The sequence below is a fragment of the Heloderma suspectum genome, chromosome 2 (assembly GCF_057233095.1).
Source record: "Heloderma suspectum isolate Gila_16-S chromosome 2, 16-S_ref, whole genome shotgun sequence".
Classification (NCBI taxonomy): Eukaryota; Metazoa; Chordata; class Lepidosauria; order Squamata; family Helodermatidae; genus Heloderma; species Heloderma suspectum.
In genome coordinates this window covers 264,485,158-264,629,336 of record NC_139459.1, presented here as the reverse complement: position 1 = coordinate 264,629,336, position 144,179 = coordinate 264,485,158, and the positions used below count along the sequence as shown (strand labels likewise).

The 144,179-nt window shown below is 43.1% G+C and overlaps 2 protein-coding genes across 28 annotated transcripts; both read left to right on the top strand.

The window, feature by feature from the left end:
* The first annotated feature begins 32,822 nt into the window (after positions 1–32,822).
* Positions 32,823–67,937, top strand: GFPT2 (glutamine--fructose-6-phosphate transaminase 2). Its single transcript, XM_084839085.1, has 19 exons — positions 32,823–32,916; positions 40,177–40,284; positions 41,036–41,134; positions 42,205–42,330; positions 42,801–42,859; positions 43,319–43,453; positions 44,263–44,324; positions 44,610–44,689; positions 45,272–45,389; positions 46,061–46,224; positions 47,703–47,798; positions 47,906–48,003; positions 48,826–48,946; positions 54,515–54,672; positions 58,047–58,161; positions 59,847–59,974; positions 62,832–62,999; positions 66,108–66,269; positions 66,681–67,937. The coding sequence occupies exons 1-19, from the start codon at positions 32,910–32,912 to the stop codon at positions 66,723–66,725; spliced, it is 2,049 nt and encodes a 682-aa protein (XP_084695211.1). The 5' UTR covers positions 32,823–32,909; the 3' UTR covers positions 66,726–67,937.
* Positions 67,938–76,473: 8,536 nt separating this feature from the next.
* On the top strand, positions 76,474–139,488 carry MAPK9 (mitogen-activated protein kinase 9). 27 transcript variants are annotated; one of them, XR_014788419.1, is made up of 16 exons: positions 76,474–77,335; positions 91,639–91,774; positions 94,770–94,886; positions 98,836–99,008; positions 99,893–100,022; positions 105,188–105,246; positions 106,841–106,979; positions 109,127–109,292; positions 109,603–109,641; positions 111,011–111,082; positions 118,441–118,623; positions 119,367–119,491; positions 121,922–121,985; positions 124,166–124,237; positions 126,403–126,605; positions 134,069–139,488. XR_014788419.1 is itself a non-coding variant. In XM_084839066.1 (16 exons), the coding sequence occupies exons 5-16, from the start codon at positions 98,887–98,889 to the stop codon at positions 126,543–126,545; spliced, it is 1,314 nt and encodes a 437-aa protein (XP_084695192.1). In that variant the 5' UTR covers positions 76,474–76,568; positions 91,639–91,774; positions 94,770–94,886; positions 97,210–97,329; positions 98,836–98,886; the 3' UTR covers positions 126,546–132,147. The 27 variants fall into 27 exon arrangements, 25 of the variants coding, with proteins under 25 accessions (XP_084695192.1, XP_084695186.1, XP_084695181.1 ...); XM_084839066.1 differs by lacking the exon at positions 134,069–139,488 and adding an exon at positions 97,210–97,329 and having other exon boundaries at positions 76,474–76,568; positions 126,403–132,147; XM_084839060.1 differs by lacking the exon at positions 134,069–139,488 and having other exon boundaries at positions 76,474–76,568; positions 77,240–77,335; positions 126,403–132,147.
* Positions 139,489–144,179: the final 4,691 nt, after the last annotated feature.

Sequence of the window (144,179 nt, the reverse complement as noted above, 5' to 3'; positions counted from 1 at the left end):
AGAATTTCTTGCTGAAACTTCGGGAGGCCGAGTGCCAACGTATTTGGCCCCCTGAAGTAGTTTTGGGGAGAAATTCTCCCCCTCGCCCCCCGCCCCCACCCCCCAGGATGGGACTTACCTTTCCCGAATGTTGCTCCCGGTGGCGGGTCGCAGCGGCGGTTCGGCAGGGCTTCGGCTGGGGCGGCCATTCCAAGAAAAGTAAAAAAAAAAAACACAACGCCCCCATGATAGGCTACGTGACGATTAACGTAGCCTATCACGGCTAGATTTGCAAAGTCAGCCGTGATAGGCTATGTAAAACTGCGGGACAAGGTAAGTCCCTTTCGTACATCCCTAGTGGAGAAGGATTCCGGAGGGTGGTGGAGGTGAGTTGTGCCGTTCTTCCATGGACTCCGCAGACTGGATTCTTTGGAATCCAGCCTCACTGGGGTTCATGGCGGAATTCTCCGCCATCCGTACTTGTGATTGAACTTCTGTGGTACTGACCTCTGAATGGCTGCTTGACTCTGCATTTCTGCAGAGTCATTTTTGAACTGCATTTCTGCTTAGCTACTGTTTTGATCTTGGCCGCACCTCAGACCTCTCTTCTGGAAACAGCCTACTTTCCTGGTAGCACTGCATTTTGACCACTGCCTGTATCTTGCTCACTCCTGCCTTAGCCTGATCCCATACTGGACTGAAACCTTTGTGCTTGACCATTTGCCTGCTTAACTGACTTGCCTGTTGGAATCTGTCCCTGCATTTGCCTAGCATAGAGACTTAGCCAAAGCAGGACTTCTGCCCCTAGGTCCTGCTCAGGTGGCACCATGGCCTATGTACATGTACTATGTCTTTCCAGCCTGGGGGTTTGCAGTTCCTATACCTAATAAAAGGTAACCATCAAATGTTCATTAGTTTTTCTTCTTTGACTCTGATGTAATTTGTTTGCTTTGCTATAACAGCATATGGAAGCCAATGCTCTTTGCTTCCACTCTTTAATACTTGGGACCTTTAGTGTGTCCTGCTATTTTATGTAGAGCCTTCTTGTCACAATGAACATATACAGAACTCCTTAGTTTTTGTGTTTATATTCTTAGGCTGTCATCCAATGAGAACTTTGTGAACAATGTGAACTTCAGACCTGATCCCAAGTCATGGTCTGAAGGCATATGAGGCAGCTGCCTTCCTGAAGCTAAGAAGGTCTGGGTCTGCTTAGTGAATGGAGGGGAGACCACCTGGGAACTGCTTGTACCCACCTTGAGTCCCATGATGGCAGAAAGGTGAGATAAAAATGTAACACAAAAACTTTCTTGGAGGTATGTCCCATTGAACTCAGTGGGTCATATTCATAAATGTATGTAGGCTTGTACTGTTAGAGAGCATTCCTATTTCTGAGGGATCATAGGATATTGGGGATTTCCCCCTTCAAGGCTGTAGATGGAGTGACGACCTTGGGGGGGGGGATTTCTCACCCCACTCCTCAGAATGCCCGTCTAGCAGAAATTGAAGGAAAAGAGGACAGAGTGACGCAAAAGCCTCCATCTCTCCTGCCACTCCTCCATGCTGTATAGGATAGTATAGGATCTCTATGAGATCAGACCCCTCCATCTATCAAGCACGAATTTGGTAGGATTGCACTCCTTATATATGTAAGAAGAAATAATCAAAGCATTTAGTTCTCATCATTGTCCTGTAACTGCATTAGTACATCCCCTAATATTTTTCCAGTAAGTGATCCTCTTGGGTTTTCCTACATGAGGCATTTATTGTGCATTCATCATTCCCTATTCACAGTTGTTTATGGGTTCTTTAGACGATGTTATGACCCTCCAATTTTGCTTTAGTGTGTAAAAGCACTTTGGGTGAGTGTTTTTTAGAGCAGGGAAATGTGTTTATTTTTTAAAGTGAAAGCAAAAGTTTTCCCCTTATCAATTTGTGCTATGCCACTATACCAAAGTGCTACCTAGAGGTTATATAGCAGGAAAGGGAATACTCCTCATCTAGTGCTCAGTCTCAATTCTGCCACAAAACAAAGTAGATGCAGCAGATGATCAGCCTTGTGTAGAAAAGCCCTATAGCACACTGCCACCATGGATTTATGTATTTAGTTAAGATATTTCTGTTCCAGTTGCCAATTAGGGAGGGATTATTTAATTTCCCAGATCTTGGTTTATATCATAGAGCTTCTCCATTATCTCATACCAATGATTAGAAGATACCTTTTTCATTTAACACTCCTCCATGGGTTGTTTTGGAGTCAAACTATTTGACACCTCTTTCTGGCTGGATGGTACTAGGATTGAGTCACATTAAAAAGAAAGGAATGGCTCCACCCACAATTTTGGCGGCTAGAGAAACATGGCATATAATGTCTCACCAGCTGCAGTTTGACCCTTATTCTCAAGCTAAATTAACTTTATGGGGGAATCCTGCTTTGAAAATAGAGAAGCAGCCTTTTCTGTAGAGGAATTGGGTTGACAATAGAATTTACACTTTACATCAGGTAATGGGATCAGATGATGAGTTTTTACAATTTTCAATACTGCGGAGTGTACACATCGCTTATCAGTTACTGCTGGGTGGCAATATATTCAACTGCAGCACCTTTCGGTGCCTACATATGGACCATCAGCAATGAGTGCTTCCGTATCTCCTATACTGTTGGAGGAATTAATTGGCTCTCTACAGAAAGCTAGGCCTACAATAGTTGTTTATAAATGTATTCCGGAATGTGATAAAGCGGATGTTCAGTATGTTAGAGAGGAATGGAATAGGGAACTGGAATACTCTGTACAGCCTAATCAAGGGCAAGTTGCCTTAGCTTCCATATGTACTAATCTGTAGATTAAAACGAAGGCTGATTCAACTAAAAATGATGTTTCGTGTATATTGGACGCCACAAAGGCTGATTAAGAAAAAGCTGGTTAGCTCAGCTAGATGTTGGCATGTAATAAAGATAATGTATCGCTGAGTACTTGTAAGTTTCTGAACTCGAAGGCTTATGAGCATCCAACGCAGACAGGGAGACGTGTCACACTTCCTGTTCTGCATTTTAGCTAGATGGGCATTTTTGCCTGTCTAGCAGAGGCATCGAGGAGGGGGAGGAATGGAGGCTGGGGATACAGTGTAAGCCATCCTCTACCCACCCACCACCTTTCCCTCCTTCTGAGCTTATAGGGGCAGCCATCCCAGTTGTCTTTGTGCCAGCTGCAAGTGGGAGGCTCAGGTTCCCAGCTCTGATATCATTAGTGCTGTCTACCACCTTCATGCTGGGAATCTGGAAATTACTATGCCCCCCAGTCGTTGTCTAGGGCTATAGCATTGCTCCTTCCAACAAGAATAGATAAAGTATCAAAGCAAAGATGGGGAAAGGTGCCTACTTTAAAAACAAAAACCAATTTCAGTGTTGAATTAAAACTATTAATTTTTATTTATTTTATTAATTAAATTTCTTAATTGCCCATCTGGCCAGTCACCCGGCCACTCTGGGCGATGTACAATGGTACAATTTAAAACAGTAAAATTATACATTAAAACATTATTTAAAAATACCCTAACCCACCCCAAATGCCTGCCTGAATAACCAAGTTTTCAGTGCGTGGTGGAAGCTCATTAAAGACGGGGCATGGTGGAGTTCCCTAGGGAGGGAGTTCCACAGAGAAGGAAGGAGTTCCACAGAGGGCCACCACAGAGAAGGCCCTCTCCCTCATCCTCACCAACCTAGCTGCCCTGGCTGATGGGAAAGAGAGAAGGCCATCCGAGGCTGATCTTGTTAAGCGGCCTGTCTGGTGTTGCTGGAGGTGCTCCTTGAGATAGGCTGGGCCGGAACTGCATAGAGTTTTAAAGATCAAAACTAATACCTTGAATTTGGCCCAGAAAACAACTGGCTATGAGTGATTAATCATATCACTCACCTTATTGAAGGTGGTATTATCATTTATTTATAGCAATACACATTTTTTCTTGGCAATTCCTATGATAATGTTTTAAAATTCTCTTAATTATTGTAAATTCCATAATTTATTCACAAAGATATATGTAGAAATAAAAAAAGCCCAGGGTGGTTCATGTACATCTATCTTGAATTTATAACCACATTACAGACGTTTTACCAAAACAACAACATAGGCCTACGTGAGATTTCATATTTACGAAAACACTTCCAGGGTTCCACATCTATCATAGCTAGTGAAAATATCTGGGAACCGCAACCCATAAAATCTGAAGATTTCACACTTCCTTTCATTTAATATGTTTCCAGTTATAAAAAAAAATGTTATTTTTCCTTGCCAAGAAACGTCTGCTTTGCATGCAAAGACACACTTGCAAAAGCAAAATATACACACATTGCCCTATTTGTAGCATGAGGATATTTAGATAAATGGCTGCCTGCCTGATGGAGTGACTGGCATGACTGCCAATTATTTGAGGATAAGGGTGGGATTGGCCACTATTCATGCATGTGCTAATTAATGTTAATATGTGCATGCTGTAGTTTTTTTTTAAAACAGATATACTGAGGGGGGTTGGGAAAAATGGACACATCTGTTTAAAATTGGCCAAGTAATAGTTGTAACTGGAAAGCTTCTGTGCTATATAGCTTCCCCAACCTGGCACCCTGCAGCTGTGTTGAACTACAACTCCCATCATCCATGGCCAACATGCCTAGTGGCCATGCTGGCTTGGGATTATGGGAACTATAGTCTAATACATCTGGAGGGTGCCAAGTTGGGGAAGGATTTAGATCCAGATTTAGTCATGCTTAGTGCAGACCTACTGAAATCAATGAGACTGAAGTTAGCCATTACTAATTTGTCTATTGATTTCAGTGGACATAGTCTAAGCATGACTAAGTCTGGATCCAAGCTATGTTGTTGATTTTAGAATTTGGCTATATTTTTGCTTTTATGTTACATTCATTAGATATTTATTTTCTCTTTTGCCTTGCTATTTTCTCCTACTATATCAAGAAACATTAATTTTTATTAGTGGTAATACATAAACTGTTTAATTAGTAGTGATATATGCTAATTTTTAAATTGGTAATGTCGAATGTCTCTAATTGGTTTAACTGGTGCACATTCTAGGGAACAAGTTCAGCTCCACAGTTCGACCAGTTCTATATAGAAGAAAAATGATCTCTTACACATTCTGGTTAATTTAGTTCACTCAAGATGCTGCATTTGTTGCTTTACTTTAGTCTCTGCATTATAAACTGTGTAAATACAATCACAATTGCATTCGTATTTTTTTGCCCATGCAGCTGGGTCCAGTTTGCAACATAACCTTCAGAGAATGCAGCTGGATGTACAGTTCAGAAGTCTGGAATTCATTAGTGGAAATTTTCAGAGTCACCCCCCTCCCCTTTACCCCTAGGCTTAGTTACAAGAAGTCAAAGCAAACAGAGCTGGAATCTTCCAAGTGGGGAGGAGGTTCCTAGCTTCCATTGACTGAGAATGAGTAGGCAGAAAAATAAATGTTTGCCTTTTTATCTGATAAGAAAATCTTATGAATATTTATCCTAGCTTGTCCAAATGCTGGAGAGAGACTTAGAAAAGCTCCTGATATTGCTTTCATTGGTAAGGCAAGGGCTAGGCATGATAACATCAGCATTAAAGGCGAGTAGAGGATTTCAACAAGAGGAAGAGTCATTCAGATGTCAGCACAACATAATTGCGTTCCAGAGGGATTGCTAAACACCGCTTTCCTGACCAACTTTTTAGGTGTGTTGTTTGACATTTGGTTTTCAAGACAGAGATGCCTGATAAATGCCAAGCCGATTAATAGTTTTGAATTAAATTACGTTACTTGGATAGCATTCATTTCTGGATCCTAACTTGGAGAATAAACAGAAAAACTCCTAAAGAGAAATAGTGTTGTTTTTTTAAGTCCACTATTAATAATTATCCAGAGTTAAAATTTTGGTAGGACCTGGGACACAGATTTCACCTTTTCCATGTCTACAGGGGTTAAAGACAAATGAGTTGCAGGTTGGTGTTCCTGGATAAAAGTCCCTCTACCTTCCTTCATTGGTTAATTCACTGATTCAGAAAGGCCATGAGGTCTAATTGACATGGACTTCTACCACCTTACGATGAATGTGAGAGATCTCTTGTTTGTCTCGTGTCAAAATTGCCCCCACATGGAGAGTTTACACCTCAAGGGCAATACGTATATATATTTATAATACTGTTATAATAATATAGATGTGTTATTGTGTTTTATAGTATGATTTTATGATATTATGGTCTGTAATATGATGTTATAGATTATTTTACTATGTTGTGAGCCGCCTCGAGAGGAGTAATCTTGAAAGGCAGCCAATAAATACAGAAATAAATAATATATAATATAGAGAGATTGTTAAACAATCAATCCACCACACAAATTCTCAGGTAATACAGACCATAAGAGAGTAGTGCCATATCAGAAAAGGTTCAAAACTGCTCTTGGATGGAGGAAGGAACCCACTCTGGTTGCAGTCTCTGCTCCATGTTATAATTAACATATTTTAATTTAATTTAATTTAACTGAAATGGAATGATGCATCCATCTGCCTCAAGTGCCTTTTATTTTATTTGTTCCATTCGTACAACGAATTTGTTGTCTACAATTTGTTGCCTTTTCCTCCTAGAACTCCAAGTTGGTGTCCTCCTCTCCATTCGCTCCTCATAACAACCCTGCGAAGTGGGTTAGGCTGAGAGTCAGTGACTGGCCCAAAGTCAGCCCATGGGCTTCATGGCCAAACTAGAACCTGGCTCTCCCCAGTCCCAGTCCAATGCCCTAATGGCAGAGTCTCACCACTGCAGCACACTGGCCTTTGTATTAATTTGCTCTACTCATGCCTGATCATAGATGTTCATTGAAACTTGTACCCTAAATTGTGGGCTTTCATTTAAGCAATTGACCACTCAACCTTATGAAGATTATCTTTCCTTACTATTTTACGAACACAAGCCCATGAGACAGGATGGAATATAAAATTAAGTGAATAAAATAAATGCATATGGATGGTATAGACCACACCAGTGGTACCATATTAAGTGCGGCTGCCTGCAGTGCTGGTTGTTAGCCACTAGCTAAAATGTTACAGAGTCAAATTCTAGAATGTTTATCTAAGGCTGGGATTAGGCAACAGTTTTTCAGAGACTACATGATGGATTTATTGTGCATGAGTCTACATGTTCTTATTTTTTTTTAATGACCCACTAAGGATTTTGGTTTGATAAGTTTTGCAGGTGTTTGAAGCGCTACTACAACCCACAAACTTTGTTTGACAAAATACCATAGTGGGGTAGAAAAACAAATGTATGTCCCTGTCAGCAGTGTTGGCTCTCAGCTTAGTTAGAGACCAGTGCTGTAGTGGAGGCAGAGCTCGCAGGGATGCAGCCCCAGCACTTTTTCATTAGCAAGGAATCTGATGTCATCTGCCACCCCCCTCAGAATTCCCTGTTCCCTCTGAGCTTAGCTGTGATCCTCACTGTAGCTGTGGGGGGAATGAATTTTCCAAGCAACAATATATTGTTCCATGTTGGAATGCAAAGTATTTGGGATGGCTTGGTCTGGAATGGGCAGTTAAGACCTATGCGCTTTACCAAAGACATGCTCCTGGTGGAGATGAAAACTCCTAGAACTGGTGTGTTGATATGGCTCCACATAGCTGCCTGAAATTTTTGGACTGCCCTTGGAGACTGTCACAATTAGCTCCTGCATTTCCAAATTTACCACTACATCACTCCCCCCTCCCTCTCTGTGTAGTTCAATCCAGCTGGGTATGTAGATGTTTCTGATGGAGGGGGAGGGAGGAGATATAATGAAGGAGCTTGGGGAAGGCTAATGGGTAATGTTGGGGTGCTAAGGTAGTGTGCAATGGCCTGTTTAAATGAGAAGGGATCTGTCCATGAGGGCTGAGTTGAGAGGGTGAAGCTTCCACAGAGTATCATATTTTGAAAACCTAAAATGTTTGTGTTTGAGTGAGTGAGTGGGTGGGTGGGTGGGTGGGTGAAAAAGATTTTAACACCCTTGCATGTTTTCTCAGAGGTCTAATTGAAATACCCCTGCCTTACTCTCAGCTGCACTGTTTTTGGATCCCAGTGGAAGGCTGTAATATCTTACAAGGTTGTATAATTGTAGAAGGGGGCATGGCTGTGACTGTCATGAAGGGACCTTGCACTTCTGAATTTGCCACTACACTACTTTTGGAGACATAATTATTGCTTACAGCCTTCAGGGCTAGATCTACTGTTTGATAGTGGTATTGAAGGGCACTGATAATTGTTGGGGCAAATTACACATTCAATATACTGCTTTTGTAGTGTTATTTCCTGCTTTTATTGCACATTATCCAATATACCGCAACAAATGTCATCAAGTGTCCTGCGAGCTATAAATGCGCAAGAGGGATATAGTGTTACCATGATGGGATTGTAATGATATGACACAAGGTGTAGATCTGTCTCTCAAAAATTAAAATTTCTTCTGTGTGGATATGCCTCTCACACTCCCCACACTAGAATCTCTATTTATTTGTTAAATTTGTATCCTGCCCTCCAAGGAGCAACAATCATCATTTTAGGGTGCAGTCCTATGGGGACAGTAGTCCGCCTCCTAACTCAGAAGTGACTGACTGTCCAATGCGGAGTGGGCAGAGTGTGGAGAGGATCTTCTCTGCACTCTGGCCATCCTGCATTTGTGGCTAGACGGCCAATTTCGGCTGTCTAGCCAGGGTGCCTCAAAGCAGGGGCAGGAGGCCGGATGGTGCGTAAGAAGCATCATAATGGTGTTTCTGCCCTCCCCTCCCTTCCCTGTCCCCAGGAACACCCCCTTTTTGGCTGTTCCATGCTGCTCTTACAAGCACAGAGCCAGGAACGAACCACCCCACCTACGAGGTGAGGTGGTGGGGGAGGGGGAAAGGAATAGGTTTTCTGGGAACCATCCTCAGAGCACTGGCTCTGAGCTCAGTTCCCAGAAAATGAAAAATTCTATGGCCATCTAGATGATGCCTAGCAGCCATGGGACTGCACCCTTAAGCTCACAATAACCCTGTGAGATAGGTTAGGAGGAAATAGAGTGATTTTCCCAAGGCTGTAGGGTTATGGCCCTACAATTTGGCAGAGTGAGGCAGTCACTTTAGGCAGCTGATTTGGGGTGTCATGAAAGGGTAGCAAATTATTAGTTATTTAATTATTATACTGTTTTACAGCCAGGGAATGGGAGAGGCACTTGTGGGATTTTCTGGCTCAGGTGCCAAAGTAACTTGGCTGGCTTGGATACTATGTACCTTGACTGGTGGAATGGGGTGGGGAATGCTGTTTGCTGCTCTGTCTCAGCAAAATGTTTGGGCCCAGCCCTGAGCTTCACAGATAAGCAGGGATTTGAACCTGGATTTTCTGAACCCAACCCAAACACACTCTGCACCACATTAGCTTACCATGGTAGCCCTAAACCTAGTTTCATCATGTGAGCAAGGAACTGTGGACAAGTTCTCAGCTGTGTAAAATGTTACTAGCTTGTCTAGTAGAAGAATGAACATGCTTTGGCATATTCTGGGATTAGCAGGATAAAGAAAGTTTTCTCTCTCTTGAAAAATGCAGGCAGTTTGGCAAAAGAAACCATGATGTGAGTGACCCATAGCAATTATTTTTCTATTTGTAAGGAAACACTCTAGCCCAGTGGTCCCCAACCTTTTTGGCACCAGGGACCAGTCCAATTTTTCCACGGACTGGGGGAGGTTTTCCGCTGGTGGACTTCCAGCTGCTGGGACGGTAATCGGCTACGTAAAGATTTACATAGCCTATTACTTGTAGAACAGGGACACAAATGGCGTCTGCTATGCGGACGCCATTTGCATCCCAGCGGCCGGAAGTCCGCCAGCGGCCGGAAGTCCGCCAGCGGCCGGAGCCAGCCAGCAGCTCCGCGGACTCACTGCGAAGCGGAGCCAGCTGGGGCCAGCGAGGATTCCGGGGGGGGGGCGGGGAGGGATGGATCGCCTCCCACCCCTGCAGACGCCCTGCAGACCCAAGGTGAGGGGGTTTCGCACACCCCTGCGGCCCGGTTGCTGACAGGCAACGGACCAGTACCGGTCCGCAGCCCAGGGGTTGGGGACCCCTGCTCTAGCCTACCCAGTCCTCCATGGTGAAAAGAAGAACCGGTCTAGCTCTGTTCAATGTTAATGGATTTTCTAGTATGAAATACATGCAAATCATCAGTGAATAATGTGAATGAAATGATAGGCTAAGCAAGTAATATTTTCTCTGGCTTGTGTGATTCTGTTCAACTAGGAAGCTGATGATGGTAGTGATGATTTTGCTAGTTATATAGCGTCATCAGTGTACTTGATGATTTACTGAATGCAACAGGTAAGTCCCTGCTCCAAGGAGCTTACAAACTAAAATTTGACACAGGGGAAACAGAGGGTGGGGAGGGAATTAGAAGCGGTGGGAAACAGGGGAAGAATGTGCCATTGTTTCATTTAGGCTTAGGTTTAATTATAGTAGGGCATGGGAACTATGAGGTTGTGCCAAAGGCTTCATAGAAAAGTTAGGTTTTGAGGAGGGATCTGAAGGGGGTTCCGGGGAGAAGGGTGGGGTGGAGAGAAGTCGCATGCATCATGCAGGTGTTCTGGGAGGCCATTCCAAGCATACAGGGCAGCAAGAGAGAAAGAACAAGAGTCTTTGGAGGGAACAAGAGGCTTTCAGACTGCTGAAGGTTTTCACTTACTGTGGCAAATTGCTCTTGGGTGTTCCAAATACCTTTTTAAAATATGCTAGGGCATGGGAACAGGGATGCAAGACTGATTTGTGTAGAATACAAATGATTGCTTGGTGTTACGGTTGAGTGCTGCCTCTTGGAAAAAATACATTTGTCACAGCTTATATCTTAAAGAGCGAACATATCATATTGGCAGCAAAGTCTTACATTATCTCTAATGAAATTGGCCCGGGATGGCTGTTTTGTTTTGTTTTGTTTTCCTTTAGCAATGTGGTGTTCCTTCATTGTACATACACTGTGATGTGTCAAAATTTATAAATTTAAGGAAACCAATTAAAGTTAAGTGTCTGGGAAGCAATCCTGGCATGTAAATCTACTGCTCTCTCTGGTTCTGATATTGATTCTGTTGCAGAAAATCTGGATTGATAAGTGGTTTAGTGGCGCATCCTGAGAGCTGCACAAGACAAAATCTGCCACTAAGGTGGATGGGTGGGGTAGGAGAGCAAATGCAAAATTGCACCACGATCAGAGTGGCCACACAACTGATGCCAAATAAGCTCCTTAATAGTTCACATCTTCATTCAATGCTGAGATAAAGCAGTGATTTTGTGAGTCAGCATGATCCATCTGGTTTGTTGCCATCTTATTCACATCCATCTTGGAAGTTCCTTTCAGAGGAGTTACACATAAAAAAAAAAAAAGATTAATCAAAAGATTTTGTAACATTAGTTTCAGCTCTCATTTTCGTAAGTAAATGCACTGAATGAAGTTCTCAGAAGGATACAAATATTGGAGAGATAAGACCTAGAAGAAAATGTACAGCATGTTACAGGCAATGACATCAGTTCTTATTTATTTATTTTATTGTTGGAGATAGTGCATACGCTTATTAACTGTTTAGACATGTGCTTCAAAATTCTGTGAACAAAGATAAAAAATAACCTGGTAATGCTCAACTAGCATTTATTAGGGGTGCAATTGTTTCTCTAAATATATTGTCTGTAAAACAATTTAAATATATTGTCTGTAAAATTATTGGTTAGAGGGATGTAAATAGTTGGGCCCCCAAGGATCTGTTTTGGGACTCATGCTTTTTAACTTATTCATAAATGATCTGGAGTTAGGAGTGACTAGTGAGGTGGCTAAGCTTGCTGATAGCACCAATCAAAAAGGGACAGTGAAAAGCTCCACAGCGATCTCTCCAAGCTGGGGAAATGGGCTTCAAAATGGCAAATGCAATTCAGCATAAAGAAGGGTGAAGTGATAGACACTGAGACAAAGAATCCCAACATATATGCTGGTGGGACCTGAGTTGGTGGTGATGGAACTTGGGGTTATGGTGGGTAACTCTAGTGGCTGTGAAAAAGGTGAATTCCATGCTGGGGATCATTATGCAAGGAATCAAAAATAAAATTGCCAATATCATAGTGCCTTTATAGAAATCTATGGTATGATTTATTCATTTATTTCATTTCTATACCGCCCAATAGCTGAAGCTCTCTGGGCGGTTCACAAAAGTTAAAACCAAAAAGCGCATGATAAAACAATACAAAATATAAAAGCATTAAAACCACAATATAACAATTTGTTGTTGTTGTTCAGTCGTACAGCCAGATAAAACCTAGCAGAGTTTTAAAATACAGATTTAAAACACAAAACAAAAAGACTAGAAAGCTAAAATGCCTGGGAGAATAAAAAGGTCTTCACCTGGCGCCAGAAGGAAAAAAATTGTAGGTGCCAGGCAAATCTCACTCAGGAGCTCATTCCACAGCTGGGCTGCCACAGCAGAAAAGGCCCTCTTCCTAGTAGTCACCCACCTCACTCCCTTTGGCAGGGGGTCACGGAGAAGGACTGCTGAGCAGCCTGCTTAAGGTCTGGGCAGGCACATATGGGAGGAGGCGATCCTTCAGATAACCTGGCCCCAATGATGTGACTACACTTGGTATAACTGTATACACTTCGTGTTGCCACACCTCAAAAAGGATATTGTAAAGCTGCAAAAGTTTCAGAAAAGTGCAACCAAATTGATCAAGGGGCTGGGACAACTCCTCTATGAGGGAAAGTTACAATATTTGGGGCTCTTTAGCTTAGAAAACCCCTTCATGGATCACTGCCTTGCGGCGAAGGGGCTTGCGTAACTCAGTGAAGCCATAAGCTATGCCATGCAGGGCCACCCAAGACGGACAGGTCATGGCGGAGAGTTCCGACAAAATGTGGTCCGCTGGAGAAGGAAATGGCAACCCACTCCAGTATTTTTGCCAAGAAAACCCCATGGAACGTATCACAAGGCTAAAAGATATGATGCCGGAAGATGAGCCCCTCAGGTCGGAAGGTGTCCAATATACTCCTGGGGAAGAGCAGAGGGTATTTCCAAGTAGCGCCAGAAAGAGTGAAGCGGCTGGGCCAAAGCCAAAAGGACACTCAGCTGTGGATGTGTCTGGTGGTGAAAAGAAAATCCGATGCTGTAAAGAACAATATTGTTTAGGAACCTGGAATGTAAGATCAATGAATCAAGGTAAGCTGGAGGTGGTCAAACATGAGATGGCAAGATTGAACATCGACATCTTGGGAATCAGCAAACTAAAATGGACAGGCATGGGCGAATTTAATTCAGGTGACCATCATATCTACTACTGTGGGCAAGAATCCCTTAGAAGAAATGGAGTAGCACTCATAGTCAACAAAAGGGTGGGAAAAGCAGTACTGGGGTACAATCTTAAAAACGATAGAATGATCTCAGTACGAATCCAAGGCAAACCATTCAACGTCACAGTCATTCAAGTCTCTTCGTAGCACGCCAGGCCTTCCTGTCCAGCGCTCTCTCCCGGAGTGTGCTCAAGTTCATATTCATTGCATCGGTGATGCTATCTAGCCATCTCATCCTCTGCTGTCCCCTTCTCCTTTTGCCTTCAGTCTTTCCCAGCATCAGGGTCTTTTCCAGAGAGTTTTCTCTTCGCATTAGGTGGCCAAAATATTTGAGCTTCAGCTTCAGTATCTGTCCTTCCAATGAGCAGTCAGGGTTGATTTCCTTAAGGATGGACTGATTTGACCTCCTTGCAGTCCAGGGGACTCATAAGAGTCTTCTCCAGCACCACAGTTCGAAAGCATCAATTCTTCGGCGCTCAGCCTTCCTTATAGTCCAGCTCTCACAGCCATACATTACTACTGGGAAAACCATAGCTTTGATTAGATGGACCTTTGTTGGCAAGGTGATGTCTGTGCTTCTTACTATGCTGTCTAGGTTGGCCATAGCTTTCCTCCCAAGGAGCAAGCGTCTTTTAATTTCATGGCTACAGTCACCGTCTGCGGTGATCTTGGAGCCCAAGAAAGTAAATTCTGTCACTGCTTCCATTTCTTCCCCTTCTATATGCCAGGAAGTGATGGAGCCAGATGCCATGATCTTCGTTTTTTTAATGTTGAGTTTCAAACCAGCTTTTGCACTCTCCTCTTTCACCCTCAACAAGAAGCTCTTTAGATCCTCTTCGCTTTCTGCCATTAGGGTGGTATCGTCTGCATATCGGAGGTTGTTGATAATTCTCCCAGCAATCTTAATTCTGACCTGTGATTCATCCAGTCCGGTGTTTCTCATGATGTACTCTGCATATAAGTTAAATAAGCAGGGTGACAGTATGCAGCCTTGTCGTACTCCTTTCCCAATTTTGAACCACTCAGTTGTTCCATGTCTGGTTCTTACTGTTGCTTCTTAACCCTCGTACAGGTTTCTCAGGAGACAGGTAAGGTGGTCTGGTACACCAATCACTTTAAGAATTTGCCACAGTTTGTTGTGATCCACACAATCAAAGGCTTTAGCGTAGTCAATGAAGCAGAAATAGACGTTTTTCTGGAATTTTCTTGCTTTCTCCATGATCCAGCGAATGTTGGCAATTTGATCTCTAGTTCCTCTGCCTCTTTGAAACCCAGCTTGTACTTCTGGTAGTTCTCGGTTCGCATACTGCTGAAGCCTAGCTTGTAGGATTTTGAGCATCACCTTGCTGGCATGTGAAATGAGCGCAATTGTGCGGTAGTTTGAACATTCCTTGGCGTTGCCCTTCTTTGGAATTGGAATGTAAACTGACCTTTTCCAGTCTTGCGGCCACTGTTGAGTGTTCCAAATTTGTTGGCATATTGAATGCAGCACTTGAACAGCATCATCTTTTAGGATTTTAAATAGCTCAGCTGGAAGACTGTCATCTCCGCTAGCTTTATTGTTACTAATGCTTCCTAAGGCCCACTTGACTTCACTCTCGAGGATGTCCGGCTCAAGTTCAGTGACCGCACTATCATGGCTATCAGGGACATTCAGATCTTTCCTGTATAGTTCTTCTGTGTATTCTTGCCACCTCTTCTTAATCTCATCTGCTTCTGTTAGGTCCCTGCCTTCTTTGTCCTTTATCATGCCCATCTTTGCACAAAATGTTCCCTTGAGATCTCCAATTTTCTTGAAGAGATCTCTAGTCTTTCCCATTCTGTTGTTTTCCTCGATTTCTTTGCATTGTTCATTTAAGAAGGCCTTCTTGTCTCTCCTTGCTATTCTCTGGAACTCTGCATTCAGTTGGCTATATCTTCCCCTTTCTGCCTTGCTTTTCGCTTCCCTTCTTTCCTCAGCTACTTGTAAAGCCTCATCAGACAGCCACTTTGCTTTCTTGCATTTCTTTTTCTTTGGGATGGATTTCGTTGCTGCCTCCTGAACAATGTTACGGACCTCCGTCCATAGTTCCTCAGGCACTCTGTCTATCAGGTCTAATCCCTGAAATCTATTCCTCACCTCCACTGTATATTCATCAGGGATATGATTTAGGTCATACCTGAATGGTTTAGTGGTTTTCCCTACGTTCTTCAATTTAAGCTGAAATTTTGCAACAAGAAGGTCATGATCTGAACCACAGTCAGCTCCAGGTCTTGTTTTTACTGACTGTATAGAGCTTCTCCATCTTTGGCTGCAAAGGACAGAATCAATCTGATTTTGATATTGACCATCTGGTGATGTCCATGTGTAGAATCGCCTCTTGTGCTGTTGGAAAAGAGTGTTTGCTATGATCAGCGTGTTCTCTTGGCAAAACTCTATTAGCCTTTGTTTGTCCTGCTTCATTTTGTACACCAAGGCCATGCTTGCCTGTTATCCCGGTGATTTCTTGACTTCCTACTTTAGCATTCCAATCCCCTATGATGAAAAGGACATCTTTTTTTGGTGTTAGTTCTAGAAAGTGTTGTATGTCTTCATAGAACCGATCAACCTCAGCTTCTTCGGCCTCAGTGGTTGGGGCATAGACCTGAATTACTGTGATGTTGAATGGTTTGCCTTGGATTCGTACTGAGATCATTCTATCATTTTTGAGATTGTACACCAGTACTGCTTTTCCCACCCTTTTGTTGACTATGAGTGCTACTCCATTTCTTCTAAAGGGATTCTTGCCCACAGTAGTAGATATGATGGTCACCTGAATTAAATTCGCCCATGCCTGTCCATGTTAGTTCGCTGATTCCCAAGATGTCGATGTTCAGTCTTGCCATCTCATGTTTGACCACCTCCAGCTTACCTTGATTCATTGATCTTACATTCCACGTTCCTAAACAATATTGTTCTTTACAGCATCAGATTTTCTTTTCACCGCCAGACACATACACAGCTGAGTGTCTTTTCGGCTTTGGCCCAGCCGCTTCACTCTTTCTGGCGCTACTTGGAAATTCCCTCTGCTCTTCCCCAGGAGTATATTGGACCCCTTCCGACCTGAGGGGCTCATCTTCCGGCATCATATCTTTTAGCCTTGTGATACGTTCCATGGGGTTTTCTTGGCAAGAATACTGGAGTGGGTTGCCATTTCCTTCTCCAGTGACAGATTATATAGGAATCCAAATTACATCCCAGTTGCTCCATCTGCTAAATCTTGGCTGAGGAAGGACACTCCTTCTGATTCCCTTATTTCTGCCCCTGTACTTGAAAACCAGTCTCTTTATCTCCTCAGATTAAAGGAAGGTCAACCAACAGCTGGCAAATCAAGTTTCTTTAAAGCAGCCAGGTTGCAGTCTACTGCTACGTGGCAATCTCTATTGTCCTGTCACCTACCGGCCCCAGTTATTGTTCACTACTCTCATGGAATGTTACAGAATGGAATGTACACAGGAAGGAAAATGACACCTTAGATGTATTGTTCAGTGATTCCCTGTTTGGTTTTTATAGGCCTAGTTCAGACATAATATATTTAGGGCACAATCCTATGGCTGCTAGTCAGCAGCTAGATGGCCATAGGATAGGTCGGTTCCCAGGAGCCGACCTTCACTCCCTCCCATGCTGCCTCGTAGGCAGAGCAGAATGGCCCCACGCTTCACGCTTGGAAGAGGAGCATAGAGCAACAAAAATGGGGCATTCCTGGGTGCATGCTGGGGCGGGGAGGGCGGAAGTGCCATTCTGATGCTTCCTATGCATCGTCCAGTGTCCACACACGCCCTGCCCAGTCTGCTTTCCTATGGCCAGACAGCCAAAATTGGCTGTCTAGCTGCGAATGCAGGGCAGCTGAAGCACAGAGGGGACAATCCACTTCACGCTGTTCCTGCCCTGCATCAGATAGGTGGTCGCCTCCAAGTTCGGAGGCAGCCACCTACCCTGACAGGACTGTACCCTTAGCTTATTAAGTCGAGATATACATGACCCTTGTACCTGCATGCACCACCCCTTCAAATTTTAATCCTCTCCTCTTTGCATTCTGTCACTGAAGACTTTCTGGGTTAATTTATATCCAAACAGGGAAACTTGGTACCAAGTTCAGAACAAACTGGGATCTGAAACTAACTTCAAACCATCGCTTCAGATCCTGGTTTGTCCTGAGATAGGTTATGTCCAAACTGGGCCATAAACTCTGGTTGCTTGCTATCTTACTTTGAAAGTGATGTAATTTCATTAAGTGATTTGTTGGTTTGTATCTTTATTTTTGTTAACTATTGTCTGCTTTGAGGGCCACTGAATGGCAGAAAGTGGCATACAGATTTGTTGTTGTTGTTAACAACATTTTGATCTATGAGATAGTTATTGATGTTATACTTAGATGGAGGTTTCTAGGTCTGGTTTTTCAAAAGAGCTGTGTACCTCTCAAATCCAAATGCTTCAACCAGACTCTTGACCAGGGCTGGCTATAGGGATCATGTGACTACTTTGTTACAACAGCTTCACTGGTTTGTTTCCAGGGCTGTGTTTCCACAACAATGGAAGGAGAAGCTAATGGAGGAGTACCATTTTTTTTTTTTAAGGAATCGGCTTTGCTGTGAACAGGGTTCCACGAGCAGATTCTCCACAGCAGTAAAAATCACTTCACAGAACATGCTTCCTGGTGGGGGTGGGGGTTGGAGTGAATGTCATCTGACTGGCAGGGCCTGCTCAACCAATAAGAGAGGCTTCCCCCTCCCCCTTTCTCCTTTCCCCTGAAAGTCCAGATGCACCTGCATTTCAGGAGCAAGCCTCATTGAGCACAATGGGACTTACTTCTGAGTAGACACACATATGCTTGTGCTGGGAAAGAAGGTGGGGAGAGAACACAAAGATGGAATCCAGCCCCCATTTTCACCTGCAAGACTTCATTGACCACAATGGGAGTTACTTGTGAGGAGACAGTAATGGGTTTGTTGTGGGAAAGAGCTGTAAACACAAAGACAGAAACCAGCCCCCATTGTAAGCCCCAGGATATCTATAACAAAGGTGTGAAGTAGTTACTTCGAGCCTTGAGATCGTGCTTGATTGCTTAATCGCACTTAAGGAATTGGGTTTTAAAGTGTGCCATTTCAGCTGAGGGGCTTCTGTGTTATTTCTGTGGTCATTGAGAGGGCAAGCCTCATTCAGCACAATGGGAGGAAACACCCCTTGACTGGGGTCATGGTAAAAGGCACACCCCTGGCCAGGGCTAGCATACCCAATGTCAATGTGGGGGTTGGGGCGTACAACAACTATACCAGGGAGAATCTGACTTAAGAAAAAGAATTGGACTTTAAGCTGTCTCAGGAAATTTTTTTTTCCCTGATAAGCTCCCGGGGTGGCTGCTGGATGGCCACCACATCATGTATCCCTAACGACCTCAACATACAGCCAGCTTGGAGTAAATCGCTGGTGGAACCCTCCCCCCCCACCCCGGAGAAATTCAAAGTGCTGGTTATGACCTATAAAGCCCTATATGGCTTGGGACCAAGCTACCTGAAAGATAGGGATTCAATGCTGTTGAGACATGTTAAAGTGTAATGCATAATTATAATTAAAACATTTAACTACACAAAGATAATTTCAAATAATTTTAGTACAAAATGTATGGTTAGAAGCAGCTCCAAAATATAATACAATCCAGTCACAGTAAAGCTTTTAAGTCCCATGATTTCCATGGAAGAAGCAAGCATGTATTAAATCTACCCCATTGAAATCACTGGCACTTAAAATGGGCTCAAGTTTGGCTGAATTATGCCCAATGTATTTTTGGAGCTGCTTCTGACTTGAGTTCTGTTACCATAGCACAAAACCCACGTGTCTTTTGTGCCGGTTGTTGAAGTGTACGCGACAGCACGTATGTATAATAGCTTTTCCATTCGGAATATGTGTGAGTGGTAGCTGGGGATTTGGTTCCTGGCTTCTGTGATTTGGAAAGTAAAAGCTGTGATTTATTCATATGTGCACTGCATCCTTTAAAAACAATGTGAGATGGTATATATCTTGCAGAGAAATCAACCCAAGCAGAACTCTACATAAGAGGTAGTCTATAGGGTTGAGGTGATCAGAAAGTTTCTTCAAAAGCCAGCAGTCGTTGAAAAAAATGCACTTCTTAAAAACTGCAAATGTTTCTGGAAAGAGGAGTGCAGGACAGATAACAGAGAGGTTTAAAAAGCTCAAAACAAAGCAAGTACTTGATAAACAAGCACATGCTTGACATTTTGGAAGGGCAAAACCTAGAGCAAATACTTGCTCATTTGCCCACTATCTTCTCCACCCTCTTCTCTCATCTGTCCTTCCCATTCCCTTGTGTATATTGGCCTAAATCAGTGGCAGGAGTCCCACACAAAACACAAAGGAATAGCTGTACAACATCTGTAGCCTTTAAAGCAGACTCTGATGTTTTCAGCCACATTGTTGGAGGAAAAGGGAAATGTTCAATTATCTATCTGGTTGAATACTTGGGAAATCAGTTGATACACGGATGTGCAGAAAAGACAAGCTAGCCATGCAGAATGACAGTCTTTAGGAATATGAGGTAGATAGTTATTCCGTCAGTATTTTAATCAATTGGTGTGACTTTGTAAGCTGGCTAAGTTAACAAAATGGTTTGAATTGGAAAGGACCTATTCTTCATCCACCCCATAGAGTAAACAGTTACAGGTTGTGGTGACCTGCGAGGTGTGTGCAATGTTTGTTTTCTTGCCTGAAACTAACATGGTCTACATGTGCAACAAGTGCAAGTTGATCATGCTGCTGGAAGAAAAAGTAAGTGGACTGGAGCAGCGACTGTCGACCCTACGGGGAATAGGAGAACATGAAGAGTTCTTGGACAGAATGGGGGAACTACAGCAGCAAAGTGAAGACCAGAAGCTTGAAGAGCAACAGCAAGCTGAGGCAGAAGTGGGAAATGCTGAGGTGAGGAAAAATGGAGTAGCGGAGACTCCTTGGAAAAGGGTGACAGTTAGGAGAAGAAGAACTAGATGCCACTCTGCACCAGTGGAAGCAGTGGAGCTGTGGAACCAATTCCAGGTACTGAGGATGAGACTGGAGGACAGCCTGCAGAGGAAGAATCACAGGGGAACCTGCATGAGAGTGAGCAAGAGGCTGAAGGTCAGTCAAGCAGAGGCGATGAAACCCTGGCTTACAACAACAAGAAGAGTAGTAGTAGTGGGAGACTCCTTGTTGCATGGGATCAAAATGCTGTAGACATAATATACCCCGACTTCAGCAAAGCTTTCGACAAAGTGCCCCATGATATCCTGATGAGCAAACTAGCTCAAAGTGGGCTTGATGAAACAACGATCAGGTGGATCCACAGTTGGCTACAGAATCGGACTCAAAGAGTGCTTATCAATGGGACCTTCTCAAACTGGGGAGAGGTAATGAGTGGGGTACTGCAGGGCTCAGTCCTGGGCCCAGTGCTCTTCAACATTTGTATTAATGACTTGGAGGAGGAGTGTCAAGGGCTCCTTGGAGGGCTCTCTCAGTCTAATCCAGTAGCTAAGTCCAGACACAGACAAAGGGATTCCTTTCAAAGCTTTATTCTTCTTTTACAACTTAACAACTATACCGTTTGCAACTAGATCTGAGCAGCACAGTACCTATGCCCTAAGTTGGAACAGTTGGTCCCCGTTTGAAAGGGAATTACTGGCAGACCCCTGAACTTAAGGACTAGGGAGAGTCCCTCCCCTTTTCCCTTGGAGCCTCTGGGCGCAGCCGTTGTTTGCGTGCCAACCTGGCACTTCGTCTCCTTTCCGCGCCCTCCATCTGGCGCCGCTCTCTGCGTCTGCGTTGCGCATCCACCAAGTCTGCTATCTGTGCTTGGTCACTCCCTGGACTGCTAACTAAACTAGGAATGTTGGTGGCAGGAATCTCCGTCAGCTGTTGGTCCTGGGAAAGAGGAGCGCGCTCCTCTCCCAGGAGCGACTTCTCTTCCTCAGAATCAGAACTACTCTGGGATTCTATGGGCTCAGTGTCCACCCTGACAAGGAGGTGCAGGGAATGCTGATCAAATTTGCAGATGACACAAAATTGGGCGGGATAGCTAATAACCTGAAAAACAGAAAAAAAATTCAAAGTGATCTGGATAGACTGGAGTGCTGGGCATTAAACAACAGAATGACATTTAATAGGGATAAATGCCAAGTTCTGCACCTAGGAAAAAGAAACCAAATGCACAGTTCCAAGATGGGGGATACGTGGCTCAACAACACTACAAGTGAGAAGGATCTTGGAATTGTTGTCGATCACAAGCTGAATATGAGCCAACAATGTGATGTGGCTGCAAAAAAGGCAAATGCTCTTTTGGGCTGCATTAATAGAAGCATAGCTTCCAAATCCTGGGAAGTACTAGTTCCCCTCTACTCAGTACTGGTTAGGCCTCATCTGGAGTACTGTGTCCAGTTCTGGGCATCACGCTTTAAGAAGGATGCAGACAAACTGGAGAGGGTTCAGAGGAGGGCAACAAAGATGATCAGGGGACTGGAAACAAAGCCCTATGAGGAGAGACAGAAAGAACTGGGCATGTTTAGCCTTGAGAAGAGAAGACTGAGGGGAGATACGATAGCGCTCTTCAAGTACTTGAAAGGTTGTCACAGAGAAGAAGGCCAGGATCTCTTCTTGATCATCCCAGAGTGCAGGACATGGAATCATGGGCTCAAGTTACAGGAAGCCAGATTCCGGCTGAACATCAGGAAAAACTTCCTGACTGTTAGAGCAATACGACAATGGAACCAATTCCCTAGGGAGGTGGTGGGCTCTCCCACATTGGAGGCATTCAAGACGAGGCTGGACAGCCATCTGTCAGGGATGCTCTGACTTGGATTCCTGCATTGAGCAGGGGGTTAGACTCGATGGCCTTGTAGGCCCCTTCCAACCCTACTATTCGATGATTATATAATTATATAATCCATGATAGAAGGGTGTCAAACATTGTCTTTAGTAGTGATAAAAAGTCACTGTTGTCAGTCTGTGCCATTACCTAACCTTTCCAATTAATTTTCCTGATGTTCAGCATAAATTGTGCCTAAATTAGTACCATGCCTGGCACTAATGTGTAAATCTACATGCATTCTTTTGGGGATAGGGGTAAAGGCTATGGAGACATGATTTTATTTTATTATATTTATATCCTGCTTTTTTCCCCTCTTGCAAGGAACCCATGGTGGCTTATATGATCCTCCTCTGAAATCCTTATCTGATTATCTGAAACTTTTTAGCTGTCCATAGTCTGCTTTCATCACCAACATCTTCTCTGTCCTGCACTGAATACAAGTTTTGTTCATGGCATTTTAGCTCTCATTGCAGCTTTAAAAATCAGCTTAATGGGAAACTAGCTTAGGCAGATGGTTCTTAAATTCGCTTTTCACTTACTTTGTTTTCAATATTTGGTCATCAGCCAGGCCAATGATATATGCCTACCAGTGCCCATTCACTACCATATTATCACATCACACTGTGTCCTTGCTGATATATGCTATTAATATGAATAGCAGGTGCAGCTTTGGCAGTGACCTCATAACTGCTGTATAAAGATGCTGGCTACACCTGTATGTGTTTTTAATAGCTTTAATTTATACTGCATAGGTTGCAGAGGAGTCTTTAGAAGTTGATCCTGAAGCCGCTCATGCAGTTAATTTGGAAATCCGTTTCTCAGTTTAAACTGGACAGTCAAGCAAGAAATTTTGAAGATATCTTCACAGCTTTGTAGGAAGGAGTATATAGTTTTGTATATAGTTCCAAGAATTAGTTACATAGTGAAGCTCTGCCATCTGAACAGAAATCTTGTTCCAGGGCTAGAACCAGCACCTGCCATTCTTGGGCAGGTTTCAGGGCCCACTGCTGATAACCATCCTGGGGCCACCTTAAAAAAAAAAATCTGGGCCAGCATCTGAGCAGTGCCAGGTAGCTGAATTTAGCCACCTTTTTAATCTTCTGCTACGTCCCCAATGGGAGATGCAACAGAGATCACCGTCTATCAACTGGATTTAAAAGGATTGAAGCAGTAGGACTAATTAATTTATTTACTAACAAAAGGGCTGGGCTTGGCACAGGTTGGAATAGTCCTTAGCTTGATACAGCAAGGTATTTAGGCAACGTTCTGAAGCTATCAGATTTGGAATTGTGCCTGCCCCTTTTGAATGAAGCCAGGCTTGCTGGCACCCATAGGTATGGCCCCTGCCATGGTACACCCCTATAGCCCCTGAGGGGTCTGTCCACTCCATTCTCCCGAGGGAGGGCTGCCCCACAACAGGGAGGAGTTGGCAAAGGTATCACTCAGTCTCTCAGACTCCTCCCCTCTGGCCTCCAACTCTTCTCAACTGCAAAGCTATGCATTGGTTAGGGAGTCTGCCCCTAGTGACTGATGATGGTACTGCAGGTTTCAAACACAGGGCATAGTCCTATGGGTTGTGCCCTCGCCAGCTGGAAGCCACAGAACTTGGAGGCTTCTGTGTATCCAGTGCCCTGCCGGGCTGAAGCCAACAGGGCAGGAGGAGCAGTGGAAGTGATCTTCACCCCTCCATCCTCTGATCATTCTGTTTTTCTCTTGATGGGCTTTTTGCCCATCTAGCAACTGTGCTTCAGATAGGGATGTCAGAGAATTCTGCCACGGATCCCAGGGATCCCCCGGAATCCGTGGCGGAACGGAGCAACCTGCCCCACCACCCCGCTGAAGCCCCCTGGAACGGAACCTACCTGGCTGTGGCTCCGGTGGCGGGGGTTCCGGCGGGGGCTCCGGCGGTGGCTCCAGCCACTTCCGGGCTGCCGCCGCAAATGGCAGCTGCTACACCGGCCGCCATTTGCATCCCCGCTCTTATTTACGTAGCCTATCATGGCTCAGCAAAGGGACGCAAATGGCAGCCGCTATGCCAGCCGCCATTTGCATCTGCAGACCTGCCGCAGCCAGACATCTGGCTGCGGATGCACCCGGCCGGCAGCTTCGCGGAGTCACTGCGGAGTGGAACCGGCCGGGGAGGATTCCAGGGGGAGGGACGGAGCGCCTCCCCCCCCACACCGCGGATGCCACTTACGAAACAGGTAAGTGGTTTCGTACATCCCTAGCTTCAGAGCGGCAGAGAAGGAGACTGGAAGGGGCTCAGGATAGCTTGCACCCTGGCATCTCCATCTCCGCCCCTCCCTGCCCACTGGAACACCCCCTTTTCCCCCTCTCCAGGGTTGCTTTTCCAACCTCGGAGTGCAGCCGGTACGGTTCTTTCCACATTGGTTGTGTCGGAGAAGTAAGATACCAGTATGCAAGGGCTAAGAGTCATGTGGAGATGAGATCACCGTACTCACGTGAGAAAAGTATACTGCACCTGTGCAAAGCTACTGCTGTGTTGTCATAAGCTGATTGGTTATGAGCTGCTGCAGAATGCTGTGATTGGCTGTGTGAGCCCTGAAGAAGGGTGGAGTTATAAGTAACCATGACTGTATAAAAGCCAAATTCATGCTGCACCATAGCTTTGTCAGATTCATCTTGTGACTCTGTCCATGTATGCATTTTTTTTTTTTACCTGAATAAAATCTTCTCAAAGAGTTGCCTTTTGCAGTGTGCTGTGACCTCCAGTCTACGGACCCCTATGGGCACACTTCCCTGACAGTTGCAAGGGGGCAGGAGAAGGGTGGGGCAGATCTATATATTATTTATAATTGCTAACCTGTCCCATCCCTGGATTTTGAGGCAGGTCACAATGTCAAACACATGCACTTTTAAAGCAGCAGAAGAGGTGATATTATACAGATATTAGGCCATTCAAATTTGGTCCATAGAGGCATTTGAACTTTCTGTCAACACTGACTGGTAAACAATCCTTCACTCCCACCTTTCTGCTTAGAAGGCTTTGAAAGATAAGGGATCAAAGTTTCTTTAAAAAAGCAGATTGCATTGGGTTCTATCAGTGACAAATCACAGCTCCCTTACTTAATTATCTTAAGTTGTGTTAATTATCTAAGCGCATCCACTATTTATATAATCTGTCAGAATAAATATATAGTCACTGTGATTTAAAAAAACAAAACAGAACAGGTGGCTCTTGAATCTATGAATCAATGAATGACTCATTTCAAATGCTAAATAATTTCATAAAATGAGAGTTTGTGTTTCTTTTTTATTATTTATTTTTAAATGTTTATATTCTGCCCTTAATTCCAAAGAGTTCTAGACAAAGTAAAGGGGAATGGAACAGGTTTACTATGTTTGCTTTTAAAACATTATCTACATAATACATCCTAGCAACTGTAGTACATGTGTATTCATGGTGATACAACACTGGTGATTCTCCAGCACTCCAGTATTATTTGGTGTGATCTTCAGGAGGAGAGAGATCAGATAAAAATATCAGATATAGGACTGAGGTTAATGGAGGGGACATTCAGAAGACATTTTCTGACTGCAAGACAGATAAGTTAGGACGCAATCCTATGCATGTTTAGACAGAAGAAAGTCCTACAACTCCCAGCATTCCCCAGCCAACCATGCTGGCTGGGGAATCCTGAGAGTTATATTGAGAGAGTTATATTGGATCCAGACCTAGTCATACTTAGAGTAGCCCAAATGAAACAAGCAGGACTTAAATTAATACTGAGTAATTGTGCTGTCTCCAGTGTTGAGGCACAGCTGTCTCTCCACTTTGCCTTCTCCTTGCCTTTGGGAAGCCCTGGTTAGCAGCCGAACCTTCCTTTTGTTTTCCCATTCTTCTCATTTGATTTGATTTGACGTGGTTGAAATCCCACCTTCACATAACTAAAGGAAATTCTGCATAATGCTTGTGTGACACCCAGAGGGATTTCTTTTCCATTTGATGAAGTTTCTCTTAAGACATATGTATTCTTTATATATTTGTGAAATTATTAAATGCTTGCATGACTTTATGCTAAAGAAATGTTGCACTGCAGTTTATCTGACCCATCAAATAGTAAAGAAAAGCACATAGTGAACACATGTCAGAATGAATCTTCATACAAAGAGTGTCAGAATGAAAGCTATGGTAAATCAGGATGGAAAGCCGCCTTTTTAAAATTGCGCTCCTGTTTCTTCACACACCTGCTTCACTGAACTAATTTGGCCTGAAATTGTCCACAAACAGAAGTATAAAGAAACTTACAGCACAATCCTATGCATGTTGTTTACTCAGAAGTAAAATCAACTCTATCCAGTGTGCCTTACTGCCAAATAAGTGTGCATAGGATTGAACTCTTTAGGGTACCACCTGCATCCCACTGAAGTAAATGATAAAATTCCCATTGATTGAAAATCTTTCAGTTGCTCCAGCATTTCTGGTTTCACACACACAACTTTCTCCATGCTGTCTAAAGCTTTATCTTGAGATCTGATCAGTTAAAGGCATGGAGAACTTTAGTGGCAGGTACTGTTAGGGCACAGCCTTCAGACAACTCAGATATGCTTGAAAAGCAAGGAAGCTGAGCGATTCCAGCACCATAAGCGGCCAGCACTGGAATCTTCTGCACTGAGATAGTGAGAAGGGTTTCTACAAAAGTGAAGAATATGTGCCTAACAACCAAGAATAACATGAAAATGAAGCACATTTATATAACTGAGTTAAAAACAATTTGTGATGCAATGATATGTTTTATTAGACCAAATACAGGTGTGTATTTTTAATTGGAAATACACATTTTCAAGTACAGAAAGCTCACATTTACAGCATCGGTTTAATAAGAACTATAAGAGAAGGGTGGACATTTTTAAAAGAAATTCCATAGTTTACATTTTAAGCCATTACGATTCTGTTAAACTGGGAGGCAGGCATGGTGGTTGCTGGAGGTGGACATATACCTTAAGAAACAAAAGATGGGTAATCCAAGATTTGGGTGATTAATCAGTGTGTGCCACACTGATAGGTGTACAAACCTGGGGTGAAGGAAGTCTCACAGTCTGACCCGAAAGATTCTATGATGCTCCTCCATTCCCAAATGCATTAACTCTTTTATGATGTGAGCACAGAGTTGTTAAGCAGGTGGGAACAGCCTCTAAACAATGTTTAGATTGACCACCTAGACTCCTGACATCAGACATGGGGCTTATTTCATCAATGGACAACGTAACAGTCCATCTCTGCTAAGAGGCAGGCTTTTTCTTGGTCTCAAAATTCCTATAAATAGGTAACACCTCACCTCAGTACTTTGTCTTCCTGGTAACATCGAATCAGGAGTCCAAAGATCCTCTCTTAGACTATCCTCTCTGTATGGAATGCTTCATATGCTTTCCACGTTGCTTCATATGCTCTGAAACCCCAAGATTCTACATTTCAAAGTCTTGAGTGACTGATTGCTGCCTTCCTTTGTTGTTGTTCCCTATTCTTCCCACCCGCAATTAAGTTCTTTTTATATATGAACATCTGGCTGCATTGCTAAGCTGCCCCTTGTGTTCTTGCGTATTTCACAAGGTTTTGTTACATTCTGTATCTTTTTGGCTTAGGGCAAGTAAATCCAAAGCACCTTACTTTTAACTACTTGTTTTTTTCTAGACCTAGGCTGAAAGGGGTCCTTGGAAATCTGCCCAAGCATCTGGACAACCTAGAGCAGACTTCCCCCAACCTGGTGCCCTCCAGATGTTTTGGATTTCAGCTTCCATCAGCCCCAGGCAGCACAGCAAAATTCAGGAATGCTGAAAGTTGTAATCCAAACATCTGGAGGGCACCAAGTTGGGGAGGGTTGACCTAGAGCATCCAGGCAAGGGTCATCCTGTGGTGGCAGCTTATCAGTAATTCTGGGGGGGGGGCCTTACAAAAAGGGGGTCTACAAGTAGGAGAGGGGGAGTGTGACCCTGTTAATTCTTTTGGACCTGTTTACAGCTTTTGATACCACCAACAATAGTAACCTTCTGGATAAGCTACTAGGTAGGGTGTTGAAGGCACTATGTTGGTTCTGCTCCTACTTATGACTGATTCTGGTGCTGGGGGATTGTTGCTCTGTCCCTTGGCAGTTATGTAATGGGGTTTCACAGGGCTCTCTTTTATCCCCCATGCTATTCAACATCTACATGAAACTGCTGGGAGAGTTTATCCAGAGATATGGCCTGAAGTGTCACCAATATGCAGATGACACCCAGCTCTGTCTCCCCTTTTCATCAGATCTGGATGAGGCAGTGGATGTTCTGAATCAGTGCTTGCATGTGGTAATGGACTGGATGAGGGCCAATAAACTGAGACTCAATCCAGACAAGATGCAGAAACTGTTAGTAGGTGGTCTACCTGCCTGGTTGAGTGGTGTTTGACCTCTTCTGGAAGAGGTCCCCCCCCCCCATATCATGTTCATAGTTTGAGGTCTTCTTGGATTAGGCATTGTCACTGGAGGCCTAGGTGACCTTGGTTGCACAGAGTGTCTCTTATCAGCTTAGGCTGATATACCAACTACGGCCCTGTCGGGACAGAGATAGCCTAGCTACAATTATTCACGCTCTGGTAACCTCTCATTTGAATTACTGCAATGTGTTATATGTGGTGCTGCCTTGAAAGTGATCGGGAAACTCCAGGTGGTTCAAAATAGGGCCGTGAGATTTTTAACAAGGACTGGATGATACAATTATGTTATGCCAGTGCTTTGGGATTTGTGCTAAGTTCCTATCCATTTCTGGACCCAATTCAAAGTGCTGATATTAATTTTTACAGGCCTAATTGACTTGGGGCCAGGTTACCTAAGGAATAATGTCCTCAATATATACCTGCTCAAAACATAAGGTCATCTTCAGAAGCTCTCCTCTGGGTGCCCCCACTGAATGAAGTGAGGCAAGTGGCTATTAAGGAGAGGCCCTTCTACTGGTGGCACCCTGGTATTGGAACACCCTCTCCAGAGAGACTTGCCTGGCACCTACGCTGTCATCCTCTCAGCACCAGGCAGAGACTTTTTACTTTCCCAGGATTTTCAATCTTAAAATCTTTTACTGCTTTTTATATCTTGTACAAATGTTATTTGCTTGCTGTTGTTGTTTTTACTCTGGTTTTATGCTGTTGTTTGCTTTATCTTGTTTTAAGGTTTTATGCTGGTGTTTTGCTTCTCTTTATAGTCTACATTTTTATTGTAAACAGCCCAGAGAAGTGTGGTGATTATTGCACGATATATAAATACTGTAAAATTAAAAATGAATAAAATAATATAATTACAGAATCATAGAATAGTAAGAGTTGGAAGGCGCCTATAAGACCATCGAGTCCAACCCTGCTCAGTGCAGAAATCCAAGTCAAAGCATCCCTGACAGATGGCTGTCCAGCCCCATCTTGAATGCCTCCAGCATGGGATTGCCTACCAACTCCCTAGGTCATTGGTTCCATTGTCATATTGCTCTAACAGTCAGGAAGTTTTTCATGACGTTCAGCCGGAATCTGGCTTCCTGTAACTTGAGTCCATTATTCCATGTCCTGCACTCTGGGATGATCGAGAAGAGATCCTGGCCTTCCTCTCTGTGACAACCTTTCAAGTACTTGAAGAGCGCTATCATATCTCCCGTCAGTCTTCTTTTCTCAAGGCTAAGCATGCCCAGTTATTTCAGTCTCTCCTCATAGGGCTTTGTTTCCAGTCCCCTGGTCATCTTTGTTGCCCTCCTCTGAACCTTTTCCAGTTTGTCTGCATCCTTCTTAAAGTGTGGTGCCCAGAACTGGACACAGTACTCCAGATGAGGCCTAACCAGTGCTGAGTAGAGGGGAACTAGTACTTCCCGGGATTTGGAGGCTATGCTTCTATTAATGCAGCCCAAAGAGCATTGGCCTTTTTTGCAGCTACATCACATTGTTGGCTCATCTTCAGCTTGTGATCGACAACAGTTCCAAGATCCTTCTCGCTTGTAATATTGGTGAGTGAAGTATCCCGCATCTTGTAACTGTGCATTTGGTTTCTTTTTCCTGGGTGCAGAACTTGGCATTTATCCCTATTAAATGTCATTCTGTGGTTTTCTTCCCAGCTCTCCAGTCCATCAAGATAACTTTGAATTCTGTTTCTGTCTTCAAAGATATTAGCTATCCCGCCCAATTTTGTGTCATCTGCAAATTTGATAAGCATTCCCTGCACCCCTTCATCCAGGTCATTAATAAAAATGTTGAAGAGAGCCAGGTCCACTGGTACATTCATTGGCTCTTATGATGAAGCTCACATAACGGGTTTGGGTAAATCAGCATAAAAACCAACATTCTAGCTGTGGGGTGGGAGTGGTTTGAATGCACATCTTTTGCCCTGAAAACAAATGCTTCGGAATGCAATGAATATACAACTTTCTCCACACTTCAGAAAGTCTGTAGCCTTTTTTCAGAGGTGCAGTCTATGCAGACTGAGCATGTGCGCGCGTGTGCGTGGTGAGGGAGGGCAGGTGGGTGAGTGGATCAGCAGTCCCAGCACGAGGCCCGGCTCCAGGTTTTGAGGGCCCTTGGGCAAGACACCCTTAATGGATCCCTTCACTCCATGAGTCTACCTCTTCACTGCCATTGTCACCAGCTGCTGTTACTCCTCCTCCTCTTTCTCATCATTGCTACCACTTGCTTGCTTGAGAGGCAGAGAGCACGTAGGCAGTGGCAGCAACTGCTCCCTCCTTCTCACCACCTCCGTTGTCTGGGCCAGAGCAAGAGGGAGGTGAGCAAGCCAGTTCCAAGGGTGAAGAGCAGGAGCAACTCCATGGGCTTCATGTCAGTGGGCCCCTGCTGCGGTGTAGGCCCTGCGCAGCCCCCAACCTAGGTATATTGTCTGCTATCTGAACAGACCCTATACACTTACATGCATGAGGTTTGTTGAGAAAGCAGGCTGAACACAGGTATGTCAGAGGATGCCACTGTCACTGTGACGATGATGCTCACCCAAGCCAGCCATATTCAGCATACACAGAGTGAATGTTTGAAAAGGGCTCATCTGTCTTCACTGTTACTCTTATGAGGAAGAGCTGTAGCTCAATGGTAGAGCACATGCAGGGACTCACAGGTTCAATACCTGGCATCTCCAGGTATGGCTGGGAAAGACTCGTATCTGAAACCCTGGAGACCCTGCCAGTCAGTGTAGACCAGGGGTGGGCAGAAAATAGATCTCCAGAAGTCTTGGGCTTCAGCTCACAGCATTCCTGACCATTAGCCTTGCTGGCAGGGGCTTCTGGGAGTTGAAGTCCCAAAGACCTGGCGCTCTAGTTCTGCCTACCCCTGGCATAGGGTAATACTGAGCTAGAGGGACTAATGGGCGGCCTGACTTAATATAAAGGCAGCCTCTGTTCCTCTCTCAGCCTAACCTTTCCCACAGAGTTGTTTTTGTGAACCTAAAGCATCATAAAGCCTGCAGTAGGGGCAGCGAGTGTGAGGCAGACGCATTCTCATCAATTGGCAACACCAGCCATGTCAGTTCTGTGCTGTCCTGAGGCAGCCTCCAGCTGCTAGTTCTTAAGAAAACATGGGCGTGAGTGCTGAGCTACTCTTCGCTGGGAGCCTCCCAGGCACTGAGGTAGTAAAAACAACAGAGTCTTGTGGCAGCTTGAAGGCTAACGAATTTATTCTGGCTTAAGCTTTCATGGCCACTGTCCACGTCATCAGATGACTCTGTGAATGACCTTAAGGTAGCCCTTCTTGAACAAAGGAATTCGAAAGGCAGATAACAACTGGAACGTGCTGAAATAAAACTCATCAAGACATTTGACTTTATTTCCTGTAGTGTGAATAAGGACAAAGGTTTTTGTTTTGTTTTTAAATCACACTACATATGTTAATTGCAAGGATGGTGACTTTAAAAGGGGGTTAGACAAATCCATGGAGGATCAGGCTATCAGTTGCTATATGCCACCTCGAGTATGCTGACCGTAGAATCATGGACTGTGCACCAGTTGCTGAGGAACCCAAGCAGGAGGGTGCTGTTGCACTCATGCCCTGCTTGTGGGCTTCCCACAGGCAGCTGCTTGGCCACTGTGTGAACAGAACGCTGGGCTAGATGCAGGCCTTTGGTCTGACCCAGCAGGGCTCTGCTTACGATCTCATGACGTCTATGTTATCGCCCATTAATGTTCTGTGACTGGCAACCGTTAAGGAAACCTTTACTGTCTGTTCTTTTTTGCATTTCAGTTCTCTCCGACAATACAGGTGTACATAAATCTGCCAATCTGAGGCGGACACTTCCTGCGTCCTATGAAGCGGACAGCGTCCGTGACAGCTCCTGCCAGCATAAGAATGGGCTCGCCTTCTAAGGTGCCACGAGACGCTTGGTTGTTGGTGCTGCGGCAGGCCAGCGCGGCCGCCCCTCTGGAAATGGCTGCAGCGCGGCAGTCAAGGGGCGCGCGCTTCCTTTCCCCGCCGCTTGCCCCAGCGGCAGCTTGGGTGAAGGGGGAGGCGGCTCGAGCCAGCGAGAAGCCGGGGCCGGCGCGCTCCCCGCGCTCCACCGCCCCTGCTCCCTCTGCTTGCCTTCCCAGCCAATGAACAAGCCAAGGGGGCCGGCCCCAGGCACGGTATAAAGCGGGAGGCGGAGGAGCGAAGGCGCCGTGCCTGGTCGCTGTTGCTCGTCGCGGCCGTGCGCTTCGTCCTAACGGGAGAGGAAGGTCTGCACGCGCGGGCGAGGGGCATCAGCCATGTGCGGTGAGCGAGCGAGCGAGAGCGGCGGGCCTGCTGGGAGGGTGGTCGGCTCTGCGCCGCCCCGCCTGCGCTTCGAGGCAGGAGGGGCGCAAGAGCCGCCGCACATCATGGCAAAGGGCTCTGGGCATCTCCTCTCGGAGGGGGCGGGGAGGGCAGAGGAGTGGCTTCCTCGCTGAGGAAGAGCCCCGCTCTTCTAACAAAAAGGGGGGAGCCTCCCCTACCATTTGTAGGCAGATTTTTGGGAAGCGGGACCGACTTATTTCCAAGGAAGTCAGAACGGGAAATGAAAGGTAAGCCCTGCCCTCCGCCGCCCTCCTTCTGTCCCCGAGTAGAGACATGTTCATGTCATGCTTCCTTCCCCATTCGAGTTTTTCCTCCGTTCCCATCCCGACCCCTTTACTGCTGCTGTGCCCCTCCTTCCTCTGGGTAGCCATTAAGGCACGAGACGACCGTAGCAATGCTCTCACCTGGCCTCTTTCTCTCCTCCAAGGTTCTGGTTTGTTGGTTTGCTTGTGGAGGAGTTTTATGATCCGTGCTCTTTATGAGCCTCGTCGCTCGCTGTGATTAATGCATCTTCTCAAGGGCTGCACATTGCAAGGGGCAAGAGGAACTTTGTCTTTCAGTGCCTCTTCGGGGGAACTGAAATTCCAGAAAACCAAGTATCTGTATTTCATTTCATTTCTGTGCAGCCTAATAGCTGAAGCTCCGTACTTACGTAGTTCCAAGATCAATTCTGAATTGAACCTAATGCATCAATAGCTGTAAAAATCTCCTTTGTACTCGAAGGAAACCAGAAGAAGAAATAAAATCAGGTTTCCCCTTCAGTTTTCCTTTTTGCTCTTGCACCAAGCTCCTTTTTGATGATTACCCCTCCTACATTTCAAAACATGCATTTCGATAGTTTTCTTCCAGTGGGGATGTTGGTAAAGTGCAATGTTAAAATCTTCATTTCAAGCCCTTTGAGTGCCTTTCCTGGAATAAGCAAGTCTTGGCTCCATGAAGTAAAGGAAAACCAAGAATTTAGGTGACCACAGCATCTCACTGGGTCAGTCCACAGGTTGCACAGGGCCAGCTACTTTCCTTTTCCGGATTGCACTGTGCTGATGGCAAATGGGCCGACTGAGTCACATAACATCTATCTGTCTGAAACTATTTCTAGGCCATCTTTTAAGGATGGAACTTAAGCATGAACGTAAGTGCATTTTGCATTCCACCTTACACTAGGAAGGTTTGCAAAAGCAGGCGGAATTGCATCTCTTGTTAATTTTAGGCAATTGGCCCTTTCAAACATTAAAAAAAGAGTGTTCAGTGTATGAGCATGTGGGGATGGTGGCTCCTGATTGTGTAGACAGAGCCTTCTACATAGGTGAACTCTGTTCATGTATTAAGTAGATCCGGTGGTGGAGCCTGCTGCCACGATCCCTCCACCCACTCATGCGCATTCATTGAACGCACTTTTGAACCTCTGAAAAGGGCTAAATTAGCTTTCCTCAACCTGGACTTCAGTTCTCGTCAGCCCCAGCCAGCATGGCCAATGGTCAGGAATGCTGGGAACTGTAGTCCAAAATATCTAGAGGGCACCGGTATGGGAAAAGCTGGGCTAAACTGTTGCTATGATAGTGGTATGGTTCAGGGAAAGCGGGGATAGGGGGAGAAGTATTCAGCCACACATGCAGGGGCTGTATGAACAGATCTGTAGAACGGTGACTGCAGTTTCTTATGTTGCAATGGCTTTTATGTTAGCCAGTAAGAATTATTTTGGAATAATGACCCTATGATAAAAATAGATCCTAGAACAGGGATCCCCAACACGATGCATCATGGCTCCCGCAGGGACCTCCAACAGTGTCCAAAAAGCTCTCCATACCCTGCCCCTTTCAAAAAACATTTTTTTCAATAAAAACCTTGGGAAAAGTGGGTCATCTTTCCCTTTCTAGCCTTGCTCTTTCTCTCCCCTCTACCCCTTTGCCTTGCTATTTTCCCCTCCTTCCCAGCCTCTAGTCTCACTATTTCTGCCTCCCCCCCTTTGGCTCACTTTTGACTAGCCAGGACCCCATGGCAGCCATCATGTGACTAGCCACATTCTCTGTGGGAGCCATTTTGTGGTGGTGCCCACAGGAGTTTCCCAAATATGCTCACAGGTCCAAAAAGGTTGGGGACCCCTGCCCTAGAATATTAAAGATACTTCTAAAGCACAATCCTATACATGTCTACTCAGAAGTAAGTCTCATTTGCTTACTCCGAAGCCTGTATCGAGTTCGAGGGTTAGTAAAGTAAAAGTGAGTAGGTATGGGCTATATGCCTGAACATATGAGAATCTGGGTTGGACATTAATTCCAGAATTGAATGTAGAAGGCCTCGTTCATGTTTGTACATTTAAAACAGGAAATCACCTACCCTTCCAGTCAGATAAACAAATGTGTTATTTTTAAAAGGTGAACAAGAAGTGCCTTTTTTATCTGTAAAAGACGATTCTGTTCCAGAATAACTGACCCATCTAAATTGCTGAAAGAAAATCTCATCAGGAGTGTCCTGTGTTACCATTGGTTACCAATTCAAGACTGTAAATAAGCATACTGGGAATCATATTATCTAAAGTAACACATCTCTGTTGTGACTAGGAAGTAGGGATGTTGCACTGTTCAACAAAGTGCTAACTAAGGAGTGGTATGGCTGACTCAGTATGAAGTAGCAAAGAGTATGGTGTGATTTCAGAACACTCAGCCTTTCTCACACCCATCACTGCTGCCGTAGCAACCAGTCAATTTTGGTGATGTAAAAAGAATATGTAAATAAAGAACTCTGTTCCAAAAATGTCACTGGAAGTGGAGAAGGAAAGCTTCATGCTCTTGGCTGAAAATCCTTTAAAATACCTCTGGCTAAACAGACATTTATAAGACATTTAAAATATATGATCTCTCAGCATGTAACGTGATTTGTTAATTTTTTAGAAACTTTACTGGAACTTCATATATATTTAATTCTTTTTACCAGAGGTTGGCAACTTTGTTCAGTTCTGAGAACACAGATGTAGCCTGCTGGTTTTGAGATAAAGTTATTGCTTTATTAGCATATGATTAAGATTAAATACCAAGCCAGATTAGACACGGTGGATTTAAGAATTTCTGACAATCTTTTAGTCCATGTGTGGAAGAATTATTAGGGAACTTAATAAAATGAGCTTTACAGGAATGCGAAAAACCTGAAGTTTCTAAACTAGTATTATTATAAATATTAATATTATTTTCATGCTGGGACTGTTAGAACTTCAGAGCTGCCCCGACTGATCAGACCAAAGGTATATCTAGTCTAGTGGTTCCCAACCCTTGGTCCCCAGATGCTGTTGGACTACAACTTCCATCACCATCAGGCAGTATGGTGTGGTCAGGGATGATGAGAGTTATAGTCCAACAACATCTGGGGGGCACAGTTGGGAACCACTAACTAGTCTAACATTCTGTTTCCAACAGCGATAGACAGATGCTTATGTACCTGAAGTTGACACATAAGTGAAAGCTGCTGACACATAAATGAAAGCTGCTGTATTTTAAGGTTTTTACATCTGGAGATTGCTGAATTTGTTAAATTAACTGCAAAAGAATACAGGATTGCTATTCTCAGAATATGGTATGGGAGACGCCAGAATGCTTGAAGATGGAATATTTGATAAGAACAGCCGAAAAGCAAAGTAGCTACAATAAGAGCAGTGGCACCACAAGGGAAAGACCAGATCCAGGGCCTTGCTATCCAGGAAGGCCCCCAAATAACCCCCAGCAGGCAACGTGGCACAGCACGTGAGGGCACTAGAGCAGTGAGAAGACCACCTCTTTGCCACTACAGGTACCTCATGGGCCGCACTCCCACAAAGGCAGTGTCTGATTGGTTCGGCTTGCTGCTAATCAAACTTAGTAAACAAAAATGTTTTAATTTAAAATGGTGCACTGCAGGGCTGCAGCCTTGACCAGCCGGCTGCCACTGTGCTTTCTTTTGGCAACAGCGTGGTAGGATGAGGAGTTGCCACCGCTGCCCCACACACACACTTGGTCACCCCTCCCCCCCCAGGCTGGTCAGGATGGCAGGGGAGCCTGGCTCCTCTTCAAACTGGTGATGTCTATGGATGGGAGCATCATCAAGTATGAGGCAGCTACAGAAGACTGTTCTCATTGCAGAAGGCAGAGGGGCGGTGGAGAGAGGAGGACTAAGCAACACACATTTTAAAAGGGGAGCATTGTCACTACTTGTTACACTCAAAAGTATGAGACAACAACTCTATCTTGATCCCAGTAAACTAACTGCAAGCCCTGGCATTTTTGTGGAAATTCCCCACTGAAAACTCCATGATCCTTTCTTTACCAACCAGTTGCATTCCTGAAAGAAGAAGCAAGAACTTCAAAGCCTCGATGAGAGATAAAAGGAGTCTTAAACAAAGATTAGCTTGTAGACTATTTAGCTGACTTTCTGCTTGAACTTTAGTTTTTTGAGTGCCAGCATGGAGGCTCTTTCCCTCACCCCTCTTTGTAGATTGAGAGACTTTTCCTGTACTTCCGTGTGTAATCATTTAAAAGCAACTTGATCCTTTTTGTTTTTATCAAACCAAACAATTAAGTCAGCTGTAAGTAGGAGTACTTAATGTCATCTGTTATCTCTTGTATGAGAAAGACAATAACGTGATGAAGACTGTAACATGAAGCTCTGCCTTGGGAGCTTTGGCTGGGAAATGGGGTATAAATGTAAGATATAAATAAATGAAGATAATGAGGTCAGAGGGGGAAAGGACTTGGTTAACAATAGAAATTTGATTGTACCGTTAAAGATTGCACTGCACATTGCACATTTTTGCTGGAGTTTATGCCACAATAAATCTGTCTTCAAGTTGCCACAAGACTCTTCATTGTTTTTGCTCTAGCCTAAACATAGACTTGGGAAAAAAAGTTAGTTTTAAGCTCTCTCTCTTTTGGCTAATGCCAGAGGTAATAGCATTAGCAAGATAATAAACTTTGAAATGTATCTGTGATTCACCCTAAAAACTCAAACCAAAAACAGTTATGATAAAACAACAACCAAAGCTCTGATTCTGGGAAAGGCTCTCTCATACTTCTGAACACTTATGATGGACATTGCATCAAGACAAAAAAGAGAAGCAAATACTTTTTTTCCTGTCCCACTAAAAACTTCATTCGCTTCACAGCCTTTTGTCCGCTGTTCAGATCCTGGGCAAATTGATGGTTTGTTTTTACCACTGGCAACTTATACTAAAATGTAGGCTACTTCTAAACAGTTTCTATTGTCCTCACAGCTCCTAACTGAGCAGTACATAAACCTAAGGAGATCTCAATCTCTTTGTGGAAGGAAGTACATGAGGAGGGGAATGGTTTTAATAGGAGGCACTATAGGATTTGTCCAGGGTAGTGCAGAGTTAACAACATATAAGCCCACTGAAATCAATTATCTTAAGTTTAACTCTGTGTTGGCTTGTGGCCTTTGTGTGTTGAAAGTGAGCAGTTAATAAACTTCATAGAAAGCACAATAGAATGTGTGTGTTGAAAGTAAGATTTCTTTCCCATGGCCCAAAGAATCTGTAATATATTCCTTGGCAGCCCAGGCGGCTGCTATCGTTTTCAGTGAAAAGTCTCTAGTGGCTTCCGAGTCTCCTGGTATGCATAAATAGGAGCAGTGCTAGAGTTCGGTATAAACAAGGAGCCTTTACCAATCACAGTACACTGGCTGCATTGTGGACAGATGCCTCAAAGAGGCTTTTCCTGAAGTGACATAGGCATAAAAACACTCCTCCTGAACACAGAAGCCTGACAGGTATTGAAATATATCCGTTGTAAAAATCTGATTCAGAAAGTAGCAAAAGGGTCTGCTTTTTTACATCAAGGATGTGCGAAAATATTTATAAAGTACTGCTCTGGAAAGGTAGCACAGAACCTGAACTGAGTGCATGGAAAAATTGTTAACAGCCATGACCTTAGAGGATTTTCTTGCTGTGTTGGGGCAGCTTTTTCTGTTAGTGTTTGCTGGCATGAATTATATCTGGTACATTTTTACCAGAAAAGAAAAGAAGTCTTTAATATGGAACTCCTATTCGGTAGAGATTTGGCTGTCCCCCACACTGCTGTCATTTAGGCTCCAGTTCATTACATATTTATTTGTGCAGGCTTTTGAGGTATAGGCAAGAGCTCTATTTTTTTTTATTAATTGTGTTGATGGTTTTGTTGCATTTTATTTGTGATTTTAGAATCATGATTTTAGATTCATGATTTTAATGTTGTTTCTGTGGTGTACTCATTAGCCCTGAGCTCTTTGGGAGAAAGGGCAGATTATGAATAAAATAAACAAAAAATCAAATAAATGTAGCTCTGATTCCCTAACAGACCTGTGAAATACCAGCTGTATTCCAGAGTTTTCCAGTCCAGGTCTATTTTTGAAAACTTGACTAAGGTTTGTCTATCTACTTTTGGGAAGGTGGGGAATTTCAGCCTAAGTGTGGTTCCAAAAATGCACAAAAACGGTACAAGATTGTCACCTCATATGTAGCTTGAGGTTTAAATACTAAATGATAAATCGTTTCTCATTTTTAAAAGAGGGGTTTGAACAAATCAGGATTGGGTATTTTGACCAATCAAAATTATTCAATCAGCTGACCGGTCAACTATTATCAAATAATCATCAACTTGTAAAGCAGTAACTTTACTAGACAACAAAAAAGGTAATCATCACTAGGTTTGATATTTATGCTAATTACAAATACAAATTAGTTAACTGTTGAGAACGAAACAAATTAACTCCTGGCCTTGGTAACAAATCACATCATAATAAAATAAGAGGTTAGTTTTCACTTCAGTTGGCATTCTTGACTTCATGGAATATTTAACCACAATCAAATAATAGGTAGTCAAGTGACAGTATTTAGTAGGTCAATTGATGAGTGTGCTAACCCTAGAACAAATTTGGTATTAATTTGTATCCAGAGCTGAGGATGTCAGTAAGGCAAACTAAATCCTTGGTATTGGCAAGAATTGGCATGACACTTTCACAAATTATTGAATTTAGTGGTGCCATGGCTACTTATGCAAGAAATTTACTCTGAGTATAAAAACTACACACACTCTGTGGTAACAAGACCAAACTTCATAGGATTTGTTAGAAAATGTTTTATAATCACACTTTGACTATACTATATTAATTTCTGAATAAATTGTGGAAATATATTAAAGAACTCGCATTTCATTCTTCTTTTCACTACCCTCTGCCCAACAGGAATCTTTGCTTATCTGAACTACAGAGTGCCTCGAACCAGGAAGGAGATATTTGAAACTCTAATAAAAGGTCTACAAAGACTAGAATACAGGGGATATGACTCTGCCGGTAAGTTGTGGGGATGTTAATGCTGTTGCCAGTTATTATCTTACCTTGTTACTGCTTCTGTTCCAACCAGTCATTTTAGTAGTAGTGGGAAGGTGGAACTGGACTTTATTTCAAATACTATACCTCTTTTCATTTTTTTAAAATTATGATCGACATAGAACTCTTGGTCTCCATCCTTCTCTTCTGTGAAGTACTCAATTAACACAATGTCTTACATGACATCAATGCTTTGCTTTGCCACCACTTCGCATCATTGTCTTTGAACATATAAAGCTGTCTTATACTGAGTCAGACCATAGGTTCGTCTATCCCAGTACAGTCCACTCAGTCAAGCATCACCTCTCCTGCATCTCATTGTCTTTGTCATTTCTACCACCTGGGATTCTTTGGTGATGTCCACGATTGAACCTGGGACCTCCTGCATGCAAAGCATGTGTTTTACTATGGACTGTTATCAGGGATGGGACAACACATAGCACAACATCATGTCACAGATCATGTCAAGCTAGACTTTGCGAAGAAGGTGGGGGAAAGGACATATTGGTGGTAGCTATCCCTTGTGATATCAAGTTCTGCTGTCATCTAGTTCAGTGATACTCCGCTAGTAAAATAAAGTGATTCTGCTCAGTGATACTCCGCTAGTAAAATAAAGGCTTGCATAGTCATCCATACGTATTTCCTGCTTTAAGGATGCATGCTTTCTCTTCTCCCTCTGAAGAGGCTGTACAGTAAGTTGGGTTCTATGTTTCAGGTGTTGCAATTGATGGAAATGATAATGAAGATAAGGAAAGATACATTAAATTAGTAAAGAAAAGAGGAAAAGTTAAGGCTCTTGATGAGGAGCTGCAAAGTAAGTATAAAAAATTATGTACATTTTGGTGTGATTATGGCCAATCTGATATTCAGAGTGACTATAAGCATGTTTACTCAGAAGTCGTTTGGTGGTTTTCTGGCTTTTGTGCAGTTTTTCCCCATTTTAAAAGATTGAGATGCCTCTCCTAAGGTATAATTACTGGCCTGCCCACCACTGGAATATGGTCCCATTGAGCTGCTCTGGAATAGAATTTGGCTTCCAGGCTGAAAGAAGTTCGACACCCTGAGCTAGTGGAAGGAGTTCTGTCTGCGGAGCCAGGAGAGGGGTCCTCCCTCCACACAGGGAGCTGCCTAATGCTAAGTCAGATCCTTGGTCCATCTAGCCCAGTATTGTCAACACTGACTGGGGCAGTGGCTCTCTGGAGTTTTGTGCAGGATTCTTTCCTAGCCCTGCCTGGAGATGAAGGGGATTGAACTTGGGACCTTCTGCATGCAAAGCAGGTGCTCTACAACGGAGCTGTGGCTCTTCCCCCTCAGCTCTTTGCATGCCCTTAAATTCTGCTCCAGAGGGCTGGGAAACTCTGGAGCTGATTTCTTGACAGTGTGGATGGCTGCAAGGGGGTGTGCGAGGTGTGAGGGAGGAAGTCTTATTGCACTAGCAGACTTCCACTAGTGCAATGTTGGATTTAACCCCAGAAATGTGAATATTCCATTAGGTAGGGTATCCATTGCTATGGTGATTTCTGGCTTGTATCCAGTGTTAGCTTAACTTAAGTCCCATTCATTTCAGTAAGTCTACTTTGACTAGGACTAACATTGGATACGCTCCTATGTGGAATATAGTGGTGGGAGTGTCTCTGCTGATCTCCCTTGTTGCTGAACTAATTCAGAAAAGATAACATGGTCAGTCCAATTTCAACTAGTTTATTAGAAGTATAGAAGCAAAAACATGGTGAACAGTTTGGACTGTACCAGTTGTCTATCTTTTATGATCCAAATAGTTAACAAGTTAAGACCTTGCTAGTCAAGTGCTTTTGTTAGTATAGTTTGACTTTAAAGGAGCTATATGCAAATATATTTATTTGTATATGTTTTTCTTCTATACAGAACAAGATGGTTTGGATTTGAAGGCAGATTTTGAGACGCATTTTGGCATTGCTCACACTCGCTGGGCAACCCATGGAGCGCCAAATGCTGTGAACAGTCACCCTCAACGATCAGATAAAAGTAATGGTAGGTAATTTCTGTAAAAGAAAAAGAAAGGAAATGTGCACTTGCATTTGAATAGAAATGTCTTTAGAAACAACTCTTGCAGAGTGGCGAAAAGAGGGCTTCCTGGGGTCAGGGAGGAGACCACGGAAACGCTGTTATGATGCTTCCTATGCGCTGTCTGACCCCCCCCCCCCCGACGCACCCTGGCTAGACAGTCGAAGTTGGCCATCTAGCTGCAAATGCAGGGCAGCTGGAGCGTGGCAGAGGGGATCCCCTCTGGGCTCCACCCACCCTGCGTTGGATAGTTGGTCGCCTCTGAGTTCGGAGGCAGCCGACTGCCCTCATAGGATTGCACCCTAAAAGGACCTTGAAATGCTTTGTACATTAAAAGTCTATTTTTAAAAACATACAGCTTTAAACCACTTTGTAAATTATGAGCTTTAAGTTTTCTCTTGCCTCTTCTCTCCCCACACCCTTTTTTTTCCTTTCAGAATTTGTTGTTATCCATAATGGGATCATTACAAATTACAAAGACTTAAGGAAATTTCTGGTAAGCTGATAACAGCTGAATGATTCAACAATACTAGTGTGTCATTCCAACTCTGTGGCATGGTGAGCTTTCACATGTAGAAGTGGCACTCCAGTTCTTTGGAAAGATCTATTCCTGCCTGCCATTTGAAAATACATTCCAGACCCAGCTCCTCCTCAGATAGGTAGTACCCTTCCCTCACTTCTAGAAGAGAAAGGTGTAGAGAACGGGGCAGTGCAAATATCTAAGTAGGGAATATAAAGATACAGTTCTTGGCAGAAATTAGCCTAATTATCCCCAGATCATTATGATAATTTATTTCCATGCTGTTGAAACTTAAATGAAATGTGTCTAGCTTGAGAATGTGATTTTGGCAGGTTGCAGGAATGGTGATCAGGACAGTAGATGCCATCTGATCATGTTGTATACAAAGCCTAAGGTAAGAAATTCAGGTTTAACATTTCCTTTAAAACATTCCAGGAGTCCAAAGGTTACGAGTTTGAATCTGAAACAGATACTGAAACCATTCCAAAGTTGATCAAATATGTGTATGATAACAGAGAGACGGAAGACATGAGTTTTTCTGCCTTGGTTGAGAGAGTCATTCATCAGCTGGTGAGTGGGAGGTTCTATCTCTTTATTTCACGGAGGGGGGGCAACTTCAGGGTGGGCCCATTTCACCCCCCCCCCCAAATCTACCTGGGACTGCACCCTGCCACCATATTCCTTAATCACAAAACAGTTGGCAGTTTGCCACCAAATGCTGGTAGCAAACTGCAACTGTGGCCTAAAAAGGCCGTATTTAGCTTTAAGACAAGGCCTAAAGTTAAATTTCGCCTTTTTAGGCCACCAAAATGTGTTGGCAAACTGCTGTTTGTTTTGCCGCTGCTGCCACAGCAGCAAGTTTATTGGTGGGGGGTGGCAGGGGGCACACTTAACGTCAGAGGAGACCGCATGTGGCATGTGTTGCCCACTTCTGCTTTATTTTGTAGAATGAATGTTTTACAAAATACTGAACTTCTTTTCATGTATGAAGTTAAAAGTACAAGTTTGCAAAATATATCTTCTTGCACTCAATTAAAAAAGGCTACAGAAGTATCTAAACTTCCCTAATTGTTTAGTAGCTCTACATCTATAGATCCGACAGATGGATATAGAGTAAAACTACACTTGCATTGGTATTCGGTCTGACTGAGGTCAGTGGGGATGAGTCCCACACGTGTGCATAACGTTGCTGACTCAATGGACGGTGTGAATTTTTGACTTTTTTGTTTTGTTGTGTTCCTTTGTTGCTGACAGGTTCTTCATACAGAATAACAAATGGGAGCGGGAGGGGTTGGAAGGGCGAACCTCTGTTTAAGACATTCGTTAGATGTTGTTGATACCATCTTTTTACTTATTGATATATAATTTTTCTTTCCCAGGAAGGGGCTTTTGCATTGGTTTTCAAAAGTATCCACTACCCAGGAGAAGCTATTGCTACCAGGTTAGTAAATGTGGTTCATGCACAATATGTGTATGGCGTAATACAAGCTGGGGATATACGCAAAGCCCTTAAGGGCGCCGTCCTGTGCATTCTCAACATGCATAGAATTGTGCCCAAACAGCTTATTTTCATATTAATACAGAATTTGGTTTTGTACTGACACTTGAGACGTACACAGGAAAGGCCCCTTGGTGGATCTCCTTTGAAGCAGGAATGTCTGTAGGTCCAGTCCATCCTTCGTAAGAGCTTTATAAGAAATGTGCCTGTTGTTCCATTATTTGACAGGAGGGGGAGTCCTCTACTTATTGGAGTTCGCAGTGAATCTGAGCTTTCAACTGAACAAATCCCCATCTTATATAGAACCTGTAAGTTGCTAAAGCATTATAACCATCAATGTGTTATACTTCTTAGGTAAATGATTACAAGATAGGTCAGTTTGTGTGAGGGTTTCTTAAATACAAAAACAGCCTGTGTCACTAGAAGTCCCACAGGTGGACGTCTAGCTACTTCTGTACTATAGCGCAATCTGTGGATGCTCAAAATGGATCCTTGTTGGTAGAAATGACACACTGAAATTACATACAATTGTGGTACATCTTTTAAATATAGTTGACTGAGTATATTCAGTAAATCCAGGGCACTGGAAGTCAAAATATTATCATGCATTACAAAGAGGACTTAACTTGAAATTCTGATGAATAGATGGGTGTGTTCAGGCTAAAATTAAGCCTGTGCTTAGCTTTCTCCTATTGAAATCAGTAGAAGCACATAACTTTAGCTGGATCATTCCCCTTGTTTCCTTAGTGATGTTAAAAACCATAATTCCTTTGTGATATATAACATTCAACACAGTGTTTTCAAGTTAGTGGCATTCTGTGTTTCAGCTTGATGTAGATAATTAGTAAATCTCATGGTTGTGTGAATGTGTGATGTTTTTTAATTGACAGGCAACATTGAAAATGTAAAGAATATATGCAAAACACGAATGAAAAGACTGGATAGTTCTACTTGCCTTCATGCTGTTGGAGATAAAGCTGTTGAATTCTTCTTTGCTTCAGATGCCAGGTATGTAAAAACTTGAGTGTTGTGCTAACACTACTGATTTGATTCTTAACCTTGCCTTTGTAATTCAGTGGAGAAATTAATTCATTGGAGATTGATAGGAACACAGGAAGCTGCTTGATACGGAGTGAAACCCTTGGTCCATCTAGCCCAACATTGTCAACAGAGAAAGGAACAGTGACTGGCAACAGCTTTCAAGGGTTTCAGGCAGGAGGTTTTCCAGCCCTGCCTGGAAATGCTGGGAATTGAACCTGGGATCTTCTGCGTGCAAAGCAGGTGCTCTACCATTGAGCTATGGCCCCTCCCCCTAATGACTGATGGGCTGCTGCTGGCCAGAGGCTCTGAGCAGTCCAAGCAGGAATAATCTGAATGTGAGGATCATCATAGGCTTTTTGTGCTAAATGTTTAGCCAGGACACATAGGAACCTATCCAGTATGGTCATGTGTAGGAGAGGGGGATATGCTGCTCCCAGTGGCTGGATGTGTACACAGCCTTCTGGTCCTTTGGTATGCACTGAAATTCTGCAAGCTGCCATCCAGATGCTGTGGCTGGGAACTGGGTAGTGCATTATCCAAGCTCCTGGTTATTCTTGGAAACCTAAGTAGAACAAACCTATGTTGCACTGGAAACTCTGTAACCCGTCTGCATTTGCTTTTATTTTTAATTTTTGAAGTGCCATAATTGAGCACACCAACAGAGTCATTTTTCTAGAAGATGATGACATTGCCGCAGTTGCTGAAGGGAAGCTTTCTATTCATCGGCTAGAACGCTGTGCCAGCGATGACCCATCCCGAGCTATACAGACTTTGCAAATGGAACTGCAGCAAATCATGAAAGGTAAGAGCGGCTGAAACATCTAGCTCAGCCTTCCCCAACTTGGTGCCCTCTAGATATCTTGGGCTGCAACTGCCATCATGGCCATGCTGGCTGGGAATTATGGGAGCTTCAGGCCAACGCGTCTGTAGGGCACCATGTTGGGGAAGGCTGACCTAGCTAGTACAAGGGCATCTGAAAAAAGCTCTTCTCCATGGGAACCCAGACACACGTTTGTTCAAACCTTTCATGCCAGAAACACAGTGCTGGAGTTGGCAATAGGGAGCAAAACTATTGATTGTTCCATCATACTAGGTGGCTAAGTACAGTGCTTCAGTATTATTTCTGGAAGCTGGTGTTGCCAGATCTGATAACTGGCTCTGTGCCTATTAGAGCCATCCAATGTATTGGTGTTGGACTATCTACAGCAGGTAATGAATTCTGGCTCATTTTAACTATTAAAAATATGAGTATGCTATTTATTTAAAATGTTTATTCCCTGTCTTTCTTCCATTTCAGGTCTTCAAGTTCACTTACAATCTTTTAAAAACAATTGGTCATAAATATAAAACATCCGAACAATAAAACTGAAAACACACAGAGCAAGCACAAACAATTAAAGGTGCAGTCCTATGGGTTGCACCCCCATTAGAAGAAAGTCTCGAAATCTGGAGGCTTCCAAGTATCCAGTGCCCTCCCGGGTTGCTGCCAGCAGGGCAGGAGGAGCAATGGGGGTGATTTTTGCCTCTCTATCCTCCTTTTATTTTGTTTTCCTCTAGACAGGCCTATAAGCCTGTCTAGAGGAGGCGTACTGCTGCGAGTGGGGCTGGAGAGGCCATAGGACTTTTTATATCCTGGCCTCTCCCCTCCCCACCCCACCCACCAGAACACCCCCTTTCTGACCTTTGCAAGGTTTACTGAGGCTGCTTTGTGACCACTGAAAGACGCCGTGGTTCTTTCCACAGTGGTCATGAGGGGGCAGGGGAGGGATTGGATTTTGCAGTCCCCCTCCCAAAGTCATAGCAGTATCTACAGCCTTGGGAGGGTGAATCTGAAAAATCCTATGGTCCCTGGGACACTCTCCAGCAGAAAATTCAATAGCTGAAAAAGACCAGTGTGAATAAAGAGGTCTTTCAATAGATGCCAATGTATCAGTTCTGTAGGTACCTGGCGCATGTGTCTAAGGAGGATATTTTATAATCTGGGTAATTGGAGAGTTGTACTAAACTGCTACAGAATTTAAATTTCTGTTAATAATTTCATTTGTGTATGCTGCATCTCTTTCACGATGCACCTTTAATTAAGCTTAGTTACTGTTATAAGTAGATTAAATATGCAGAGTGGCATAAATTGGCCTTATCCTTTGTGCAATCTTTCACTAGCAGCAATTTAACTTCTTGAAATTGCTGTTCTGTCCCTGGTTATTCTGCTACAAATTTCATTCTTGATTAGACAGTAATAAAACCACTATGAAACTAACCAGTCACATTTTGTAAAAACAGGGAACTTCAGTGCTTTCATGCAGAAGGAAATATTTGAACAACCAGAGTCTGTTTTCAATACCATGAGAGGAAGGGTGAATTTTGAGAGCAACACAGGTAATTTGGGGGAAAATGTAATCCCTCTTAACATTACTGTTGTTATCTGTTAGTGACCTCAGCTGAACTAAAGTCATCCTCTTGTTTCTGTGTTGTGGGAACTACAGTTCTTTTAGGTGGCTTGAAGGATCACTTGAAAGAAATCAGAAGATGCAGACGACTGATAATTATTGGTTGTGGAACCAGTTATCATGCTGCAGTGGCTGTAAGTTCAATATACTCCTGAATATGTGAGAGACTTTGGAGAAGACTCTTCAAAGTATGGTTACAGGAGTCGTGTATTGTTTATATTCTGTTAACTTTCTGCACAAGAAATAGATCATGCACATGTTATATGGGATGGCTGTTCATTATAGAAATATTAAATTCTTGTAAATAGATGTTGTCATTTAAACTAGCTGTTAAGTAGTAGTTCTGCATTTTTCCTGTGGGACTGATAAAATATTTCATGTTCTTTACTTTTCTAAGAGAGCAATCCTTTGGTCCCTGGAGAGCATCCCAGACACCACAGAATTCTTTGGAGTCCCCCTTCCAAGGCAGTAGACACTGCTACAACCTGCTACAAGTACAAGGGGGACTCCAGAATCCAATCCCTCCCCTGTCCCCTTGCAGTTGTTATGGAAAGAACTGCACTGGCTGCATTATGAGGTCACAAAAGCGGCCTTGGAGGTCCTTAGAAGAGTCTGAAAGGGGGTGTTGCAGGGGGAGGGGAAGCCAAGATACAAGAAATCCTATGGCCTCTCCAGTCCCATCCCCACCCCCATCAGCATGCCTCCGCTAGACAGGCTGAGAGGCCTGTCTAGAAAAACAAACAAAGGAGGATGGAGAGGGAAAAATTGCTTCCATCGCTCCTCCTGCCCTGTTGGCAGCAGCCCGGCAGGGCACTGGATACACGGAAGCCTCCAAGATCAGAGGCTTCTGTCCAATGACGGCACAACCCATAGGACTGTGCCCTAATTCACTAATTTCACCTAATCTCAAAGTCCTAAGACTAGGGCTAATTGCACTATCTTTATGTTGATTATAGACTCGTCAAGTGTTGGAGGAACTGACTGAGCTACCTGTGATGGTGGAACTTGCGAGTGATTTTCTGGATCGAAATACTCCTGTATTTCGCGATGATGTGTGCTTTTTTATCAGCCAGTCAGGTAAATTGTAATCTGCTTTATATGTTAATCTTGGCAAAGGTTTGTTTTGGCTTTTGGATTGCCCATGGTCGAGTAACTGCTTCAGAGCCAGTCTTAATTAAGCTTTTTATATACTCACAAATGAAATCAGGCAAACCTGGTTAGCTGCCATGACCCTAGCCCAGGTGGTAGATTCCTCACTGCTTTTTACCAGCTTAGGTTAGCATACTTGTGGAAGAAAAGGAACTTGCCATTGTCATTCATGCATTGGTTACGTCATTCCTACTGTAAAGAACTTTGTGGAGCTGCTTTTGAAGGCAACTCAGAAACCAGTCCACCTCAAACTGGTGCCACATGGAGAATAGAAGTCTTGAAAAACATTTTTTAGAGTAGGAAAACAAAGAGGATTGCTGCCTTTGAAAAAGAAACAATGTCAAAATGTATTGGGCTTTCCTGCCCTGTTCAGTGAGTTCTGCAGTTGGCACCAGCTTGAGGTTTGTCTCTCTTTTTGCCCCTCCACTATTTTTGCTATGGCCTTGTTCTTTTTGCTGTTACAAACAATGGACAATGAGGCTTAGACAATGAGGATATTCCAGGAAATAGAAGACACAATTTAACCAAGCGTAACAGTTACTCCCACGCACGCCATTCTATTTATTGAAGCTTAACATTTCAAGAATCTCATTAAAATAGTTAGACTAAGTTGCCCATGACTGATACAGATTTTCTGTTGGGAAAAGCTCAGCCTGAGTTCAAAGATAAAGCACAGAATAGGTGTGAGTCTTTTCAATATACATTTAGGGACAAAGGCTGACATAGCCTGGAAGGTTTTACTGTCATTTAACATTTAGATCAGGGGTGGGAAACTTGTGGCCCACAGGCCTGAAGAAGCCCACAAAGGTTTTCCATCTGGCCTGGCAGCTTCTTGCCCTGGCCCCTGCTACAGAGCATAAAGTTCTTACCTCTGATAAGTGGCTGACTGGAGAGAAGTGCCTTTCCCTACTTAGCACTGAAATGTGACATCACACGTATGTAAATAGCGAACCTCTGGTCATAATAATATATTCCTGTTATAAGTCTGTGTTTATGCTGAGTGTCTCTAGAGTGAGAATGGGATGAGTGACAGGAAGAATGGTGGATGTGTGAGATGAATGCCTGAGTGAGTGAGTGTAGGGGGTGGATGTGTTATATATAAACTGTGCTTTGCTTGAGAGAGTGAGATAGGATAGAGGTATGATTGGATAGGGTTTGTAAAAGAGATGCGGTTGTGGGATGGTTTCGATCAGAGTTGGGATTTGTGAGAGACAGGATTTTAGGATTGAGAATGGGGGTGGGGGGAAGTCTGTGATGATTTGTGAAGTAATTGTTTGAGAGTGTGGTATACAAAAGAACATATATTAGAGCTATTAAGAATTACTATTTATTATTTGACAAATTATTACTGTAATCAATAAAGCTTTCCTTCTTATAAATCCTATGTCTTCTGCTCTTGGCTACATAAGAAGATGGTATAAAGGGGACAGTACAAGGTTATAAGTAAAGTCTGTGTGTCCTTGCAGATAGAGGACTGAGTAAAGGGTTGGACCTAAGCCTTAAAAGTCCTGGTGGCAGCGAAACCCAGGGTGTATGACAGAAGGTAGTTCCTGCTGGGGGTGAGGAAGGGAATTCCCACTAGGAGAAGGTGTCAGGGTTGGATTGGAGCCCATAGAGCCCCAAAGCAGTTCTGATTCTGAGGAAAAGATAGAAACCATGGGAGAGGAACCCACGCGCTGTTCAGAGGCGCCACCGGAGGGAAAGCCCCTCCGTGATCATATTCCTGAGAGTGGTAGCAACCCTGGCAGGCAGGGGGAGGGACAACTGGAGCTTCAGGATGCTAGGCGCCGGTGCAGGGACAAGCGGGAGATGGAGGGCGCCGAGAAGAGGCGCTCAGCCCGCTTGGCGTGACGTCAAGAGCTGCATCCCAGTGCCCCATGGGAAAAGGATGGACTTTTGTCTCCTAGCCCTTAAGTTCAGAGGCTTCCCGCTGTTACCTCCAAACGGAGATCGCCTGATTCACTAAAGCTAGAAACCCCAAGTAGGCAGCTCTCTTAAGTTTTCCTCATTAGTCTCATGCAATTAGCATCTGTAAGCATCATTAGGTTGAATGGAAATAAAGCCTTGGAAAAGAGCCCTATCATTGGTGTGTTGATTCTGGCTACTTGAGGATTTCAGAAGGCAGCAAGGGCGCTCCTGACAGAAGGCAAGAACATCACAGTTTCCTTTCTCAGTGCTTAACAGGAGAAAGTACCCCCAATCAGCTGCTGATTGGAAAAGAGCTTTTCCCTGCAGAACAGAGGGCCAGAGTTGGAAGCTGCTGAGTGATTCAGTCCTGCTTCCTGAGCCCTATCCTGTATAAGAGCGTCCTGTTTATTTCTCAGTAGATGTGAGATGTAAGCTTATGCTTACTTCTGAGTAGACATGTAGAGGTTTGCTGTTTGGGATGCTATTTGAAAGTGCAGCTCAGTGATTCTTTCCTGTTTACTTCTGAGCAGACATGCAGAGGTTTGTCCTCATTTCTGAGCAATGATTCCAATGATAAATTAGTAACAATGGGATTGGGGGAAGACGTTGTACTCCTTTAGCCCTGCCCACTTTTGCCTTTGGCCCCGTCCACCACTGGAATGAGGCCCCCAAGAGCTTCTCCAAAATGAAATCTGGCCTTCTGAACAAAAAAGGCTCCCCACCACCCCTGATTTAGGTAGTAGCTGATTTCCTATCATATAAGAGTTTCATGATAACATCTTCATTATTTCTTAAGTATATACTATAATGTAGTCCTGTATGGATTGTTTCTCTTTCCCTAAGGTACAGAGAGCCCTTTCAGGGGTTGCTGAGGAGGATATAATTCCAGCACAGGGTCTAGGTATTTTATTGATCTCTCTCTCTCTCTCTCTCTCCTGGATGAGATAGATCTGATCTTCTTCGGCAAGGAGGTCAGGGGGCTCTTTTGAAAATGGACAGCAGGGGGAAGGGGTGTGTATTTTGAGCAGTGCTCAGATAGCTCCCAGGAGGGTGGAATTCAGTGTCACATGCCAACTTGTGATTAGCCAGTTTAAACAAAATTCCCATGGTCAGATAGGCAGTGACAGAGCTTCCTTTGAAAACAGAATTCACTTAATATGTAAATACTGGATACAAAGGATTCTCTAATGTTGTTTCCTAATAAAATTAAAAGTTTACTGAGGATTTAACACTTCAGAGGCACAGGTGAGAAAGATTAGTGATTGACTTGAAATCCACATCTCCAGGCCCTACAAGATTATAAAGAATTAAAGCTGCTTATATGACATTGCTACCTGCTCTAATGCAACCTTGAGGTTGGCTTGGACTTACAGGTGGCTGGTAGATAAAAATTATGTCCCAAAGGGTTTTCCTGTTAAACTGGTGAATTCAGAGGCTCGGTGTTTGGGAGCTTTTTGAAAGTGCTGCTGAGCGATTCAGGCCTGTTTGCTTCTGGGGAGACATGCAGAGGCCTGTCCTGCTTCTTTGTGAGTAGACATGCTGCTCATGTTTCTGAGTAGACACGCTTCTTACTATAAACTAGTGACAATGGAATTGGAAGGCAAGGGGTTGGATTTTTCAGCCTTGGCCACTTTTGCCTGTGGCCATCCCCCCACCCCCCCGAAATATGGCCTCCTGTAGCTTCTCCAAAGCATAATCTGGCCCTCAGGCCAAAAAAGGTTCCCTACTCCTGCACTAAACGTTAAAATTTGTGCATTCTGCCCAATCCAGAAGTGGCTAAACAACCCAGGGATGCGCCATCTCTGGGTTCTATAGCATGACATGCGAGCCTGCAACTCTGCCTTGTCAGGTAAGAGACAACTCAGAGATGGAACCCAGGTTTAATGTCACGCTAAGCAACCCAGAAAGAGAGCATCGCTGAGTTGATTGGCCACTCATGCTTACAGTGGGAATGATTGGGCAATGTGCACCAAAATGCTTGCTTGTTTCCCACAACCCAGGTTTTAAAAAATACCCTGGGTGGGAGTTTGTGGTGTGCAAACTGGATGCTCTTTAGACAGTGTGCAAACTGGGCCACTAAAATATATAAAAAAGTAACAGATGAAAAACTGCAACAGCAGTCAAAATATTTAAAATATTCAGAGACAGATTGTTAAACCAGTATGTAAAAAATTATATATTAAATGCCTTTCTAAAAAAGATGGTCTTCACCAACTTCTCTAAGGTCATTAATGAGGAAGTGAAATGGGTCTCCCTCAGAAGGAAATTTCAGAGCCTAGGCTGAAAAGGCCCTCCACCTGGTCCCAACTAAGTGCATCTATTGTTGCTGTTACTGTTGTTGTTGCTGGTTTTATTGTTAGCTTTCATTGTTTTGTTTTTATCATTTTTAATATTTTAACTGTTTTTATGTATTTTATTGCCGTAAGCCGCCTTGCGAGGGCTTCTGCCCTGAAAGGTGGCCAAGAGATGTGTTAAATAAATAAATAAAATAATTGATGGGAAAGCTGCATACTCTGTGTTCAGCAGATGTTGCTTTTCTGGGTCCAGTTATGTGAGGAGCTCAGAGGTGTACGAGGTGATGCTAAAATTTGGAATAAAATCTAACAAGTCCTATTCAGAATAGACACATTGAAATGAATGGTTTAAATTAATCATAATTAAATAAAGCCCCATTCATTTCAGTGGGCCTACTCTAAGTAGCACTTATGTTGGATTTTACCCTTAAGTGAGAAATTGTTTTTCTCTTACAGAGGAGTTTCAAAGGAAGGGTTTGGTATGAAATAACTGAATTAGACCTAATGCTGATGTTTGATTCTGTACCATTGGGCTTGAATTAGGATAATGGTTTCCTGTTCCATTAGGGGTGTTAATTAAATTAGCAATGTGAGGATTCCTAGGATTGCCAATTATTGCTTTTGTGAATGGCCCCAGTGCTTACTCTGCATACATTTTAAGCTTTATTGAATTTTTAGTCTGTACTTCTTTCAGTTCATTGCCATTCGATTCTAGCGTTCCAGTTTTTTCCCTCTACACCCATCTGCATCCATATTCCTGCCAACTTGGTATAACCATGCACCTGATGAAGTAGACTCTAGTCCACAAAAGCATATCATAATAAATGAGTTAGTCTTTAAGGTACCACAAAATCCCTGGGTTCTTGAATTAGGTATTAGGGATCCTGCTATTAGGGAGGAAGGAGAGGGAGAGGCCCCACCAGTGCAGAAGTTGCACTAGGGGAGCAGTTGCCAGGTGAGTGGGTGGGAGCAGCTCTGGAAAAAAGCAAACTGGAGAACTTGATGGTAATGCTCACCTCATATTTTAAGGCACTGCCCAAATTCATATTCTGAACCAAGAAACTGCAAACTTTGGCAGCATCAGTTAACTATGTGGGGAGAAGCAGGATGGAATCACCAGCATGCAGGATTTTCCCACGAAGTGGTGTAGTTTTTCTTTGGATGGGTGGTACATTTTCAGCCACATGCTTTTTCAAGTCCGTTTCTACTGTCTTGAATATGATAGATTAAACAATTCTAGATTCCATTGCCGTCCTGAATTAAGCATAAATGTCAATGTGTTCTTGTATTGAAGGGGAAACTGCTGATACGCTGATGGCCTTGCGGTACTGTAAGGATCGTCGGGCTTTGACAGTTGGAATTACAAACACGGTTGGAAGCTCAATATCCAGGGACACTGACTGTGGTGTCCATATCAATGCAGGGCCTGAGATTGGGGTGGCAAGCACAAAGGTAATGGACATTTACTGGCAGTGGTGGTTTTCTCTGTTCAAAGCATAGGTCCTGGCCTGTCTGCATGGAGTGCCAGCATAATACATTCTGTGACATTATAGGAAGCTGCCTGATATGGAGTCAGATCCTTTGTCCATCTAGTCCAGTATTGTTTACACTGACTGGCAGAGGCTCTCCAGGCTTTCAGACAAGAGCCTTTCCTATCCTTACCTGGAGATGCCAGGGACCAGGGGTATTGCTAGGTTCTTAAAAGATCCAGGGTACAGGCCCATAACACAAATTTGTAGAGAGAGATATTATCTGAGTCTAAGCACACCTATAAATATGTGTGGTGTGTGCATGTGGTGTGCTTGTGTGTGTATATAGATGACATACATATATACATACATACATAAGAAGTGTGTACTGACCCCCCACCCCACTTCAACTGAGACCCCAATTCAGTATTTTGGAAAACATCCCACTTCTGCTCTGGCCAATTTGTAGTCGGACCACTTCAGCTCAGCACTAAACCTGAGTCAATGTTTTGAAAAATGAGTCTTTATGCTTCCTGTTGACTACCATAGGAAATCAGGGGAAAAAAGTAACTTTTTTCTCTTGGTCAGAAGTGGATGATAATTTCAGGCATAGTAGCCCCCTAGAAGGGGAAAACACCTGCCCAATGTCAGAAAAATAGGTGCAGGGTTTATATTTTGATTTTCTTTTAAAGGGAACTGCCCGTAACATTTGAATTCCTTGGAAGAATTGGATAAACATTTCAGGATTAATTGCCCCATCAGAGGAGATCATGTCTGCCAGATTTCAGAATGATAGCCACAGGGGTTTTTGTGTATGGCCTTGACATTTTGAGGTCTCCAAAAGAAGACATATTTATCCCCCTATTTTCCTTGTGGACATTGTTCTGAAAATTACTGACAGCCTAGAGTTGTCCCTAAGTAAGAAACCAGCAGTTTCAGAAAGATAGGTGCAGCAGTTCATGTGGAAGGGGAGTTCTCCAATTTGGGGGAGGGAATGATTTGCTTTCCCTTCCCTTCACCCCTTTCCCGATAGTTTTTGGGTAACTTTGTATGAAAATGGACAGGTCATTACAGGTATCCCCCAGGCAAGAAACCTGCAAAGTTTCTGAAGGATATACATGCATGCAAATTTAGGATTACTAGAATTTATTTACATTTCACCAGTGTTAGCAGCAGGGTTGGGAAAGTGCTATTGCACTCATGTCCAGCTTATGGGTTTCCCATGGGCATCTGGTTGGCCACTGTGTGAACAAAATGCTGGACTAGATGGACCTTGGTCTGACGCAGCACGGCTCTTCTTATGTTCTTAAATATAGAATGCCTCTCAGCATATGCAGAATGCTTTTCTTTCACCACTGAGCACTTACATGCTTCCCCTAAAAATTCTGTTCCCCTCCATGCAGTCATCCCTCCTCATCCAACCATCCTCCAGCAACTCTTCATAAAAACAGATGTCTTGTTTTGTGCAACTCTCCTCTACCTCCTCCCTGTTATGCACAAGCTCTCAAAGTATCTTCCTCCCCATAACTTCATTTGTGCCAAGACTTCACCGGGATTCAGCCAATGAGTCTGTTTTCAAAACTAGGGCTAAGTTATGGAGAAACTCCGAGCATGTACTAAATGCCTTTCCCTCACCACTGAAGCTAGAGTTACAAAACATGCATTGGACTGAGCTGAAGGGGTATGCAATTCACTGGATGGAATTGGGTAGGCACTGTATTAAGCCTGCAGTACCATGCTCTCACAATTCAGGACTTATTTCTGAGTAAACATGCCAAACATCAAGATGCAAATCTCCCTACAAAAGTAACTTGTGTTGGAAACCTTTGTACACTTTCCTGAGGCTAAGACTCATTAAACATAATGGGGCTTCTGAGTAGTCATGCATAGGCTAGTATAAATGAGCAGTATTTATCTCCTATCCAAGTAAAAAACAAACCAAAAACTGCTATTTTTATTAAAGCTTTCTGTTCAGAGGAACATAGGAAGCTGCCTTATACTGAGTCAGGCCCTGGGTCCATCTAGCCCAGTATTGTTGACACTGACTGGCAGTAACATCTATCCAGAGTTTCAGGCAGGATTCTTTCCTAGCCCTACCTGGAGATGCTGGGGATTGAACCTGGGACCTTCTGCCTACCAACCATGTGCTCCACCACTGAGCTACAGCCCTTCCTATTGCTGGATAATGGCACCTAACAAACAAAACAGCCCCAGATGTGTTTCTCTGCAACCATGTCAACCCACTTTTCTCAAAGGCTTGAATGTGGAGTAGGAGAAAAACAAACCCTCTTCTCTGTTTGTGTAAAGGCAAATACAGTTCAGAACTTCTCTTGCCCACCAAAGAGAATTCTTTAGATATGCTCTTGGTCGAATAAAGAAGAGAAAGGAAGAACAGGATAGGGGAGGGAACAAGAAAAGAAGAATGGTGATTGGAAATGCACTGGGGGCGGCGGGGGGGATTCCCTAAGCCAAGCGGCTCCTTTCAGAGAGGTAGCACTTCAGAGGAATTTAGGAGGCTGTGGAGCGTTTGTAAGGATTGCACATACTTGAATTAACTTCTATGTTGTGAGGTGGCTGAGGGCTTTTTTCTAGCTTTTTAAAATTACAGAACCTATTTTAAAGCCCCAGCAGTTTCTCTATCATGACGCCACATAGTCCTAATCCTCCCTTTGGGATTAGTTGAGTCCTACAGCAATTTAGGAGAAATTAAAGCGGAGGGGGGGAAATAAGTTTGTGGAGGCTGATTGGATCCTTTGCTGTACTGAAGCTACTAAACTTTTGCAGAAGCCAAAGGTTCCAGTTTGGGGCAGTAAAATCAGGTGCTGTGTGGAATACCAGTATTTCACATGGGGCTCTTTCTTCCCTTCCTTCTGCCTCTTCAAAATTTCATTGCAAGCAAGCTCCCAACAGTGGGCATGGAAGAGCAGAAAAGTAGGGGGGGGAGAGGTTTTTTGCATCCCCCAAAAAAACCTACACCAGAGATTAGGGATAGTGACCTCCTAATTGTGGTCACTTTAAGCACCTTCTGATTAGGATCTCTAATTGGCTGTGTGGCTTGACAGTTTTTTACTTTTTGAAAAGGAAACGTTATGCATGGCTAGCACAAAAGCCACTGGACCTAACTGTCTGGAATTTGGCAGGTTCAGTCAGCTCCATAGGGGCTGCCAGGTCCCCAAATTCCATGGATTCATGTGGAAGCACAAAAAGTAGGTGGGCCTCTTCCAATGACACCCCAGCAGGGGACTGGACCTGGGACTTTCTGCATGCAAAACGTGTGCTACTGCCCTTCCCATTTAATCCTAATATAAGCAATCAAACACTGAACTGCCAAATTCAAGCCTTTTTTTTCATCTTTAGGCTTACACCAGTCAGTTCATCTCTCTCGTGATGTTTGGTTTGATGATGTCTGAAGACAGAATTTCCTTGCAAAATAGGAGACAGGAGATCATAAGTGGACTAAAGTCATTACCTGGTATGCCTGTCATTACTCTTCAGATGAATGTGGAATACATCAGGAACTGATATGAGAAGGTTAAACTAAAAGAATGTGTGGGCTATATCAAACCAGATACGTAGAAATGTGTCCTAAACTTGTATGTCAGCTTTTACTTATAATCTTGAAAAGTGTTACCGCACTGTGGGGTTGTTGGTTTTGTTTTTTGTATTTTGCCCTCCTCATATGAAAACGGATGTGGGAGTTGAGCTGGCATTCAAAACAGAATCATGAAAAATAGAATCCTGTCCATATCTCAGTATTCAATAACAAAATTATTGTATTGTAAATAAATGGGCAAACTTACACATAGGTGAGTTAAGTCAAGGGCCTTACTTTTCTCAGCAAACAAAATATTATGCAAGGAATATCCGTAATTTTTCATGTATGCCTCCTTGAATTACAGTACCAGTATTAAAATAACATCTTATGTTGAAGTGTTTAGAATTTACAGTGATAACATCATTTTGTATAGCGTTCAAAACCTTCAGAAACAAACCAAAAATAATAATTGGGTGGGGCAGAGAAATCCCACCGTCCCTGGGAGAGTGTCCCAGGGGCCATGGGATATTGTGGAATCCCCCGCCGCCCGATTGGAGTTCGTAGATACAGCTATTACCTCAGGAAGGGAAAATCTGAGCAGGGATTCCCACCCACCCAACCCTCACAGCTGTTGCAGAAAGCTCTGTGGCAGCTCCTCTTCCAAGGTTACTGTTGTGACCTCAAACGATCAGCGGGGGCAGGGAAGGTGGAAGGGTAAACCTGGATCAGCTTGATCCCCAAGCCTCTTCATCACTGTCTCCACCCACTGAGAGGTAAGGAACCATGGGTGTGATATTGGAGCCCTCCGTCTCAAGAACAGCAGTCCTTTAGGATTGTACTCTAAATTAAGCAAGCTGTCACCCCCCTTTTAACTCTCAAATCAAACTCCATACTATTTTTTAAATCTATGTTCGCAGAGACTTTAAGGGCACAATCCTACGGCCGCTAGTCAGCAGCTAGATGGCCATAGGATAGGTAGGTTTCCAGAGAACCACACCCAGCCCTCCCATGCTGCCTCGTAGGCAGCGTGGATCGGCCCTGCACTCCGTGCTCAGAAGAGCAGCGCAGAGTGGCAAAAACAAGGTGTTCCCGGGGGTGGGCCGTGGGCAGGAGGTTGGAAATTCCAGTACAACACATGCTATGTGTCATCCGGCCGCCGCTTCCCATGCTTGGAGGATCCAAAGCTAGACAGCCCAAATCTGCTGTCTAGCTGTGAAATCAGGGCGGTGGAAGCAAGGAGGAGATCTGCTCCTCAGAACTCCTCCTGCTCTGCACTGGATAGGCAGTTGGCCCCCGGGCTTGGAGGCGACTGTCGATCCAGATAGGATTGCTCCCTGAAAGCAGTAAAGGGGTTCCGTGTGGGAGCTGATGAAAGAAATTTCTACATGTCCAGTTCAAAATGGCCCCTGCACAACTTTTTTTTATAGGGGCCAGGAGCAAGAAATGTTTCTCAGATACTGTGCTGTACTAGTAAATAAAGATAAAGCCAAGCAATCTGAATTTATACAGACCTGGTGTATTATACAGACGTGGTGTAGAAATCTGCTGTATTTCTATTTTTGAAATAGGAATTTGTTGGAACTACAATAATTTAAGTGATTCTCAATTTTCTCTGTTGGCAGAGATGATTAAAGAAGTACTGTCCTTGGATGAGAAGATACATGATCTGGCGCTCGAACTCTATAAACAACGATCACTTTTGGTTATGGGTCGTGGCTACAACTATGCCACTTGCTTGGAAGGGGCATTGGTATGAATCCTTCATTTTAACTTTTAAAAATGTGCATTTTACAGTTGTAGATAAAATGTATTTGTATATATTAGTTTGGGGAAAGTCAAAAAGATGGAAATTTGTCAGTGCCTCTGTCACTGAAAAAAGGACAATATTAAGGGTGTTGAACATCTTTCAGCCCAACGAATTCCATTTTGGAGAAGCTCTCGGGGGGTGGGGGTGCTACATTCTACTGGTGGGTGTGGCTAATGGGCAAGGATAGAATGGCAGCATATTTTAGCTTAAATTTCCACTGCCAGAAACTAAGCCTTGGAGAAGCATTTCAACCTTTTCAAATGGGGAAAAAACTGGACAAAACCCAGGAAACCACCAAACAAGTGGTAGTCAGGGGAAGGGGAGTGGGGCCAATGGAAGGAGGCATAGCTATCTGGGGAACCCCAGAGGGATGAATTGGGACCCTAGGAGGACTGGATTGGGACTCCAGGCCTGAGGTTCTGCACCTCTGGACTATTGGTTTTTTACTTCGAGTACAGTACATCAATTATTGCTGCTGTTCAGCTTCTGTTAATTAAGTCAAGACTTGTGCAGGAAACTTCACAGAACACGTTTTGATATGTATGGAAAAGGTGCAAAACAATGTTTGATGAGTTTGTCTTTTACTGAGGTTTATCAATACAAGGTCAGTTTTAGATGTGAAGCATCTCTGATCTTTTTATTTTGCATTCAGGCATGGGAACTGTACATGCACATACGTCAGGATCTAAAGAATCTAATAACTTGTTAAATATCACCAATGAGACACTGAAAGTAGCTTTTGGATCCCGTCTGTCAGTGTTCCATATCTGCACTTAATTATGTTGTTGTTGTTCAGTCGTTCAGTCGTGTCCGACTCCTCATGACCCCATGGACCATAGCACGCCAGGCCTTCCTGTCCTGCGCTCTCTCCCGGAGCGTGCTCAAGTCCATATTCATTGCATCAGTGATGCTATCTAGCCATCTCATCCTCTGCCGTCCCCTTCTCCTTTTGCCTTTAGTCTTTCCCAGCATCAGGATCTCTTCCAGAGAGTTTTCTCTTCGCATTAGGTGGCCAAAATATTTGAGCTTCAGTATCTGTCCTTCCAATGAGCACTCAGGGTTGATTTCCTTTAGGATTGACTGACTTGACCTCCTTGCAGTCCACGGGACTCGTAAGAGCCTTCTCCAGCACCACAGTTCAAAAGCATCAATTCTTCGGCGCTCAGCCTTCCTTATAGTCCAGCTCTCACAGCCATACGTTGCTACTGGGAAAACCATAGCTTTGATTAGACGGACCTTTGTCGGCAAGGTGACGTCTCTGCTTCTTACTATGCTGTCTACGTTTGCCATAGCTTTCCTCCCAAGGAACAAGCGTCTCTTAATTTCATGGCTACAGTCACCATCTGCAGTGATCTTGGAGCCCAGGAAAATAAAATCTGGGGGCCAGATGCCATGATCTTAGTTTTTTTTAATGTTGAGTTTCAGACCAGCTTTTGCACTCACTGCTTTCACCTTCAACAAGAAGCTCTTTAGATCCTCTTCGCTTTCTGCCATTAGGATGGTATCGTCTGCGTATCTGAGGTTGTTGATCATTCTCCCAGCAATCTTAATTCCTACCTGTGATTCATCCAACCCGGCGTTTCTCATGATGTACTCTGCATATAAGTTAAATAAGCAGGGCGACAATATGCAGCCTTGTCGTACTCCTTTCCCAATTTTGAACCAATTGGTTGTTCCATGTCCGGTTCTTACTGTTGCTTCTTGACCCTCATACAGGTTTCTCAGGAGACAGGTAAGGTGGTCTGGTACTCCCATCTCTTTAAGAGATGTCCATGTGTAGAGTCGCCTCTTGTGCTGTTGGAAAAGAGTGTTTGCTATGATCAGCGTGTTCTCTTGGCAAATCAAAATTAAACAAAATTAGCCTTTGTCCTGCTTCATTTTGTACACCAAGGCCATGCTTGCCTGTTATCCCAGTGATTTCTTGACTTCCTACTTTAGCATTCCAATCCCCTATGATGAAGAGGACATCTTTTTTGGGTGTTAGTTCTAGAAGGTGTTGTAGGTCTTCATAGAACCGATCAACCGCAGCTTCTTCGGCCTCAGTGGTTGGGGCACAGACTTGAATGACTGTGATGTTGAATGGTTTGCCTTGGATTCGTACTGAGATCATTCTGTCGTTTTTGAGATTGTACACCAGTACTGCTTTTCCCACCCTTTTGTTGACTATGAGTGCTACTCCATTTCTTCTAAGGGATTCTTGCCCACAGTAGTAGATATGATGGTCACCTGAATTAAATTCACCCATGCTTGTCCATTTTAGTTTGCTGATTGCCAAGATGTCGATGTTCAGTCTTGCCATCTCATGTCTGACCACCTCCAGCTTACCTTGATTCATTGATCTTACATTCCAGGTTCCTAAACAATATTGTTCTTTACAGCATCGGATTTTCTTTTCACCACCAGATACATCCACAGCCTTTGTCCCAGCCTCTTCACTCTTTCTGGCGCTACTTGGAAATACCCTCTGCTCTTCCCCAGTAGTATATTGGACACCTTCCGACCTGAGGGGCTCATCTTCCGGCGTCATCTCTTTTAGCCTTGTGATACGTTCCATGGGGTTTTCTTGGCAAGAATACTGGAGTGGGTTGCCATTTCCTTCTCCAGTGGACCACATTTTGTCAGAACTCTCTGCCATGACCTGTCCGTCTTGGGTGGCCCTGCACGGCATAGCTTATGGCTTCACTGAGTTACGCAAGCCCCTTCGCCACAACAAGGCAGTGATCCATGAAGGGGGCACTTAATTATACAGATGCATTTAATCTAGTACTCTGACTATGATCTTGTTCCATCTGCTTTGTAGAAAATCAAGGAGATTACATATATGCACTCTGAAGGCATCCTGGCTGGTGAACTGAAGCATGGGCCGTTGGCTCTTATAGATAAACAGATGCCAGTTATCATGATCATTATGAAAGATCCCTGCTTCACAAAGTGCCAGAATGCTCTACAGCAGGTCACTGCTCGCCAGGTAAGCTCTCTAGTAAGCATGTTATCTTTATGACTAGGAACTTCTGTGCATTTTCTCCATGTTGAGGGTAGTTACAAAACCATAATGGTTGTCCTACATGACCCCAGCCAGGAACTGTGTACCCAGATGGGTGCTGCATGCACATTTTCACAGGCTGAATATGCCCACTAGGGATGTACGAAAGTCACTTATCTTTTCGCAGGGGTGCTTCGCGGTGGGGGGGAGGCGCTTCGCTTCTCCCCCCGAAGTTCAGGCGAGGGGGGGAGCTGTCCCGCCTCGCCCGGCCGAAATTCAGGCCAGGGAAAAGTGCCCCGTCTCCCCGGCTGCGAAACAAATTCTAAAAAAACAAAAACAAAAAAAAACCCGTGATAGGCTACGTAACGATTAACGTAGCCTATCACGGCTACATTTCTAAAGTCAGCCGTGATAGGCTACGTAAATCGTTACGTAGCCTATCACGGGTGACTTTGGAAAAAAAAAAGCGCGTACGCAAATGGCGGCGGCCTATGGGCGCTGCCATTTGCGTACGCACTTTTTTTTTTTTTTTCAAAGTCACCTGTGATAGGCTACGTAAATCCTTACGTAGCCTATCAAGGGGTTTTGGGGGGGGGTTTACACTTTGTAATGGCAGCGGTGGCAGCCGGTCGGGAGATTGGCTGCCGCCCCCGCCCCCAACGAAAGGCCGACGAACCGCCGCCGGGACCCACCGCCGGGAGGGACATTCGCAAAGGTAAGTCCCTTCCGGGGGGGGGGAGGGGGGGCGGAGAATTTCACCGCCGATTTTGGGGGCCCGAATGCATTGGCACTCGATCCCCCGAAGATTCAGGGAGAAATTCTCTGCCATCCCTAATGCCCACCCAGTGTGCAGTGAACAGGCACTGCACACACACAGCCCCGCTCATTTGGCAATAGTGGCGACCCACTGTTTGGGGAGTGGAGGCGCTGAGGAGGCCCAGATCCCTCCTCCCCTCCCTTAATGGAGAATCAGGGCTATTCCTCACTATTAGATTCCTGGGTAGGACTTTATTTCTTTATAGTTATAGCTCATTGGACAGCAAATTCCATAGCTTTATGGATTTTGTGAAGAAGTACTTTCCATTGTCTCCTGAAACTATTGCTAGTTTCACTAGGTGATTCCAAGTTCCAGTGTTATGAGAGATGGTAAAAGAAAATATTTCAATTTCTTCTACACTGGGGGTAGACAAGGTGGTGCCCTTGGGCATCAGTGTGCCCCCAGACACCTTTCCTGGAGCTTGCTGAAGTGCCCCACCCCTCCCACTTTTTTAAACAAACAAATTTTCTTACCAGCAATTGGGAGCACTTCAGCGCATACTCCAGACCTCCAGCTGCTGCCATCTTCATTTCCCACGAGTTCCTCTGGGCCACACATGGGGAATGTGAGAGACATTCCTAGGAAATGAAGATAGTGGGAGGCTGCATGCCAGTGCTTTCCTCTGAAAGTGCCCAGTCACTAAGAAAAAGACAAAGGAATTCCTGTAACTTCTGTTTGGTAATTGGGAAGAAGAGTTTCTAAAGAAAGCAGCAGGGTAAGCCAGTTGGGGGTCAGGGAAGGGGAGTGGGGAGGGAGAGTAGCAGGAATCCAGCAGTGAGAAAACTGGGGGATTGGATGCTTGTGTGTCTGAAGGGATGGGGCCTACATGTGTGTAAGAAAAAGAAAGTGTTTAGGGGGAGATTTTGGAGGAATCCTGAAAGTGGTTTTTCATGGTGCTTGCAGTGAGGAACAGAAAGGAGGGATGTGTGTATATATGTATACATACATAATGGATAAATGGGGTGCGTGTGTATGTAAATGTACGGTGGGTGGATGCGGATGTGAGGTGTGTGTGTGTGTGTGTGTGTGAGAGAGAGAGAGAGAGAGAGAGAGAACGAACACACGGCTATGGGGTGAGAGAGTGTATGAATGGTGATCTAGAGTGGGGGAGAAAAGGGACGGGAAATTATTTGGTTGGCAGGGTGGGGAGAGAAAACGTTTGCCTTCTGTGAAATGTTTCTGTTGATGCTGAATATTGTCGGTTCAAAGGAGCTGTTTAGTGTGTTGGGCTCAGACCCCACCTCTGCCATGTACTAAGTCTTTGGGCAGGTTACTTGTCCTTTGTGAGTAGCTGTGCCTTGTGTGGCAGACATTTTGTGGTGGTGCCCAGGACAGTTTCTCAAATTGTCAGATGTGTCCATAGGCCCCAAAAGTTTGCTTACCATGTATGGAGTCTACAGCATATGTAATTTTATAGACTTCAGTCATGTCCCCCATTCAGTGTATTTTGTTTTCCCTCCTTGGGAAGGTGAAGTATTCCAACCTTTTGACAGTTTTGGCTACCCTTTCCTGCCCCATCACCAGCTCTGCTTTCTCTGACCTATGAATGGAACTTGTCTTTGCATGCACAGAGTTCTAGATGGAACCGAGGAGACAGAAATAGGCTCCCAGCAGCTTTTGGTCCGCCTTCTATTTTCAGCCTAGGGAAGCATGTGCCCAACAGGCACTGGTGCAAGTGCATTATACTGGATCTATGCTAATACATTTCATGTTCTTAAAGTTGTCCATAAAATAGGGATTCCTTTGTATGGCTTCAACTGGAAATTTTTCATCTCTAGTAATATATTATTGGGTCATGCTTTTCCTTTGTACTGTAATGTTAGCAAATGCTGCTGCTGCTATAACGACGTTTAGGCTAAAAAGATGCTGACTTCTAGATTTAAGCCATGCATTCGGTAATTATGGGTTGGAGCCAGGATTTGTCTTCTGTGGATGGAAGGGCTCCACTCATGACAAGTGTGTCCAACTGATCTTCAGGGATTCCCCCTTGCCCCATTCAGCAGAGTAGCCTAACCTTCTGTGCAGCATTTTCAGTGGGCTGGAGGGGCTGCTGTGGGGAGGAGGGGGCTTCCACTAGCCCAGTTGCGTACATCTAAATCTGAGTCCAGCCCTGTATGCTGAAAAAAATTAAAACCAACAAATGGCTCTTTTAATTTTAAATTTAACTCTGTTGATATTCTTGCTACATGTTGGAGAAATGTCTGAAATATGCAGCAAATACAGGTGAAATAAAAATGTAATTTTTAATCCATATTATTTGACTTCTATCTTTACAGGGCCGCCCTATTATTTTATGTTCTAGGGAAGATACTGAGAGCTCCAAATTTGCCTACAAAACTATAGAGCTGCCACAGACAGTGGACTGTCTGCAAGGAGTTTTGAGTGTTGTTCCCTTACAGCTGCTTTCATTCCACCTGGCTGTTCTCAGAGGATATGATGTAAGTTACTTCTATATTTAGGCACTCCAATTAAAGCAGTTACACAAACACACTTGGATACTTCCCCTGTTTCTTCAGATGGGAAACAAGAATGATTGCATTGCATTTAAACAAAGAACTAGTTGTGCTTTCAAGATGGAAATTCAGTGCAAACTTGATTTCATTTACTTTTAATCTGGAGCATAAACTCTGCTAAAAGTGGAGTAAATAAATTTACAGATTTTTAAAAAAAATACTCATGGAGCATATGCCATCTTGCTTGGCACCTACATTCCCACCATTTTGGCAGAAATCCAGCCAGTATGATATATTGTTTTGCTATCTGTTTTATTCAGTGATAGTATGAATTTCGTAAATGGAAAATGTTCTTATAAGTTGTAATATGTTGAGAATCTTTCTTTCTTATTCTAGGTGGATTTTCCAAGAAATCTGGCCAAATCTGTGACTGTGGAATAAACATTGTGCCATAGAATGAGCATTAACCAGTCATCCTAAATTCTATTTCTGTCAATAAGTCCTCAACCGAGTGTTTTCATGATGTTGACTCTACAAAGCCCACCACTACAATGCATAACTCTTATTTACTTCAATGGGATTTTTGATGATGGAAACCTTGAGCCAGTACAATGGATATATTACTAACTGGAAAGTATTTGGAGGAGTGGTGTTCTCTAAAGATCTGTTTAATATGCCTTTAAATATTTATGTGCCTTGCACCTAAGTGCTCTTGCTTACAGCATATAGCATTACTGAAATAACATTGCCAAAGAATGGAAGAAAATCATTGTTTACATATGGTTAATGAACAGTGTTTTTTATGACTGTGCAATATATGTATATAGCTTTTTTCTGAGTTACTGTGAATAACTATACACTATCCACTAGTGTACACTATACATGCAGCCCGATTCTGTACATGTTTACTCATCTGTAAGTCCCTCTGAAATCAGTAGGATTTACTCCCAGGTACACCTGCATAGGACTGCTGCCTTACTTTAAATACAAAGTATTTATATATACACCAATGTATAGCACATAAGTTATTTTTAGTATATTGGTTGCCTGATCGCCTTGGCGGGAAGGGTGACAGCGTTCTGTGCACCTCGGTGTTCAGTCAATGCCGGCCACATGACCATGGAAGTGTCTTCGGACAGCGCTGGCTCTTCGGCTTAGAAACGGGGATGAGCACCGCACCCTAGAGTCGGACACGACTGGTTGGGGACACCTTTTTAGTAGTGATAATGCCCAGGATTTAAACCTGGGCTCATTAAGATTTATTAATTGTGTATAAACACTTTTACAGTTTGCATTTTTGCCATTATTCCCCCCTTCCTGTCCACAGTTAGGGGATTTTAAAAATGTTTGTGTCTCTCCACAGATCTTTCCATTCATCTTATATCTATCTACCTTTCACTACTTTTGCACTGTTGTGAATGAAAGTTTCTCAAACATGCAGATTTAGTTGTTTTTTGCTGAAAATTCTCTTTTGCCAAGATACCATTTTCTTTGAGCCAAACTATCTTCATCTTGAATAGTATTGTTTAACCTTATAACACTATTAGGTATTGTGTTTGCTCAGTATGTTTCTATTTAATTGTTGTAAAACCAAAATGCTATGCAATTAAACAACAACAAAAACCTGACTACAAAAGGTTTCTTAATACAGTTTTACCTGTTTCCATCCAAGAATCTTTACATTAAAAGGCATTTACACAATTCATCATATACTCTGAAAATTCTGTAACACTCTACAGCAAGGATGGAGAACCAGCCCACAGAGCTTCGTTGGATTCCTCCAAGGATTGGGGACCGCGGTGGGCCAGAGGTTTCCCATTGCTGCTTTAGAGTGTTCCAGAATTTGGGGAGACAGCAGGTGTTCATGATGACAATCCCCATAAAATACACACCCAAGGACAGTCCAAACAGTGTAGGCAGCTGTGTTGATCTCTCTCTCTCTCTCTCTCTCTCTCTCTCTCTCTCACACACACACACACACACACACACACACACACACACACGGATTTGGGGCTGGGGACACCTGGCTTCACATCCCTAATCAGCCATAGAGTCCAGCTGGGAAACCTTGGACCAGTCATTATCTATGCCTAGCCTACCTCACAGGAATATTATGAGGATAAGTTGAGGGTAAGGGTAACCCACAACCATGTATGCTACCCAGAGCTCAGTGGAAGAAGATACAAATGTGAGGAACAGTATTGCACTGTGTAGTGCCCTGTCTGCTAATTCACGTGCCAACAAGGGTCATTTTGAACTGATTATAACAGACTGTAGGACAATTGTGTTACTTTGTATGTATCACATATTTAATGTAAAGAGCAAACACCTTCATGCCTTCTAAAATAGCACAGTAAAGTCTCTTACTAAGTGAATGAATACAGCGTACAGCAAAATCCAAACACAAGTTCCCCTTTGTCACTTCATCTTTTACAGCAGCCAGGCAGCACACAGACATAGTAAACACAGAAACTCATTCATACAAAATGACAGAAGAGAGCCACAGAGACTCTGTACCTCATTCAGACATGACAACAGAGCAAGAAAGGGGCAGGCAGACAAACACAGAGAAGGGTATGAGAGCCATCTATCACTCTTGCTTGCTTTACAGGAGCAAGAGGACTGGACAGGGAATGAGAAAATGAAAGAAAGGGACATAAGATGTCCCCAAACAGCAGTAGATCAATAGCTCAGTTCTCCAGGAGTTTCTTTTCCCAGCACCAGAGAGAAACCCTTTTTCTCAAAGTCAACAACCCATTTCTGATTTCTGTCCCACTGGACCCAGGTCTTTTGTAAAGTTAATGAGTCTTAATTGTGCATCTAAGAGCAAGCTACCCCAAAATACCATGCATTCCAATAGTCATAGCTCACAATATGGAGATTAGTCAAATTTATTTCATTTCTATACCACCCAATAGACAAAGCTGACTGGGCAGTTCACAAAAATTTAAACCAAAGAGCACACAAGAAAACAATATAAAATATATAAAACTTTAAAACCACAGTATAACAATACAACCAGAATAAAACCTAGCAGCAGTACAGGAGTTTAAAATACAGATTTAAAACAGCAAAGCTAAAAGTCTAGAAGGCTAAAATGCCTGGGAAAATAAAAAGGTCTTCACCTGGCGCCGGAAAGAATACAGTGTAGGTGCCAGGCAAACCTCACTCGGGAGCTCATTCCACAGCCGGGGTGCAACAGCAGAAAAAGCCCTCCTAGTAGCCATCTGCCTCACTTCCTTTGGCAGGGGCTCACGGAGGAGGGCAACTGAGGATGATCTTACGGTCCGGGCAGGCACATATGGGAGGAGGCGATCCTTCAGGTAACCTGGCCCTAGGGATGGCGGAGAATTTCTCCCCGAAACTTCGGGGGGGCCGAGCGCCAACGTGTTCGGCCCCCCGAACAAGTTTCGGGGAGAAATCCTCCGCCCCCCCCGCCCCCCGCCCCCCCCCGGGACGGGACTTACCTTCCCTGAATGTCCCTCCCGGCGGCGGGTCCGGCTGGCGGTTTGTCCGGTGTTCGAGCGGGGTGGGAGCGGCAGCCGGTCTTTCGACCGGCTGCCGCCCCCGCCATTGCAATGAAAGAGAAAAAAAAAACACGTCCCCTGATAGGCTACGTGACGATTCACGTAGCCTATCACGGCTAGATCTGGAAAGTCAGCCGTGATAGGCTACGTGAATCGTCACGTAGCCTATCACGGGTGACTTTAAAAAAAAAAAAGTGTGTACGGATAATGGCGGCCCCCATAGGGAGCCGCCATTCCCCTTCCTTATTTGGTCGCTGTAGTCTACGTCAATGTTTACATAGACTACGGCGAAAATAAGGGCAACGCTATTTGCGTTGCCCTTATTTTCGCCGTAGTCTACGTAAACATTGACGTAGACTACAGCAACTAAATAAGGAACGCGAATGGCGGCTCCCTATGGGGGCCGCCATTCGCGTACGCGCTTTTTTTTTTTTTTAAAGTCACCCGTGATAGGCTACGTGACGATTCACGTAGCCTATCACGGCTGACTTTCCAGATCTAGCCGTGATAGGCTATGTGAATCGTCACGTAGCCTATCAGGGGACGTTTTTTTGTTTTTTTTTTTACTTTCGTGTTCGCGGCCGGGCGAGGCGGGAAGCCTCCTCCCCGGCCTGAATTTCGGCCGGGCGAGGCGGGAAGCCTCCCCCCCCCGGCCTGAATTTCGGCCGGGCGAGGCGGGAAGCCTCCCCCCCGGCCTGAACTTCGCGGGGGGAGCAGCGAAGCGCTCCCCCCCACCGCGAAAAAGCTGCGAGAAAAGGTAAGTGACTTTCGTTCACCCCTACCTGGCCCCAAGCCGTTAAGGGCTTTGAATGTTAATACCAGCACTTTGAATCGGGCCCGGAAATGGACTGGCAGCCAGTGCAGCTGAAAAAGTATGGCGTAATGTGAGCTCGCTGGCCAGTCCTTGTTAACAATCTTGCTGCCCTATTTTGGACCAACTGAAGTTTCCGGACCGTTTTCAAAGGCAGCTCCACATATAACACATTGCAGTAATCCAGACGAGGAGTTCTCAGAGCATGGATAACTGTAGCTAGGCTATCTCTGTCCTAATAAGGGCGTAGTTGGTATACCAGCCTAAGCTGATAAAAAGTGCTCCGTGCCACTGAGTTCACCTGTGCCTCAAGTGACAGTTCTGGATCCAACAGCACCCCCAATCTATGAATGTGATCCTTTAGGGGGAGTGCAACCCCCTCCAGAACAGATTGAATATCACCTAGCCGGGCAGATGAACCACCCACTAACAGTACCTCCATCTTGTCTGGATTGAATTTCAGTTTATTGGCCCTCATCCAGTCCATTACCATGACCAGGCACTGATTCAGAACAGCCACTGCCTCACCTGGGTTTGATGAGAAAGAGAGGTAGAGCTGGGTGTCATCTGCATATTGATGGCACCTCAGCCCACACCTCTGGATAACCTCCCCCAGTGGTTTCATGTAGATGTTAAAACAACATGGGGGATAAAACAGAGCCCTGTGGAACCCCATGGCACAATTGCCATGGCACAGAGCAATAATCCCCCAGCACCACCTTCTGGAATTGCCACCCAAGTAGGAGTGGAACCACTGCAGTGCAGTGCCTCCAACTCCCAACCCAGACATCCTATCCAGAAGGATACCATGGTCGATGGTATCGAAAGCCGCTAAGAGGTCCAGGAGAATCAACAGGGTCACACTCCCCCTGTCCCTCTCCTGGCAGAGGTCATCCCACAGGGTGACCAAGGCAGTTTCTATTCCAAAACTAGGCCAGAAGCCCGATTGAAATGGATCTAGATAATCCGTTTCATTCAACAGTGCCTGGAGCTGTCCTGCAACCACCCACTGAGGCACCTTGTCCAGGAAGGGGATGTTGGCCACTGGCCTGCAATTGTTAACATCTTCCTGGTCCAAGTTAGGCTTTTCCAGGTGTGGTCTGATTACTGCCTCTTTTAAAGAGGCAGGCACCACTCCCTCTCTCAAGGAGGAATTTACAACCTCCTGGACCCATCCGGACATCCCCTCCTTGTTTGATTTAATAAGCCATGAAGGGCAAGGGTCAAGCACAAAAGTAGTCGATCGGACTTGGCCAAGCACCTTGTCTGCATCCTCAGTCCTCAATAACTGAAACTCATCCAATAAAACTGGACCAGATGGTGCTCTGAATGCTTCTACCAATGCAACTGCATTAATTGTGGTGTCCAATTCATGATGAATCTGAGCAACTTTATCTTCAAAGTGCCGTGCAAACTTGTCACAGCGTGCAACCGAGGGTTCCACCATCTCTCTCCCTGGCCCAGCATGTAACAGGCTGCAAACCACTAGGAAAAGCTCTGCTGGACGACACTGAGAAGATGCAATGCTGGTGGAAAAGAACTGTCTCTTTGCCACCATAACCGCCACAGAGTAGGCCTGATAGTGAGCTCTTACCTGTGTTCGGACAGACTGAGCATGAGTTTTCCTCCACCTGCATTCTAGCTGTCTCCCCTCTTGCTTTATTGCCCTCAGCTCAGGTGTATACCAAGGAGCCGGCCAGGCTCTGCTCAGAGGGAGAAGGCGCTTGGGTGCGATCGTGTCAACTGCCCAAGTCATCTCTGCATTCCGCAGAGTGACCTGGGCTTCGACAGGAGCACCAGCCATACCAGCAGGAAAATCCCCCAAAGCCCTCTGGAATCCATTGGAATCCATTAGCCTCTGGGGGTGGACCACTTTAATAGGTCCTCCACCCTTGCAGAGGGGGAAGGCTGCCAAAAGTCTAAACCTCAAGAGGAAGTGATCTGACCATGACAAAGGGACAGATGTTAATTCCTCCACTTTCAGATCACCATCCTGCCCAGTCAAGAAAACCAGATCAAGCGTGTGTCCTTTTATATGTGTTGGGCCAATGACATGTTGGGACAGCCCTATGGCAGCCATGGCAGCCATGAAGTCCTGAGCCGCCCTGGATACAGTGGCCTTGGCATGGAAGTTGAGATCCCCCAGGACCATCATCCTAGGGGCCCTCAATACCAAGTCTGAGACCACCTCCATCAGCTCAGGCAGAGAGTCTGATGGGCAGCAGGGTGGGTGGTACACCAACAGAATCCCTAATCTGTCCCAGGTACCCCACACAAGGTACAAGTACTCAAGATCTGCACTCGAATGAGCAGGAAGCCTAGAGAGGGAGATTGAATTCCTATAGACCACAGCACCACCACCCCGACCCTTGAGTCGGTGCTGGTGCTGCACTGAGTACCCAGGAGGGCACAGCTGGGAGAGAGTAACCCCTCCCAGTTCCCCCACCCTGGTCTCAGTAATACATACCAGGTCAGCCTCCTCATCCACAATCAAATCATGGATGAGGGAGATTTTATTTCGAACTCATGTGGCATTCAGCAGCAGCAGCAGCAGCAGACCCGAGGGCAAACTGGTAAGGCCTCCAGGAACCATCAGGTTGGGAGAAGAACCGGAAGAGGGGATAGCAATAAGGTGTCTAGCCCCTCTTCTCCTCAGCTGGCCTGTTAATCCCCAAATTCATGGTGGAGGGGAGTTCTAGTTGATATTAGACTTGAAAGGTAAATGGAAGCTTCATGTTCAGAGAGACTATATCTCAGCCTTCCCCATCCACCATGCTGGCTGAGAATTAAGTAGGGTTGGCGGAGAATTTCTCCCCGAAACTTCGGGGGGCCGAGCGCCAACATGTTCAGCCCCCCGAACAAGTTTCGGGGAGAAATTCTCCGCACCCCCCCGCACCCCACCCCGGGACGGGACTTACCTTTCCCGAATGTCCCTCCCGGCCGCGGGTCCCGGCGGCGGTTCGTCGGGTCTCCGTCAGGGGCGGGGGCGGCAGCCGATCTTTCGACCAGCTGTCGCCGCCACCATTCCAATAAAACTAAAAAAAAAAAGCGCGTACGGATAATGGCGGCCCCCATAGGGAGCCGCCATTCCCGTTCCTTATTTGGTCGCTGTAGTCTACGTAAAGATTACGTAGACTACAGCGACCAAATAAGGAACGTGAATGGCGGCTCCCTATGGGGGCCGCTATTTGCGTACACGCTTTTTTTTTTTTTAAAGTCACCCGTGATAGGCTATGTGACGATTTACGTAGCCTATCACGGCTGACTTTGCAGATCTAGCTGTGATAGGCTACGTTAATCGTCACGTAGCCTATCACGGGGTCGTTTTTTTTTTTTAACTTTTAATTTCGCAGCCGGGCGAGGCGAGGCGCCTCCTCCCAGGCCTGAATTTCGGCCGGGCGAGGCGGGAAGCCTCCCCCCCCCGGCCTGAACTTCGGGGGGAGAGCAGCGAAGCGCCTCCCCCCCACCGCGAAAAGCTGCAAGACCAGGTAAGTGGCTTTCGTGCACCCCTAGAATTAAGGGAGCTGCAGTCCAGCACATCTGGGAAACGCTGCTGTATCTGAATATCAGATGCTGGGGACATCTAATCAACAGGGTGGGTTATTGCATTCCTTTTCTGCTTGTGAGCTTCCCTGTGGGGAAGGCTTCTGTGGGAAGTAGGATGTTGGACTGGATAGACTTTTGGTATTACAGATAATTATTCTGCAGGTATTTTTAAATATATGTTCTTAAGGCATCCATCTGCACATTCTAACCTGTTTTGAGAGCCAGGAACTCAGCTCAGAAAAGACATCTAATCCTAATAAGGAAAAGACTGTCTTGGCCTCAATGCCTGTACAGAGAGCAGATCCCAAAGAAACATGTCTAGGGGGAGTCTCCCAGGTCAAAATTTGTGGTGTTGAAACATTTCTTTAAAATACATTAAGGCTGCAACCCTATATCCACTTACATGGTAGTAAATGCCACTGAAGTCAATAGATTTCTGAGTAAACTTGCATATGCTTTCACTGTAGAACCCAAGTAAGAAACCTCAGGGTGAGCAATTTGTAGCCCTCCAAATGTTCTGGCTTACAACTCCCATCATTGGTTATGCTGTCTGGGGATGATGGGAGTTGGAGGCCAAAATATCTGTAGAACTCCAAACTGCCCATGCCTGAATTAGTTATTAGTTAAGGATTACTTTTGCTATCCTACCTTCAGTGTTAGTCTTCATTCCTTTTCTGAATGCAGCACCTTAAACACAATAGCCAGGGGCCACTGATGAGGGAGGAGAAATAGGAACCCCAGCAAGGATTTAGCTAGTGCAGTTGTGGACAGGCCATGAGGATTCACCACATTCAGATAGGATTGCCAACTTTTTTCCATGCAGAATTCTTAAACCTCTGACAACTGCCTGACAGACAGACTTTATCCCTTACCAGAGAACTACCCCTCAGAATCAGATTGCTTGCTCTACTATAGAACTCTGCATCAGTACTTGATGGATACAGGTTGGAAAGCCGGACACTAGGATGTGCAAGAGTACGAACAGGCCGAGCTAATATAGCCTCTAAATAGGCCACTTTCAGTTTTCGCACTGAAATACATTTGCACTTATAATCCCTGGGGAAAAAAATCAATTAAGTACACCAAAAAATGTGTGGATTGTCAGCTGCAGACCAGTGTGGTGGTGGTTGGGGGTGGGATATTCCATCCACTTTTGCTTGGGGGATCTCCAAGACTACAGGTGTTAGAGCAACTGTGATGCATTTTCATCCTCCAGTGACCCCAACAAAAGTTTTTTTAAAAAAAGCACGTGGGGGAGAACGAGAAACCTGAAAACAAACAAGAGCGGTGCTGAGGGACGGAGAAGAGACATTGGGAAACGGGGAGGGTGGAAGAACATGTCCGAAGGAAGGGACAAAGAACGTAACCAGCATAGTATTGACAGTTACTGAAAGTTACTGTCCTATTTTAAAAGCCAACGCATGATTCCAAGACGTATTGGTTAAGCGAGAGCAGTCGGCGGTGCATCCAGCGGCAGCTGTTTTGAAAACTGCGCAGAAAGGAAGCGGGAACTAGGGAATAAGCGTTCCCGCTTCCTTTCCGCTCACTGATCTCTCTGTCAGCCTCCACCCAAGTGGGGAGAAAAAGCTTGTAAGAAGCCAAGCGAGTGTGGGATGGGGTGGGGTGGAAAGTAGAGCGGAGGAACGCGCTGCTGCAAAACACCAGGCAAAATAGGGAAAGGGGCCGGCAAATGACTTTAGAGACCCAGCTGTCCAATGGGTACTGAGGTTATGTCCCGCCAGGACTAAAGAGCACTTTAGTATTGGCTTCAGTGTTAAAAGCTGCGCTCAACAGTCCGTTGCTGGCTTTGCAAAGCCCTGGATATTTGTAAATACGAATACATTTCGAAGGCAGGCGAGCTGTGCTCCTAGCATTATGTGGCCATGACGTTTCCCTTGCTGTTAAGTGAGCGCGACTAGTCCTGTCTTGAGTAGCACATTCGTGTTTAACGTCACTTAACTTTGCCTCGGCGAGAAAAGCACGCGCCTCGTAACGCTGTGAAGGTCTGTCATTAACAATGATGCTATTTCCCCCGTGGAATATTATATGGGAAGACAGTCCGCTAAGTCTGCCCAGTCACGTATAGCGAGTGTGAGATTTTGAACCTCGCATACTTCGCACACAGGTGACGTTACCTCGGAGAACATCCGACCCCGTCGCGGAGGAAGACGCTTGCCGCCCCCTACGTTATATAGTGGCCTTTAAGGCCCGCCTCCGAAGGTTGGTTGGCTGAACCTTAAAGAATCTAAGTGTTGATTGGGCCCCAGAGGTGCTTGTCCGCATGCTCGTGCCTGGTGCGGCCTGTGAGGGACTGAGGGAGGCCATTGCGGTGGAAGAGTCCCTGAGAGCTCGATAAGGGGCCGAAGCGGCATAGTGGCTCGCCTGGGGGCTTTAGAGGAGGTGAGGCGGGCGGCGGGCCTGGCGCGTATGGGAGGAGCCGCCCGCGGGCGCAGCGGGGTCGCTGGCGGGAGGCGCCGGAGGGGGTGGGGGTTGGGGAGTGGCAACAGCAGCGTCGACCACCACCCTTATCGTAGGTGCTGCCTAGAGACTTCAGTCCCCCACGTCCACGCAGAGCTCTGGCTGTAAAGTTCCCCTGTTCCCTTGCAGGCCCCCTGGCCCCGAGGGGGTTTCGCCGAGGCTCCGCTTCAGGCCCCAGCCAGCTTCCTGCCCTCGCAGCCCCCGTCCCCACGACGGGCTCCCTTACCAGCCGAAGAGAAAGCACTCTGGGGCTTGGGGAAGGGGTCGTAGCTCAGTGGTCGAGAACCTGCCTTGCGTGAACGAAGTCCCCGGCTCAGACCTCGGCGTCTCCAGGGATGAAAAGAGCCTCCTTGCCTGAAATCTTGGAGAGCTGCTGTCCGTTGAAGTAAGACAGCGGTAGGCTAGCTGGACCAGTGCTCTGCCTCGGGACAAGGTTGCTGCATGTGTTTATACTCATTCTGTCTCTCTCCCCGCTTCTCCTTCCACTTCTTTGGTGCCGCATTCATCCCCATCTGTTATGATTTGTGAGGAGGAGAGGTTGGGGATGTAGCAAGTTCAGGGTGTTGGGTTTGGACTAACCCTTTCCTGTGCAGGGGCTGGACTAGATGACTCTTCATTCTCGGACTAGGATAAAGCTTGCCACTTTCATCCTGCCCTCACTTCCTTTGCTTCCAGGGCTGAGCTCTCAGGTGAGTGTGCTGCAACAGGCTAGTACATATGAAAATATTATTTCATTGGCAGAACAGAGCTGTTTATCCCATAGGATTTTGGGAGATGAGGGTTACCAGTTCAATCCTATATATGATTATTTGGAAGTAGAACCCATTGGTTTCTATAGGATTTACTTTCAAGGAAATTGCTGGCTAAGCTTTCTTCTGAGTATCTCTCATCTCAAATAAGGTACAGTAAACTATTCTGTAGGAAAGGAGTGGAAGTCAACAATCCAAGCACATTTGTTATTTAATGCAACAGCACATTCAGGCTGTCACTACTAGCACTCCTCTTGATGTCATACTTAAAATCATCATGGCATACTGTCAGTGTGTCAAATTGTTGATTGTATTAGATGTTGTGATTACTGTTCTGGAATATGAAAATTACCTTTTAGGAAAAGTCTGCTTGTATCACTTTTCCATTTCATGTGCCAAAATATAATTGAAACTATTAAGAACACTAGATGTAAGAACAGGGAGCTTTTATCCCACTATTGAAATTGGTTACTCATTTGCGGGTCCTTTATATAATGTCGTCAACCTCCAGGGTGTCTCCGGCAATAAATAACCTTTATTCTATTTTTTAAAAGTTTGGAGATAATGAGCTACCAAATTACAGTTCTTGAGTTCTGCTTAAGTTCCCTCATGAAAAAGGAAAACCCACAATAAGAGGCGCTAGACTACAGTGCCATCTAGTGACTTTATAATGAAGAATATGGAAGACTCAGATAAGCGGGGGGAAAGGCAGGGGGAGGAAGCATGTGCAAAGGGAGTCCGTCGTGATTCCTTTAAAGCGGAAGCAGGAAGCCCGGTTTTAAATGCAGGATTTTAGGCTGGTGTAGAGTTGCTCAAAAACGTGCTGGCTAACTTACAGGATAGCTGTTGGTGGAATTAATTTTGTTAGCTGTTTCTGTTTTTTGATTTTATGTATAGGATTCCCCACATAACATGTTTCTCTTCTACCTTTTTTATTGCTATTGCCATTTATATATCACTTTCTACATTTGAAAAGTGCATTATAATCTTTCTTGTATTCATGCTCTCTAGAGAGGTCACTACTTATTCTCACTCTCATTCAGTGGGAAAGTGATTCTGGGAAATTTGACTTGTTCAAGGCGACCTAATAGATGTATTGCTAAGCAGAGATTGGAATCATGGATACTGAAATCCAAATCCAATAATTTTCCATGTGATAAATCCGTAGTAGAGTGTAAGGAACTGATATACATTCTAGAGCTGCATCTCTATATCTTTTCAGGAACAAATCCTACTGAGATCTGTAGGACATGCAGCTCAATCTTTTGCAAGTTCACTCAGAGATAAGCCCCACTGAGTTCAAGGAGACTTATTCTCCAGTGGGCATAAGATTGTAGCCCTAGAGCCACTTTGTATGTTAAGTTTACACACCGGTTTTTCATGTAGGTGAGAGAACATGAAACCTGAATGTAGAACAGGATCATAATATGTGATAATCTCAGAAATATTTTATGGTGTGAACATGCACTGGGAAACCAGAATTGACCGTTGCTTTCCAGTATATGTATACATTTATAAAGAGTATCATTGCAAATGATGATTTACAAATGGGTTGCATATTATTCCCTGCACACAGAAGTGTCTTTCATGAAAGAGAAACATAATAGGTGAAGTGGCCCTTACTGTAAAGCGCTTGTAAAACCACAGCCTAAGGCACTGCTAATTTATTTGTAGCAAATAACCATGCTCTATTTCCATTCTTGTTATGAATGAAAACATGAAAATGCACAGTTTGCTTTAGGGACTATTAGAATTTATATTTTAATGTTGATATTTATCTTGCATTCTAGATGAGCTAAACTGGATCATTCTCGTAGTCATATATACAAATTAAAGGCATTCAGTTGCTTAAATACTGTTTGGAAGAGTTCTGCCCAGTTACTATTCCTTAAGCACCTAATATACATTCATTAAATAAATCAAATAAAAATGATATGCACTAGATAATCTTCTGAACTGTTATCTGAAGATTTTCACTATGACCTACTTTGCACATCATGGCAGCAAATTGTGGGGAGTGTATGCACTGTGGACAGGCTGCATCCGCTTTCGACAACAACCTAAGAATGCCCTACGACTTAACAATGTATAATTAGTTGACAGGTTAACTCTGGGTTGTTTAACCCATAAACAACCCAGAGTGTCTGGGTTCGGATGTCATGCAACAACCTACAGACGGGGTGTAGGTAGGTTGTTTATGCAAAGTGGAAGTAGCTCACTCATGTCCCAGCAAATAATGAGTTAATTAACCCACAATTTGCTGCAGTGCTGTGCGATCTGACCCTATGAATCATACATAACATGCCCAGTGTACAAACCATTTTGCAGTCTTTTTGTCCTCACAACAGCTTTGTGACATAAGCTATTATTTGGTGCATTTGCAGTGGCACTTTACTGCTGGTTTATTCCTGGATGTGCTCCAATCACTGTATGATTCACACTGGACCAGCTGTAGTTTGGTGTTAAATCACTACTGGAAGATTGATTCTGCCAGAATCTTCCAGCCATTCTGGAAGATGGCTGTTTGAGAGAAATAGTGTGAACAGTTTAGAAATGGTGTATAACTGCTTTTATCCTGGATAGATATGGATTTAGGAAAAGCCCCTTATCAATAGTTGTGTCTCATCTTTTTATGCAGTGGTGCATGGAACTGCTGCTGTCTTCTTCTCAGCCTTGGACAAAACAGAAGGAGCGACTGTAGCTTACTCTCTGATAGTAGCTGTGTAAACTGTACAGAAGTGAAATGTTTTATTGCCAAAATTTAATGTTTGAACTACTGCTGTGCAATAATTTCTGTGTACACTCATTTATTGTTCCCATAATGACTTTCTGAAGTCTGCTACAAGTCAGTGGCTCAAGTGAGAGTTTGGTCCAGGTTTCTGTGGTCTCAGTCCAATCTTTATGCCCTTGAACCTCTTTTAGGACAGGTCTTTGTTGTACTGTAGTTAGCAATTGACCAAAATCTTAATGGAAAATGAGTTCAGCACCAGTTTATCTAAAGGAAGATACTCAAATATGTGAAGACAGACAAAATACTTTTAAAATGGTGAACATAATTTTGAAGTACTGTCACAGGGTCAAGCTCTGAAAAAATAATGCCTGAAAGCTTGCAGCAGAAGCTGTCTATGCATCATACTGATTTGCTGGCATGGACCTCATCGATTCACTGAGGACAGCCTCCTCCCAGTTCCCAGAGTAGCTTTGGACTTTGTCTGTGTGTGTGTGTTTAAAGTACCGAATGAATGGATAAATGTGAAGGAGAAGCTCTTACCAAAAAAACAAAACAAAACCTTGGCAGGCCATCTGAAGTATAGGGTGAGGGGTAATGCTGAACATGCATTAGGTTCTATATCAGTCAATCATCATCAGCGGCCCTTCTCCGTGAGCCCCTGCCAAAGGAAGTGAGGCGGGTGGCTACTAGGAGGAGGGCTTTTTCTGTTGTGGCACCCCGGCTCTGGAATGAGCTCCCTAGTGAGGTTCGCCTGGCGCCTACATTGTACTCCTTTCGGCGCCAGGTGAAGACCTTTTTATTTTCCCAGGCATTTTAGCTTTCTAAATTTTTATCTTTGCTGTTTTAAATCTGTATTTTAAACTCCTGTACTGCTGCTAGCTTTTATTGTGGTTGTATTGTTATATTGTGGTTTTAATGTTCTATATATTTTAAATTGTTTTATTGTGTGTTGTTTGGTTTTAGTTTTTGTGAACCGCCCAGAGAGCTTTGGCTATTGGGCGGTATAGAAATGAAATGAATAAATAAATAAATAAATCAAATTGGGAAGATGGAAAGAGATCAGGCTCATCCCGTGGCTGAGGGATGCACTGTGAGGATAACACAATGGGCCTGTTCCGATGCGCATGGGGGGAGGGTGGTTAGGGTAACTGGGGGAGGGTAGCGAAACCACATCACACAGGCCAGCCAGATGATCGCGGAATCACAGGGCACCGCATGGTTCTGCTAACCACCCCCCTCTGTAGTTATCGGGCGATCGTCCCGGCATAGCTAGCATGTGTCCTGTCATACTCTGTGGCATGAGTGGGCTCCTGGAGGCTGCTCCAGTATCCAAAATGGCTGCATGACCATAGAGAAAGTCTGCAGCAGCTAGAGTGTCACTGGCAATGGTGGACAGTCTAGCCAGTAAACTCTATAGTCATGGCCTGGAAGTCCCCCAGAGCCCATTTATCCACTGGGGAACCTGCCAGATGACATGGTAAGCCACCCCAGGGGCCCTTACCCCTGTTGCGGGGAGGGGGGTTAGCCGGGGTTGCTTACTAACCACAAGGAATGCGGTTTTCTCCCCCCTCATGGCACGCTAAGCCACCATGGTTAAGAAAAAAATGCCTAGCTATCATGGCTTAGCATGACATCTGAACAGGGCCAATATTTTATATTATATCTGTCTTCACTGTTACTTCAAAGCTACTTCAGTATTTTAAGTGGTATGTTTTGGTTCTGATCGTATGGTGTGTAATTGTTAGGTATGTCACGTTGTATGTGCCAGACATCAATTCTGTTAGACTGTTACAGCTTCTTAATATTAACCTTGATCTAATAACAGCTTGAATTGCCCTTTTGAAGTGTGTCAGCGTATTAAGAACTAGTACTTCATATCATAATTGAAACCCCTCCTACTCCCCCCCCAAAGCATAACATCAAATCATAAGCTTTCTGAAATCGTTTGGCTTCCGTCGTGACTAAAATTATAATTTTGGGCCAATAATGTTTAGTGCCAGTTGCACACATCTTGAACTAGTTCAATTCTAGTTCATGCTGGAAAATTATAGTCACATTATGATCCTGAATTTTGTATGTGGTATGTGATAAATATTAGCTTTTGCACCTAATCATACTAAGTGACTGAAAAGCCTACAATATGTCCAGGAAGTTAGAATATGGAAACCAGTAGGAATGAAGAAGGAACACAAAGAAAATATGAAAGAGCCTTTTGATACCTTTAAGACTAATATTTTTATGGCATAAGCTTTTGTAAATAGAGCCTATTGCATCACATAGAAAATATTTTGAGCAAAGATTATTTCTTGATACTAACATATGGAGTATGTTGGAAAAATTTCACCTTGGTTTTTTGGTTTTTTTGCACACTCTCCTACATCTACCACCATGCCGCCAGTTTTAGTTCTTTTAGAGCAGCCTCTGTCAGTGCTGGACACTTGGAATTTACTGCATAGATTTTGAAGGCCTAGCCATCACAAATATAGGCCTAATCCTCAGAAACGGCAGATAAAGGTGGCAAGCATGTTCCTGGGTGGTATACTTTTTCAGGTAGCAGTTGGGGCTTATTGGATTGAATACTCCCCCATGCCAAACAATTTTCTCTACATAGAAAACTAGATGTCAAGGAGAAGGAGTTATAGCCTAGCCTTCTTCCCAACATGCAAGTTTTCTGTGTGCAGGAAGAGGAGTATTAAACCATCTCAGCATGCTCCTACAATATGAAATGATCAGATGTGAGTGTCCCTCCAATGCCTGGCAAGCATAACAAACTCCAGCCTGCCTCCTATACTTAGATCTAGGGAGTGGATTGTCCCCTTACCTGCAGTTTGCTTTGGAAGCATAGTGGATGGATAACCCTCCTGTCCCCGCTCCAAGCTTGAGAGGAGAGTTATGTTGTACTGGTTGTTTGGGGGCTCTCCCTCAGAAGCATCGCATGACACAGACAAGTTCCAGTCCCCCTTCTGAGTTTGGAGCTAGGGAGGGGGGCTTGGATTGTCCCTGACCTTGTGCTGTGCTTTGAGGGTGCTCTGAACACATCTTAAGTTCAACATCACAACAGGACAAGACGTACTGAATCCTGGAAATGGTGCAACCCAGAGAAAAGGCTTACTACCTCATATGCTGGTTGGATTAACTAGGCCACAGTCTTGTAAATACTCTGTTTCGTAAATCACCATGTAAATGCTGGCCTGTAGATCTAATCTTAGTAAGAGAAGGTTTCAAGAAATTTAACAGCTGAAGCAACTGAGTGACCATATATTGTGTTGTAGTTTTTAATTGCTGTGAAACGCTCGGAGAACTTAGGCTATTGGGCAGTATAGAAATGTAACAAATTAAATAAATATAGGGGAACTACTTGTCACTTTACAGAAGTGCTGTCCTCTTTTTTTTCTTTCTTGTTTATCTTTCCAGTCTTCTACAGCAGAATGAAAACTTAAGGCAATGGGCCTGCAGCATGCTTGCTGTTTCCTAGCCATTCAACAGAATACAGAAGGCTTGATAAATCCAAATTGTATGACAATCCTCTGAGATTTTATTTACCACTAATATCTCCACGTCCCCCTTTTTAAGGGCTGCAATGTTTAATAGATAAATTTGTGGGATTAATTGATTAAAATAGTTTTAGGGTGCCATCCTGTGGTCCTAAGAGTGTTCCAGGGACCATGAGATTTTTCAGAGCCCCCCCCCCCCCCCCGAGGACATAGACACTGTTGCAACCTTGGGAGGGGAACTCTGCATTCCAAATCTTCCTCTGCCCCCTCGCAACTGTGGTGGAAAGAACTACATTGGTTGCTTTCTGAGGTTGCAACAGCAACCTTTGATGACCTCATAGATGTCAAAAAGGGGGCGTTCTGGTGGGCGGAGAAGGGAAGGGGAGTAGAGAATCTGCAAAATCCTATGGCCTTTCTGTTGCCCATCCTTGCCCACCATCAGTAAGTGAGCCAGACAGGCTCAGAGGCCTGTCTAGCTGGGGGGGGGGGATAGGGGGGAGGAGGAGGAAGAATGGGAGACAAAATCCCCCTCCTGAGGTTGTAGGAGTGTCTGTTGCCTTGGGAGGGGGAATCCTGTGGTCTTTGGGATACTGTCCAGGGGCCATAGGATTGCACCTTAGATGACTTTAATTTTGGGCCTTCCTTCAAAATTAATTTTGTAAAATTGGAATGGATATTGCGAAGGACAGGATAGTAAAAGAATATAATATCCCATGGAAAGCATCTGAAATTAAGTATTTGGATAATGTAAAAGCTTGATGAAGTGCTTGAAATTAATTATAGCAAGTTGTTTCAGATGGTAAAAGCTTAATCAGTGGTGCAAGATGAATTTAACATGAATGGGATGTATATCTATGGTGAATGTCCTTCCACAAGTTCCACAAGTACAATTAATATTTCTTTAAATATCAGAAGAGCTAGACTAACAGCATGGTAAGATCTCTGCATGGGCTTTATTTGAGGGTAGGGGGTGAGGAAAGACTCTGGATTATATTACTATGTGTAGGGATACCCAGGGCTAGGTATACACAGTTTTTCATGGTATTATGATGTATGAAGAGTTACAAATTTGACAGACTGGTTACATTTTGAAGGTGTGGAAGAACATGAACAGATTGGAGTTTATCCATGTTTGAAGGACATGGTCTGGTACCATGTAAAGGAGGATATGTATAAAGTAGATCAGAAATCCATATGTGCGAGCAATATTAGCAGTCTTGGGAACAGAGCAAAAACCTTTCCAGGACTATCTGCATTCACATCATGTATATATTTTCAGATCCATATGAAAGAAATGTTAGGGGATATGTTGACTTGGGAAGCTGATGGATTTCATGTGTTGAATTTTGTGTGTGGAAAATAATGAAATCATATTGTTTGAATTTATGAGAGATAAGATGAACCGCTTTGTTACTATGTTGTATAAATTCTTTCAAATAAGGCATACTATAGTTGTATTAATTAGATAAAATGGAGCTGTAGGAGGTCTAGTAGTAGAGGAATTGCTTTATGCATCAGTAAAGAAGGGATTAATTGGAAATGTCTGTACAGTTCTTAGAGAAGTGCAAAATAAGGGAGCCATGAACTATCAAAAGGAATGGGGGAAGGTTCTGAGTATAACCACAGGAAAAAATACATACATGGTATGTATTGGTAAAGTATTGATTGCAGCAAATTTGAAAGAAATGTTTTATGGAACACTACATCAGTTGTATTTGACCCCATATTTTAAATACATTTTATAATTTATCCTAGAACAATTGTTGGAAGGGTGGAAAATTTCACGCTGACTATAAGCACGTATTTTGAAGCTGTGACAAAATTAAAAGCTTTTGGCAGTTAATATAATATTATATTGAACAGATTACAGGTTATAATAGTCAAAGTTAACCATTAAAAGAGTGTCTGAGGGACCATAGGATATTGAGGAGTTCCACCTCTGAGGCCGTAGACATTCCTACAACCTTGGGAGGGCAAATCAGAATGTTTCCCACTCCCACCCCTCACAGCTGCCATAGAAAGCACCACAGCGCCTTCCTTACCTGAAGCCGACCTTGGGTGAGGATACAAATGAGGGAAAGCGGATGGGGAGGGGAGGCATTTAGGACCTGCAGGATCCAAAATTATCACAGCTCTTGTCCCCACAGCTCCACTAGATGCGCTGAAATGCTATATCTGCCAGCAGAGCATAAGATGCTTGGAATGCTTCAGCATCATGGACGTGCATAAGATTGCTCTGTAAGAGTATTATCTGGAAGGATGTGTTGGCATAGTTGATGAGATCACAAATTATTTATTTATTTATTCATTCATTTCATTTCTATACCGCCCAATAGCCGAAGCTCTCTGGGTGGTTCACAAAAATTAAAACCAAACAACATACAATAAAACAATTTAAAATATATAGAACATTAAAACCACAATATAACAATACAACCACAATAAAACCTAGCAGCAGTACAGGAGTTTAAAATACAGATTTAAAACAGCAAAGATAAAAATTTAGAAAGCTAAAATGCTAAAATGCCTGGGAAAATAAAAAAGGTCTTCACCTGGCGCCGAAAGGAGTACAATGTAGGCGCCAGGCGAACCTCACTAGGGAGCTCATTCCAGAGCCGGGGTGCCACAACAGAAAAAGCCCTCCTCCTAGTAGCCACCCGCCTCACTTCCTTTGGCAGGGGCTCACGGAGAAGGGCCGCTGATGATGATCTTAAGGTCCGGGCAGGCACATATGGGAGGAGGCGATCCTTCAGGTAACCTGGCCCCAAGCCATTAAGGGCTTTAAATGTTAACACCAGCACTTTGAATCGGGCCCAGAAATGGACTGGCAGCCAGTGCAGCTGGAAAAGTACTGGCGTAATATGAGCTCGCAGGCCAGTCCCTGTTAACAATCTTGCTGCCCTATTTTGGACCAGCTGAAGTTTCCGGACCGTTTTCAAAGGCAGCCCCACGTATAACGCATTGCAGTAATCCAGACGAGAAGTTATCAGAGCATGGATAACTGTAGCTAGGCTATCTCTGTCTCGATAAGGGCGTAGTTGGTATACCAGCCTAAGCTGATAAAAAGTGCTCCGTGCCACTGAGTTCACCTGTGCCTCAAGTGACAGTTCTGGATCCAAGAGCACCCCCAAACTACGAACCTGATCCTTTAGGGGGAGTGCAACCCCCTCCAGAACAGGTTGAATATCACCTAGCCGGGCAGACGAACCACCCACTAACAGTACCTCCGTCTTGTCTGGATTGAGTTTCAGTTTATTGGCCCTCATCCAGTCCATTACCGTGCCCAGGCACTGGTTCAGAACAGCCACTGCCTCACCTGGTTTTGATGAGAAAGAGAGGTAGAGCTGGGTGTCATCCGCATATTGATGGCACCTCAGCCCACACCTCTGGATAACCTCCCCCAGCAGTTTCATGTAGATGTTAAACAGCATGGGGGATAAAATAGAGCCCTGTGGAACCCCATGGCACAATTGCCATGGCACAGAGCAATAATCCCCCAGCACCACCTTCTGGAATCGGCCATCCAAGTAGGATCGGAACCACTGTAGTGCAGTGCCTCCAACTCCCAACCCAGACAACTTTTCCAGAAGGATACCATGGTCGATGGTATCGAAAGCCGCTGAGAGGTCCATGAGAATCAACGGGGTCGCACTCCCCCTGGCCCTCTCCCGGCAGAGGTCATCCCACAGGGCGACCAAGGCAGTTTCCATTCCAAAACCAGGCCTGAAGCCCGATTGAAATGGATCTAGATAATCCGTTTCATTCAACAGTGCCTGGAGCTGTCCTACAACCACCCGCTCAAGCACCTTGCCCAGGAAGGGGATGTTGGCCACTGGCCTATAATTGTTAACATCCTCTGGGTCCAGGTTAGGCTTTTTCAGGAGTGGTCTAATTACTGCCTCTTTTAAAGCGGCAGGCACCACTCCTTCTCTCAAGGAGGAATTTACAACCTCCTGGACCCAGCCAGACAACCCCTCCTTGTCTGATTTAATAAGCCATGAAGGGCAAGGGTCAAGCACACAAGTGGTCGATCGGACTTGGCCAAGCACCTTGTCCGCATCCTCAGGCCTCAGTAACTGAAACTCATCCAATAAAACTGGACCAGACGGTGCTCTGAACGCCTCTACCAATGGTACTGCATTAATGGTGGTGTCCAATTCATGACGAATCTGAGCGACTTTATCCTCAAAGTGCCGCGCAAACTTGTCACAGCGTGCTACCGAGGGTTCCACCGTCTCTCTCCCTGGCCCAGAATGTAACAGGCAGCGAACCACTCGGAAAAGCTCCGCTGGACGACACTGAGAAGATGCAATGCTGGTGGGAAAGAACTGCCTCTTTGCCACCCTCACCGCCACAGAGTAGGCTCGATAGTGGGCTCTTACCTGTGTTCGGTCAGACTCAGCACAAGTTTTCCTCCACCTGCGTTCTAACCGTCTCCCCTCTTGCTTCATTGCCCTCAGCTCAGGTGTATACCAAGGAGCTGGCCGGGCTCTGCTCAGAGGGAGAGGGCGCTTGGGCGCGATCGTGTCAACCGCCCGAGTCATCTCTGCATTCCACAGAGCGACCTGGGCTTCGACAGGAGCACCAGCCATACCAGCAGGAAAATCCCCCAAAGCCCTCTGGAATCCATTGGAATCCATTAGCCTCTGGGGGTGGACCATTTTAATAGGTCCCCCACCCTTGCAGAGGGGAAAGGCCGCCAGGAGTCTAAACCTCAGCAGGAAGTGATCTGACCATGACAAACGGACAGATGTTAATTCCTCCACTTTCAGATCACCATCCACCTGCCCAGTCGAGAAAACCAGATCAAGCGTGTGTCCTTTTATATGCGTTGGGCCGATGACATGTTGGGACAGCCCCATGGTTGTCATGGCGGCCATGAAGTCCTGAGCCGCCCCGGATACAGCGGCCTCGGCATGGAAGTTGAGATCCCCCAGGACCATCATCCTGGGGGTCCTCAACACCAAGTCCGAGACCACCTCCGTCAGCTCAGGCAGGGAGTCTGATGGGCAGCAGGGTGGGCGGTACACCAACAGAATCCCTAATCTGTCCCGGGTACCCAACACAAGGTACAAACACTCAAGATCTGCACTCGAATGAGCAGGAAGCCTGGAGAGGGAGATTGAATTCCTATAGACCACGGCAACCCCCCCTCCCCGACCCTCAAGTCGGTGTTGGTGCTGCACCGAGTACCCAGGAGGGCACAGCTGGGAGAGAGTGACCCCTCCCAGTTCCCCCACCCAGGTCTCAGTAATACATGCCAGGTCAGCCCCCTCATCCACAATCAAATCATGGATGAGGGAGGTCTTATTTTCGGCCGACCTGGCATTCAGCAGCAGCACCACCAGACCCGAGGGCAGACTGGTAAGGCTGCCAGGAACCATCAGGTTGGGGGAAGAACCAGAAGAGGGGACAGCTGTAAGGTGTCTAGCCCCTCTTCTCCTCAGCTGGCCTGTTAATCCCCCAACGCCATACCTCCCCCTGCCCGTGACCACAGTTATGGTGGCACCTCCCCCACCCCCTGAGTTGCCCAATAGTCCTCCCAGGCACATATTAAAATGTTAGGATATAAAATGCACAACAGTTTAAAAGAATATAAAAGAGATAAAAGAGAACAGCAGCTAAGAAGGAGCAGATAGTCCACGTTTGCCCCTTCCCCTTATCTTTAAAGCTGCTGCCCTCTGCTGCATTTATTAACAGCTGTTAAGATGTCTATTGCTATTTCTTGGAAAAAAGAAAGTCGCTCCACTTCTGTCAGATTGGTGCTACAGTTTAATACTTAAACTGACATGTCTGGGCATGGGAAGATCAAATATGTGAAAAATAATGTATCATGAAATGGTCAGTTTTAATTGACTTTTGGAAATATAAGTCTGAAGATGATGTGCAGCCTTATTCATTATTTTTATTAGTATAAAGATTCAATCTCCTCTGTATTTATTGTTTTTTTAATGTTAAGATTAGTCACTGTTTGGCTAAATAGTGAAACATAACCTAAACATCTTCCAGAGGGGTAGCTGTGTCAGTCTGTTGTAGCAAAAACAACAGATGTGGCATCGTAAAGACTAACAAATTTATTATGGCATATGCTTTCATGGACTAGAGTCCATTTCATCAGATGTATCTAATGTTATCCCGAGTTGGCAGGTACACCCATTGCTCTACAATGGGTGTTGAGCCGGATTGGGGAATGTGTGGCTGTCCAGATGTTATTGGACTGCACCTCCCATCAGTCCTAGCCAGCATAGGCAATGGTGAGAAATAATGGGAGTTGCATTTCAACAATATCTGGAGAACCACATGTTTCCTATCCCTGATGTAGAGAGAGAAAATGTTAGCAGTGAGGACAGAGGGAAATGAAATGCAAGAAATAAAGACTATGCTAATTGTATTAAAGCTTAAATTTATGTGCAATAATTGCAAAGCAGTATTGACCATAACACAAACATCCTGGTGTCAGTAAACTAATTAACACCTGTACTGGGATTAAAAAAAACACCCTTGTCTTTATTCAGGCCACAGTAGCTGAAACTGAAATTCTGATAAGTGTTAATTCAGCAGTTTCAAGACGAAATTTTCCCTTGGAAGTTTCTTTGCTCTAGAATAGCCAACTTGAGATCAGAAACAGCTTGAAGACCTATAACACTGAAATATTCTCAATATTGAAATGAAATAGTTTTTCAGAATTACCTTTTCTGATGTTGGACCATACACCCATTTATTCTTTTACATAGGGATTGACCTGTTTGTCCTGTGTTGAATGCAGAAGGGCTTTGCTGGCAGATGATAGCATATATCACATTAGAAGATAAACAAGTAAACAAGCCATTGATGTTCTGGCTGACATTTTTAGATCTCGTACTAGTGTTGGCTGAATAGATAGAGGGACAGAGTTGGCATCTGGGTTGGTTTTGAGGTCTGGTCCCTGTGTTTGTATCCTTGTTATATGACCTGTTGCTGGTGAGCAGTTGTTTCATGTTAAGGGACTGTCTGTAAGACAGGACAGTCCTGTCACCTAAAGCCTGTTAGAGGGAAGTATCGTTGTCCAGGATGGAACTGAAGCTTAGGTTACTTTAGTACATAGCATAAACAAACTAGATTAGGACCCAGTTTGCAAGTCACGGCAGCAAATTGTGGGTTGGTTATTTATTTATTTATTTATTTATTACATTTCTATACCGCCCAATAGCCGAAGCGCTCTTGGTGGTTATTTAACCCTTGATTTGTGGGAACATGTGTGAGCCAGTTCCGTGTACTGTAAACAACTTCCTATTGGCATGATTTGGTTTGCTTAACCAATGAAGACTGGGAAGGAAATGAGGTGACAAACTCAAGGCTTGAACCTGACAGTCAAACCATGGTTTCGTGTTTGATGTAAATTGGCTGGAAAGTTTTAATCCATATTTGGAGATGTGCTTTACTTTGCTGCAGGTATTCTTCTTTTTCGGTATCTGTAACATTTCTGTAAATAATGCATTTACAGAGAATCAGGTTGTTTACATTAACGATCCATTGCATCTGTTGAGATTGGTGGAGGGAGGGGGAGAAATGATGATGATATGGAGACCAGCAGTCTTATCAAAGCAAAGTTAAGTACAAATATTTGCAGGAAATTTAAAGATGAGGTGAGTATTTTGAAGGATTAAAGTTAGGCAATTGAGGCAGGTTTTTGAAGGAATTTGGGCCTTAATACCATCTTCTTGTTCCTTACAACATCAAGAAATTTTGCCATAGTAGGTAAATTGAGTTATTCTAGTGGTGTTCAGCTCTTGCCATTCACATATTTTTCAAACTATATTATCCTTGTTGAAGATACATAACTAACTTGGAGCGGTGTCTAATACCTTTAGATGCTTGTTCAACTAAATGCAGTATCTCATGTTAATTTACATTAGCATGTTCCCTTAGCAAGCAGTGAATTTTCGTTAGTTGGCAAAGTGATTAAACAAAATTATGCTTGTTTGCCCGAGGATAACTTTTTTTCTGCTTCTAGTTCTGTAACTTACATTGTTCTGCAGATAACAATCGATTTTAGCAGTACTTGCCATAATCCAACGAGGGTGATCCGTGAGTGGAAACATTTTCATCTCAAGAATCTTGCTTCCAAGGAGTACAGAACAGCTGCTGAGAGAAACCCCCCTCTAGATCCTCCCTGTGTGTAAATACTTTAAAACCTATCAATTCACTAGCTCAGTATGTAGTTTAATTTTTTTTAAAGGCACTGAAAACTGTTAACATGGTAATTTTAGCACATCCAAAGAGCTATGAATGCATAATCTTATCTATGCATTCATCCTAAAAATTGAATGTAATTAATTTTTAGCTGACTATATTGAAGCTGCCCAGTTTGATTGGTGGTATATCCGTTAATTACAAATTAATTTTACCAAACAATGCACTTTTTGTTTTGTATAAGCAAAGTGGAATATTTTATGTGGGAAAATATAGCCACTAACCTCCCATCACCAGCATCATCAGTAATAAAAGTGTTCTTGGAAATATAGGTCAAGAAGGTTCTCCAAGGGCAGGGTAGGGGAACATGTTTTGATCTGAGACAATCTCTTCCGGTTAACTTTCCATGGGCTGCATGTCAGCAGTGGATGCCCCTCCAAAAATGTATGTGGGATCAAAGTAATTAGGCTTGAAAAAAGTCTTCCCTTGGTGTGAAAGGAAGGTTTTCCTCCAAACCTAATTGCAGTGCAAGGGGGGATTTGGGGAGTGTTGAAGAATGCAGGGAGGGTTAATGCTTCCCTCCCCAGCGGTGAGCCCCTCCCCAGCAGTGAGCCCATCCTCAACTGCCTGCTGTGCAACCTTAAACTTGAAATAAGTTTCCCAATGGAAACTGTTTTTCAAGCCAAATTACTGGATGGGGTGTGAATGGATAGACCCCGTGAGCTGGTTTTCCCCAGCCCTGCCCTAGGATCTCAACATTTGGCAGTCTACTAAATCAAGGCTAAATTATTTCTTAACGGGAACTAATGAATGAATGGAAGCAGACAAAAAAGTTCAGATTCAATTTTCACTGCAGTGTATTAATAAACATGACATATGTGCAGAGACAAAGACTGTGTTCTGAACATGTACTTGAAGTCTGTAAAGTGGATTAATTAGTAAAATGTGTGGTATCTTTATAGAAATAACTGCAGTGAGCACTACAGGGGATGGAGAATTTTCTGTTAAAAATGGGAAATTTCTCCCAATACTTTATTATTCCAGTCTTCTCCATGCACTCACTTAGTATTACTTTGAAAGAGAACTTCTTTTGAATCTGCTACCAAAGATCCTTATCCTGTACAAAGTACCTAAAATCTGTAAAAACACCATGACTGCATGCAAAATTATAAGATAGATTTTATTGAGAATTGGTCTTTATTAACTGTTGCAACGATACATATGTTAAGGCTGAGCCATATGTGCTATTCTTTTAATTACCTGTTTTGTAATTATACTGTTGTATATTCATTTCTTTTAATAATAGTAAAAGAATATGTATATTTTCAAGGCAGAGTTGTGGCAGTTAAACAGAAAAGCCATTTTAGACAAAACTGATTTTTCCATTTAATGTAGTTGCTGAAAATGATAGTTCTTGTCTGAATTGTTCAGTTAATATATGCAGCCGCTTTACTTTTTCTGCTTCTTAAATTAGACAGATTGTGAGAACCAGGATTGCTGTTCATCAATATTAGTACATTTAAATTACACTAACGTTTCCACCATTCTTGGTATTGCATATTTTCATGAAATCTGAGAATGAAGACATAACTATTACTTGTTTGTTTTATCTGAATTCTGCTTCTGTATAACATTGTACCCAAAACAGCTTACCATATCAAGCAAACTATAGCTGAAATTCATAGAGTAAACATAACGATTTCAATTATAATGTCAGGGTGGACACTAAGCCCATAGAATGCCAGTGTCAAGGGCTCCTTGGAGGCCTCTCTCAGTCTAATCCAGTAGCCAAGTCCAGACACAGACAAAGGGATTCCTTTCAAAGCTTTATTCTTCTTTTACAACTTGACAACTCTACCGTTAGCAACTAGATCTGAGCAGCACAGTACCTATGCCCTAAGTTGGAACAGTTGGTCCCTGTTTGAAGGAGAATCACTGGCAGACCCTGAACTTATGGGCTAGGGAGAGTCCCTCCCCTTTTGGGCTGAACTTATGGGCTAGGGAGAGTCCCTCCCCTTCAAATGGGGACCAACTGTTCCAACTGAGTGCATAGGTACTCTGCTGCTCATAGCTAATAGTAGAGTTGTTCCGTTGTAAAAAAGGAATAAAACTTTGAAAAGAATCCCTTTGTCTGTGTCTGGACTTGGCTACTGGATTAGACTGAAAGAGGCCGCCAAGGAGCCCTTGACATATAAATATAATGTCAGTAGTTCAGTAACAATGGGTTAGATCCAGATTTAGGCATTTGAAAAATAGCTGGTGGAACTGGACTTCCCCATCTCTTTGTCTGCACAGCAGCTCCTCCAGCGCCCACCCAAATGCAGGTTTGGGAGAACCCGCTGAATGGGATAGGCTGTGATGTGGGGGACATCTCTGAAAATTGGCTGAAAGCACCTTCTGTGAGCAGAGCTGTACCTTAGCTGACAGCCATGCCTCTCACTCACAGCAGCTCTCATGTGGGTTTCCTCTCTCAGTCCCCCACCTCTCAACTGGTGAGATACAGTCCTCCTTCAAACCTCACACACAGTCAGCCCCTTGATTTTACTCAGCCTCTCTCCACCAAACACCCCTGCCAACACTGTCTTCAGGGTGGCTGCTTTTTATCAGCGTCCAGCTCAGAAGGGTAGGGCAGGGTAGATGAAAATAGTAACCATGGGTTCAAACTATGAGTTGTTTATCCCCCAGAGTTTATGTTTTGTCTGGGTTTGGATATAACCTAACCCATAGATGGAATTATGTCTGGACTGTTTATTGAAGTAGAAATGGGAGGCTGCATGGGAACCAGCTCACATGTTCACTTCCACAGCATTTCTACCAACACATAGTTTGTTGGTGATGTGTGAACCGGGGTTTTCCACCAAACACACCTTCCACGTTTCAGCCTAGTGTATGACCAGAGCGCTATCAACATGACAGAGGTTAACAATCTTCTTGCTGCTTTCCTCTCTGAACGGACCTGATCTGTATTTATTCATAGGATCCCAACAGACGGCTTGGCGCTAGGATATCTGAGAGACTACTTTCTCCTGTATGAACCTGCCTGGAACTTACGTTCTTCGTCTGAGGCCCTGTTCCATGTTCCACTCCTGGTGAGGTGAGGTTGATGGGGACCAGAGCTAGGGCCTTCTGGGCAGAATCCACTGCTGCACATCTGCTAGTGGAACTGGCCACTAATTTTGGTCCACGCATGACGAGCCCTGCCAATTCCATTCCGGAAGCGGCTCCTGCAGCTTGTGAAACAATGATTTAGCACTTCTGGGAGCAAGCCCTGAAATGAGTAAAATGCTTGTTTCTGGAAGGAGGCAGATCGACGGAACTAAATCGCTGTCCACTTGCAGAACAGAATTGGCAGGGCTGGCTGCACATGCAAAGGCAGCACTGGATTCTGCCCTATGTGTAGCAGCACCCGTTGTATAGCAGCATCCCAGGGAGGACAAGATGGCTTCCTAATTTTTGGCCTTTAGACAGCTGGTAAAAGCTATACTGTTCTGCTGAAATTCTATTGCATTTTGATTTTAGAAGGTTCCCCTGTTTTATTGTAATTTCAGTAACCAGTATCCCCTGGTTTTAGTTTGGTTTTCGAATTGTTTTTGTTGTGCTTATTGTTTTATTGTAAACTAGCTGATATACCCGGCGTTGCCCGGGGTGTAATTTTGTCATATGCACTATTTGTTAGGAACACATTAAGGTATGTTTATGCTTCTTGGAAAGGCCCCATGAAGTTGAATCCACCAGACTTGATTAAAAAAGCACAACAATTATGAGCAGAGTTAATAAAAAACTACTAAAAATGCAAGAGACTGAATCTGTAAGCACTACTACAATATAATCCACACCGAATCTCATACCACTATTAAAATGTTCAACAGAGGCTTCCTTGCTGGATATTGTAGGAACAAGAGAGAGAAACTAAATGCTCTGCACAGTCAGAAAAGAAACCATGAGTAAAGGGGAGGGAACAAATGGCAGCCAGCCAATCCAAGGTGAAGGAAGTCAGAGTGAATGGGAGAGAGACCAACAGAATGAAAGATGGCCAATAGGATGACTGGTAGCTGAAATCAGAAACCTGGCCTGTACCATGATTGAGAGGGTGTACTTGTTAGTAAGGGAAAGTATAAACAAAGTAATAATGTAACCCAGTGACTCCTGTCATACACTCCAGCAAGTGAGAATGTGAACTAAAAGCGGCAGGAACTCTAGGGCCCAAATGGCAGGCTCAGTGGCCCCTGCAGTGTGATTAGGCCCAGGGCAGCTCTCCCTTATGCCCTGTCTTACAGATGGCCCTGCAGCCAGCCACAAACACACAAACCCAAAAATCTTCAATTCAGCTACATGTAAAACTCCGCTATTTTGCCCTTCATTTTGCAATTGCCTTCTCAGTTCCCTGCAGTTCACTCTTTTATGAATAAAGCCCTAAATCTCCACTCCACAGTGTCATCCCAGGCCCTCAGACAGGTGAGCACACACCGCACCACATTTCACATTACTGTTAATCACACACTACTAACAGATACATCTGGCATTGAAAGGGGTAAAGATATTTAACACTAACTTGCTTGCTCGCTGGATATTGCAGGAACAGGGGAGAGAAACTAAATGCTCTGCGCAGTCAGAAAAGAAACCATGAGTAAAGGGGAGGGAACAAACGGTGGCCAGCCAATCCAAGGTGAAGGAAGTCAGAGTGAATGAGAGAGAGACCAATAGAATGAAAGATGGCCAATAAGATGACTCAGCTGAAATCAGAAACCTGGCCTGTACCATGATTGAGAGGGTGTACTTGTTAGTAAGGGAAAGTATAAACAAAGTAATAACGTAACCCAGTGACTCCTGTCATACACTCTGGCAAGTGAGAATGTAAAGAAAAAGGAGCAGCAACTGTAGGGCCCAAATGACAGGCTCAGTGGGCCCCTACAGTATGATTACACCCAGGGCAGCTCCCCCTTATTCCCTGCGTTACAGATGGCCCTGCAGCCAGCCACGACCACACAAACCCACACACAGTTTTTGACTTTTATATATATAGAAGAAGAAGATTGCCTTGAGAGGTCATTGAGTGGAGGGGTGATTCAGAAATATTTTAAATAATATATGCTGTGTGTGTGTGTATATATATATTTCCTGCATGCATCTCTTTATGCACTAAGATCCCTGTACGTGGGAGAAAAATAAGTGCAACTTTATATTCAGATGGTATGAACACATGTAGAATACTGGATTGGGCTGGCATTTGCTATTCAAGAACTGGTAATTTTGTTTGCTTAATGTGATGTGTTGGTTTGATGCAGAGTGGATCTGTACTCTAATTTCATTGTCCTTGCCCTTACTGAGAGAGGTAAAAACTAAGTAATTTTATGTGAAGAAACCTGAAAAGTATTGATTTCTGTTTTTCCATATTTCTGGTATCAAAATACTTGCAGCTCTAGATTTGATAAGGAGTTGAAGAAGCTTGACGCTACTCAGAGTGAAAAACTAAAATTTCATCTTCCTTTGGCATAATGTGTTTTCACTAATTCAGACAACTATTAGTTGTCACAGAGGTATTTATTTGAATGTCCAATCAAGTGAAAAATTGTGTTCAGTCATTTGTGGTTTTCCTTTGTGGCTGCTTCTGTATTTCTTCCTTAGTCATGACATTCTCTTCACCTGCAGGCTCTATTCAAGTTGTACTTCCTGTATTTTTTAAATCAAAACTCAAATACATATCATTGTTCAACCTTGTGTGGCAGTGGTGGTATTCATCGTAATCTGTCTCTTTGAGAATTTTACTGCCTAGCTTTTTTTAAAAAAAGAAGAACTTCAGCTTTTTTAACACAACCAGTTACTGGTGTTTTTTTCATGGTTGTGTCAGTTCCTGTATCTGGCAGGAGACCATTTTTGTGTAATGTGCTCGTGGCAGGAGAAGGAAACCTGAATCAGTGGCTGACAGGTGTTGCCCTGTCACATGGGGTATTGTCTTGCTGTGATGTCAGTCTGAGGAGCAGGACATTCTCTAGTTTTTTTTTAGGACTAAGGCATGTGGTTGGCCTCCTTTGTTTAACCTTCCTGCCTGTGTGGATGTTTCTGATGTGGCTATGTACTTCAGTTTACCACTGGCGTAAGGACCAAGAAAGACTTTTTTCAAGTTTCCATATAGGCTGGCACTGGGAATCCTGATTTTATTTTTTGCTGTCCAAATAGTGCCTTCCCCGCCTTTTTTAATTTTCCCTGTGCTGCTTTGGGGAGACTGTTGTATATTGCTATCACAACTGGCACAGGCACTAGGACAGATGTGGCCCATGCACCTTTGGCTGTGGCTTCCTCTCCTTGGCCACCCCCTGCCCTGCCCTATGCAGTATTTGTATAAATGGGACTTTTTTCTTTAAGCCTAATTGCATATTGTGTGTGGGGGATTTGTGGGAAAGAAATTTGGAGAGTGGTAGAAAGTAATTTTTTTTAAAAAAATGATCTCAATATTTTCCCCCATAGCTTCAAAATTTCCAGAAATTTTATAGCTCTCTATATAGCTACTGGAGCACATCTGAGCAGGACTGGAAGAATCCCAGGCATCTGGTGGTCTGAGCTGCTAAATATTTGGTGTCTGGAAGTAACCATTTTTTCCAGCCCTGTTTAAGAAATTCTAATGTGTCTACTCGCTTGTCTCTTAATTACTTTAGATGACCCTGTAAGGTAGCTGCTGATTCTGGTAATGCTACCATAGCATGATACATTTGATGTGATAACAAATATGAATGCTCAGGAGCATAGTTTCATAATGGGCATGTTACTATATCCTGGGAAAGCTATGGAATTTGAATAATTATATCTCTAAGATAGCATTGCGATGACAAGTCATTATGCTAAAATCCCTTTAGGATGCTCTATCACCTTAGTCAAGCCTTCAGATAGTCATCTGATTTCGTCCCTCCTTGGTTATCTAATTTCTAAAGGGAAAGGTTATTGGTTAATTCTGTGTATTTATTTATAAAGAGTGCTGCAAAAGAAATAGAAGGATTTATTAATAAACTTATTCAAACATTTCACATTTTTTGTTTCTCTTGATACAGAACTTGAAAATTCTGCCAAATCCTAGGAGGAAAACTACATGACACTACATCATGAGCGAGAGTAAATGTGACAGTCAGTTTTACAGTGTTCAAGTTGCAGATTCAACGTTCACTGTCCTAAAACGCTATCAGCAATTGAAACCTATTGGCTCGGGGGCTCAAGGCATTGTTTGGTGAGCAGTATTAACTCAAACTAGTATTAATATCAGTATATAAGTTGTTGCGTGAAACAATAAAAAGCTAAACTGTAGAGTTGTCAGAATATAAAATACTTGCAAGTATGGGGTTAGGTTTTACTACAAGATTGCAAAATCATCTTAGCAGCTGCTTTCCACAGTTCCAGAAAAGAATTGCTCTTTTTGTCTGTGGTATATGTGTACCTCCCTTAAGAAATGTCAGCTCTAAAAATTTAACTCATGCATAAAACTTTAATAAACTTATTGTTTATTAATAAGATCTGATTTATTTGGGTTCAGTAAAGTAGAATTGTAGAAAGGACATTAGAAAGGTGTGTTAACTCATTCACCTGTGCATTTTGCCCTTCACCTTGAGCAAGAAGCAATTTCTTCCAGGTAACTTAGTCTGCCTTCTGTTTTCCTTATACTGCTTCCACCCACAGCATCATTATTCCAGGTGTCTGTCTTGAACCATTAAAACTCTGTGCTCTCTTAAGGCCAGAAAAAACACTGGAGATTGTATGTGCAGGTCCACTGTAATGCTGCACTGACTTTCCTCAACCAGAAATAGCAGGGCTATCCTAGCTGTTCACAATCAATGTAAAGGACTGGGCCAGGCACCTGGGATAACATAGCAGAGGGAGGTGTTTGTGGTATCAGAGAATTGGTAGTAAGCAGCAAAGAAGAGGAATCTACATAAACGAGTCAGGGTAAGAGAAGGGGCAGAGTGTTCCCAGAACAATTTGTACTGGTGTTAAATACGCTTTAACCTCCTCAAGCAAGAGCAGAGACAACCGTTAATGTTATACTCATAGCTCTTTTAGTAGATGGTCCTGATTTCAAAGATCTGCAATTGTGGTGTTTCTGCTTTGACGTTTCAGCGCTGCATTTGATACAGTCCTTGGAATAAATGTTGCTGTGAAGAAGTTGAGCCGCCCTTTTCAGAACCAAACACATGCAAAACGAGCGTACAGGGAACTTGTGCTCCTCAAGTGTGTCAATCACAAAAATGTAAGTAATTGTAATAGAACATACATTAGAACCAAACATTTGGACGAATGTCAACTGAGTCAACTATAATTAAAACATATACCTAGTTTTTTAAGCACATCTTAGTCTTAGGCCTATTCTTAGTCTTAGAATGTCTTAGGCCTATTTCTTGTGTTACTGATGCAACATGGTAGCCATAGCAGCTCGATTCACATGGGTTGCTCAGCTTCATTATAATTTTCTTAAGTATTAATATAGTATAGCCTTATGTCTACCACACTTCTATCCGTACCGATACTGGAATGGGAAGTAATCTTATGTTGGAAGCTTCCATCGGTTAGTGATGGATTATAGAGCTGGACCACAGGGAAGTGTTTTTCAGTGGCTACCATTTCTGATAGGTAATATATGAATTGAGTCTTTGTGGATTTGGGCTGTAGTGTGTCAAGCAAATCTCCATGTCAGTCCAAGAAGACATGTCATACTGGAGCAAACTCTAGTAATTATATCAAAGTATTTCAGTAACATTAATATAAGCTGATGGTAATAACTCTATGTCGTTCTTCTATTGTAAGTTCATTATCCTGAGAAAGAGATCTTTATTTTATTAGTTTTCACATTTGATCATGTAATAAAACTAACCTCAGAACTGCCCTAGAGTGGTTTTCTGCTGTAGGCCTTCAGTGTGTGCTTTTTCCATTGGACAGCTTATGTTCAAATACCGTAATTTAATTCTCAATGCACAGTAACAAGCTACATAGAAACAACTTATATGTTAATTGCAATTAGAAGACCCACTCTTATCCATTGCTTTATCATTATACTTCCTTGAAAAATTCATAACGATCTTATATCTTCACAAATATATGTAAGGTTTGCTTCATAGAGTCATAAAATAGTAGGGTTGGAAGAGGCCGACAAGACCATCGAGTCCAACCTCCTGCTCAATGCAGGAATCCAAGTCGGAGCATCTCTGACAGATGGCTGTCCAGCCTCATCTTGAATGCCTCCAGTGTGGGAGAGCCCACTACCTCCCTAGGGAATTGGTTCCACTGTCGTATTGCTCTAACAGTCAGGAAGTTTCTCCTGATGTTCAGCCGGAATCTGGCTTCCTATAACTTGAGCCCATTATTCTGTGTCCTGCATTCTGGGATGATCAAGAAGAGATCCTGGCCTTTCTCTCTGTGACAACCTTTCAAGTACTTGAAGAGCGCTATCGTATCTTCCCTCAGTCTTCTCTTCTCAAGGCTAAACATGCCCAGTTCTTTCAGTCTCTTTTCATAGGGCTTTGTTTCCAGTCCCCTGATCATCTTTGTTGCCCTCCTCTGGACCCTCTCCAGTTTGTCTGCATCTTTCTTAAAGTGCGGTGCCCAGAACTGGACACAGTACTCCAGATGAGGCCTAACCAGTGCTGAGTAGAGGGGAACTAGTACTTCCCGGGATTTGGAAGCTATGCTTCTATTAATGCAGCCCAAAAGAGCATTTGCCTTTTTGCAGCCACATCACATTGTTGGCTCATATTCAGCTTGTGATCTACCACAGTTCCAAGATCCTTCTCGCTTGTAGTGTTGTTGAGCCACGTATCCCCCATCTTGGAACTGTGCATTTGGTTTCTTTTTCCTAGGTGCAGAACTTGGCATTTATCCCTATGAAATGTCATTCTGTTGTTTTCTGCCTAGCGCTCCAGTCTATCCAGATCACTTTGAATTTTGTTTCTGTCTTCCAGAGTATTAGCTATCCCGCCCAATTTTGTGTGCAAATCTGATCAGCATTCCCTGCACCTCCTCCTCCAAGTCATTAATACAAATGTTGAAGAACACTGGGCCCAGGACTGAGCCCTCCAGTACCCTGCTCGTTACCCCTCCCCAGTATGAGAAGATCCCATTGATAAACACTCTTTGAGTCCGATTCTGTAGCCAACTGTGGGATCCACCTGATCGTTGTTTCATCTAGCCCACTTTGAGCTAGTTTGCTCATCAGGATATCATGGGGCACTTTGTCAAAAGCTTTGCTGAAGTCGAGGTATATTATGTACACAGCATTCCCACAGTCCATAAGGGAGGTTACTTGATCAAACAATGAGATCAGATTCATCTGGCAGGATTTGTTCTTGACAAATCGATGTTGGCTTTGAGTAATCACTGCATTGTTTTCAAGGTGCTTACAGATGAGTTGCTTTATCATCTGCTCCAGAATTTTCCCAGGGATTGATATCAGACTGACTGGTCTGTAGTTCCCAGGTTTCTCCTTTTTACTCTTTTTGAAGATAGGGACATTATCCTCCTTTTTGAAGGAGGGACATTAGCCCTCCTTCAGTCATCTGGCACTTCACCCATCCTCCATGATTTCTCAAAGAGAATAGACAGTGGCTCTGAGAGGTCTTCTGCCAGTTCCTTTATTACTCTAGGATGCAGTTCATCTGGCCCTGGAGATTTGAACTCATTCAAAGTAATTAGGTGTTCCTTGACCATATGCCTATCAATCTCAAGCTGCAATCCTGCCCCTTCAGCCTGTACTTCGCCTTTGCCAGGGGGGTCATAGACCCGCTTTTGGGAGAAGACTGAGCCAAAGTAGGAATTGAGCACTTCTGCCTTTTCTTTGTCATCTGTTATTTTGCCATCCTTATTTAATAGCTAAAGCACCATTTCTTTCCTCTGCCTTTTACTACGCACGTAGCTGAGGAAAGCTTTTTTGATGCTTTTAGCATCCCTCGCTAACCTCAGCTCGTTCTCAGCTTTAGCCTTCCTGACACCATCCCTGCATCCCTGTGAAGCCACATTGGCGTCTTCTGTTGTCTTCCACCTTTTCTTCTTGTTGGAATTGTTTGTAATTGTGCCTTGAGAATTTCCTTTTTAAAAAACTCCCACCCATCTTGGACTCCTTTTCTCGTTAGAGTCGCTTGCCATGGGACCTTACTTAAAATTGTTCTGAGTTTATTAAAATCAGCTTTCCTAAAAACCAGGGTACGCGTTTGGCTACACTTGGCTTTTGCTTCCTTAATACCAAGAACTAAAGTATAACATGGTCGCTTTCCCCCAGAGTTCCTGTAATTGCTACTTTATCCACTAAGTCATCTCTGTTGGTTAGGATCAAGTCAAGGATAGCCAGTCCTGTAGTTCCTTCCTCTACTTTCTGTAGGAGGAAGTTATCTGCCACACAAGTCAAGAATTTCCTGGAGAATTTCTGCCATGTTTTGCAGAATTTGTCTTCCAACAAATATCAGGGAATTGAAGTCCCCCATTACTACTACATCATGCTTTAGCTAACTGCTAGCTAGCTTTAGCTAACTGCTCCTCAAACTGCTGTGGTGGAACTGTATGCTTCTACTGCAGGTTGGTAACCAATATTTCTGCAAATGTATTAAAAATAATCCAGTATATTTCTCTTTAATAACATTTTAAAACCCTAGTAGTAATTGATTGGGTTATCCAGTCATGTTCTTGGTTACCTGATGAGCTTTAACCCAGAATTTTCACATTAAAGGACAATATGGGTGAGTCTGAAAAAAATCCTTCTCTTTTGTTCTACACCTGCAACATTTCTCTGAGTCCTTTGTTTATATATCTCTCTTGATCAGTGTCAAATTCAGCACTATATTCTTTTGCTAGAAGGCCTGGAAGAAGATAATTCCTACAATATTTATTTCCAAGCTACTTCAAATATAGTTCAGTTGGAAGCTATAATTTTATGCCTAATTATCTCCAGGTATTCCCCAGTGTAAGTAGTATTCAATACATTGTAGATAAAATCCTTCGACTAATCAATTACTGCTTTCAGAAGAAAAGCTGATAATTAGTTAGAAGTCTCAGTATACACTTTATACTAATTTTACTGTAGGTTTTGAACATTCTGAATTTTATTGTACAGTATATCCTCTTCACCCACAATCTAAACTCCTGGTTCACTGCTCTTATTCCAGATAACTTCTGATTACTTCTGACTTAATAGCAAAATAATGGATAGCTAAAGCAGATGAAATAATGGATGTTCTTATTGTCCACTAATCTGAGGGCTAATTCTTTCATTACGAGGGTGTCATGGCTGCTTTTCTCTGATGGTCTAGCTCCACTTACACTACTAACATAAAAACATGTGAGATTATGTGGTGGAGGCCAGAAACATGGTTACACTGACTTGCCATGTATAATGAAATCCAGCCTTATCACATGATTTCACTGTTTTTGTGTTACTGGAGGGGGCTGTAGCTCAGTGATAGATCACATTGCATACAAAAGGTCCCAGGTTCAATCCCTGGCAGCTCCAGATAGTGCTGTGAAAGACTCCTGTCTAAAACAGTGGAGAACTGCTGATTATCTGTGTAGAGTACTAAGCTAGATAGACCAGCTGTTTGATTTGGTATAAGGCAGCTTCCTATATTCCTATGAGAAGCAACCATGCTACTCCCATAATGTAAAAATTGGTCCTACATGAAAATTCCTATGCTATACCTTCTTAACAATCAGTCCATAACTACATTATTATAAATCTAATCCATCCATTAAATTTAGCTCCTTAGGGTGCAGTCCTGTGAGGATAGTCGGCCGCCTCCGAACTTGAAGGTGGCTGACTATCCAATGCAGGGTGGGCAGAGCACAGAGGGGATCCTGTCCTCCATGCTCCAGCCACCCTGCATTTGTGCCTAGATGACCGATTTCGGCTGTCTAGCCAGGGTGCGTCAGAGCTGGGAGCAGGGAGGCTGGATGGTGCATGGGAAGCGTCGTAACAGCGCTTTCACGGTCCCCTTCCCGCCACCAGGAATGCCCACTTTTTGCCTGCTCCACACTGCTCTTATGAGCACAGAGCCGGGGACAAACCACACCGCCTACGAGGTGGTGGGGGAGAGGTTGGGGAGTCAGGTTTCTGGGAACCAACAAATCCTATGTCCGTCTAAACATTGTCTAGAGGCCATAGGATTGCACCCTTGATGTACCTAATTTTTATTGATCATTCCTTATGGTACTTGACAAAAAAAGTTAACACTATGGAAACTCTACAGATTGGAGATAGTGAGCTTGTTCTCAGATGTCTGAAAACCATTGTGTTAACCATGTGTTTCTTGATGTTCTTAAAACTGCTGCTGTGTTTCAGGTAAAAAAATTATTTAACAGTTGCCATGCTGCACTGTTTTTATTTGTTTTGTGAGCATTGTGGTAATGTTTATGATTTTTTTACTTCTGGTTTTACAGATAATTAGTCTATTAAATGTATTCACACCACAGAAGTCACTAGAAGAATTTCAAGATGTGTAAGTTTATTTTATTATATTTTCTTGATAAATATCTGTTTCAGAGTTTTAGGAGCAAATTCTCCATATGCTGTACATAGCATAATTTGACCTATAATTTGTTTTTAAATATATGGTGTTTCCTGGAGAAATTTTTAGATCACAATCCCACATAAGACAATCTTACACATTGTCTGAGGGGCCATAGGATACTGGGGATTGTCATCTCTGAGGCCATAGACAGAGCTACGACCTCGGAGGTGAAAATCCCCACTTGGATCTTCATCTCCACCCCCCTCCCAGCCGCTGTGGAAAGCTCCGTGGCAACTCCTCTTCCAAAGTCGGTGTCACAACCTCGGGGAGAGGGAAAGGGGGTTGTACCAGTGGCCAGGGAGGAGAGGCCAGGTTATGCTGTATCCTGTGGCCTCTTCAGCCCTGGGCCCGTCCCCTCCAGCTCAACTCTACCAGACAAACTCAAGAGGCCTACATACTGGAAAAAAGGAGGACAGGAGGCTTCCATCTAGTGGGCAGCAACCTGATAGGGTTGTGCCCTTAATGGACTTCCAGTAAATATCAGGACTATATTAAAAATGAGAAAATACATTTTTTTCTTTTTTTCAACTTTTGTTTTATTGGCCACAAAACTGTCATCTTTGGTTATTTGTTTTCCCTTTGCCAAAAGAGCAGTCAAACCAATAATAAACACAAATAACCTGACAACCTTTTTGAGTTAGGATATAAATGAGTGACTTGAAGTTTAGCCTATTAACATCATTGGGAGATGGCTTGCAGTCAAATAATATATTCCTCAAGTCTGGATTACTTTCAGATATTTCTGCTAAGAAATGTAAAAATTCACAGAACTTCAGCTTTTATGATATGTGCATAGCAATGCTTTTGTTGAAGAGGTGTTTTGTTTTTACAAATGGAATCTTTCCTTTAAAATAATCTGGCTACAGTGAAATAACTTTCAGTTTTGATAATCCAGTTTCCTTCATAGCATATGTCTATGTCAATTTTAATTAGGAAGTATGGGAAACAATTTTCTCTATTTTTCCATTTTGTGCATTGCGAAGAAGGCTTTGTATTATTTGTGTACTTGCTGGTATATTGTACTTTTGATTCAAAGTATGACATAATGGCTGCATTCCTGTTTATCTGATTCAACTTTACTATGGCCAACTTCTGCCTTTAATGGTGATAACTGTGACATATCAGTTGAGCCTTTGAAATATTGAGTCTTTGATACATTGGTAGTCTTGTGCTCTTGATATGGTTTCGTTTTATTGTTAGGGTTGTTTTTAAATTTTGTTGTGACTCATATTTTTATTGTTACCCTCCTTGAGTTTGATTTTCCTCATATAAATGTCCAAATAAATATGTAAATATAAATACAGTAAATATTATATATAATGCTTAAATATATTAAGCATTATTCCATTGGAATTATCTTCTGCATAAGAAAGTTCAGAATTGCACATCAGTTTCATTATAATTCTGTATTATCCATATTCATTGCAATAGATTTTACACAGAAGAAAACATTCCTGGTGGATTAGAGAGAGAGAATGAGAATAAATAAGAAATGTGGTGTGTTTTTTTTTAAATACATCAGGTATTTGGTTATGGAACTCATGGATGCTAACTTATGCCAAGTTATTCATATGGAGCTGGATCATGAAAGGATGTCCTACCTTCTGTACCAGATGTTGTGTGGTATCAAACATCTCCATTCAGCTGGTATCATCCACAGAGTAGGTAGTGCTATTACAATCACATTCATAACTGCCTTTTCCTACTTACCCTCATTCATAATGTTCAGCTATATTTAAATTTTGGTAATTCAATGACAGTTAAGAAATGCCTTGATGGATCAGACTGGTCAAGTGCTCTGGGGAAACTTGTAAGCAGTGCCAATTTGAAGCCATTCCTTCTTATCCCCTGGTCAAATCTACTCATCAGAGCAAAAGTTCCTCTTACTTCATGTTGTAGCAGATAGATTTTCTTCTTTAAACGTTATCCCATTCTATACTCATATATAAGAGGGCATCAAAAAGTACCCTGTGGCAGTGTTTTTCATAGATAAATTAGATGTGTCATTACCCAGAACATACTCTTATGTGCCACTCTGTTGGCCAGGCACACAATTTGGTAAGATCCTTTTAGACATTTATTTATTTATTATTTTGCTGCTGTGCCTGAGATTTTGACACTGAACTGAAACAAAACTATACGTATTAATAGCAATTTAAGATGGGTGAAGATGACCTGAATTGTAATAGCAGTGTAACATCTCTTCATTTTTAGATGCAAAAAACTCTTTGTATTGAGAATACAAAGAATACTTGCCCCCATACACAATATCAGTAAGGAGCAATCTGATTTCCTCCACCCCCTCCCTCCTTTGGACCAGTCTAATATAACTTTGTTTCATTTAGTCACTTGCCTGTTTGTAGAGTGTGTATAATGGCTGCCAGCAGGTAAATTGCAGACAAAAATGTTGGGGCAGTATGCTACTGTTCCTGACCTTTAAGGGGCAGGATCAGCAGTGTCAACAGCTACAAGAACATTATAGTCTTCTTACCAGCCAATAGCTCCTTACTGCTGGCAGCTGTCGCCACTGCTGGGGTTCCCAGGCTTGGAAAGTATTGCACCTTCCAACTGTTTTGCTGGTCATGAGAAAATAGCATTGCGTATCCAGGAGGAATAGGAAGCGATGGATGATGGTGGGGAATTAAAGGAGAAGAGATGGGAAATGGATGTTGAGGGTTCGAACATATTTGCAAAGTTGACCTATTTTCTTCAAGTATTTTATTTTCCAAAGGTATCAGTTTGCATTTGTTTACAGAATTAAGCTAAGAAAAATATTTTGGTACAAGGAAATGGATTGCACTGCAAGTGCTGTAGAAGTCTGAGTGCCTTTTGCTGTGTTCACATTTTCACAGAGCAGGAAGGGTTAGAGGAAAAAAAGCTTTTAACCACAACCAGCTGCCAGATGGGGTAGGAGCTAGGGACAGGGTTCCTGCAAACTTAGTTCAGTTATCACTCCCCTTCCGTAGCAGATGAATTTCACTCAAGAGTCCTTCACAACCTCAAGGGAGGAAACGTGAAGGGTACCAAGACTTCCCACCCCAGTTCTTCTTTCTTCTTTCTTCTTCCCCAAACCCCAAATGCAGCACTTCTAGTACTTTATAGCAGAAACTTGTGGAAACCTGTTTCTAAGGAAGGACTGTTGTTGCTAGACAACTGTATTTAAATTATGTACAAGACACCACTCTGCTTTGACATGCTTTGGAATAGTTCTGCCTGGATATTTATTTAGGTCTGTGCAATCTTACATTTATTTATTTTTAAAATATATTAATAATCTATCCACCTAGAAGGCCCTTAAGGTGGCTCACACTGCCAGTAAAACAGTAATATAATATTAGTGAAACAAAATATCCCATGAGATGCTAAAGAATAAAATACCTGAATGCAGCATTCAAATGTCCACACATTCAAAATGCTAATTTAGACAAGTTCAAGCATTTTTTCCAGTTTGTCTAAAAAACACTTAAGCTGGGGCAAGATAAGGCCAAGAAGTTGCTACTTCACTCCCCAAAGAACTTAACATCTTGAACAGAGGAGACAGAGTGTAGCATCTCCCTGAAGTCTTCAATCATATGGAAACAATCCAGTGAGTTTTATGGTTGCCAGGTGATTTGAATCTAGGTCTTCCTTATCCAAGACCCAGTGCTCTAACCACTATACTACATTGGCTGTGGGTCTTCTGTTTTAACTGAGGCAAAGATTTTGCATGAAAAGCTGCATCTGGTAATTTGAAATGGAGTAATAACCTGTGCTGACTTCTATGGATTATACCATTTGTTGAGCATTTAATTTAATACATTTTTTTTAGGATTTAAAACCCAGCAATATAGTAGTAAAATCAGATTGTACTCTCAAAATCCTTGACTTTGGACTTGCAAGGACGGCATGTACTAATTTCATGATGACCCCATATGTAGTAACACGATATTACAGAGCACCAGAGGTTATTCTTGGCATGGGATATAAAGAGAATGGTAAGTTGCAGGATGGAATGCTGTATTTGTTTGTCTGTGGGGTACTTTATCAGTTGTTAAATTTCTCTATTTCATGAATAGCTTATTGTAGTTTGAGAGAACCAGCTGTGGTAGTCTTACCACTATGTAATTTGACTATAGTTCACTAGGGAGATGCAGCTGGTGAGGCAGAGGAGGCTACAGCACTCAGCCATCACTGCTAAGCAGTCACTGAGTGAGGGTGGCCCTCTGTGCTTTTGGAGGGCATCAAGAGGTGGCATCAGAGGGATGGGGCAATGCTGCTCAGTCACCAACTGCACTCCTGCTCCAGGTACCTCCTTCATCCAGCGTAACCTCTCAGTTCCTGCTGGTAAGTACCTGTCCAGTACCTACTGTGGGTTTGGGACTTTCACTCTTGATTACCCCTTTGTGATGATGGATGAGGACAACCTCATGCCTTATCTCACTGGCTACAGAAGGGAAGTTAATGGCAAAACTGATTTCCCAGGTTTCCAGCCTGGCAACCCAACCCTAAGACACAATGACTCACAATGACAGATTTTTCTCATGATAAAATGTGCAACAAAGCTTACCCTTGGAGCCTGTTTGCACGTAATAGTGGCAGATCATGGTTTAATGAACCCACGATTTGCCAGGTCGTATGCCTAGTGTGTTCTGCTACCACTTTGCGTTATCAGCCTCTCATCAACCTGATTAGAGGTTGTTTTATGACTTGTGAACCCAGACATTATGGGATACTCATGGTTTAAACAACACACAGTTAACCTAATAACTTATCGTAGGTTAAGTATGGATTGCTTAACACACAAATAACCCTTAGTGTCCAGATTTGCACATCGTGAAACAAGCTCTAATTGGGCTGATCAGAGATTGATTATGCAAAGATGCAGTGGCATGTGGCAGGCATGCGATCTGAGAGATCAGGGGTTAATTAACCCATGCTTTGCCATCGTTTCATGCGAAATGGGTCTGAAGTTGGGGTAGGGAATCTGCTATAACATAAAAATATACAGTCATGAAGACTTCATAGATCTGGATCAATATGCGCTTCAGTCTAGAGAAAGTGAATTGTGTTTGAGTCATGGGAATCAGTGAGACAAGTTAATAATGATTAACTCAATTCCATTAATTTCAATAGAACGTAAGTACAACTCTTTCTTTGGATTGGAGTATATCTTATAGAAGACTGTATAATGCAGTCTAGGGTAAAAAAATTGGATTATTCTTAATAACTACTTCTGTACAATTTTAAATAGTTTTAAATATTCAGTGTACGCTTAGCATTTGAAAATATATTTGTAGAATTTTAAAAGAAATTTTTAATTTTTGTCCCCATTACACCTAATATTTGATAGTGGATATCTGGTCTGTTGGGTGCATAATGGCAGAAATGGTCCTCCATAAGGTCCTGTTTCCAGGAAGAGATTGTATCCTTCACAGCGCTTTCACGGAGCACAAATGCAAACAATTAAAAATAAGACTAAAGTACATTTTGAGGAATTGTCAAACCTGCCATATAAGCTATTGCTTCTAACGCAAGTCCTTCTTTGTCTAAAATTTAAAATTTGCAATTAGATTAAATTTTCTGGTTCATATTGTTCAAAAACATGTGTTAGCAGTTTCATTTTCTGCATTGTGTTTTTAATGTAGAAATATTTTTTGTTTTCCACTTTAGTTCATGACACTTCATAATTTTATCATTTCATTTTTACTTTCAGTTGATATCTGGTCAGTTGGTTGCATCATGGGAGAATTGGTGAAAGGTTGTGTGATATTCCAAGGCACTGATCGTATCCTTCCCTAATAATCTTTGAATCCTAATCCACATTTACCAAAGAGTTACTTCACTCACGGATGTAAAAGATGCTAATCCCCTGCCCTCAACATAATACTTCTCTTTCCTGAATGGATCTGCCACACATGTTTGAAATTTGTGATATTAATCAAGCACCTAAACTTTTACTCTTTTTGGTCGCATTTAACTTCATGGTTTGAACATTAATCATTCGTGTTAGGAACTTCATCTTTTTGCGGTCTTAATGATGCTGCAAATTTCCTTAACGTTATTGCCACTGTTTAGACTGAAAACTCCACAAAACTATTGCTCAAAGTTCATACTGTTTGCTTTTTTGCATTTCTCTGCACAGTGGAAATAGGCTCACAACAATGGTTTTGTCTTGTCAGTTCTTATCCTGTTATCTTCAAATGGATAGTGAAGGCATGCAGGTTAGAAAATATAATTCTGAATGCTTAATTTCATAGAATCTTAATGGTTGATCATGTGTTAACCTAATAACACAATTAAATAGAAGAAGCTTGATTTCCATTTTTCAATTTTCTCCCATATGTATTATTTTATCCTCCAAAGCCTTATGACCAACCTAACACAATTCTTCATGTATGCTCTGTCTCCGGTCAGTTGCATGTTAACACTAGTTTTCATATTTGCTGTCTTCATATATGTCTTTCATGCTTAACAAATCTTTGTGCAATAAATGTATCTTGTTTGAATTCCACCAATCTGGTGCCTATTTCTTTGCTCGTTGCCTTATATTGTTGATTAATAGGTCTGTTGACTTTAAAGGCAATCACAATCTCTTCAAAAATCATTTAATATATTTCAAGAGACATTGGTACTTTGCATGATTGAGCAGAGACAGTTGAAAAAGGTGTGAGCCTTCACATATGAATGGTTTTGTTGTTTTTCTTATGTCAGAATCTTTTCCATCCATGTGATTTATATAGGAACCATAACAGGGCTGGTTCACATGATCAAAATAAGCCACAGTGGCTTATTTAAATCGTGGTGCATGCCGGGTGCAACACATAATCACCGCCTCAGCGTAGCTGGTTGTGTTGTCTGAACCCAAGTGGCATGGTTTGTTTCCCCCTCCATCAAACCACAGTGGCATGCCAGGAGGATTTACATAATTGCCCTCGCTGGCACAGCTTGCTGTGTTGTGTGAATCCAGCAAGGGTGGCTTGTTGCCATGGTTAACAAACCATTCAGAACCCATTGGCTGTTTTAGGGTTCTGGGTAGTTTGTTAACCATGGCAACAAGCCACCTTCACTGGCTTTGTATGACATGGCAAGCTGTGTTGACGAGGGCCATTACGCACCACCCCAGCACACGACTAGTTACACGTGGAGGGGGAAAGAAGCACGGCAGCTTGTTCCCCCTCCATGATTGTGTGAACAGGCCCAATGTCATTATCCGAGTAACAGATAATTACTCACATGGGGGAGAGCATTGTGGGTTAAGGAAGATGCTGGGCACAAGAGCTGCAGTGGGATTGATAATGCTTAAACAGATAAAACTAATAGCTACAGATCTCCAGTCTAAACAAATGAATCAGCGCTCGTTTTTAACCAAAGCTTTTTTTTAGAAAACGTAACAGTTTGAAGGCTCAGCTCACCCCAAACTTATGGATTCAGGACAAGAATTCGATAAAGTTATGAAGAGGATGAGTGACCATTGGGGTCAGGAGCATTTTTGCTCTTGACCCATCAAGACTATTGCAGCTGGAGACAATATTGTGGCTTAGACTCCCCCCTCTCCAGTACTTCACTTGGGAAAGCTTGACAAATAGAGTAGACCAGTGAGCATTTGCAGGAATGTATTTGTCATCACTGAAGAATATCCCCTTACTTGGAGGTTCTTGTCCCTCTCTACAGTGTATGTGGTCCTGCTATATTTATTTCTCTGTAGCTTCTTGCTCTGCCGGTATACTTCCTAAGTAGTGAATTGTATGCTGTAGGTTGGGGAGTGGGGCAAGATCATGTCGTTGGTCTGGTGGAAGCATTGCTTGCCTTTAGCTCAGAGAGAGAGAGAGAGAGAGAAAGGCAGGCAGGCAGGATTAAAACTGGGGCTCTAGTAAGCCAGAAAAGTGAAATATAGTGTAATTCTGTATTACGACTTGACCTTGGTGTCTTTGTAGCTGCATTCAGTGGACTCATCAGCACTGAAATATCTGAGAGCCTAAGATCATCAGTTTCCAGAAGACAAGTGAACTGAGTCTTGGTTCCCAGGATATTTTGATGGAACTTACTCCCAGAGGTGTTACCTATATTCAGGTAGACTTGTATTTCTGCTTGGCGTATATCCTATTTTTTTAGTATCCCTAGGTGGGTTTTTTTACAGGACAAAAGGAGGCTGCCCTGTCCATCTGTCCAAGATTACATTATTGTGGTCTGGGCAGACGCTTATATCTGTGAATTAAAATGTCAGAAAAATTACTATCTTGGGAATGAAACTTCATTCCAGTGCTATCTGCCATACTCCTTGTATATTTAAGCTGTGAAAATCCTGTTTGGCAGATGGAAGTACATCTTTGGAAAGCTTCTCTGATGTAGTTTTCTGGCAGGATCCTGAGTAAATGACCCTTATGAGTGAGGATATGGTTGGTCTTGTTACTACTTGTATCAAGGATTGGTATTTTAGTTAAAAAACACTCATCCAGTTATTTTCCTACAAGTGTTAGAAAGTGAAAATGCTGTCATTTTAAAAAGTACTATTCTGAACAATAACAAAACATTATTTAGGAAGTGCATTAGGTGTGAAAGATTCTCCTCAGTGGTTTTGGATGTTAAAGACTTGTGTGATCCATTTGCTGTCTCTCTCAGATCTGGCACACCTAGCTAGATGTTAGGTATGCATGACATGTTACATACATCGTTTCTGGTAATTAGAAAGGCCATGCAGTTCTGGCTTTGGAATTCAGAAGGAATGTGGGAGGAGAGGGGACAATAGATGTTTTCATCTTAAACCTCATTAGCTACAATCCAGTGACTTTAGTGAGCCATATAGAGGTCCATTCTTGGAGGCACTTCATTCATTTCTAGAGACAGGAGCGTACACTGTGTAATCATTATGGATGCATAATGCATCTTCGTTCCTAGATGAGGGGCACTTCTATAGATGCACACATGTGCACACAGAGAAAACTGGATTGTTGCTATTGATCTTCTAGGTTTGTAGGGATGCCCAATAGACCTCAATTTATGTCTTTCCTGATTTGACACTTGTCAGTCTTGTGAAACATCATTGTTTTCTCCTTTCAAGAAATTACAAAGTAGTTTCATTATCTTAGAACACGCTTCTGAAGGCACCAGAGAGCAGAAACTGCACAAAGTTATGTTTAAAAAATATATACTGCAATTCAGTGGTGAAATACATGGTTTGTACTCAAGCTCTTCAAGGCTACAGTCCTATACATCTGGGAATAAATCCCATTGAATGCCAAGGCACTTACTTCTGATTAGACAGGTATAGGATTACACTGTGGATTACCTAAACATAATATCTTGAATTAAGCCTCCTTTGTTTCTAGATTGGTGGAATTTTTCAGTAAAATACATTTATCTATACAGATCAGAAGCTGTCTTTATTTGCACAATTTAGCATGTGATGTTTTTCATCTTTGATGGTACTTGATGTTGAAATTGCCTTTGGTTAAGCAAGGAAAAACTAAGTAATCTTTAGCATGTCTAATCATGTAGAACCATGTAATGGTGCCTTAATGGCAGATGTGCTGAAAGTAAGCTATTTTAGTAATGTATACATTCTTGTATAAGAAATTCTATGCATGTGTTCTTCATTGTGTCCTCTGTGCAGTCCTACATCTGGAATTGCTTCTATAAAGCCTACAGGAGCACAATAGATAACTCAGGATATTTGACAGCATCTTCCACCAAGAAGTAGTATGGTTGCCTTAGGGCCCTATTGAGGGAGAAGCACGGATAGCTTCATATGGTCCTAAAGGCCAGTACTGACCATCCAGTGATCCAGAATGGAAGAACTCATCAGCCCTATTCAGGTGATCCAAAAATCAGCATTCTGGCTCATGTGGAGTGCCTCCATGGATACAGGAGGCTCTCCTCTTCAGACAGTTGGCCCCCAAGAGTTGAGGGCAACAGCAATGCGTGTTAAAGGGCAGGACTAGAGCTCTCCCTCTCCTCATGTGTTGTGTATAACCATAGATGGAATGACCAAATCAGATTCCATTGAATCCACATCTGATGCACCTTTTATTTAAGCATTGGCCAGGTGGCCATATGTAACCTGAATTTCCATGCAGGTGAATGAGCAGGCTGGCAGAGGAAGAATGGAACACGCCATCCTTCTTCTGTGCCCAGAATAGAAACCAGGCAGGCAAAAGGAGGAAAGCCTCTCCTCCGCACCCTGCTTAGAAATGCAGCTGTCTGTCATTCCTCTGCCATAAAAATTACTAGTCAGCTAGTAATTTTTTTTTTGTAGGCTAGTAACTTGTGAGTGTACTTACAAAGACTGTCTAATGAGTACTTCAAATAAGAATGGTTTATTGGAGGGGGAGGGGTGTACTTCAGTTCTATAAAAGTGAATGGAGGGTGCTAGACTGAAGAAGAAAAAAACCTCTGCAACATTAAAGAGCCTTAAAAAAGAAAGAAAAGAAATATTAGGTGGAGAGGCTGCTGGCCCCATCTGTTGAATTGAGGTATTTGGATCTGGGAAAGGAACATAATGGAAGAAGAAAATACTACTTTCAAGTGTTTGGTGCAGTTTTGTGCCTCCAAAACCTGTGGGGTTGCTGTGGACTCCCAGCAGCTGGCTGAAATATCTTTTTGTTTTAACCAAACCTATATCATTTTATGTGCTCCTCAACAATTATGAGGTCAGTTGTCCTGTGGCATCTCATATATATCCCCCCGCTTTCTGTTGTTGTTGTTGTTGTTGTTTTAAATACATTTAATTTGGAGCCCTAATAGTTTAGCAAACTCCACCAAGTTGAAATTAATGGGAAAGTGAAACTACCAAATGAATCTAATTAGGGTCCATTCTATCCTCAGCAGCTTCTCAAAATAGGGTAGGGTAAATAACTTAGTACATTGCCCATATCATACTTTCCATTTTTGTGCCACTTCAAAGCATTGGAGTATATATTTTCTCCCTTTGTAAAATAATAATACTTTATATTCCTGTGTGTACCTCCACTCCCAACAAAAGCTATTACAAAGCATTGCAGAGGTCTGTTGGACACCAAGAGTAAATTTTACTGGGGATCACTATTGGGGATCACAATTACATATGTGGTGGGATTGCCCACAAATCCATAATTTCTGGGGAGGGTTCTTTGAGATTGTATGAGATATGGTTTCCTGTACCTGTATTGTTCCAGGTCCCTTATTAGTACTTCTTTCCATATCCGACAACGTGAAAGGCTGACTGTCCAACAAGGAAGTTTGAGGATTAAGTGTAGCACACATATAGAGTAGCTGCTTTAGTTCAAACGTTTTAATAACTTTCCATGAGCTTTCAGATGCTCTAAGTGGAACTGGAGGCTTTGAGTCTGAAAAGACAGTCAAACAGGTAGATCTGAAGCAAACAGTCCATTCTCGTAATCCAGTTACAATCCATAAAAATGCACTGAAAGGGTAAAATCCAGCACAAGTCCTACTCAGAGTTAGACCCACAGAAATAAATCATGTCTAACTTAAGCTCCATTCATTTCAATGGGTCTATCCCAAGTAGGACTTGTTTTGGATTTTACCCAAACTCTTTATAATGTGGATAGAAACCATAGTTCCTATTGAATCCCTGACTAACACAATTTTCCTTACCATCTCTTGTTTTGCAAGCAAGTCCCTGATACCAGTTTTTTTAGAACTGTAATCTTGAGATACGTGATGATATGTCTTGGGAGGCTGAAGTGATGGGGGGAACAATTCTGTGACTGCGGCTAGACGGCCATAGGATATGTGGGTTTCTAGGAACTGACCTTCCCCCCTCTTCCTCGCTGCCTCGCAGGCAGCACGGAATGGCCCCGTGCTGGGAAGAGGAGCACAGAGCGGCCAAAGTGGGGCATTCCGGGGCGGGGAAGGCGGAAATGCTGATACAACAATCTTATGTGTTGTCCGACAGCCTCCTCCGCCGCTCTGCCTTCCCACGGCTAGACAGCCAAAATCGGTCTAGCCTCAAATGCAAGGCAGGAGAAGCGCAGAGGGAACAATCCTCCGAGTTCGGAGGTGGCTGCCTATCCCCATAGGATTGCACCCTTAAGTGCAATCATATGCATGTTTAGACAGAAAAAAGTCCTACAACTCCCAGTGTTCCCCAGATAGCTTATCTAAAAATGCATAGATTGCACCCTAAAGAGATTTTTTTAAAAACAACTCAGCTCATATGTAACTATAGTTTTTCAAGTACCTCTGTGCATTTCTTCTCCCTAGGAAATGTTCTTTTGCATTATGATGCTGTCTCCACCAAGTAAGAGGGAACTGAGCATAAAGGGCATTGAGCACTACTTTTCAAAGAGTACCATTAGATATGGGTTTGTGCTGCTTAATGAAGAAGATATGCACTCAGATCTCTTCACAGCATTTTAAAAGGTTCTATTGCTGCAGATTGTAGGGGCACGTTCTTGAATATAGGTTTGCACACAGAGCCAATTGAAGGACAGTACTTGCAGGTAACCCTGCCTTGTTCAATTGTTCATAATATTGTCCTGTATTCTATCTATAAATATGAAATCAGGATGGAAGTATCTGTAAATGCATTTGAATGTTGACAAAGCTTATGGCATTGAAGCATAAATCTTTGAAAATTTGACCTCCAGGAGAAGTATACCATAAACTATGTACTGTACTATACTGTACTTTGAGTTCATCTTACTTTAGGAAGGATTGAGTTCTTAGTCTGCTTCAAACTGCAATCCTAAACACACTTACTAAGGAATAAGCCTAACTGAACACAGTGAAACATACTTCTGAGTAAATATGCATAGAAACATGCATGAGCTGTTAGAGAGTTGCATCGAGATAAATGTGTGTGTAACAGAGCTGATGGAAACTGACTTCCCCAACCTCTCCTCCCTCAGCCCCCATTGAAAAGGCTCCTCTCTTATGCATACATTCATATAGATCCAACCCAATGTATTCTGACAAAATAACCACAATTAAACTGAGAAATGTGCTCTCCCTAATTTGTATTTTTCTCCCAAAGCTATATAGAGAACATCTGTGGTTTTACACACTTCATGAATTGAAGATACTGTCCTGAAATAACAATACTGTTGTACCATATTTGTCCTAAATTCCCAATCTTTGTACTCTACAGATTTGGGGAGGTGGTGGTGAGGGAATACTTTATTTTCCTAAATGAAATGTTTGCAGATATTGACCAGTGGAATAAAGTTATTGAACAGTTAGGTACACCATCAGCAGACTTCATGAAGAAATTACAGCCTACTGTGCGGAACTATGTAGAAAACAGGCCAAAATATCCAGGTATCAAATTTGAAGAGCTCTTTCCAGACTGGATATTTCCATCAGAATCTGATCGTGACAAACTAAAAAGTAAGGTTTCATTTTTGTGCGTATCTTTTAATAAGCACCTGTTCGTTTCAAAACACGTAAAACAAATATTTTCATTTTTCCATGTTTCTCAATGTTGTTAAGCAGTTATCTTTTTTGTAGAGGTTTTTACTACCTCAAATTGTAACACAGGTTACCATGCTAATTCTTGAAGCAGGATTAGTTTAGTTTCTTGCTTTGTGGCATTTAAATTCTAACTGTATGAGTTAACCTCTCAGTTAATAGGCTTCTCTTCTTTTGTTGGGTTGTTTTTTTATTTTCAGTTGAATCAAGGTGCAGTTGAATCAACCTGATGTGAACAAAGTAATTTGTGCTAGTAGAGCAATGAGAATTCAAGTTGCAAACCTTCAGAATCAAACTTTCAAAATTCAGTAATCTAAAATGCCACTGAAATGTTGAATAAAGCAATACTATGGAAACGATTTTATAATGAAAACAAAATATTTCTACTTGATACCACATTTTATTGGTACTGTCTATTGCTTACATAAATGCAGATATTTATTTTTAATATGCTATTTACCACAAGCATGTTGTTTGTATCAATTGCTTATCTGATACTGTGTTAGTCCCAAGATCCAGTATTCCTTGCTCCCTCTTAATTGCAAACATAAGGATAGATATTCCTAGCATGCTTTTGCCATGAATATGCATTTTTTACCTGATCTTTATGTTTCAAGGCTTTAGCTGCTAACAATCACACCTTTCCCCCCTCCATTTTATAGCCAGTCAAGCTAGAGATTTACTATCAAAAATGCTAGTAGTAGATCCAGACAAACGAATTTCAGTAGATGAAGCTTTGCGTCACCCTTATATCACAGTTTGGTACGACCCAGCTGAAGCTGAAGCGGTAAGTTTACCTTTAAAATGTGGTCATTAATTTTTAATTTTATATTTCTTTCTATCTATCTATCTATCTATCTATCTATCTATCTATCTATCTATCCCAATAACAAAGGTTCTCTAGGGCAGTTTACAGTAAAAAAAACAAAACCAAATACAGACATCAAGTCTAAAACAGAAGATCAACCAACAGCATGAGATAATATTAGTGCAAATACGTTAAAATTTAAAAGTCTGGGGAAATAAAAAGGTCTTTACCTGGTGCCAAAAAGACCACAATGTAAGTGCCAAATGAGCCTCTCTGAGGAGGGCAATCTGCAACCAGGGCACCAGGACCAAAAAGGTCCTTTCCCTAGTAGCCACCCACCACACCTCATTTGGTTGGGGGCACTGGGAGCAGGGCCTGAGAAGATTATCTTAAGGTCTAGGTATGTATGTATGGGGGAGATGATCCTTCAGGTAAGATGGCCCCAAACTGTTTAGGATTTTGAAAGTTAATACCAGGACTTTGAATTGGATCCAGAAACGTATTGGAAGCCAGTGCAGAGGGCAAAAGCACTGGTGTAATGTGGTTATATCAGCCAGTTCCAGTTAACCTTGCTGCTGTATTTTGGACTCACTGAAGTTTCCAGGCTATTTTCAAAGGCAGCCCCCATATGTAATGCATTGCAGTAAATCCGAACCGGTTAGCAGAGCATGGATAATTGTAGTTAGGCTGTTTCTGTCCAGATAAGGTCGTAATTCCTATATTCTGATAAAAGCTGCTCTGAGTCCACTTGTGCCTCCAGTGACAGTGCTGGATCCAAGGGTACCCCAGACATATGAACTTGATCCTTTGGGATAGTACAGCCTCTTCCAGAACATACAGGAGTCTTCCTCCACCTGCATTTTAGTTGTCTCCCTTGTTTACATTGCCTTCAAGTCAGGTGTATTTCAAAGAGCTGCCCAGGCTCTGCTCAGAGAGAGAGAGGCTGATTGGACACTAGAATTTCAGAATTCTCCTTGCATTAGAAAATATTATACATAAATAGCTCTCATTGGTGGGAGGGGGGAAGCAATTTCTGCCAATTTCTGCCTTCCTGCAGTCCCCTGTACCCACTGAAAATCTGCTCTGGAGGGTTGGGGGATTCTTAGGAACATTGTGGGAGGTGGCAATGAGGGCTGCAGGGGGAGGGTGGAATCGGCAAAAATCACTTCCCCCCATTTCTGTCAGCAGGACCCCTCCACTTGATCAAAAACCTTCTGTGAATGGAAGGAGCTCCTCCATATGGAGAAGGCAAAGTACGAATCCAACCCACAGTGCTACAGTAATTATACTGCAGTCTATAAAATGGCTTGGATAGTTGTTTGAAAATTAGTTTTCACTTTTTATTAAGAGAAAGAGTTAGTTGCTGTTGAAAAATGCTAGGTATGTTAGGTCTGGGTTTCTTTAAAGAATGTTTCAGCAGTTGTACATCGTTTAGGGCTGTATCATTCATTAGTTACCTTTATGAAGGTTGATCAAACTTTGATCCATAATTCATTGCCATTCAGCCCCCTTCCTGAACCCTTTGGAGAACAATCTATATTTTGTGGTTATTCAGAAAAGTACAAGAGGATGAGGAAGTGCTGCTTGATTCTTAACGTCTTGGTGTCTCCACATGTGTATGGAGCTTACCAGCAATTTTTAAAAAATCATCCCTGAAGGGAGGAAGAAGGGGGGAATTGTTGATCAGAGAAGCAGATAAGCAGAGCTTCAGGAGAAAAGAGGGAAGGGAAAGCATAGACTTGTAATGAACTCACACAGGATGCCAACTTCCAGCCTCCTTTAGACTATGTTCTTTTCTCCCCTGGGATGGAGGTAAGAGCTGTCTATAGAAAGCAATGGAAACATGGATTTCAGTGTGGCTGTGATTGGGAGCCAGCATGTCCAGCAAAAATCAAAAGGTAGAAGCAAAAATAGGAGTTCCTGCTCTTTTTAACTAGGGTTTTTTTGTATGAAAAAAATTCTGGGAGGAGTTTTTAAACATGCAGAAGTGCAACATGTTTGATGTAAGTTAATAGAGCCAAAGTTTCTGTATGCAATTGAGCACTGGATTTAGGTTGAAATGGCATTTGAGGACAATTTTTTAAGTAGATTGGTCTTAACTGCACCATGAACAGTGTTTTGTATGGGAGATTTGGGTACGGAAATACAAATCAACCTCCGCACCATCTGAAACCTTCAATATTGACAGGCATGACCGAAAGTTGATTAAAAGCCTACTAGACATAACCATGTTCTTTTACAGCTCCCATTCATTTTGATGGAGTTTAAACAGGAGAACTTTCCAAAGTAATAGTTCCCACGCTCAATAAGTAAATAATTGTCTCCTGTTTAGCTCCTGGATTTCCATAGGAGTTCAGTAAAATTAGATGAAGTAGAAGAGTTATATTTTAAACCTTATTTTCTTTGTAGCCCCCACCTCAAATCTATGATGCACAGTTGGAAGAAAGAGAACATGCCATTGAAGAATGGAAAGGTAACCAATATTTACTATGTGTTAATACACTCTGAGAACATTTTGTTATAGGGCGCCCTATGAAGGTCTTAAGTAATTTTTTAAAAACTTAATATACTATGACAGAAAGATGACTTTGTTTTTGTATGACTGAGTAAAATCAGAATGTAGTAGCATACTGAAGTCAGTATTCTATAATACTAAGCAAATTACTAATGCATTATAGTAAGGTCACTATTGATATCCTGATGATTTTAAACTTATTTCTTACTCTTTTATCTAGCTAGCTATCTATTGGTAGTGTTTGCACTAAGCAGGAATAGGCTAAATACCCAAACTTCTTAAAGCTGGGTTGTTTAAAATAATTGAAGATTAGTTTAGGAGAAATGGAGGCAAAGGTAAGCAGAGGAAGAATATGTTAATAGTTCAATTTCATGTGGTTTTGCTTAGTTACAATAAAGTATAGGGATTAGGCAGATGATCTGAAGTCTTTCTGGAAAAGGTGCTAGTGAACAGAGGTGCTTCCAGGTTTGGACAAAGTGACTTTTTGGAGCGGGGTGGGGTTGGGGGGGGGGGTCCCTTATTTTAAAATAACTTTTGTTGCTGGATCAAGGGGATGCTGTACTCCGTCCCTGCCACTGCCCTTTTTTCTCTCCCTCTCTTCCCTTCTCCCTGACCCAGTTGTGCTTTTTACATCTGGACTGGACTGGGCATTTCTTCTCTAGCAAGGACAGATAGAAGATAGGCAGCCTCTCTGGCTGCCAGCATGTGCCGCAAAGGCTGAGCTGGCCTGGTTGAGGCAGCAGCCACACGCCATTTTAATCTGAAGTATTTCTTCCAGTCTGGTAGAGTGGCAGTGAGCTGAGCCAATCAGATTCTACTCTTTGAGGTGTGCAGACAGTGACAGCACTGGAGCTGCAACAGGGCAAACTGAGGGGCTTGGCCCACCCCCTCAGTGGTCCAGTGCTGTCATCGGGTGCGCCCCCCAAGGCAGCTTCTGATTGGTTTGGATCATTCCACTGTTACAGACTGGGAGAATTACTTCAAATTAAAATGACACAGGGGTGTAGCCTTTACCCAACCAGTGCAGCACTGACCAACTGCATAGCTCCCAGATATTGTCTGGGGGCCCTCTGGGGCCCTGGACCTTTGCCTCACGGTTTGGTAGTAACAGTGCCACCAGCTGTGAGGAGAAATGGAAAGGTAATAAGAGAGGTGGTCACACAGAAGTGTTCTGTGAGGTAGTTCTTGGAAAAAGGGGGCAGCAAGAGGAAATTATAATAAACAAAGTGTGTTGTAAATAACATACATTTACTTACCATATGTTATTTCCAGTATTCCTATGTTGGGTGGAGCCTGCATGTGGAGATTATATCAAGGCAATAGAGCAAAACTACGGATGTATAAATGTGATTTGATTTCTGGTATCCTCTCAAGTAACTTTTAAAATATCTATGTTACATTATAGTGCCCGCCAATAGATTCTCAGCATTTTCTGTTTCTTTGTTTGAGATTCATCTATCAGACTTTCACAGCAGCAAGAATGTGAGAGTTCTGCTCTCTGGTGACAGAGCGGGCAGAGTCAGAGCAGCTGTGAGTGGGCAGAGTCTGGCTGATCTTTCTCCAGCTAGCAGGAGAAAGGACTGATACATCCCTACCTTCAAAGTTGGACTGTTGCAGCTTAAAGTTCATAACTTCTTCTGAAAAGAAGCACTAATTAAAAAAAAAACTTGACGAATGTAATTATTTTTATCCCAGCTAGTAGTAGTAGTCATTTTAATTTTATTTTGTTGCTTTTCTTGGAAATACTGAAAAATGTGTTCTCAGCACTGCTTGTAAAAATGTAACAAAAATGGTTATACTTTGATTACGGACAGTGCAGTCCTATACATGTCTACTCAGAAGTAAGTCCCATTGAATTCAGTGAGACTTACATCCAGGTAAGTGTAAGGACTGCAGCCTTACCTTGTATTTCTTTTAAGATGGGTAGAGTTGGGGTTTATATTTGATGAGACTTGTTAACTCTGTTAACCATTGTAGATGCCTGTTCTGATGACAAAATGTACGGCGATGAAGATCCATAGGCTGTCTTAAATGTTCCAAAATTTTAAAAAGGAATGAAAGCACTCGTGTGATGTTTTGTGTCTTTTCTTCTCTCTCTCCCTGCTCTTTGCTCCCCCCCCCCCACCCTACACATACAGAACTAATATATAAAGAAGTAATGGATTGGGAAGAAAGAAATAAGAATGGTTTGGTAAAAGAGCAGCCTTCAGGTTAGTCATGGATGTAATAGTCTGTTTTTGTTTTCAAGGGTTGTTTATGATGTGTTAAATCTGTTATCATTAACAATGGAAGTGTACCAAGTAAATTGTGTCATCCAAATTCTTGTTCTAGGGCAATTTTCTTAATATCAGAGGGTGCACAAATACCTAGCAATGAAAGAACTGAGCTAATGAAATATAGGGGTATCCAGCATTAATTCTTAGCTTGCAGTGAAACGGTTAAGACCTGCGGGTGGGGTGATACTTTATTTCCCTAAAGGCAGAGTACTGATACTGATTGAAACAGCTTAGCTTTATAAATCTTTTGGGACCGTGGTGTTGAATTATAAGAAAAAGTATTTGCTTTTATGGGAGGTCAGGCATTGGTCTAGCAGTAGCGAATAAAGGTTCTGTGTTCCATTTCTTTAAGGTGTCAGAAGAAAATAGGAAACTGACATATGTATGTTGTAAGGATAGGCATTATGGGCAGTATCCTATGGTGACATTCTGCAAATGCAAACAGCGCTAGCGGAGCTCCACTCAATCTTTCCATTGCGCAACCGATTGCCCATTATGCTTGTGTAACCAGTTGCCTATTATGTTGTGCAGTTTACGGGTGCAAGCAATTGCATAACTGGTTTCACAGGTGGAATGCACAACAGGTTGCACAAGAGTTATGCAGAACAGCTTGCACAACCATGCTTGCACAAACCTCACTTGGATTCTTCTCTTGCGCATAGTTCATAACCTCGTTTCCACTAGCGCAGCATCATTTGTACTGACGGAATGACACAGTTGGATACTGCCCACTCTTTCCCATCACCAGGCAGATCCATCATGATGAGAAACACAAATGGTGTGATTGCCTACCCCCTCCACTAAGGAATACAATCTAATGCCCTCCAGATGTTTTTGACCACAACTCCCATCAGTCTCAGCTAGCATGTCCCATGCTTGTGGATTATGAGTGTTGTAGTCCAAAACATCTGGAGGGCACCGGTTTTCCTGCCCTGCATTAGTGCTATAGGGAAGGAAAGTTCATCAGTTTTGAAAGAGCTCTGCACCTATGGAAGTGATAGGGAAAGGCATCCCTGTCCTCCCAGACACAAAGGGGGCAGGTTGCTCTGTAAGAATTATGAATGGAAGGACTGTCTGGCTTGGACTCCAAAGAATGTAATGGGAAAGACTGCAAAGGGTCCTATACCCAAGTGACCCTGGAAAAATAAAATTTACAGAAATGCTTTAAATCCTTGTGTCTGTGGTGGATGTTGCAAGGCAGCAACCAGTCTCCACTGGCATTTGTCTGGCACTATGCTATGGACACTGATGCCATGAAAGAGGCTGCTGTTGGTAGAGAGGTGCTGCAGAGTATTTTTGCCTTATTAAATTCTACATCCTCCTCCTGGTTAGAGCTCTTCAGTCTCCCATATATGGGACTGCACGGAGGCTGTAAAAGAGAAAAGAGTTGCACTTGCCAGTAACTACAGATCTAAGTGGCTGTATACAGTCACATCGCCTTCCCACCTGCTCAGCTGTAGAGGCTTTGGGTAGGAAATGAGCGAGTGAGGTGCTGTCCCCACCCCTTGACATATATGCTTGGTGGCAAAACTTTTGTGAACTGGGGAAGGAACACCTCATGTGCCAAATTCTGGAAGGTCCTGTGAGCAAGTTTGGTCATGCTCAAATCCAAAAATGTGAGAGTGATTTTCTGTACAAAGTTACAGGTAAGTACAGCTTGGTATTTCTCTTGTGAAAAATAAGTGCAGACAATACTGTTTTTAATGTATAAAACCAGAAGTCTGCCAATATTCTCTTTGGAGTAATGGGTCATAACATTTTGGATAACCGTGACAATTTTAACCATGACCAAAGAAAGAAGCTGAAACCTATTTCTCATTCACAACACTGGCTACCTAATTTAGGTATATTAGCCAATAACACTTCTAATTTAGTTGAAGTACAGGGCATTTGGTTTCTCCAAATACTTGATGCCCACAGTAATTTTACTGTAAGGAAAAGGCTTGCTGTTGCACTGTATTTTATATATATCCTCCTTTAATAAATACAATAGTAAGCTATTGTATTTGGGGAAGGGATTCTGTGGATCCTAAAATATCATCTATGTTTTCAACCATGTCTTGCCTCAGATTTTCTTATGCTTGGTTTACTTAGCACAGATGCAGCAGTGAATAGCAACACCAGCCCTTCTCAGTCATCATCAATCAACGACATTTCATCCATGTCAACAGAACAAACATTGGCTTCAGATACAGACAGCAGCCTTGATGCATTGACAGGAACGCTTGAAGGATGCCGGTGATCAGCTTTGAAGATTTAACATTGGCAAAGAACTTTTGCTTCTGTTGGGCTTGAATTGCTTGTAAGTTTATGGAACCAAGTAGAAAAACTCCATGTTCTGCATGTTCCTCTAAAGTAACACCTGTAATTTTACTCAGTTGCAATAAGACTGTCTGCTTAATCTTGTAGAATGAAAGCAACTTTGTATCTCAAGGCAAAACAAAAATAGACATTACTATAAACTATTCTGTTTTGACCTATATCAGGTGAGCAGTTAAAATAACTCCAAGCTCAAATGAGTTCATGGGCATTCTGTCAGATGTCTGAAACATACGAATAGCCAATACAGATTTTCAAAAAAAGAAAGCCATTGTAAGTCTTGTTGAATGTATATCCTTATCTATATGACTACAAACATATGCCATATTAATGTGTTTTTTCTGGTATTCTCAGTACTGTAAAATAGAGTCAATTGTTTTTCTGGATAGCATTCTTTTCTTGAGGCCTTTTTCTTTCCATCAAATAATTTTGTATATCTTCACATAAGAGAAGCAAATTTGTGAGTGTCTGCATCTTTACATCTGAATGTAACTCTGCTTCTCTGAATGTGCTCTTCCAGTGCTTTTATTTCAAGGGGTGGGTGGAATAAGTAAAAACAGTTCATTTTTTGTAACTCTTGCATGCATTTGTGAATTAGTGTATGTTTTTAAAACAGGATTTCTTGGGGGGCGGGTGTTTGAAGCAATTCTTAAATACTTGTAGACATCTCCCCTTTTTTCCTATTCCAGCATTGCCCTGGAAAATCAGATAAAATATGGGTCTGTGCAGAGGTTTTGGAGCTTAGGTTAACCCCTTGAATAGGCATAGAGATACCTGCTTCTAGTATGTTCAAGGGACCTCTACACAAAATCTAAATATCTTTTAAATTTATATCCAGAATAAATTGAAATTCATATGCTGAGAAATTCATATGCTCAGAAAATGCTGAGAGGGACTATTTTAAAAACTGAACAACGTGAGAGAGACTAGGTTAATAAGTAAGGTTTATAATATGTAATTGCCTCCCCACCAACCCTTCTTCAGCAAATTCCAAACACAGACACCAGTTTTGAGCCAGTTTGATCAGGCTCAATTTTTTCTAGCTCAAAAAATGGTAGCTTGTCATATCTTGACCCTGAATAAAACCCATTCATCAAATATTTACAAGGAGAATGTTTTTGTGAATGTATAGGTGGATTGCCCTATTAGCACAATATTAGGGAGGTAGTATTGTAGATGGAACAAAGTTGTGAGACAATCCCAGATTGTACAGCTGAGGTTTTACAGTAAACCCTGAACAATGAAAATTTCTGGATTACCCGGAAGGGGCCGTGCCTTTAGCAAAAGTTGGAATCTTTTTGTTCCCCTAACAGCCAAAGGTCAATTGCATATGCCACCTTCCAGCTTTGGCACCAGCACTTTACTAGCAGCACAATCCTATGCAAGTTTACTCAGAAGTAAGTCCCATTGTGTTTGATGGGGCTTATTCCTAGGTGAATGGATTTGGATTGCAACCTAGTTAGTTTTTAGTATGAGCTTTCTCCAGCGGTAGCCATCTCAACAAATAGAACTTTCAGGCAAGTCCAGCATGTTGCTGCGTTTGCTACTGTGGATTTGATTAGATTTCTCCTCCTAGAATTTAATCTTGAGCCTCAATGTTATTTCAGACTTTCATATACATCCATTGATACCTTATCACTTGAGACTTGCAGCTGAACATGTGAATTGCCTCTCTTAAATATTGTATTTTAGAGAAGGCACAAAATGTGTTTGTGGGTGGCTATTTAATATTTAGTATAATTAATCACTTGTTGGTAGTTAAGTGTCAAGTAAAAAAAAAAGGCTTCCTTGGATGAATGGATTACTCTGTTCAAAACATATTATTGAGATGTCATTGATTATAGTAGAAGTTAATTCCAAGTAAATATATTTAGGAAAATAAAAGTTGATTTTTTAAAAAAATGGTAAAATATTGGTTAGGATTCTAAGATACACATCTGAAATGCTTTTTCTCATGTATGGGAGTTTTCTGACCTTTCCTTCCAGTTGCAGCTTTTGCACCACATAGATTGTCACTCTTGAGGGTCCCTGACATTCAGGAGTGACTTCTGGGGTCATGAGGGACTGCAGTAGGAAGGGGCTAGGACTGATAAGGTTCAGCGCGGAATGAAAACTGGGTGTGTGGTCCTGTGGATCCTGGACATCATATACAATCTAATACTTGTATATCAGAACCCATATAGGTGACACTTCATAGAGGAATATTATATGAAAAAAGACAGGTCTTTGCCCCAAATTAAAAAGTAGTAGGGGAAACAACAAAGGCACAGAAAGAAGCAAAGACAGCAGGGAACCAATGAGATAAGATCTATACCAGGGCAACTGTGAGAGGTTTGGGGGCCATTTTGGCCTCCTGGAACACCCCACCCCCCATTGCTGGCTACACTAGGTAGAAATATATGTATTTTTTAAAATCCATTCTGTCTGCATTTTGTGGATTGTCAGGTGTCTTTCATTTTGTCGTCCACTCATTGACAGAATCAGATTTTTCCCAATTTCCCGAGTATGCACAGGTTTGCACTTATGAAAATGTGCAAATCCCCTCAGAATGCACATTTTCATGCTTTAGCCTATGGGGGAAATATGCATTTTTGGCCAGTGTTTTTTCTACAACAAAATTTGTGTAAAAAGCAAGCCTGCAAAATCCATGTGACTCGGGAAAAGCTGGTCCACTGTAGAATCTGTGGGTCAGATTCATAGAAATCCGAACTCATTTGATTCCATTGCGAATTTCTATGACATTCCTAACACTGGGCGGGGGGGGGGGGGAGCGAGGGAAATATTTATTTTTTAAAAGATCTCCTGATTTGCCACTGCATTCAGCAGCAAATTGCTCCATAGCACTCAGTAGTGGTAAAAGGGTTAAGTTTAGCTCCTTTTTAAATTTGTGTCTGCATGCAGGCTTCGTGTCGCCCACACCTGATGTAGACTGAGACGTGGTTTGTACAACACGACCGGGTTATTTAACCTACAATGAGCCACGGTGTATGCCAGGTGCGTGTGGCCAACATTTTGAATCTGCAGCGTGGCCATCATGGGTTATTTGAGGGTTAAACAACCTTTGCATAATCCTCTATTAGTAATAGGATTATGCAAGAATTGTTTAACTCTTGAATATCTTGCGATGGCCAGGTTTGCACAAAACCGCGCAGTTCTCAATCACCTTAATCTTGGGTTGCAGATTCAAAATATGGTTGCAGCCAGAGAATCCTTCCTTTCTTCTTTTGCCAAATCTAAGCACCAACTAGAAAGATTACTATATTTTCTTCAAATGTATTGAAGTAAAAGTTAAGTGTAGAGGTGACATTAGAAGGATACTTTCAATAAAAAATTAAATACATCTGCTGGGTGTAGGATTTACCTTTTCACCTATTTCACATCCCGGGATCTGTTTAACTAAAGGTTGTTGCAAAGCTGTTGCAAAGTAACTTTGACTTAAAGTGGCATTTTTATTAAACCATCAAATTAAATTCTGAATGCTTTGAAGACAGTCTAAATTATCTACTATGTTTAAAATTGAAAAAATTGAAATCTGTGCTTGACTGACAATGTTCGTTTCAATGTGTGCTTTTTAAAAATGAACTTTCCCATTTAGATGTAGATTGGGTAATCTAACTTGCTGCCCCAGGAGGCTGTTCCAAGTGGTCCGGAGCCTGGTCGGTCCTGTGGCTCCGGAACCACTGGAGCATTCTAAGGCCTCCTGTGAGGCTTTGGCAAGGCACTTTGCAGATAAAATTGATCAGATTAGGTGTGTTACTCTGCACACTGTGGATACAGTTAGTGAGCAAGAGGCGGCCTGTGGCAAACCGGTTTTGTGGGATCGGTTCCAGCTTCTTCCTCCTGATGAAGTGGACAAGGTGCTTTCATCTGTAAGGCCAACCACCTGCTTACTTGATCCTTGCCCATCTTGGCTCATTATGAGCTGCAGAGAGAGACTGGGTGAGGGGATCAAGGCGGTGGTGAACGCCTCCCTTGAGGAGGGAGTGATGCCATCAGCCCTCAAGGAGGCAGTGATAAGACCGCTCTTAAAGAAGCCCTCCTTGGATCCTCAAGTTCTGAACAACTTTCGCCCAGTCTCAAATCTGCCATTTTTGGGCAAGGTGATTGAGCGGGTGGTGGCGGTGCAGTTGAAGGCACACTTGGAAGAAACTGATTATCTAGACCCATTTCAGTCGGGCTTCAGGCCTGGGCATGGGACAGAAACGGCCTTGGTCGCCTTGGTGGATGATATGAGGACGGCTCTGGATAGGGGTGAATGCTCCTTCCTTGTTCTCCTCGACCTCTCAGCGGCTTTTGATACCGTTGACCACGGTATCCTCCTGGACCACCTGGAGGGGTTGGGCATTGGAAACACTGTATTGCGGTGGTTCCAGTCCTTCCTCTCTGGCAGGTACCAGAGGGTAGCACTGGGAGAGGAGGTTTCGGACCCGTGGCCACTTACTTGTGGGGTGCCACAGGGTTCCATCCTCTCCCCGATGCTATTTAACATCTATGTGAAGCCACTGGGGGCTATCATCAGGAGGTTTGGGGTGCAGTGTCATCAATATGCGGATGACACTCAGCTCTACCTCTCATTCAAATCTTCACCAAGGTTGGCCGTAGAATCCCTGTCCAAATGTCTGGAGACGGTGAGTGGCTGGATGGGGAGGAATAAGCTGAAGCTCAACCCTGACAAGACCGAGGTACTTTTGGTGGGAGACAAGAGGAGGCTGGGGGATGTTGACCTGGTGTTGAATGGGGTACAGCTACCCTTGAAAGACCAGGTCCGCAGCCTGGGGGTCATTTTGGACTCCCAGCTGTCCATGGAGGCTCAGGTGTCAGCTGTGAGCCGGACAGCGCTGTATCAACTCCATCTGATACGGCGGCTGCTCCCCTACCTTCCCGACCATCTGCTCCCATCGGTAGTACATGCCCTGGTCTCCTCTCGTTTAGACTACTGTAATGCGCTCTACGTGGGGTTACCCTTGAAGACGGTTCGGAAACTGCAGCTGGTACAGAACGCGGCGGCTCGCCTGATTAAAGGCAGCCGCCGGCGAGATCACATCACTCCAGTGCTGAAGGAGTTGCACTGGTTACCAGTTGTTTTCCGGGCCAAATTCAAGGTGTTGGTTTTGACCTTTAAAACCCTATATGGTTCCGGCCCAGCCTATCTTAAGGAGCGCCTCCAGCAACACCAGACAGGCCGCTTAACAAGATCAGCCTCGGATGGCCTCCTCTCTGTCCCATCAGCCAGGACAGCTAGACTGGTGGGGACGAGGGAGAGGGCCTTCTCTGTGGTGGCCCCCACTCTGTGGAACTCCCTCCCTAGGGAACTCCGTCATGCCCCCTCTTTAATGAGCTTCCGTCGTGCATTAAAAAAGTTGTTGTTCAGGCAGGCATTTGGGGTGGGTTAGGGTATTTTTTAAAAAAAAATTTTATGGTAAAATTTTATTGTTTTAAATTGTTTATGGTGGGTTGTACATCGCCCAGAGTGGCTGGGTGACCAGTCAGATGGGCGATTAATAAATGTAATAAATGTAATAAATGTAATAAATAAATAAATAAATAAATAAATAACATGATTAACTTACAAAATATTAAAGTCACCATAAATAATGTTAGTGTATGTATGTTTAGAGGATATAAATCTTTCAAAGTTTACATTGTACTTCTAGAACCACTATGGAAATAAGTGGTGTGCCTGGATGATTTTTATAAATGTGGGGCACTCAAGGATTATGTATGTATACTTTGTATGGAGTATAGTAAATGGAATATAATCTCTCTTCCTCCATAAATCCTGTATTAAACAGTGGCAGTAGAGTATGGGATTGTATACTTGATATCTCATACAAAAAGGAAACCACTCCTTCATTCTCTAGCACTGATTCAGGAATTCTACACGAGTTTTGTTTTTTTAATTTGGGGAGGGAGGGGATGGGGACAGAAATACCGAGTGGTGTGGTGTGAGTGCTTGGGCTACTTGAGCTGTTACGCAGTCAGAGGTTTGTGCTGTAACCACTTGAGGCTCAGCAAGTTCATATTATAAGAATTCAGTTTTCCAGATTTAACTGGGATAGCCATGATTTCCAGAGCCCTGCCCTGAGAAAATCTCTGCCCTCTAACCTTTCTGATTTTGAAGAAGCAGCTACCCTGGGTTAAGATGTTCTTGAATCCTGAGTGAGGAGAAGGAAGACTAGTTGTTCAGGGGTGATGACTTAGCATAAATTACATTCCGGGACAATGGAGAGCTTGTCCATAACAACAAATGGGGAGAACAGTTGTGGGGATAAAAGCTTTTTGTGAGGAGTTGTTGCTGAAAGTAAAGTAAAGGGGAAATTTGGAGAGGAACTGTGTGTGTTTTGGTTGTAGTTTGCTGGCAACAGAGGTGGTAAGTGTTTAATTTCTAAATAGAGGAGTGCTGGGACATTAATCCGGGTGGGGGATATGGCATGTAAGTCCTGCTTCTTAATTCTAAGTATGTGGGGAGGGGGGTAGAATGCAGTTGCTCAGTGGTGAGGGTAAAACTTTGGATTATATTTAAAGGTGCACTCTGTTTTTTCTGTTTAAGAATTCTTTGCCCTGCTCTTTGGCTAGTCATTTATTGTATCAGGCTGCAACTTCTATGAACACTTAATTAAACATCAGTCCCATTGAACACAGTAGGGATTACATCTGAGTAAACATGCATAGGATTGCACAATCAGTGTTCCTCGGCTGTAAAATGGGACCAGTGTCCCCTAAGTGTTAAAAATGTAATAGGTTTAAATGAAGTATTTGACTGTGGCTTGCCTCACTGCTCTCGTCTTCCGAAGCCAGCTTTTTGCATGTGCTTTTAGTTATGCTTTTTGCACGTGGCACATTTGAATCTGAATTGTGTTGACTCCACTATTGTCCACTAGATCATCCTGCCCCAGCCCTACTTGCTCATGCACAGGAGTGTTCCTATTTTCATCTGTGATGTGTTGAAGGATATGCAATAACACATGAGAATGTCTCAGAATCAGCCAAGGGTTAGCCTCTACCCTATGAATGTGAAAATATATCAGCTAAAACAAAAATTGAGAGTTCTCTGAGGTCTTGGAAGGACTAAATGTATATTTTTTTCTGAGATATACAAAATGTACTTTGTCACCTCATTTTATACTATGGAGATTAGACATTTTAATATTCCTTGTAGAGTAGTCTCACCATGCTAGCTGCATTTGGACGTCTTGATAAGCCACGGAATTACCTTGCCTTCCTCTGGGCTCTTGTGCTTCCCCCTTCACTTCAGTGTGGCCACAATGAGGAGATCAGAAGCTTTTGCTTCTGTTGTAGATTAGCTGCAGTCTGGCGTGTCATCTGAATCCTAAATTGTGGTTAATCTTAACTGATTTGTTTGAAATAAGTAACTTCATAACTCGCAGTTTGAAATCGGCTTGTTCCAGACCACAGTTAAGCTTAACCACATTTTGTTGGTTTCAGACAACACAAGCCCTGATTGATCAAAACCAGGAGCAAAAGCTTCTCAACTCATTGTGGCCACTGGAGGAGGAGGGGAGAGTGAGCACTCAGGCCTGAGGTAATGCTAGGTTTGTTTCTGTCGTGACAGATCGTGGTTTATTTTGATGTCTGAATACATCCATTGCCTAAATCTGACATCCCCAAAGAATCCTGCCCCAGTACCTCTTGCCTCTTGTTGCCTGCATGTCTGTTGCTCTCCGCCTACCTGGATGTTCTTACTTGAGCAGGCAGTGGTAGCAAAACCTCTATATAAGAGCCTCTTAGCTCCCATCCTTATAAGGCAGTAGCCATTTTAAAATTTCCAAAATGGATTGCTAACGTAAGTCATTTTGGGGATTTAAAAATAGCTGCCACCTCACAAGAATGGGAGCCAAGTAGCTTCCATACAGAAGTATGGGAGGATTTGGGACAAGGAGGGAAAGTAGAGTGAAGCAATGGTAGAGGGGAGAACACTGACCAAGATGGAAGTAGGGAAAACTGGGGTGTGTGGGAGGACAAAAACAGCTAGGGCGATGGGGAAGGATGAGAAAACAGCAGCCAGGTGAAGGAGGCAGGTAACAGAAAAGCCAGAGCATGGGCTTTGTAAAGGCCTCACGGATCCACCATCTGACTTGCTTCTGGCCGCCATGGAGGGCTTTGGGGGCTTTGGATGCCTCTTTCATAGTAGCACCACCACAAGGGGCCCAAACCTCTGTCTGTCTGTGTGTTTTCTCTCTTGCACATCATTTTGTGACTACCCACAGCAGCTATTTTGTGGCTGTACCCACGTACTTTTTAAAAAAAAATTCCAATTGTGCCCATGGGCTCAAAAAGGTTGGGGACCGCTGTTTTAAAGATAGAATCTTAAACTTGGGGATCAAGAAGATGGGACCTTGCATTTCTAGTAATACCTTCCTTAGGTATAGTGCTTTTATTCTGTGAGTGAATTCATGCCCAATAGCACCCCTAGGCGCAGCCTCTGCCATGGTGCACCCCATAGCCCCCTGAGGAAGGGGTCTTCCCACTCCATTCCCCTGAGGGAATGACATAGTACTCTGTCCCACGACTTGCTAATCTCCCCTGCCTTCAAACTGTATGAACTGTGAAGGGGAGGGACTGTGGCTCATTGGTAGAGCACCTGCGTTGCATGCAGAAGGTGCCAAGTTCAATCCTTGGCATCTCCAGGTAGGGCTGGAATAATTCCTGCCTGAAACTCTGGCGAGCCGCTGCCAGTCAGTGTCAGTAGTACTGGGCAAGATGGACCAATGGTCTGACTCGATGTAAGGCAGCTTCCTATGTCTATGTTCCTATGTGCTGGTGAAGGAAGTCTGCCCCGAGTGGCTGAAGATGTACTGCAAGCTTCAACCACATGGACGCATTAAATTTTTAATGCATTTTAAAAACAAAATAACCCTGAGGTACACACCCCTCAGGTCCCTTTAGTATGCATACAAAGTTTCAGGTGTCTAGGTTTCATGGTCTTGAACCTATGGTGTGGATGGATAGACAGATACAAACACATGCGCGCATGCACACGTATCCTTTATTATATATTATGATCTTGCCTCCTCTGTTATAATAACTATAAATAAAAAGGACAGGACTCAGTAAGTGAATGTGAGATTCAAACATGCAAACTAATTTTTTCCAGTACTGGTAATATTTTTCCAGTAAATAATGTGTTAAGGGTATTCTTTTTACCAATTTGTATGACATGATTATGATGATTATATAGATTTATATACCACTGAACAAATTTAAAAATACCTCTAAGCAGTTGATCAATTAATGCTGATCGATGGTTAAGAAAGATGGGAAGAATCAAAGTGTAAGAGGGAAGGAACAGAGTAGAATACATGATCCCATGGCCCACTCCCATAACTTAACTTCAGTAGGTATTTGGTTAGCATTATATCTGCACCAGCCTCAGAATACATAATAGTTCAGTTCTACCACTTACTCATTCATGCAATTAAAAATCTAAATCTATGCAATGAGTAAGGATTAGGACTGAAATCTAAGCCTAAAGCATACATTTGCACAACTCATCTTGCTGCCACAAAAGAATGTAAGTATGATAAAACATGGATTCTAACTTATCCATTCTATTTTTAAAGGTCTATCAATGACACCTATATTTCAGTAGGTTCATTTCTTACTAATACTTAGATGAAGCATATTATCTTTGTTAATATATTTTCTGTCTTCTGTTAGTCACTTGAGTCACCTCAGTGTTCACCTTTCAAAAAACTATTTATGTGTGTATATAAAACAAGTAAGGTTGTCTTTCAATAATAAAATCCCTTAATGAGATTGACTACTATAGCATGCTCTGACATTACTGTGAAATGTTTAAATAGACATAATCTGTCAATAGTGCATTGTACTTCCTATATTTAACTGCTCACCTGAAAGGGGAAATGAAGAAAACTGGCTATCAAATGTTCAGATTCTGTACTCTACATATTATTTTAAACATAAACTGAGTAGCTGAATGGCATTGCAGAGATGGAGTAGATTTAAAAGCTGTTTTCGCATGTGCCCTTGTCATTTGTTCAGAAATGTTACAGAAATTAGAAGCACCCCATTCTCAATCTGAATGGTAAAAAGTGCATTGCGGAAATGACTGTGTGTGGATATGCATATTTATGACTGATTATATAAGAGAGCCATGTGCCTGCAGAGATCATAACGGTTAAATAACTGAGAGTTCTTGTGGATACATATTGGGAAGCAGCAAAAAAGTAAGGATGGAAGTCTTTCTATGGGGAAATGCATGAAGTGACCCTTTGCATGGTATTACAGCATAAGTATGAAAAGAGATTGTAAGTCACAAGTGCTTTCTGCTGCTTCCCGTAATGTGTGGAAAACCCCTTCATTATTAGGTTTACACACAGCCTTTGAAATAGTGCCATTTTAATTTAGTTACTTATCAAAGAATTCAGACTGGGTGAACTTAATTACAAGGGTTTGTTATGTACACGAATGTTTACTTTTTTCAGTTGACCTAGGCATCTGTGCGCATTATGTTCAGTGTCAGATTTAAAAATGAAACATCTGTACCCTCACTGATCCATCCTTTCAAGTTCCTCATTGCAGCTTTGGCAGCTGAATTTAAAAACTTTTGGCTGCTGTTACAGGTTATGTGATTTTCTATGGAACACGTGAATTGAAAGAGAGGGACTAGGATCCAACTTGCTAATTTAGACTTGGGTGTGCTCAGTGTGCCGTGACACTTTTTTTTCCTTTGAACAACAGACCACAGGCCATATCACAAACTGCTTTGGAAACTCCCCACCGTTTCAAAAGACACTTGCTGTGTTCTGTGGTGGGGGGCTACTCTGAAGTTTTTTTAACACGTGGAACTAGGTGTTTCGTTCTTTGGATTCAGGCCCAAGGTTAAGAAGCAGTAATATGGATCTGTAGTTTTGGTCCACAGTGTAGCACTCCATCAGTTAAAAAGAAAAAAAATATGTGCAGGTTGCAAATTTGGGCTAGGTATCACTAAAGCCTGTCAAGCTGCAGCGTCTCTAAGACCCTGGTTTCCAAAACGGAATTGATGGCCATTCTAATGTTTGAGAAATATGCTGGATGACATTCCTTATAAATGTCTGAAAACTCTCTTTGAAGTGCAGACACATTCTTCCTGACCATGCCACATAGAATACTAGTTCAGTCATGCAGCAATACAGTTTATGTAGATCGACTGGATTATAAAACACGGAGATGCAGAACTGTAAAATAAGGAACATTTATCAACCTTTGTAAATCCAGTATCAACGGTGTCTGTACACACAGAAGAAGTCAATGTCTGTAGTATGGAATTGATCAGGGCTTGATGCTACATTTACTGATACTGTTGGAGTCAAATTCTTTCCTGGGGTTGTGTGTACTTGAAGTTAGTGTGATGTGCCCATCTGCTTCCAGGTACAGAACTTGGACTCCCTCAGCTGACTTTCCTGATCTTTAATTTCATTACTTCACCGATGTTGCCGAGATCACTTTTTATATGTTGGGGTATGAAAAACAGTGAACCAACATTTTAAGATAATTTGTTTAGGTTCTTCTTTTAATACTGTTCTGTAAGAAATCTTGTTATGCTCACTCTGCATATTGAGACTCTCTTGTGCTACAGAATTACAAGGCATCTTCTCATAATATATGTACAAGACAAGAGGAACCTGCATTCTCGTTTTTGAGCTATAAAACAATTGTATTTTATTTTTATAATTCGGATTGTGGATTTCACTGCCACTAACTCACTGTGGATACTGTAAGTCTGGGTCCTATATTTCAATACTTATCTGAATCTAAAATAAAGTAAAACAAAAAACAAAACTTAACCCTGGAAGTAGTAAATTTAATTGGTTCCCAACTTCAATTGGTTCTAATATTTAAAACTGAACTCATTCCAAAGCTGAAAAGTAAATACTTAAAATGTTTTTAAGATTTAAATTTTTTATTTAAGATTCTAATTTTTACTTTGTCATGCTGCTGCTTAATTTTTCTGAAAGAGTGCCTGCATTTTTGCACAGTTATCTGTTTTATTAATTGTTTTTTGAAGCACTTTAGGATTGTTCTAAACACAACAATGCCTCCTCTATCATTACACCATTTTTACATATTAAACATGTGTTTGGTTGATCCAGTCCAATGCAAGCACAGCAACTGCTCATGGAGGGATTCCCATAGTGCATAAAAGTACGATTTCCCTCCCTTCCCCTCCAGCGCACATGTATGGGTGCATATATAGTCCCTGCACCAGTCTGCTCCTTTTGCTCAGTCAAGGAACATGCCTTGGAGTTAGTGTTCTTTGCCGAAGTGGAGGAGGAGGGCTGGATGGGAAATGGGAGTTAGGCAGAAGCCTAGCATGCCGACTATCCATAATCTTTTGCTCATGCTGTGGAAGGACAAGGCAGAAATGGGGACTCCCATGCCCACAGGGATCCCTCTGTGTATCAATATACCTGTCGTGGTCTCTATTAAGCTCTTCTGTGTTGAGGGCATTTTTGTGGGGCTGGGAGGAAGCTGTAGTTTAAGACAGCATATCAGTTTTGACAATAAAACTATTTTTTAAAGTTTTGAACATGCATTTTTATGGGTCAAAACTTAGTTTGCTATAATGTTAGCTGGGAGTATCTTTTTCTGAAACAAAGCTAAATTTCAAAATCCATAGAGTTAAGTGCTTTTTAAATCTCATTAAAATCGGTGTGCACTTGGCTTAACATAGAATCATAGAATCATAGAATAGTAGGGTTGGAAGGGGCCTACAAGGCCATCGAGTCCAACCCCCTGCTCAATGCAGGAATCCAAGTCAGAGCATCCCTGACAAATGGCTGTCCAGCCTCGTCTTGAAGGCCTCCAGTGTGGGAGAGCCCACCACCTCCCCAGGTAATTGGTTCCATTGCCGTATTGCTCTGACACTCAGGAAGTTTTTCCTGATGTTCAGTCGGAATCTGGCTTCCTGTAACTTGAGCCCATTATTCCATGTCCTGCACTCTGGGATGATCGAGAAGAGATCCTGGCCTTCTTCTCTGTGACAACCTTTCAAGTACTTGAAGAGTGCTATCATATCTCCCCTCAGTCTTCTCTTCTCAAGGCTAAACATGCCCAGTTCTTTCAGTCTCTCTTCATAGGGCTTTGTTTCCAGTCCCCTGATCATCTTTGTTGCCCTCCTTTGAACCCTCTCCAGCTTGTCTGCATCCTTCTTAAAGTGTGGTGCCCAGAACTGGACACAGTACTCCAGATGAGGCCTAACCAGTGCTGAGTAGAGGGGAACTAGTACTTCCCGGGATTTGGAAGCGATGCTTCTATGAATGCAGCCCAAAATAGCATTTGCCTTTTTTGCAGCCACATCACATTGTTGGCTCATATTCAGCTTGTGATCGACGACAATTCCAAGATCCTTCTTGCTCGTAGTGTGGTTGAGCCACGTATCCCCCATCTTGTAACTGTGCATTTGGTTTCTTTTTCCTAGGTGCAGAACTTGGCATTTGTCCCTATTAAATGCCATTCTGTTGTTTTCTGCCCAGCACTCCAGTCTATCCAGATCACTTTGAATTTTGTTTCTGTCTTCCAAAGTATTAGCTATCCCTCCCAATTTTGTGTCATCTGCAAATTTGATCAGCATTCCCTGCACCTCCTCCTCCAAGTCATTAATAAAAATATTGAAGAGCACTGGGCCCAGGACTGAGCCCTGCGGTACCCCACTCGTTACCTCTCCCCAGCTTGAGAAGGTCCCATTGATAAGCACTCTTTGAGTCCGATTCTGTAGCCAACTGTGGATCCACCGGATCGTTTTTTCATCTAGCCCACTTCGAGCTAGTTTGCTCATCAGGATATCATGGGGCACTTTGTCGAAAGCTTTGCTGAAGTCGAGGTATATGATGTCTACAGCATTCCCACGGTCTACAAGGGAGGTGACTTGATCAAAAAATGAGATCAGATTCGTCTGGCAGGATTTGTTCTTGACAAATCCATGTTGGCTTCGAGTAATCACGGCATTGTTGTCAAGGTGCTTCCAGATGGATTGCTTTATGATCTGCTCCAGAATTTTCCCAGGGATTGATGTCAGACTGACTGGTCTGTAGTTCCCAGGTTCCTCCTTTTTACCCTTTTTGAAGATAGGGACAATGTTAGCCCTCCTCCAGTCATCTGGCACTTCCCCGGTCCTCCATGATTTCTCAAAGAGAATAGACAGCGGTTCTGAGAGTTCTTCTGCCAGTTCCTTTATGACTCTAGGATGCAGTTCATCTGGCCCTGGAGATTTGAACTCATTCAAAGTAATGAGGTGTTCCTTGACCATATGCCTGTCGATCTCAAGCTGCAATCCTGCCCCTTCAGCCTGTACTTCGCCTTTGCCAGGGGGGTCATAGACCCTCTTTTGGGAGAAGACTGAGCCAAAGTAGGAATTGAGCACCTCTGCCTTTTCTTTGTCCTCTGTTATCATTTTGCCATCCTTATTTAATAGCTGAACAACCATTTCTTTCCTCTGCCTTTTACTATGCACGTAGCTGAAGAAAGCCTTTTTGTTGTTTTTAGCATCCCTCGCTAACCTCACCTCGTTCTCCGCTTTAGCCTTCCTGACGCCATCCCTGCAATTCTGTGCTACCTGCCTGTACTCTTCCTTTGTTACTTGGCCTTCTTTCCACTTCCTATATGTGTCCTTTTTTGTTTTCAGGTCATCCCTAAGCTTTTTGTGAAGCCACATTGGCTTCTTCTGTTGTCTTCCACCTTTTCTTCTTGTTGGAATTGTTTGTGATTGTGCCTTGAGAATTTCCTTTTTTAAAAGTTCCCACCCATCTTGGACTCCTTTTCTCGCTAGCATTGCTTGCCATGGGACCTTACTGATCATTGTTCTGAGTTTATTAAAATCAGCTTTCCTAAAATCCAGGGTACGCGTTTGAGTACACTCGGCTTTTGCTTCCCTTAGAACCAAGAACTCAAGTACAACATGGTCGCTTTCCCCCAGAGTTCCTGTAACTGCTACTTTATCCACTAAGTCATCTCTGTTGGTTAGGATCAAGTCAAGGATAGCCGATCCTCTAGTTCCTTCCTCTACTTTCTGTAGGAGGAAGTTATCCGCCACACAAGTCAGGAATTTCCTGGAGGGGCCATGTTTTGCAGAATTTGTCTCCCAACAAATATCGGGGAAATTGAAGTCCCCCATTACTACTACATCATGCTTCCTTAAAACATTGGCTATTTGCTTTTCAAAAGTTTCATCCTTGTCTTCTCCTTGATTGGGTGGCCGGTTGTAGACTCCGACCACCAGGTTCCTTTTATTCTTTGCTCCATTTATTTCAACCCAGATGCTCTCGATGGGGCTACCAAGCTCCTCCTCCTGTATTTCTGTGCAGAGATATGTATTTTTCACATACAGTGCAACCCCGCCTCCCTTTCTGTTCCTCCTGTTCTTTTTGAACAAGTTATATCCTTCAACTGCTGTATTCCAGTCATGAGAGTCATCCCACCAAGTCTCAGTTATACCTATCAGGTCATCATTTCCCTCTTGTATTAAGAGTTCAAGTTCGTTCTGTTTGTTTCCCATACTCTGGGCATTAGTATATAGACATCGAAGACCATGTGCTTCATAGTCTGGCTTTCTTCCTACCTGTGTCTGAAGACTATTATTGGACGCTATCAGAGCTGTTCTCTCCATTGCAGTGCATGCGCCTACGTCCATTGTTACCCCCAACATTACATCTCCCTTCCCCGTTGGATTCAGTTTAAAGCCCTCCTGATGAAGTTCTTCATGCTGTGGCCAAACACATTCTTCCCAGCCTTTGTGAGGTGCAACCCATCCCTAGCCAACAGCCCATCTTCCAGGAAGTATAGCCCGTGGTCCCAGAATCCAAATCTCTCTCGTCGGCACCACCTTCGTAGCCAGTCATTCACCCGGAGTATTTTTCGTTCCCTTTCTATCCCTCTTCTAACTACTGGAAGGATGGATGAGAAAACTATCTGGGCCCCAAAGTTCTTGAGTTTCCTTCCCAAAGCTTCAAAGTCTGACGTGATCTCTTTGTAGCTCCGCTTGGCGGTATCATTTGTTCCCACATGGATGAGAAGAAAGGGATACCTGTCAGTGGGCTTTATGAGTGCAGGCAACCTTTCAGTCACGTCTCTAATCTGTCCTCCCGGGAGACAACATACCTGGCGAGTCCACGGGTCTTCGCGACATACTTGGGTCTCGATCCCACGCAGCAAGGAGTCTCCCACTACTACCACTCTTCTCTTCTTCTTCTTGTAGGCCTGGGTTTCATCGCCTCTGTTTGACTGACCTTTAGCCTCTTGCTCACTCTCATGCAGGTTCCCCTGTGATTCTTCCTCTGCAGGCTGTCCTCCAGTCTCATCTGCAAGTACCTGGAATCGGTTCCACAGCTCCACCGCTTCCACTGGTGCAGAGTGTCGTCTAGTTCTTCTTCTCCTAACTGTCACCGTTTTCCAAGGAGTATCCTCTACTCCATTTTTCTTCACCTCAGCATTTCCCACTGCCTCATCTTGCTGTTGCTCTTCAAGCTTCTGGTCTGCCCTTTGCTGCTGTAGTTCCCCCATTCTGTCCAAGAACTCTTCATGTTCTCTTATTCCCCGGAGGGTTGACAGTCGCCGCTCCAGTCCACTTACTTTTTCCTCCAGCAGCGTGATCAACTTGCACTTGTTGCAGGTGTAGGCCATGTTGTTCTCAGGCAAGAAAACAAACATTGCACACACCTTGCAGGTCACCACCACTGGAGAGTCTTGTCCTTCCATTGCCTCTTTTCCCTTTTTGTGTGTAGCTTTGTGATTGTTCTAGACTAGCCTGTGCCTGCTCCTCTACTCAGTAGAGGTTAAAAGCAGAGTCCCACTGGTGTGGAAGTGTGTGTTACAAGACAAATAAATGAAAAAAAGTTAGTAAAAAAAAATAAAAAAAATAAATAAAAAAAATGTTAGGGGCCTCCCCCTTGACCTCCCCTGCCGAACTCCCCTGGCCAACTCCTGTTTGCTCCCCCTGTTCGCTCGCTCTGTTCGCTCGCTGTCTGGGAGCTTGCCTGCTTCTGTAGTCCCTGGACCAGCTGGAGCAGCTTGCTCTGCTCTGCTCTGCTCAGCTGGGAGGCGGGAAACAGACTGAAGCTTCCCGCCCAGTCAGCTGCTGGGAGTACTCAGGCCACACCCCTCCAATTCAGTTGGAGCTCTCAGAAGCTCCTGGTGAGCTCACAGCCAGTCAGAAGGATAAAGGGCAGCGCCCTGGGCTTCCTGCAACCCACTTACCTCTTAGCCTCTGTCTCCTTTGTCTCCTTTGTCTCTTCAACCACTGCAACTCCCCTGGCCAACTCCTGTTTGCTCCCCCTGTTCGCTCCCCCTGTTCGCTCGCTCTCTGGGAGCTTGCCTGCTTCTGTAGTCCCTGGACCAGCTGGAGCAGCTTGCTCTGCTCTGCTCTGCTCAGCTGGGAGGCGGGAAACAGACTGAAGCTTCCCGCCCAGTCAGCTGCTGGGAGTACTCAGGCCACACCCCTCCAATTCAGTTGGAGCTCTCAGAAGCTCCTGGTGAGCTCACAGCCAGTCAGAAGGATAAAGGGCAGCGCCCTGGGCTTCCTGCAACCCACTTACCTCTTAGC

What these genes read in the sequence shown, in the direction of transcription:
- MAPK9 (XM_084839056.1), top strand. Translation starts at nt 98,887, where the DNA reads ATGAGCGAGAGTAAATGTGACAGTCAGTTTTACAGTGTTCAAGTTGCA. An exon ending in CAGCTGGTATCATCCACAGA is followed by an intron (nt 106,980 to 109,126) that starts GTAGGTAGTGCT and finishes CATTTTTTTTAG; the next exon opens with GATTTAAAACCCAGCAATAT. An exon ending in ACCCAGCTGAAGCTGAAGCG is followed by an intron (nt 119,492 to 121,921) that starts GTAAGTTTACCT and finishes TTTTCTTTGTAG; the next exon opens with CCCCCACCTCAAATCTATGA.
- GFPT2 (XM_084839085.1), top strand. An exon ending in ACTGCAGCAAATCATGAAAG is followed by an intron (nt 46,225 to 47,702) that starts GTAAGAGCGGCT and finishes TTGTAAAAACAG; the next exon opens with GGAACTTCAGTGCTTTCATG. An exon ending in CTGTTCTCAGAGGATATGAT is followed by an intron (nt 66,270 to 66,680) that starts GTAAGTTACTTC and finishes TTCTTATTCTAG; the next exon opens with GTGGATTTTCCAAGAAATCT.